Source organism: Rhineura floridana, chromosome 11 (genome assembly GCF_030035675.1).
Source record: "Rhineura floridana isolate rRhiFlo1 chromosome 11, rRhiFlo1.hap2, whole genome shotgun sequence".
NCBI lineage: Eukaryota > Metazoa > Chordata > Lepidosauria > Squamata > Rhineuridae > Rhineura > Rhineura floridana.
In genome coordinates this window covers 10,524,744-10,667,985 of record NC_084490.1, presented here as the reverse complement: position 1 = coordinate 10,667,985, position 143,242 = coordinate 10,524,744, and the positions used below count along the sequence as shown (strand labels likewise).

Genomic DNA, 143,242 nt, shown 5'->3' with positions numbered 1-143,242 from the left:
AGTTGTAATCACTGCAGCTGTTAGACTAACCTTCAGGGTGAACTTTTGAAAAGTATACACCAGGAACTAAGAGGAGGTTGTAAAAACTGTGAAAAGATTAGAATGGAGCTATATTTTTGAGCAGAACGTGGAAAGCTTCTGCTTCAGCTGCATACCGTACGTCCTACTCAGTCGCCATCTTGAATCCTCTCTATCTTTTCAGTGCCAGGTCAAGACTTTCCTCTTCTCCCAGGCATTTTAGCATGTGTTTTTAAATTGCTTTTTAAAATGTTTTTTTAAAATTTGTATATTTGTTTTTAATATTTTTAATTGTTGTAAACTGCCCAGAGAGCTTCAGCTATGGGGCGGTATATAAATGCAATAAATAATAATAATAATTAATAAATAAATGTTATTTCCAGAATTAAGATACAGGCTCAAAGTGTTATCCCAGCTAAACTGAACCTATCTTGCTACCCAAGCTTATAAGCATTTTAGTAAATTCTTTGACTGTGGAACGGTGGTCATCAGTGTGTCCTCTCAGGGTGCCAGTGTGTCAGCCAGTACCATCAATAGTGCCCATGTAAGGTCTCAATAAATATCCCAGCAAAAATCCATTTCACAAGAGTTTGTTTGCTTTTCGTGCTCAGTTCAGCAGGAGAGGCTTGGGTGAACAGGAATATTTTAAACTTCCTCCTAAATGTTAATAATGAAGCATACAGATTCACCTCACTAAGGAGGGCATTCCAAAAATAGGGAACCACTATCAAAATAGGGAACCACCATTCCCAGATTTTGATATGCATTCAGTGGCAGAAGAAATTGTACTGGAATGCAACGAAGGGTCAACTAAAATGTTCTACTGTGTCCTGAGCTTTATGGGATTCCTGGCCATTGTCAGCTTCACAGTGGCTTTCTTGGCCAGAAAGTTACCTGCTAGTTTCAATGAAGCCAAGTTTATTACATTCAGTATGTTGGTCTTCTGCAGTGTTTGGCTGACCTTTATTCCAAGTTACTTGAGCACCAAGGGGAAACACATGGTGGCTGTGGAGGTCTTCTCCATGTTGGCCTCCAGTGCTGGCTTATTGGGCTTTATATTTTCCCCCAAATGCTTTATAATTTTAGTGAAGCCTGAGCTGAACAACAAGGAGCATTTAATAAGCAGAAAAAATAAACAAATGTAAACATGTATATCCCTGATTTAGCTGGCCAATTAGTGTGGTTAATACTGATCATAAAACAGGGATGCCTAAACATGTTATTTATTTATTCATTCATTGAGGTCTAAGGACTACAGTTATTCTTGGCCAATCCTCTGGGAGCTACATGTGAGTGATGGAAAGGCAAAAGTGAGTATGGCTATCCCACACTCATGTATACCTTCATGCACACACAATAGGACACAGCCACAAAAGTACACATGCAGCTCCCCCTCCTGTCATCAAATGATGATCAGGAGGGGGCAGTTTGCATTCTACCAGGGTGCTAGGCTCCACCCACCCTAGCAATGTTTTGTTTGGGTTTTTGCCCCCAATGTCAAAATCAGTAGAGCCTTGAGGGCCAGAAAAGTTTGCTTGGGGGCCATATCAGGACATTGAACTGCTGTTAACCACCCCTGTTGAAAACTATTGGGTTTATATCAGTTATAACTGCCTGCCTGGATGATTTCAGTGTGATATAAACAAGATAGACTGAGACTGTGTCATTTGCTTTGTATTTATTTCAGCATAGAAAACTCCGTGGATTGAATCTAGAAGGACTATTTTGCTAATTATGCATGAGAAGTTTGTTTTATATCTTCATCCACATGTAACTGATATGTATATAATTATAGCAGAGTTTACTTAATGCATTTTGTATGTTTGCGTGCATCTCTACTTACATGTGTTATCTGAAACAAAATTTTAAGTGACAATTATGTAAGAGTCTTCAGTGTGACTTCCATTGAGATAACATTTCTGCATAATGAGAAATGTGTTTATTTTGTGGGGAACCGTTATATCCCACTTTATAGCTTCAAAAGACTATCAAAGTGGCTTTCAAGATTCTCTCAATAATTCAGGTCTGGTACAGTCAATTTAACAGCATAGGAAACTGTCTTATGCTGAGTCAGACTAATTGGCCCATCTAGCTCAGTGTTGTCTACACTGACTGGCAGTGGCTCTCCAGGGTTTCAGACAGGGGGTCTCTCCCAGCCTTACCCGGAGATGCCAGGGATTGAACCTGGGACCTTCAGCATGCAAGGCAGATGCTCTGCCTTGGAGGTACAACTGCCATTCACCTGACCTCTGGTCAGTTGCACTGAAGTTAGAGGGGAGGGACAAAACGGTGGTGAAGTTGTCATAGCTGCCAACCCCCCCTGCTGGTAAGCAGCAGCAATGCAACCACCCGGAGGTCAGGTAAGTAGTGGTGTCCCACTACACCATCCGCTACTGCCAGTGGACTAGATGCAGACTTGGGCTCAAATAGCAGAGATGCTCTTACAGAATTCTGTTAATTTCTCCAGCCTGTCCACGCTTTGCTGTCACAGGAATCTGCTGGACATATATCAGACTTCAGACATGCATAGCTGTATGTGTTGAGGTGCTCACGTGTTGCATTCAAGGCAGTGTACAATCTGTGTCCCTCATGTGTGTCTACAGTTATTCAAATGTGGACATACAAGTGTACAGTGTGTGCAGCTGTGTATGCAACATCTGAGCTGTATCACTCAACAAGTGTACACTACCAGAGAGATGATTTATAGAATCGTCTATAAGACAAAAGCAAGGATGCTCAGAAACATCCCCCAGCCACTGCACTTTCTTTTCCATTAATTCAGAGAATGTCCCCCCCCCAAGAAAAACCCCTGAGGGATAAGTTTTTGGAAGGGCACACACATTTACATCAGTGGTGAGGAACCTCTAGCTGGGTGTGGGAGGGCACTGAATGAGGCCCTCTAGGCCTCTGTGTCTGGCCCTTAAAATTTTCCCCACACCACACTCTGAGGGTTGGGATATATCTGGCTGGGGTATAACCTTGCACTTGTTTGCCTGGATGGAGGGTAGAGAGGGGTGTAGAAATGCATGTAAAAACTGTCCTACTGTATAAAGACACAGTTTGCAGTCATTGCTCCTCCCCCTTTTGTTTCGGGCCCTACCTATCACTGGAACATGGCCCTTAGAACATGGCTCAGAAGGGAATGTGGCCTTCAAAGTGAAAAAGGTTCCTCCCTTCTGATCAGTAGTGTAGTGACAAATTCAGAAGTGCGGGGTCCCATCATGATAGTCTTGCCATGTCTCCTCATAGCCAAGCCCCCTCGCTTCCTCTCCGTTGTCATCTCCGTGCTCCTCAGTTTTTCGCATGTCCTTAGGATCCAGTCAGCATGAAAGGGGAGTGTGTTAGCTACTGAGAAGAGTATTTTCAGTAGCTGACTCACCCAGAGCTTGGAAAAGTTACTTTTTTGAACTACAACTCCCATCAGCCCCAGCCAGCATGATGATGGGAGTTGTAGTTCAAAAAAGTAACTTTTCCAAGCTCTGGACTCACCTCCTTTCACTCTGATTGGCTCTAATCAAGCAAGAAAGGACAAGGAAGCATGTTAGAAGACTCTTCTCAGTGGCGAACACACTTCCCTTTCATGCTGATTGGCTCATAGGATGCTGGAGACATAGGAACCCTGCTGGGACCCTGCTCCCAAAAAAGTAAAGGGCCTAAGACCCCCTGAGACCCTGGACCACTACACCCCTGCTTCTTATTTGCATCTTCAATCATCAGGGACATATCTAAAACTAAATTTATGCTAGTTTGGCTGTCCCTTAGAAAGGGTGTTATAAGTGGACACCTCCAAAGAAGATAGGTTAAATCTACCTGAGGTTGTTTGAATCCCCAGCACTTGTCATCATCTTTTGCTGGATTAGTCCCATTCTGATATCTAATGTGGCAAAGTAAGTGTTGCATATGTGATGTCCTTATATGTTAAAATCTGTAAATATGGTAAGTATGGGTTTATTAAGGGATATATGGTAAGTGAATTGAATGAGGGGGGGAGAGCATGGGTTGGAAGGCTGGAGAATGCTGGATGATGATTGGCTGAGTGTTTGAATGGCTGAAGGTATAAATGGGAGGATGACAGTGGAGAGGGGATTGGTTGGTGAGAGTTGTTGGAGAGTCGTTAGTGGAGAGTTATTTTGATGGGTTGGTTGGCAGAGTTCTGGGGGAGGGTTGGATTATATTTGGCTGATATTTAGACAGTATATATATGACCAGAAACATAAAGAGTGACACTATATGAAACCATATGCTTGTTAAACATTCCTAAAGTAATCTTGTTATTTCCTAGTGTTATCAAATAAATACTTTTATTGGTTTACCAAAAGCCTGATCCTTGGCTGGGGATATACAGACCAGAAGGGAGGGCAGAGTAATTACCAAGGCTGAAGGAAAACTGTGTCTAATGGTGGCAGCAGTGAAGGAAGAAATTGTAACATCATCAAGTGTCCGGAGCAACCCAGGATTGTATGCTTTATGGATAAAGATACAGGGGGTTGTGGATAGCAAGGGCACCCAGACACAAAGTAACAAGCCATAGGGAGACTGAGGCGAAGTCTCTAGCAGTATTGTTTACAGGGAGTGGCTGGTGGTGCTGCCTAACAGTGGGATCTTGAGAGATCTGTGCTAGAGTGGAGTGGAAAAAAATAAAAACTACGATCCTGACTGGTGGTGTCCTGAGGTGGTGCCTAGTGAAAGGCGGTAGCCACAAGCAGGTGGGAACCTGACAGATGGAGCCAAAGGTGGGATCATCACAGCATACAGCAAACTTTCCATTGCACAGGCCACATTAGAGTTCAGGGGCCTTTCTGCACTTACCATTTATAGTAGTATAGTTGCAGTTTGATCTCACATTTTAAACAGTCAATTTGTAGCAGATTGTCTGCACCTTTTGGTCACATGTCACTGTTAGAGAGTGAGTATTTTTCCCCTTTCCACACTAATGATCATTTGTGCCCACATTTCATCAGTGGAGTCACACCACTTATGTACTCTTTTGTTCCTCCAGTGTGCTTTTCTCAACTGGTGCCTCAAGAAGCAGGAAACTTCCTAGCACTAATACAGATGAGAGCAACACCAAGCCAGTACACAGGGCCAGTCCAAAGTCAGAGTCTCAACAAAGTCCACAACAACAAAGGGGTCAGGAAAGAACCAAGGCCAGAACAGTCAAATGGCAGGAGCTAGGCAGTCCATGAGCAACAAAAGTCAAGGGCACAGTGAGAGGCAGATCCAGAGTAGTCCAAGGTCTGGGGTCAACACATAATCAGACAACAAGTCAGGCACAGACCTGGTACTTAAACCAGAGCTTGGAAAAGTTACTTTTTTGAACTACAACTCCCATCAGCCCCAGCCAGCATGGCCACTGGATTGGGCTGATGGGAGTTGTAGTTCAAAAAAGTAACTTTTCAAAGCTCTGACTTAAACACTGTTCCACCAGTTCTTCCAGCCTAGCACTGGGGTTTGTATGCTGGAGCTGCTGGAACCACACCCCAAACCTCAGGTGACCATTTGCAGCCAGACCTTTACTCCCAAGGAGTCATTTTCTCCTGAGCAATTTGGGCCTGTAGTCAAGCACTTCTTTGGATGGGACAAGTCTCCAGCTAGGCTGCCAGGTTCCTGGCCTGAGACTGATCCTGTATCTTTAGGAGAAGAGAAAGCCAAGTGCAGGTGTTCTTGCAACAATGTAATGGGAAAAACCATAAGGTGGAATTCTCTCTCCCCCCTGCACAACTTTTAAAGATACAGAAGACCTCTTGGTCTCAGGCCAGGAACCTGGCAACCCTATCTCCAGCTGGCGTTTGAGGTGACACCTCTCCCTTGGGCTCAGGAACCATTCAGCCTTTATGTCACTTTTATGTCAGAGCCCAAGCTTGCCCCAGATGCAAAAGCCTATCCTGGGCCTCATCATAGTTATCTGGCTCCTCACACTCAGATGGAATCTGAGTCAGGGCTGGGTCCAAGACTGGATCCTCCTGGCCTTCCTCCAATAAGGACTCCTCTGATGAGGGCTTCCCTGGCTGGGACCTGATATCCAGTCAGTAAATGTTGGAGTGATAAGACTATGCCCAGGAAAGGCCTTTCATTTTTTTACAGGTACAATGCCTAGTATTTCGGAATGTTAATCTTGTGAGTGTGTAGGTGATTAGAAAAAGTTAGACCAGAGGAACTATGAAAACCCTTGGCCACTGTGGCTTGTCCCTGAAGTCCCTCCACTGTCTGCCATATCTCTCCTCTAAAACGAGCTCACAAAGTGACAACTCACACTGGTCAGAGGGAAGTGGGACAAAACAGATGTCTCCAAAGCCAACTCCACCAGCCCTGCTCCTTCCACACAGAAACCAGGATGATGCTTGTACACATGCCACACAAATAAAAATATTGAGGATCCATTCCTTATCTTTCACAAAATTCAGTTTTGTTTTGTTTTGTTTGTGTGTGGGGTTAAAGTACCTTATTCTAATGCTAGCTGAATAAGGACAAGATTTTGTGGCATCATGTCAAAAAAATCCAGGGGGGAAAAATGTCAGCAGCTAAATAATAATGGTAGGCCCTAAGTTCCTTGGTCCAGTTATTTCTGACTGTATTTAAATTAGATATTAGCATTTCACACTATTGAGGAGTAAAGGCATTTATTAAGTCTTCTCATGAATGCCATAGAGAACATTGTTGGTAACAATTCTGGTCAGTCTGACCAAACCTTGCCACTGCAAATATTTAATGTATTGTTGTTGAAGAGGTATAATCAGTTTTGTTGAATTTGAACTACAAAATGGGGAAGGGAAAACCTTTGTCTACTCCATGAATTGGGAATCTCAGGTCCAGGGGCCAAATGCAGCCCTCCATGACTCTCTCTGTAGCCTAGAAGACTCTTTCTAGGTAATGCCTTATTCACCCTAGGCCATTACCCCTCATTGGCAGAGCTCCATGTCCTACTCAAACACTTTTGCCTGGTTGGACTGTATCCTTCAGTTACGATACTGCCTCTTGGATGGATGAAAAGTGTGTGTGTGTGTGTGTGTGTGTAGAAACTTCTGGCTTTTGCATCACTAGACTGTACAAAAAGTAGAGAATCTTCTGTTGCTATTTTCCTCTGACCCTGCCCACCAATGGCCCCAAGAAGGGTGACCCTGAGGGCATGCAGCCCTCAAGCTTAAAAAGATTCCCCACCCTTCGGTTACTGCAGTTCTTTTTGGCCTAATGGGCACATTCACCCTTGGCCAAAACTCTGAGGCTATGTTCCAGCAGGATGTGTGGCCACCCTATACTCTCTCATGCATACTCCCACATGTGCCAACGTATAAACCCACAGGCAAGCACACATGTACAGACACACCCTCCCAATCCATACAGATCAGCTAAGGAAGTGGCTTATCACTCTTCTCCACTCATTCAATGATTGGTCTGATGAATGGGAAGGGGACAAGGCCCAGGGCTCTGCCACCTCCTGAGCTATTCTACTTTAGCACTCTTATCCCATGAAATATATTCAAGTTGTTTGGGTATAATAAAAATACATTATGTATTGTTCTGTGCTGTTTTTCCTCTTAAGGCTTCATGAACATATGCACAGAGAAGCCATAATTTTGTCTCCCCTCTAATTGCCAAATGATAACCATAATTATCTCTACTACTTCTTTAAGTCCCAAGAGAGTTCAGGTGGCCACTGGCAAAACTACAAACAAAGATGAGAAACTGGTATTAATATCCCTTCTGCCACTCAGTTCTGGGTCTAGAGATAGGCACGGCCCCATCAGTTTGATCACTGATGTGTTATACTGTACAGTTCTGGCTTCAGATCAGACAAGTGAGATTTACCAGGCTTTGCTACTCAAGGAAATTTGCCTGAGAATGTGGAAGCAGTGAATTAGAGTCTAGAAAGCACAATTGACACAAGATGGTGCTATTCATGGTGCTGGCAATACTCTTGCTGCCTCATTCGGTGTGCAATGCTCATGTTGATAACTGTGCAGCTGGTGATCCTCTTGCTATTGATCACAAGTACTATCAGCCAGGGGACTTTATTGTTGCTGCCATTATTTCTCACATCTTCATCGCTTCTGAACTAATAACCTTCACAAGACATCCATCTGAGGAACTGATAGATGAGCTCATGTAAGGAGTTAACCCATACCGTATGTCTTTCTAAATAACATGATCTGACATGCTAGCTCTGTTTTGATTTTATTTGCATGGAGAATGAACGGTATTACACTTTTTCTTTTCAGGTTGGCTTTCTGCTTCTCTCACCATATGCATAGGGATAGATGTACCACAATGTTTCTGGTCTGTGACACTTTCACTTGTCTTTGACCCTATGCTTTTCTATACCATTTCCTCAATATGTGAATTTTACTTTTTTAAAAAATCTGCATGAAATTTCAAATTTACATTTTATTTATATGTTCATTTCAAATATTTCTCAAAATATGTATTTCTGAGTTTATTTTTTTTTTCATAACTGCACACTTCTAAACATATTTTGCTTGAAATATCCAGCTGTGTGTGTGTATGTTAAGGGGAATGTAGGCTGAGTTGTTAATGTGCATAATGACCGGCCATTGTGCACATTCCCCACGCCTCATGGAGAATGTGCACATAATCCATCCATGAAGAGGGAAGTGTGCACATTTCCTGATCAATAAGAATTCATAATAATAATTGCTGTTATGGGAAATCTGTTGAATTACAGGAATTTGGATTGCATTTAATAAGGACTAAATATTCACTCCATGTTTTCCCTCAGGGTATTTGAAGGACTACTGAGGCCGATATAAGGGTATGAAATGAACCAGTTTGAGTGTCCTTATTTTCCTCACTTCATTCTCAGCATTCACAATGTTCTCTGTGTGTGGCGGATTTCAATGTCTATTATAAGTCAGAGTTAAACTTTCTAAGTCCCCTGAAGTATATCATGACTAGAGCAACCCACTATTGAATCTTGTGTATTTTTTCTTCTTCTAGGTGCATGCTGTCATCATTTTTCACCAAAAAACAAACAAATAAAAAACACAGCCCTGGATGAAGTCTATATTTCCAGCAGAGCTTGGAAAAGTTACTTTTTTGAACTACAACTCCCATCAGCCCAATCCAGTGGCCATGCTGGCTGGGGCTGATGGGAGTTGTAGTTCAAAAAAGTAATTTTTCCAAGCTCTGATTTCCAGTGTTGAGGTGGATTTGAAATAATGTGTTGGCACTGCATGCTTTATTCACATTGAGTTATTTCACCACCACTTTTTGCAAACTGATTGTTTATTGGACGATTTGTGTTAAATACTTTCCTATGAGAAAAAGGGGTACATTGTTTGAGATTTGTTTTAGGTTAGGAGAAAACATGAGTATGCAAGTGGACGTGATTGACATATATAGATATTCCTGATCTGATCCAGCAGTGCTCTTCCAAAGTTCTTATGACATAAATATTTTATCATTATCTGAAAGAAGAATGAACGTAGTCTTGATATTAAATCTTCTTTTTCTGATTCCAGCTGACATCATTTTCATCAGTTGTCTATATCCTCATTTCTAGGTTTAGGTTTCATAAGTATTTCAGCTGCAGGGCTCTTTGACATGGTTCATGCTTCAGGTTAAACCGAAAAAACAAAACAAGATGTGGACTCCTAGGTAAGGAGACATGACCATTTCACTCATATCTGGCTGTTTTGCTGCTATGCTGCACACTAATCTAAGTCATGGCTTGATTTAGGGTACTATCCGAACCTGGGGTCATGGTTTAGCTCTCTCCAGACTAACTGCAAGCCATAAAGAAAGAACAAAATTTGGTTACAGCTTGTGGTTAGTCAGAAGAGATCTAAACCATGAGCCTGAGTTTGGATGATACAGTAAGCCAAACTGTGGCTTAGATCAGCATAGTATAGCAGCAGAACAACCGGGGAGTAATGAAATGGCCACGATCACCTCTTAAATATGAATAGTAATGATGATGATGATGTTGTTGTTGTTGATGATGATGATGATATCCTATCATTCCTCCAAAAAGAGTCCAGGGCAGCAAAACAACAAGTGATAAAACAATGAAAATATCTTAAAAACAGTTCAAATACACTCGTAGTAATGGTCTCTATTTAAAAACAATTTCATATATTAAAGCAATGCAAATATTTAAAATCAATTTCATATATAAAAACAGTTAAAATACTTCCATTACAGATGGAGAGTGGGGTAAAGATCTTCACTTATAAGGCTTGTTTGAAAGAGGAAGGTCATCAGTAGGCTCCAAAAAGACAACAGAGATGGTACCTGACTAATATTAAAGGGGAGGGAATTCCAAAGCGTAGGTGTGACATCACTCAAGAGCTGATTCCTATATTGTGTGGAACAGACCTCCTGGTATGACAGTATCTGTAAGAGGCCCTCATCTGGAGAGTACAGTGATCAATTGGGTATATAAGGGGTGAAATGATATTTCAATAGTAGTGGTAGTAACAGCAGTAGAAAAAATAGCAGTAGTAATACTAGTAGTGGTTGTGGTTTAAGTAGTAATATTAATACATTTAGGTAGTATTCTGCAAACTTAGATTAGCATTATTAAATGAAACACCATCCCAAAATACCCTGATTGTGACACAGGATCTAATTCTCATTGCAGGGTTGTTTTGCAGGTCTACCAGAATATTATGGCCTTGGTATTTGCTATAAAGGAAATCAATGCAAGTCACAAGATCTTACCTAATGTCACCCTAGGCTTCAACATCTACAATAGCCGCTTCATGGCAAAGTGGACCTATTTGGCCTCAATGGAACTTCTCTCCACGCAGGGCAAATTCATCCCAAACTACAAGTGTGATGACCAGAGCAATTTAGCAGCAGTCATTGGTGGACCTAACTCTGATGTCCCTCTCTTCATGGCATCCATCCTGGGCATCTACAAGATTCCACAAGTAAGACATACAAAAGAGTGAGTTTTCTGTTAAAGGACACTCAAACCTCCTTGCCCTCCCAACAGGTGTTGTAGTTTGGAGATAAAAGGTATTGTGAATTAAATAAAGAACCCCTCCACTCCTTGTGTGCTACTTAAAGGTGAAAATACGTTTAAGAAAAACTTAATGGAGGATTTACTTTATTCATGTGTGTTGCCACTGATAATGGGTACCGAGATCATCTTTATATTCTCTGAGGGTATCTTATCTTAAAGCAATACAGTTTCAGGGCCAACAATTCTTAAGCTTTCCACAATATCCAGCATTTAACAATGCATTTAAATGGAGCCCAACATTTGGGTGAGGGAATGAAGAGAAACAATAATAGAACAGTCTTAAAAATACAGAGGGGAGACATATTTGGTTTAAAACATGAGTCACAAATTTAATAAACTATTTTCAACTATCTGTCATGAATAAATGCATCTGTTTATTATAAATCACCTTGTTGTCACCATCCTCCCTCTACCTCTGAGCTTTGGGTGGAAAATGCAGGCATGTCCTAAGATTGTTCCATACCCCACCACTGAAAACCTTCAAATCCTGAAAGATTAGTCCAGGAATCTACCATTCTCTCTTGATTGAAGCTTGAGGGCATTCAGCAATTTTATACAGTTGTTAATCCTCTCTTTCTGATATCTTTCCTGTTAGTTGTGACACAAATTATTTACCTATTTATCATTTACTGCTTACCCCTGCAGTGCAGTGAGAAAAAAAAAGAATTTGACATAGAGATAAATATTTGCATACATACCCAAAGCAACTGGCTATCTTTACACTGAAGAGCAGAGAAGTCACCCAAAAACCTGAGCTTCTAATGTGGGTAAATGTTTGCAGGCTCCTCATAGGCATCTGGTTGGCCACTGTAAGAACAAGATGCAGGACTAGATTGGCTTTTGGTCTGATCCATCAGAACTCATTTTATGTCAATTGAGTAATAATTCCTGAGTGATAAAAGTAACAGCACAGCTCTGTAGTGATGAGCAGCAGTGTATGCTCTGTTCTGTCCTATACCAAGGGCAAAAGGCCTTCCAGAACCTCTCCAGCAATGCCTTCAACCTGTCCTGTCTGGGTCATTTGTGATTAAGGGCTCATTCACACAGCAGCTGAACTTTGCTGTAAAGATGCCGCTTTTGCCATTGTGATAGATTTGCAAGGTTCACACTTTCTACCTTCCAATCTGCTGTTCTCCTTTCACACAAGTAGCAGTTCTTCTGGAAAGGTTTAGTATCACTGTTTCCTTGTGGCCCATCCCCTAATTTTACATGTTTACTCCCTCCGGAGTATGATATTGCTAATGGAGAAGGGGAGTTTTTTGGTCAGTTTCATTGTTTCTTATCAATTGCACGCCTCTCCCATAAGTCAGGAGAGAGTGGGGGTGAAATTGACATGAAACTGTATGAAACTGAAAAGTGGGGGAAGTGAGTGAAAGGCAAAGTCGGCAGCAGCTGCCACAGCTTTTGCAAGCAGCATAGAGAGAGGGAGCTGGCAATGGGGCATAAGAGAGCCCACCCAGTAAAAAACACAGAGGCAAAGCGCCTACATGGAGGAGTGCAGCGAAGCTGAGACAGTTTTTCCTTTCCTTTCCTTTTCGCATTATAATTGGATTGGGTTGATACAGGAAAACTGTGTGATAGCTGCTGATTGCCTGCAGTGTCGTGGACCATGCAAATTAAACAGGGATGCAAGTAGCACCAATCTCACAGTAAGTCACCATGTGAACGAGCCCTAATATCAACCAGTGACCATCCATATATTCAATATCTCAGTGCTTGTTTAACGGTATCACATTCATAAACATTGAAAATATTTTGCATCTTCTCCACAGATAAACACCCAATAAAGACCAAGAAATGAAAACTGGACTGGATCACAGTTGATTATGGTGAAATAAAATTATATGTTGTGAGAGAGGGAGAGACCCAGTTTCATTTGTTTTCAGGGAAAAATAATTTCCTTCTTGTCTTCATTTTCCTTAGCTCATATATGGCTCTGTTCCCATAATGAATAACAACCCTCAAGCTGTTTTTTCCCAGCGGATGTTCCCAAATATGGAGTATCAGTACAGAGGGATTGTCCAGTTGTTGTTGCATTTCAAGTGGATGTGGATTGGTGTGATTTATACAACTAATGACAGTGGAGAATGGTTTCTAGAGAACGTGCTTCCCATGTTTTCCCACAGTGGTATATGCATCGATTTCATAGAAAAACGGGCTAAAGATTCTTTTTCCATGGAAAATATGATCAGCGAGGGATTAGCAACATCCTATGTTATTGTAAACAGTACGGCCAGTGTTGTGGTCTTCAGAGGTGAAATTGAGTCTATTATGTTTTTCAGACTGTTTGCCAGTCTTTTGCAATTTAATATTTTATCAATGAAGACAAAATGGAAAGTTTTTATTTTTACAGCTCAGATGGAGTTTTCATCACTACCCGTTCACATAATATGGAACATAGACGTTCTACATGGTGCTATCTCCTTTGCAGTTCCTTCAAAGGATGTGTTAAACTTTCCAAACTTCCTTCAAAGCAGAAACCCTACAACAGAAGAAGAAGATTCCTTTTTGAAGGTTATTTGGGAACAGGTATTTGGATGTTCTTTGTCTAACTACACTGCTGATGAAAATGTAGACAGAGTCTGCACTGGGGAGGAGAATCTAAAAACACTTCCTGGATCTCTTTTTGAAATGCACATGAGTGCCCACAGCTACAGTGTCTACAATGCGCTCTACGCTGTGGCATATGCTTTGCAATCCATGCATTCATCCAAATTCAAAGACAGAACAATATTAAATGGAGGGAGACAGAAGCTTTTGATTCAAGAGCCATGGCAGGTAAAGACCCATAAATGTTTTCTGAAAAGCTTCCAAAGAGGAGATATGCTAGATCTCTCTCTTTCTCTGTGTGTGTACGTGTGTACTTACACACACAGAAAGAGTACTTTTTTCTTTTTGTAAAAAATGAGGTGCCAGTACTCATATCTTGAAAAAGGGTTGTGGGTGCCAGCACAAAATGGCTGCTATGGGAACCAAAATAAGAGGGGTGCTGATATCTGAAAAGCTGTCTATCAATCTATACCCCATACTAGTGAATACAGAGGCATGGATCGGCCAAACTTTGAATCCGCCCAAGCAAAACTGGGATGTTTACTCAAGTGCTGAATCAGAGTCTGAACCAAATCATGTGTTTGGAATACAACTCTAGACAACACAGTACCTAGAAATTTATGTTCTTAATTACTTATTTTCAAGGGACCACTAACCATACCTCATGGAAAGTCATCACACTATGTATATTTGCACCTTTTCTGTATCCTTATAATTCCTCCTTGCTTTCTTCCTTTTTTTTTTTTTTAAAAAAGCTCAATTATTATCTTAGATATGTTTCTTTCAACAACAGTGTTGGGGAAAAGATTTCCTTTGACCAAAATGGAGATTGGGAGGCTGGATTTGATATTATGAACTGGGTCACATTCCCAAACCAGTCTTTTCATCTAATCAAAGTTGGAGCAGTGCACCCACATGAACCCCCAGGCAACATGTTAATCACTAATGAAGATGCCATTGTGTGGCACAGATGGCTTAACAAGGTATGCACTTTTCACATTTTGGAATGGATCCACAGGATATGTAAGGGCATTTGTTCTACAATGCCTTCAGCATTGTGATGGATAGATAATTATGGCATGAAAACACTGAACCTCGAGCAAATGTAACCAATCTGCTAAATGCAAGACATCAAACTTAAAATTTATTATTTATTTATTATAATAATTTATTATAACAGCTCTGATTTGTAAGTCTGAGTAGGGTCTGATATGCTCTGGACACATTCAGACCTAATTTGATCTGATGCAGATCCAGATCACATTACAAATTTCTGGAAATCCCAGTGATTTACATTGCAAAACCAAAATTATTTATTTATTTATTTATTTTGTTCAATTTATATACCGCCCACAGCCCGAAGGCTCTACAGCATAGGATAAAATACAATAACATCACAAGAACAATAGAACATAAATATAAACAATAAATTACCTCATATACATTAAAAGCTTAAAAGGTAGATTAAAATGCCTGGGAGAATAAAAAGGTTTTCACCTGGCGCCGAAAAGATAGAAGTGTAGGCGCCAGGAATGGCCATAACTTTCTTGTTACTTGACATAGGGATATGAATTTTGGGGGCATGGTAGCTCCTTCAGAGGGGATTATCCCTGTCAGATGGGTGCTTTCTGTAGCTGCTTCAACCCGATCTGGACAGGATATGAATCAGGATATGAATCAGCCCAAATCAGTGCAAAGCCCTAATCATTACCATGATCTGACCTTACTACCAGCCTTGGGTCAGGCTCCATCTGTGGGCAAGAAGCCAGGGTCCTGCAATGGGTCTGAGGAAGGACTGTTGCACCCATGGTGAATTTGGCCTCTGACACCAAGGCTGAATGGATCCCAAGCCCAAAGGAAAGGTGTTGCCTCAAAAACTAGATGGAAACCTGGCTCATCTGGGGAAGTGCCTGACTGCAGGCAAGGACTCCTCAAAGATAAAGGTATCCTCGTAACTGAGACTACCCTTATAACAGGAGTCAACTGAGGTTGGGGTATGGTTCCAGCAGTTCCAGCTCAAAAACCACTCTGCTAGGCTAGAGCTGCTGGAACAAGGTCTGTGTCCTAACACTTACTCTGCCTGTTGGCTGATCTCTTGCTGACCCCTAACCTGGCTATGGAGTTCCCTGAACCTGCCTCTTGACTTTGCCCTTGCCCTCATTTTCCCGCAAACTGATTGGACCCCAACCTTGAACTACCTGGACTTTGCCTTTGCTGACCCTCTATTGTGGACTCTGCTTGTTTGCAACCTTACCTTCAAAAGGCCTGGATATTGCTATGATTGTTGCCCATGCTGGTGTTGCTGCTGGCAAGTCTCTTGTTTGTTCCGGAGTCCAGTGAGAACAGGACACCAGGGCGAGTTACAACAATTTACCGTAAGAGAGTAGGCAGAAAAACATGTCCCAATGACCACTCATGGTGCATCCCACAAAATGCCATTTTGTCTCTTGCAGAGCTTGGAAAAGTTACTTTTTGGATCTACAACTCCCATCAGCCCCAGCCAGCATGGCCACTGGATTGGGCTGATGGGAGTTGTAGTTCAAAAAAGTAACTTTTCCAAGCTCTGGTCTCTTGTGGGGTGACCAGATAATCTCATGCTACCCAAGAGCAGTTTGGTCTGCTGCTGCAACAAGAAGAAACCATACAGGCAGGATGCTGGCTGTAGTATGGGGTCGCACACATTATCATGTCCCTGGACAAACCGGCCAGGAAATGCCTACCCCACATATTTTCCCAGGCATTTGTTGGCTGGAGACTGTTCCCGGTGACCCAGAGATTACTAGATGGATGAATGTTGTTATTTGCAACTGTTTTTAGAATGTTTTATCTGCACCTTTTTTTAAAGAACATTTTTAATTTTGTTATTGCTTTTTTGGGGGGAGGTGTATGTTTTGTTATAAATGTGTCCTTTGGGAGGAAGGGTGGGATACAGTTTTAATAATAATAATAATAATATATATATATAAAATGTAGCAGGGGGATATCTCATGCTCAGTTGCAGTAGGGGTTGCGACAAGTTGTGGAAAACAGAGGAGTGATAATTCCAAATAGAAATAGTTCATTTTTTCAGGCATTGAAATAGCATTATCATTATCGCTTGCCAATAAAGGGAGGCACATTAAAACCATGATTTAATATTCCAGAATTATTTCTTTATATTCCAAATCTTTACTGAAGTCACATTCCTTTTCACACCTTGAACTTTTAAGACTGTATAATTCTATCTACTGAGGAGCAGTTCTATTGAATACTACAGAGATTAATTCCATGGGAGTTGTGGGGTGGGAACATGCTTAGAAGATGCTTAGTAACTTGATGAAGACAAACTGAAATACAAACAAGCAAACCATAAAATGACATCAAAAACTGAGAAATTATAGCAAATTATACTTTCAAGTGTTGAAAATGGAAATGGACTGCTTTCAAGTCGATCCCGACTTATGGGAACCCTATGAATAGGGGTTTTTTATGGTAAGTGGTATTCAGAGGTGGTTTATCATGTCCTTCCTTTGAGGCTGAGAGGCAGTGACTGGCCCAAGGTCACCCAGTGAGCTTCATGGCTGTTTGGGGATTTGAACCCTGGTCTCCCAGGTCACTCTAGTCCGACACTCTAACCACTACATCACACTGGCTCTCTCTATCTTTTACTTCAGGGTGAAATTTAGAGCAGTGGATCTATTTGCCTGGAAACTTCATCGTAAATGCAGAAGGTTTCAAAAGGACCAAGATGCAAACATAAAATTTCATTCCAGCAAGATATAGTATGACATCACATCAGTGCCATGATGTCACTTTTTAATTAATTCATCAATATAACTTTCTGAAATGATATATGGGGGGGGGGATCCAGAAATATATTCCAACAATAAATTACATACACAGTAAGTTACATACCAGTTAGAATTAAAAATATATATATTAATATGTTTATAAAGAAATATTAATACTGTATAGTATAAATCAATCAATATGTACATACATAGTAGCATTGCCATTTTACTATCCTGGAATCTAAAGTGAAGTACAAATCTACACACTACATACTCTGAATGTTGAAATATTGTCACCTTTCATTTATGAACAGATACAACCTCTTTCTCTATGCAATGACTATTGCCATCCAGGATATAGTAAAAGAAAGGTAGAAGGGAAGCCATTTTGCTGCTATGATTGCCTTCCATGTCCAAAGGGGAAGATTTCAAACTTGAGTGGTAACGTATTGTGTTTTGAAAACATAGGCAGTGATCTGTCATGTTCAGGTCTCTATGTAAGATCAAAACTTCCTAAGATCTACGGAGCCAAGTCCAAAGTGCTGGTGTTCAAAGCCCTATGCAGTTTGGGACCAGATACATGAAAGATCATTTTACCCATTATATACCTAGTGGATCATTGCACTCTACAGATGAGGACCTCCTGCAGATACCATCTTATCAGAATCTCCTTTCTGTACAACATAGTAAGTGGACCTTTAGTGTTGTGGCACTGACACTTTGGAATTACCTTCCCTTAAATATTAGACAGGTGCCATCGTTGGTTATATTTTTGGCACCTACTGAAGAAATCAGAGCTCGGAAAAGTTACTTTTTTGAACTATAACTCCCATCAGCCCAATCCAGTGGCCATGCTGGCTGGGGCTGATGGGAGTTGTAGTTCAAAAAAGTAACTTTTCCAAGCTCTGCTGAAGACCGTCCTCTTTCAACAAGCCTTTTAAAGTAGAGACCTTACCCCAGTCTGTGTCTGTGGTGGAACTGCCTTTTAAGATATTTTTAAAGTTGATTTTTAAAAGATATTTTAAAGATATTTTGTTTTAATATGTTTTAAAGTCTTTTGTTTTTAAGATATTTTCAAGTGCTTTTTGTGTTTTTGTTTGCCAGTCTTGGATCCTTGAGGGAGGAAGGGTGGGATATAAATGTGACGGACAGACAGACAGACAGATAGATCTGGATTGCCACTTGATCCTTGTTCCTTTAGGCAAATGTCATTGCTGCCCTCATTTAACCTTTCGTTATGACAATTCAATGCCTAAACCTTGTATATTTTGTATATTTTTTTATTTTTACTTAACAAACTTTATGTACCACTTGATTGTAACAGGAACTCTAAGCAATTTACAAGAAATAATATAACTAACATCAGCAGTAAGCTAAAAAGGTATCAAACCTCATCAACATCTATGTGTCCGTTCAGCTTTCTCTAAACAAAAATGCTTTAAGCAGGCATCAAAAAGAATACAGCAAAGGTGCGTGCCTGATGTTAACAGACAGGGAGTTCCAAAGTGTAGATGCTGTCACACTAAAGAACAATTTCTTACAAGTGCAGAATGAATATTATGTGGCACCATCTAGCAGTGTCTGCAAATCATGTGTGGCACATATGGGGTAAGGTGGTCCCAGAGGTAAACCGGTCCCAAGATACAGTATATACCAATAGAAACACATTGAAATAGCTTGGTCAAGTTTGCTGATGATACTAAATTTTTCAGGGACATTAAAACAAAAAGAGATTGTGAAGAGCTCCAAACAACCTTTCCAAACTGGGTGAATGGGTGGTTAAAACGGAAAATGCAGTTTATTGTGTGCAAGAGTAAAGTGATGTATGTTGGGGGGGGGGAAATAATTTCACATATTCACTCATGAGGTCTGAACTGGCAGTGACTGACCAGGAACGAGACCTTGAGGATATAGTTGATAGATTAATGAAGATGTCAACCCAATGTGCGGTCGCTGTGAAAAAGGCAAATTCCAGGCTAGGGATCATTAGGAAAGGTATTGGAAAGAAAACTGCTAATATCATAATGCCATTATACAAAGCTATAGTGCGACCACATTTGGAATACGATGTACAGCTCTGGTCACCTCACCTCAAAAAGGATGCTGTAGAGTTGGAAAAGGTTCAGAGAAGGGCAACTAATATGATCAAGGGGATGGAGCATCTCCCCTATGTGGAAATGTTGCAGCATTTGAGGTTTTTTAGTTCAGAGAAAAGGCAAGTAAGAGGTGTGTGACGCCCTTCCCTGGCTCTCCCTGTCAGGTTCCTACCTGCTTGTGGTTACTGCCTGTCACTAGGCACCACCAGGGACTCCACTAGTCCGGACTGTCCTTTTTTATGGTTTCTCTCCCCGCTCTAGCACAGATCTCAACAGATCCCCCTGCTAGGCAGCACCACCAGTCACGTCCTATAACCAGTATTCCCAGAGACTCTGCCTGAGTCTCTCTATCAGGTTACCTCTGTGACTGAGTGCATAAGCTGCCCCACTCCCTTTGTATCAATGCAGATAATTCTGATTTGCTCTGAATACTTGTGGTGTTATATTCTCCCCTTCTCCGCTGCCACCATTTGTTTCCCTTCAGCCTTGGTATTTACCTTACCCTCCCTTCTGGTCTGTGAAACCCCAGCCAAGGATCAGGCCTTTGGTAAACCAAATATATTTATTAAATAACAGAGATAACAAGATTACTTTATAAAGGCACATAAGCATATGGTTTCATCTATTACTATGATACTTGTCTTAGTATTAATCCGAACTCCACACTCTCCTCACATCCACCAACTCTCCACCCAATCTCCTCTCAAAAACCCACCAAAACAACCCACTCACGTTCACCCCCAGATTCAACTGTCATTCTTCCATTTATACTCTCCGCCATTCTCAACCCTCAGCCAATCATCCAGCATTCTACTGCCCATTCACTCCCCCCTCCTCTTTCATTCCACTTACCATGTATTTCCTATACAAACAGCACTTACCATATATACACTAATACAGGAACATCACAAGGTGACATAATAGAAGTTTATAAAATCATGCAGACATGAAGAGAGTGGATAGATGGAAGGTTTTTTTCCCCTCTCTCAAAACACTAGAACTCGTGGACATCCAATGATGCTGGATGCTGAAAGATTCAGGACAGATAAAAGAAAGTACTTTTTCATGCAGTGCGTAGTTAAGCTATGGAACTCACTCCAAGAGGAGGCAGTGATGACCACCAAGTTGGATGGCTTTAAAAGATTAGACAAATTCATGGAGGACAATAGTATCAAAGGCTACTAGCCATGATGGCTATGCTCTGCCTCCACAGTCAGAAGCAGTATGTTTCTGAATGCCAGTTGCTAGAAACATGAGGGATGGGGGAGTGCCCTTGTGCATAGGTCCTACTGGCAGGCTTCCCATGGGTAACTGGTTGGCTACTATGAGAACAGGATGCTGGACTGGATGGGCCACCAGATTGATCCAGCAGGCTCTTCCTATGTTCTTAACCTGGCCTGGTAACAAATTAGTAGCCAGTGCAGATCTCTGAGCAGCAAGGTTATATGTTGACAGGGTCTCACTCCACTCAGCAACCATGCTGCAGCATTCTGCACTAGCTACAATTTTCAGGTCAAGTGTAAGGGAACACACACAAAGGGTGCAATGGAGTAATCCAATCTTGAAGTCTCCAGTGCCTGAACTACTGTGGTCAAGTTTTTCCAGTCCATGAATAGTCATAGCTATTATAGCAGGTGCAGCTGGTAAAAGGCACTTGTAACCACTGAGGCTATCTGGGCTTCCAGTGACAAAGCTTGGTCCAGAAGCACCACCAGACTGTGCACCTGGTTCTTCAGGAGAGAGTGCAACTCTGTCCAGGGCAGGCAATTGACCAGTTTCTTGGACTGAAACCACTACCCACAGTCAGACCTTGGAAAAGTTACTTTTTTGAACTATAACTCCCATCAGGCCAATCCAGTGGCCATGCTGGCTGGGGCTGATGGGAGTTGTAGTTTAAAAAAGTAACTTTTCCAAGCTGTGCCCACAGTGCCTCTGTGTTGCCAGGATTCAAGCTTATTTTATCTCATCCATCCGATCACTGTGTACATGCCCTGGTCCAGGTTCCTCATGGTCTCTCCCAATTCAGAAATAGAGCTTAGTGTCATCAGTGTACTGCTAGCTGGAACCACTGCAATACAGTGCTCCCACTTCCCATTTCACAGAACAATTCTAGGAGGATACAATGATCAATGGTATCAAATTCCACAGAGAGGTCAAAAAGCAGGAGCAAGGTTGCACTCCCGTGTCCCATTTTCTGTTAGGGTCATACATCAAGATAATCAAGGATTACTCTGTCCCATGGCCAGGCCTGAACCCAGATTGGAATGAACTAAATAAGTATTTCACATGTTCAGCATGAATGCTCTCTAGTAATATTTACAACAAACCTGTCAGATAACATTATAATATCACAGATTGCAGATTGGAGGTTGAAAGAGAGTCACTTCCCTCAGGCTTCCTAGTACGTTCAGCACAGGCAAGAGGGGACTGTGTGATTCATAGCTTAGTCTCTGCTATTATGTTAGGCTACACCGGCTCTCTCCATATATCACTCCTATATCTACAAAATTAAATTTTATTTTTTTCAGATGTGGATGACTGTTTTCAGTGTCCAGAAGATCAGTATCCAAACAAAGATCAGGATGGTTGCATTCTAAAGGATATACATTTCTTGTCTTATGAAGAACCCTTGGGGTTGATTCTAGCCACTGTTGCTCTTTCCTTTTCTCTCCTTACAGCTCTGGTGCTTGCGATCTTCATTAAGCACCAGGACACTCCTATAGTCAAGGCCAACAACCGTAACCTCACCTACACTCTCTTGGTTTCCCTTATGCTCTCTTTCCTCTGCTCTTTGTTCTTTATTGGCCGACCTAAGAAGGTGACATGCGTCTTTCGACAAACTGCTTTTAGCATCATTTTCTCAGTGGCTGTTTCTTGCATTTTGGCCAAAACCATCACTGTTGTTCTTGCTTTCATGGCCACCAAGCCAGGATCCAGGGCAAGGAAATGGGTCGGGAAAGGAACGGCCAACTCTGTTGTATTTTCCTGTTCTCTTATTCAAGTCACTATCTGCACTGTGTGGTTGGCAACTTCTCCCCCATTCCTAAATTTTGACATGCTTTCAATGACTGAAGAAATTATACTAGAATGTAATGAAGGGTCAGTCACCATGTTTTGCTCTGTCCTGGGTTATATGAGCTTTCTAGCAACCATCAGCTTCTGTGTGGCATTTCTAGCCAGGAAGTTACCTGATAGTTTCAATGAAGCAAAATTCATCACTTTCAGCATGTTCATCTTTTGCAGTGTTTGGCTGTCCTTTGTCCCAACCTACTTAAGTACCAAAGGGAAGTATATGGTGGTTGTGGAGATCTTCTCTATCTTGGCATCTAGTGCTGGGTTACTGGGCTGTATCTTTTCCCCAAAATGTTATATCATTTTGCTGAGGCCAGACTTGAACAACCGAGAGCAACTCATAAGAAAAAAGAATTAATCTATTTAATATTATATGTGCTCAATTTAGAAGAAGTTAACTGTGTATAATTTCTCCTGAAAGGGACTGGAACTAAGGCAAATATTGCTCACACCTGCAAGTGTTCCGGTGGGGATTTAATGGAAGACCTGGCTCTCAAAAAATATAAGGGGGTCTAAGACCCCCTGAAGCCCTGGACAACGACACCCCTGGTGAGAAGGAAGAAGAGAGTCAGTGAGATGGTCAAAGGTAACATCAGGGCCTATTCCTCTCCTCATCACAGGGCCTGCCTTACATTTTATCTCATTTATTGGTTTTAGTATTTAAAATTATAAACTGTATTGGTAGAAAGGTGAGATATAAATATAATAATAATACATGGAAAGAGTCTTTCTTCTTCTTTTTCTTGGCTTACAGGGGTCAATTTAGCTTTCTCTCAGATTCTCATTTTTCCAATCTCAAATTCAGTTCTCCGCATTTCCATATTAGTTTGGAATTATTTTTTTAAAAAGTCCGCATGAAAATTCACCAGCATTTTAGTATGAATTTCTCCAAATACACATTTGCCCCCACACCAAGGAAGACTCGTGACACAAAACTGGAATAATGTTATATTTATTAAATATAACATACTAAATCAAATGGAATACAGCCAATTATTCATCTCAAAATACTTCAGGCAGGTGAGGCTAAGCCTAACTATGAGGGATTACACCCTCGCCATCTAAAGGCAACAATTCTCCTCAATCTGTAACTCCAGAGTCAAGAACGTGGGTGAATTCCTCCCTCCTTGCTCTTAGAGCCAGTTATGTGGTTCCAACCTCCACACCATGGCCCCGCCGTATAGGCATTCACCATGATGCGCAAGCCGGTCCCACAAGGACACTACCCAGATCCCCACCAGACCTGAAGCCCTGATGGTTCCTTAGGGTGTGTCCCTTTTCCAGACTGCCTTAATCACCTCAATTTAACCCCCGAATACCTCACCTGCCCGAATTCTATGCCAGCCAAAGCAGACACACCGCACCCAACCCGGGAAGCCAATTGAATTAAACCCAAGCAGTATGGAGTAGGCAAAACCAAAGGGATTCTGAAATCAGGATCCCCCCCCCAAAATTCCTACTCAGCCCCATTTTGGCGACCAGCGAAGCCCATACTGACAAGGGAGGGAGGGTGGGTGCCGCAAGGCGAAAAAGGCACGCGCTTGGGGGAAGGAGCAGCTTTATAACTGCTGCTCCTGCGCCCTTACCATTGGATGATCGATCTCACGTGGTGCCCTGCCTTACTTTCGAGAACCTTCCCGCGTCTTCCTTAAATAGGGTGAAGGCAAATTACGCCCCTTACAGGAACGTCATTGCCCCCACACCAAGGAAGACTTTTGACACAAAACTGGAATAATGTTATATTTATTAAATATAACATACTAAATCAAATGGAATACAGCCAATTATTCATCTCAAAATACTTCAGGCAGGTGAGGCTAAGCCTAACTATGAGGGATTACACCCTCGCCATCTAAAGGCAACAATTCTCCTCAATCTGTAACTCCAGAGTCAAGGACGTGGGTGAATTCCTCCCTCCTTGCTCTTAGAGCCAGTTATGTGGTTCCAACCTCCACAGCATGGCCCCGCCATATAGGCGTTCACCATGATGTGCAAGCCGGTCCCACAAGGACACTACCCAGATCCCCGCCAGACCTGAAGCCCTGATGGTTCCTTAGGGTGTGTCCCTTTTCCAGACTGCCTTAATCACCTCAATTTAACCCCCGAATACCTCACCTGCCCAAATTCTATGCCACAAGAGGGGATCAGCTAAAGCTTGGTCCACTCAACCCAAAGAAATTAACAAACCCCTTAATCCCAACATCAAATCCTCTAAAAAAAATCACACCCCTGCTCTGAAAGATGAACCCCATCATCCCGAAACAATTGTGGGGTATGGAACCTGATCCTATCATGAGGAATATATGCCCCTCCAAGAGATAAGACCAGCGCCCTGACTTTCCTATTCACCCATTTCCTGGATCTGTCGATCCTGTTAGGATGAAACGCGCCCCTCCACACTCTCCTAACTAGCATATCCGACCACACCAGTAAGAGGTTGGGAAATGAACGACTAAGCCACGTGAGATCACGAATGATCTTGAGAAGCAGGTCCATCCCTGGACGCTGCACCAAGTCATTTTTCCCCAAATGAATCAACAAGACATGAGGCCGATCCGCCGAAGACATAATCCGGCAAACTGAAGGCAACAGCGCATCCCATAGCATGCCCCTACAGGCTTCCCATCGAATTATAGCTACGGCCGAAAGCTGCAGCTGTGTTCCAGGTATCGACGAAGAGGCACGCCGGTGCGCCCGAAACAAGATTGAGTGGCCACACAAGATGATCCGCACTGGAACTGGGAGGCTCAATACACCTAACGGAAACAAAAACACAATGCATTATAATTAAAACCTGAGATAAGACTTAAATGCATTGGAGCGCCACCTGCCAATCGCTTGGATATCGCTAACGCTCAAGCCCCCGAGGGCCGCGGCCGCACCAATCCGAAATGAATGCAGCCCATAGACTCCCGCATCGCAACCACTGGCCAACAAGGCCCGCCGAACAACAGCCCAAAATTGAAATTGAGTCAGGGCTGTACCATCTGCATGTATGAACAGATAACGCTGGCCCGCTGGCCGAATAGATAAGAATTGCCGCATTGCAGAGACAGGGCATAATTCAGGGACCTGGCAAGTGCTCAAAGACACAATACTGCCACGGCCCTTTTGTTCAGTCTTAGAGACTCGTAGGGAAAACCTCACAATATCGGCACCTAGCGTGCAATCGCAAAAGCATAAGGCTCTATAGGCTACATCGCGCTTAGAGGGGACCAATACTTCACTAGGGCGAAAAGCACCATAGAACATTGTCAGAGTTACTGCGGCGAACAGGTGCGACTCATACTGAGATGAGTATAAACAATGAAACAATGCCAGGATCTGGAGGAGGACATCGGGCGTGATTGGCCTCCTCCGGTCAGCGGGCCTGGGAGCGGAACACGACCAACCCTCAAGGACCTTTCTGACCCTAAAATCTACAGAATGATCCGGCAGTCCCCGCGCCTTAGAGATAAAGGCCAGCGCTGAAAGGTGCCCAGCGATAGTAGAAACAGAATTATTATGCCCTTTTAAAAATATCATAAATTGCAATAAATGCGAAACAGGAATAGGCCACGCCATAGGCAATTCAGAAATGGTGCGAAAATGCTGGAACTTCGCAAAAGAACGCTCATATGCTTTTTGAGTACTGGGAGCAAGGGCGGCTGCAATAGTGGCCCTGACTTCTAATTGCCAAGGTTCCACAGGAATGGTGGGACTGGGATTGGATCCAGTGCCGCTCCAGGTGCAAGCTCCCGAAAGCGCGCCATCTGTAATCGGGAAAGAGCATCAGCAACGCAATTCTGTAAACCTGGAACATGCCTGGCTAGAAATAAAATATTAAAACGCTAGCATTGCAAGACAAAGGCTTGCACCAAGCGCATAACGCGAGGAGACTTGGAAGTCTGAGCATTGATAACGCCGACAGTGGCTAAATTGTCACACCAGAAACACACTGTGTGATTTTGAAATACCAACAGCCAGATATAAACCGCCACCACTATTGGAAAAAATTCCAAAAATGTCAAATCAGAAGTAATCCCGGAGGCCTGCCACTTGGAAGGCCATCTTGCAGCGCACCACTGGGATCTGAAAATTACTCCGAATCCATGGCCTCCAGCAGCATCAGAATGTACCTGTAATACAGCTCCCAATAATAATTCCTCACACCAAAAAGAGAGGCCGTTAAATTCTGTCAGAAACGCAAGCCACAAATATAAATCAGATCTCATACCGGAAGTAATTCTGACAAGATGGAAGTGAGAGCGAACTCCCTTCATGGCGTCACAAAGACGCCTAAGGAATGCTCGCCCAGGGGAAATAACCTTTGATGCAAATACTAAATGACCCACAAGCGGATTTTATGTCACACTTAGCCATTAAAGCGCCCCTACCGGCCTTGCGAACTACTCTCACTGCCTCATCAAAGGACATATATCTGACTGATGCATGTAACTGAGCAATCCCATCATTAACAGAGGCGCCTGTTGGGAATGACAAATTATGGATTAAACGATATTCCCCAGGCTGTTTCTTGGGAATAATACCAATAGGAGAGATCCTCAAATTTTTTAAGGGAGGAACAGAAAATGGACCAGATATCCGGTCCGCAATTATCTCCTTATTGAGTTTCGCTAACACTACCGATTCCATGCTGCTAAGAGAGGGCGGATTTGCTGAGGAAGTAGCAATCCTAGGACCCTCAAATGGAATACGGAATCCATCCTTAAAACCATGAAGCAAAAAACTAGCAGCTTGCCTATTGGGGTAAAACCTGAGCCACCCAGCCAAAGGAAGTAACTTGATTGGGCTACTGGCCTTGCGACGTACCGCCGCTATTGCCAGAGCCTCATTTGAGCTGTTGATGTTCACCTGTACCCTGTCGAGCTGTACGCGCTCGCTGGCAGGATGAGCTGGGGTGGTTGCCTCCACATGAACCACAGACGTGTCTGAACTTACATGGCCTTCTAAGGCAACGGCCCGTGCTATTAAATGTCCAGCAGACATGCTGGGATTGAACCCACCGCCCACCTTGGCCAGAGCCAGAGGCAGAAGTCTGCGCGCGTGCTAATATGTGTCCACTATCATCTCTATCACCTGAAGTGGGCCTGGTGGGAGTCATAGAGCGGAGCCATAGGCCCGGGTGCTCAATATCCCAGTGAAGGGTGGGGTCCAACGCCGCCCTCTGCCTAAAATTTTCATCGTAAAGCAACCAAGCAGTCCCAGAAAATTCACGGAAGGCACGATGAACAATGTCCTGATATTTAATCATGGACAAAGCCCTAGACGGGTGAGCTTGAGTCATAACACCCATATATATAGTATAGGCGCTCAACCAATTAGGCCAAACACGATCCACCTTATTTTTCATGGCTGCCTCAAGCTCCCTTATATCCTGACCTTCCTTGGGCTTTATCTCATTTTCACGAAACAGGAGAGTGAACAGGTCAATATACTCTCCACGCCAAATTTTTTCTTTAGTAGCTAACAGTAAATGGTCACCCAGCGGGAGGGAGATATCACCATGTGGATAAACTCCTTGAGGGAGAGGCAAATAAGCAGGAGGGTGAGCATGGGAAGCCGCAGGCGGCTGCCAAGGAGTCATGGCAGCCGTCGGCCAAGGTAACTGGGGTTGCTGTGGAACCAACACACCACCCATAAATACCACCGGGTGGGTAGTATCACCAGACAACTGAGAACCCGCCATTGTAGTGTCCCGAAGAGGAGCATTGGAATCTTGAACCTGTGTGTTCAGAGCTGGTGAATGTGAGAATTGCTCACCCGCATACGCAGCTGGAGAGGCAACCACTGGGGGTGCCACTAATCCCGAAGCTCCAGCAGGCATAGCCATGGTCGCTGGTGGCTGAGACGGCAGTTGTGCTTGAAGGGAGCCAACTGCAGGTAAGACTGGACCCACGGGAGAAGAAATGGAAGCTGTAACTGCAGGCAAACCAGCTGGAGGCACAGCAACTATCGGCTCCTCAAAGGGTGCAGCAGCTTCTAAAACTCCAATCCTGGAAACCAAATCAGCAAGAATACTAGATTTAGGGACTCTGGCCGCCAAACGAGCAGATTTCTTACCAGAGCTTGGAAGATTACTTTTAAAAAGTAATAAATTACAGTTACAATTACTTGGCCCAAAAAAGTAGTAATTACCGTTACAATTACAATTGCTCTGAAAGTAACTGATTACTTTACTTTTTCTCAAAAGTAATCACTACAATTACATTTCAGTTGCTTTTTTTAAAAAAACTCCTACATGGTGCTGGCCTTGGCTGCTGCACATCTAAGAAGCCTAAAACAATATTAAAAATAAACACACACACACAGGGGGTAGTAGAATAAAAAATTTTATCCATAAGATTAACATAATGGCATAACAGAATCTCAAATCCCCCCAAGCAATGAAGATACCCCAACTCTTGAAATCAAACTTTACACTTGAAATGCTTTTATAATATGTTTCTGTCATGTCTCAAAAGAACAAGATGCTCAAAGAGCATGTCAGACAAGGAATGTCTTTTTACAGTCATTACGTTGCCACCGATACTGAACAGGCGTTCTACTGCGGCACTTGAAGGCATGCCTGTGTTGTGCTGCAAAAAACACCACAGCACACGTGGAAAGCCATGGAGTGATGACACTTCCCTGCTGGGAGACCTCAGGTACCTCACCAGATCCTCCTCAGCAGTGTCCACTGCTGACTTCTTGCCCTGGGGCAGAAAGTTAAAGAAGTTATCTTCTAAGTCATCTCCTTCCTGGTCTTTATCTGAAGACTGATCACTGTCCTCATTAAGTACACCCATCTTTATTTCAGCTTTCAACAAGGCTTCCATTGTGTATCTAAGAAAGAGAGAGGATATGTTAACACATATATGTTAGGAAACCATCATCTGCTCTTTATTTCCTGATGCTTGTCACGTCCCCTGGTTCAGGGTCCAGCCTGAGCCTGTGGATGATGACATGGAAGGTAGGAAGGTGACCAAGTCACCACACTCATGGGGCAGCACAGCAGACCCTTAAGGATTACCTGCAGCAACCCAAGGTTGTGATGAGGAGCCCCAGGAAGAAAAGGCCCAGCCCCTGCCTAACACCTTAAGCCCTCTGATGCCTCCCTTGAGACAATATTTCCCTTGGAGTAATCCACCCAAAGGGCTTCCCTAATGTTCTTACTTGTTGGTATGGGTGGCGGCCTGACACGATTCCAGCCAATCTAGTTTGAAGCGAGGGTGTAGGCAGGCTGCCAGAAGAAGCCTCTTGTCCTCCCAGATAGCTGCAAACCGCTTTCTTAGGGCTTCACGCACACCTCTCAGCAGCTGAAAACAGTATGTGTACCTCTCAGGTTTGTTTTCCAGTTCTTCTAACTTGCGGTCCAGATTGCAGAGTGTTGGTAGCAAATACCCCATGAACATGCCGTTCTCCCGTTGCAGGATATCTAGGGACTGGGCTAGTGGCTCCATAATCTCTGTGTATTCCTGTACCACTTCAATCTCAGCAGCTGTGATCCTGGACAAGGAGCAGCGGTCCATTATGGCATGCATTTTTAGTGGCACAGTTGACAGGAGCTCATGTAGTTGCTTCAACGCATCAAAGGTGGAATTCCACCTGGTCTTATTCGGTACCTTCAGATACACACCACATTGCGCACGGATATACTCAGCAATCTGGGCTGACTGGTTCTGCTTGGACCACAACTTGCTGCACTTTCCCATCAAGGAACGAAACTGTTTCTTGAAAGGACCAAGAAGACTACTTTTGGAGGAGTCAGAAAGAATGGCCTCTATGTCTTGTGTTGCCACAAGGTTGAGGGTGTGGCTAGCACATCTCTGGTGTGGTGGTAAAACAAAATCCTCTCCTGAGTCTGCAGCTTCTTCCTCTGCCTCAGGTCCTGTGTCCAGGATCTCACAGATAGGCACAAACTCCACCTCAGCCTCCTCCTCCTCCTGGTTATCACCATCATCGTCACTGGTGCCTGCAGCTTCCACTGGTTCTTTGGCCATGAAAACTCTGAACGCTTTCACAAAGTTGGAGCCATTGTCTGTAGTAGTGCACATAACTTTGTTGTGGATCCTGTACTGCACATGTACATCATGCAGTGCTTTTGAAAGGACATCGTATGTATGGTGCCCCTTCAGACACTTACAAGCCAAGGCCCCGACCTCACGTTTCAGGGTAGTTGGGTTGATCCAGTGGGCTGTTACCCCAAAGTAACTCTTCTTGCCACTGGTCCAACAATCTGCAGTGGTTGCTATATATGCCACAGCACCCATTCAGTTTGCAAGAGTTTCTCTCATGTGGCATGCTCTCTTCTCAATTCTGTCTCTCAGAGTCTTGGCACATATGATGGTGAGATCTTTGGGGAGTCCAATGCGAACCAGATTAATGAATGATGGTTTGTCCACAGTCTGAAGTGGTAATGTCTCCTCTACAATGAAATCAATGATTCTCCTGTCGAGATTGCTCTGGGTGACAGGCTCCCTACCAGATCCCCACCTCTCAAGGGTTGTCTGCTGCTGTTTCAGCATTTTGGGAGGAGGGGTGTCATGCATTGGTTCAGGAAGGCCACGTCTCCTTGCCTTTATTGCTTCTTCAATTGCTCTCAGCTTCTCAGGGTGTGCCCTCTGAGGAAGAAGAACAAAGCATGAATCCAAGAAAAAATGGAAGAGGAACTTCACAATTTAAACATAAATAGACAATGGACACTCTTTGAGGACCAGCATGACAAAGGCTTACCTCAAAATGTTTCTTCACATTGGATGAGGAGGAAACAGCTGATCTCAGATTTTTGATCCTTGGAAGGCAGTAATTGCATCGTACAACAACATTTTTCCCACTCTGGCTCACAAATGTACAAGCTTTCTCAAAGCCAAACCATGGTACTTGCTGTTCTGCAGATGTGGCTGTGGGCAACTGGCACTGCTTCATGCCCTCCTCTTCCTCATGCACAGGGCCTCCTTTCTGAACCTCACTTTCTAGTTTTGCCTCCTCAGGATCAACAAGCTGTGACTCAAGTGGCCGCACTAACTGACTGCTGCTCTCAGCAGCAAAACCTGCAACAGGCGTCTCTGTAATAAACAAGAGATAATGCTCCTATATGGGTGAACTTCAGCTGTGATGTGCCCCCATCTCTTCCCCATGCTGCAAGATCCCCCAGTCAGAGTGGAAGTAAGCAGGTGGATAGCACAATTAAAAGAGATCCTATTTGCATCATTTTTGCTCACTGAATAACCCTGCCTGGGCCAGTCTAACCTACTATCTCACAGGGTTGTTGTGAGAACAAAATGAGACTAGGGTTCAAATCCCCACATAGCCATGAAGCTCACTGGGTGACCTTGGGCCAGTCACTGCCTCTCAGCCTCATAAAAACCCTATTCATAGGGTCACCATAAGTTGGAATCAACTTGAAGGCGGTACATATATTTTTTATTTTGAATATGATGATTATGATAATAAATATGCAGCATTTCAAATTAATTCTGTATGAGAAGCATTCCATGCCAAGCTTGGAAAACCAAGGATGAGGTATCAAATGTAGACAAAAATACTTTTGACAAAATGCCGTTTATCTTTTATATCTATATCTATAATTAGCAATACAGCTGAATGATGTATGTAAAGTATTTTTTCTTTCCCTTTTCTTTTTTATTAATATTTTAGTACTACTGCTAAAGTTCTGATGAAAGAATAAAGCATTCATTTGCCAAATTCAAATGATTAGAACACATCACATAAATTCCACTGAAGTTGGAGTTTTTGCCATAGAAAATGAAAAAAACATATAACCTATGATAGCCCAATAGACAATCAGAACTAATATAAAACCCTATTGCTTCTCATTTGCAAATCTTGCAAGATCTAAGGTAACTCTAGATGATGTGAGTTCAGGTGATGCATGTTAGGTACATTTGTATAGATATTAGCAGAGATTGTCAACAGTCTATCTCTCTCTGGGACTGGGAATCTCTCTCTTTCTCACAGAACATGAGTTTGAGAGCTGGGGGACTGAGAGGAGGAGCTGCAAGGACCCTACTTCTCACCTCATCTCTGCCAAGAACAAAAAAATCAGCCTTAAGCCATTTATTATACGCCTAATGATTTATTATTATTATTATTATTATTATTATTATTATTATTATTATTATTATTATTATTATTATTATTATTATTATTATTACTGAGACAGTTTTTGTCCCACATAAAATTCAGTCTTGTGATTAAACAGGACAAAAATACAAATAAAAAGAAAGATGGAGTTCAAATAAATATACAATAAAAAGCTAGCTGGCATTTTAAAAGGCAGGAGTGCTCTGTCTGGATAAATACAGCACACAGGTATGCATAGGAACGAGGGGGAGAGTTCAAAAAGGGGGGAAGGAAGAGAAGTAGGCCAGAGCTTGGAAAAGTTACTTTTTTGAACTACAGCTCCCATCAGCCTATTCCAGTGGCCATGTTGCCTAGGGCTGATGGGAGTTGTAGTTCAAAAAAGTAACTTTTCCAAGCTCTGAGTAGGCCGAAGTTTCAGAAGTGCCTTGTGATTGATGGGGGGGCAGCAGCAAGGCAAGGAGAAGCAGTGGGAGGGGCAGAAGGGGCCGTGGGGGTGGGGGGGCAAAAATGCCATGGGGGGGCGGAAGGGACCGCGGGGGGTGCACACACACACACACAAATCATTGTCACTCACCTCCACAGCTCTTAGCCATTCTGCTGCTGCCTTCTCCTCCATTGTCCTTGCCCTGGCTTTTTCCTCCGGCGTCCATTTTTTCCTCTCAGACGCTAGCAGGCCCTGCCTATTCACCTCTTCCCTCATGCCTCCTAACACAGATCACGAGGGAAGAGAGAGTCTGCGCAGAGGTCCAATCAGTGTGAGGCACATGCCTTGTGTTAACCAATCACAGCCAGGAGCTGACTTCCCCTTGTTCCTGCCCCCAAGTAACGTCCAACCTAATGTGGAAACGTTAAAGTTGCAGCTGAAAAGTAGGGAAATTACTAGTCGTTCCGTTACTTGCCAAATGTAATGGAATTACCCACTTGTTATTTAAAATTGTAACTAATTACAAGTAACTCATTAAAAATAATGAGTTACTTCCAAGCTCTGTTTCTTACCTGCAGGGGCCGAACTAGAGCCCTCCTCTACATCCAATGGCTGCCTGCATTCTTTTTCCAATGCCTCAACTCTGGCCACCAAAGTACGGATAGTCCCCATATCCTCCTCTTCATCAGAAGATGAAATGTGCTGCAATGGAGGGCGCTTGGCAGCTTGCTTCACCGCCTGAACCCCTTTTTTCTGCTGGACCTTCTTGGGCGGCATGTTCAGATAAATATAAACACCAATAAACAGTTAGCAAATGAAGTCAGAATCAATCTCAATTTGAATAAGCAACTACTATAAATTCTCCAGTAATAATAATCACCCAGAATATAACAACTATGAACTATAAGCAGCACTAACTATATTCAGATCGTTATTTTTAATTTTATTTATTTTTATTTTTATTGTTTATTTTTTATTTTTTTTTATAAAAAGGGGGGGTAAGAAAATGGGAAGGGTTGGGGGGGTTGATGTTATATCTAATCAATTAAGTTTAAAAGTAACCAACCGTATTTTACTTATATAATCAATATAACACCTTAACAATTAAAGCACAGTAAGCAAAAACTAAATTTATTCCACATAAAAATCTAGCTATGAATGAAATAAATAACAAACAGCTAACACTGAAACACTAGCAAACTATAATTATGCAATAAAGGAGGGGTGGGTGGGAAGGTTTAAAGTATTAGTGGGGGGGTGATTTAAACAGACAAAACCGAATCAAATAACCAACTTAAATTACGCCTAAGGAAAAATAGGGGTGGTGGTTTAAGTAGCGGCTGATTAACGATACCAAATGAAAGAAAACAATTAACAAAAATAATTTCCAAAATTAACAAAGGAACAGGGAACCCACTAACTCCAACCCTCAAAAGAAATCTTCAAATGCACAACAAAAAGGCAACGGCTTTAAACGGCAAACGGGGCACAGTAAGGAAATGAACAGCAGACGAGCCGGCAAGCCGCAGCTGAGCACGTGAGCGGACGCCCGAAGCCCAGCTGAGCGGTGGGGAGAAGCAAAGGCTTCGAAGACTGCAAGGACACAGTAAAAAAAAAATAAAACGCCACCGGCAAAGATCCACTGTGCGCGTGGGCGGACGCCCACCACCCAACCGATGAAAGGGAATCTGGAAAAGCAACTAAAGGTAATAAAATGAAAACAGGGTGGGTAGGGTGGGAGTGGGAACCTGGTCTTAGAAGGGAGAGTACTGAGAACGGTCACTCAACACGCCAACGGAGCCACGGTAAGCGAAGACAAGTCGCAGATGCCGCAAGGTGAAAAAGGCACGTGCTTGGGGGAAGGAGCAGCTTTATAACTGCTGCTCCTGCGCCCTTACCATTGGATGATCGATCTCACGTGGTGCCCTGCCTTACTTTCGAGAACCTTCCCGCGTCTTCCTTAAATAGGGTGAAGGCAAATTACGCCCCTTACAGGAACGTCATTGTATGCAATTTTGCATAATATACACATTCTCTAATAAAATGCATTATGCATGCCATTTTCATGACTATATGCATTTTTATGCACACTTTACCCTGGTATCTGCATTTTTGCACATATTACTCGGCCGGACAACTGAATTGCAAAATTCTGGGATGTGCAAATTTTGAAGTACGACTTCAGATTCAGTTTGCATCTTGTTTTGGAAGGTGTGAATTATGTAGGCTCACCCTTAAATGCAAAATGAATCAAATTTCACTCCCATTTCTAGTGTCAACAAATTAAGTCTCACAGGCACTGTGCTGTGCTGCATGCCCAGCTTAAAAGGATACTAAAAGATTTTTGTTAACTTTTTAAAAGGAGGTGCCAGAGGAAGACCATCTAAGACCATCTGTACAAACTATAAAAGCCTTGGGCTTTCTGGGTAACCCCTAACTATGCCCATGGATCACATGCACCCATTTATTATATCTTATCACAGGAGTCTAAATCTACCAAGTGACCCAGTACAAAGTACTGCAAACCACAGAACTGATAAGGTGTGATGTCCTCTCTATTATCTTATATATTAATTAATTTCCATTTATGAATCACTTCCCACAAAATATGTCAAAGTGATGTCACAGTAAAAACACTGACAATAAAACCAACGGAAACAATTTCAAATATAAAACCAATGTTACATATCCAGAACAGCTACAGACTAGCATAAAGATCTCTATGTAAAAGACTTTTAGAAAAAGTATTTTTCAACAAGCCTTTTAAGTTGAGACCTTATCCCAGTCTGCGTCTGTCTTCGAATTACTTTTAATATGTTTTTAAATCTTTTTTTAAATAGATGTTTTTCAACCTTTTTTAAAAGATGTTTTATTTTAATATATTTTAAAGTCTGTTTTATGATGTTTTAAAGTGTTTTTAGTGCTTTTGTTTGCTGCCCTGGGCTCCTACTGAGAGGAAGAGCGGAATATAAATAAATAAATAAATAAATAAATAAATACGTCCACTGGAATGAGTGAGTTAGGATTTCTCAGATCTCTGGTTCAGCTAACTGCTTCCTGGCTCAGGTGGCCTACACAGGCATAATTTCAGCAGAAGCTGAAACTGCTCTGTGAGCTGGTAGTGCGGGAGCGCTTGGTCTGTTCAACCTAGCTTTCTGAACCTGGAGCTGTTAACCATAGAAGAATTGACAGAAATGTATAGACTTTTTGGCATTTATGTTGACAAGTTTGAAGATGCTTGTATCCAACATTCTCTCTCTGCTAGTGCAACAGCAAATTTTAATGCTGCACAACAGAGGAATCCAATAATAATAAAATAATAATAATAAATGTTATTTGTTGGTCGCCTATCTGTCCAGGTTAGTGGACACCCTAGGCGACTTACAATAATAGAGAGCAGTACATAATACTAAATAAAATACAAGCAAACACAATCATAATCAATTTAAAACCAATTTCTGTTTAAAACCTTATAAAATTAATCCTCCCCAATCCCATAGGCCCGCCTGAATAGCCAGGTTTTTAAGGCTTGGCGAAAACCCTTCAGGGAGGGAGCATGTCAGAGATGCAGCAATTGTGCTAGGAGAAACTTATTGCACAACAGATTGCGCAATCTATTGTGCAAACCAAGTTACCAGCTTATGCATTCTTGTACACAGCAGCATACCACTGGCATGAATTGTTTCTCCAGTGGGACAAGCATGCTGCTAAGTAACTTTGCTGGCTACAACCCAAAGACCAGTAAAAAAAACCAAAACCCCACAAATGCATAAAATTGTATTTTCATTGAAAGTTGTTATTGTTGCTTTTTAATAATGTTATTGCATTATTTAATTGAGATGTTACATAGAGATAGAACTGGGTATCATCAGTGTACTGCTGACACCTCACCCTAAATCTCCTGATGACTGCTCCTATAGATGTTAAACAGCATGGGGGACAAGATGGTACCCTGCAGTATCTCACAGCACAACTGCCAGGGGGCCAAAAGATAATCACCTAATGCTGTTCTCTGAAAACAACTGTGGAGATAGGATCAGAACTTCTGTAAAACAGTGCCTCCGATACCCATCTCACCAAGTCAGCCAAGAAGGATACCATGGTCAATGGTATCAAATGTTGACAAGAGATCAAGTAAAAATAACAAGGTCGCATTCCCCCTGTCTTTTTCCCAATAGAGATCATCCATCAGGGAGACCAAGGTGGATTCAGTACCATAACCAGGCCTGAACCCAGGCTGGAATGGGTCAAAATAATCATCCAAGAGTACTTGAAATTGCTGTACCACAACCCTCTGAATCACCTTCCCTAAAAGGGGGGTATTTGCAACCAGGCAGTAGTTGTCATGAACCAATAGGTCCAGGGTGGGCTTTTTCAAGAGTGTTGGATCACTGCCTCATTTAGGGCAGCTGGAAACAATCCCTTCCACAATGACATGTTGACCACACTCTGGATGCACTTGGTCAATCCCCCTCAGCAAGCTTTAATAAGCCAAGAAGGGCAAGGGTTGAGAGGACATGCTGCTGGCCACATCGTCACAAGCACCTTGTCCATGTCATCAGGCCACATCAACTGAAACCATTCCCAAGAAGTTGCAGCAGACATTGCACTGGACATCTCACTTGGTTCTACAGTAGATGTAGGTGGGGCATCAAGATTGCTATGGAGGAGAGCAACCTTACCCTCAAAGTTCCTTGCAAACAATTCACAGTGGGCCTCTTCCTTTTCCTGGAGTCAATGTCAACAGACCCCTGACAATACAGAATAGCTCCAGTGGACGGCTACTTGAGGATGTGATGGTGGCATAGAAGCTGGCCTTCTTTGCTGCCCTCACCACCACAAAGTAGGCATGGATATGATGTTTTATTCGTGTCTGATCCACCTGACAGCACATCTTTTGCCACTTTTGCTCTAGCCATGCTCAAGCCTGTTTCATTGCCCTTAGCTCACTGGTGTATGAATATGCAAACCAGGTTTCACAATGCCAGAGAGGGCGCTCAGGGGCAACCGTGTCAAGAGATCGGCACACCTTGCTGTTCCACAGCTTGACAAGGGCTTCAACAAGGTAACTTGCTCAATCTACTGGGAATCCAGTGGATTCCATTAGTCTCTGGGGTGGACCATCTTAAAACAGACCACCACCACCCCTGCAAGGGAGGACTGGAGCCATAAGTCTATACTTCACCAGGAAGTGGTCTGACCTTGACAATGGGTGACATCTATCCCCCCATCTCCAGACCACCCCTTCTTCCATCTGGAGCAAAAACCAAGTTGAGGGTGTGCCCTGTCCTGTGAGCCAGGCCGGTGACAACTTGAGCAGCCCCATGGTCATCATGGAGGCCATGAAGTCCTGGACCGGAACACCAGAGGCAGCCTAAGCACGGACATTGAAATCACCCAGGACTATTGTTCTGGGCTCTTCCAAAATCACAGCCAAGATGGCCTCTGCCATCTCAGTCAGAGAAGCTGTCGGGTAGCATGGTAGATGGTACACCTGCAGCAACCCTAGTTTACTGTCTCCTTGGCCCGACAACAAGTGGAGGGCCCAAGTGCTAGAGATTGGATCTGGGATCTTTTGCCTGCAGAGCTTGTGCTCTGCCACTTAACCACAGCCTTTCTCTGACACATTTTGTGGTCTAATTATGAGTTGAACCAAGAGGAGTTCATGCATCATGAGATAAAAACTGACTTGGATGGTCTTCTTCTGCTCATCTTTGTAGCTTCCCAGTTTTGAACTTGTTTTCTGCAATTAAAATCTCTTGGTTTCCTTGTGTGTCACAGAGTGACTTTACTCTTGGTGGGAAGAGGTCATGAAGATCTTGGGGAGAAACCCAGCTAGTACCCAGAACCTTTTGCAGTCTTGCCAGTAGGATGATGATCTGGCAGCCTCCATGTAAAGAGGTTGTGCCTGCCCCACCATATGAAGGACTGTGATGGATCAGACCAATGACCTATCTGATCAAACATCCTGTTTCCCACAGTGACCAACTAGATGCCTATGGGAACCCCACAATTGAGACATGAATGCAATAGCACTCTCCCCAGCAATTGGCATTCAGAGATTAGTAAGTGTCATTGGAACCTTTTCCAGCTAACCAACTGAAGACATTTCAAGAAAAGCTAAACGCCAGTTGGACCCAAATAGGCATTCCCTAATTGTCTGGGAGAAGCAGAGCTTTGCACTGTATTGATACAGTCTATTTAGTCTGTACAGTCTATTTAGGCTTGACCTATCCCATAGTGATAGGTCAAGTGCTCCCCTCTGCCCCAGGAATTGGAGTGGTGAAGGCAGGCTTACATAAACCAAACACTAGGCCAAAGGGAACTTAAGGAGAGAAGCCCCCTTGGTTCCAGATGGCCTCACTCTCTCCAAGATGAAATGATCTGGTGAGATGAATATGCTGTGTGCGCTGTGAAGGGAATGGAAGAGTTACACTCACTTGTCTAAAGCAGAAGTCTCATCTTGGTAACCAGTCTGCATTTAAAAAGAAGTTAATAAAGTTGTGGCCTTATTTCAATCCATATACAGAGAACAAGTACCAGAGTACACATGTAGTGGGGGCTCTTCATAACATGGCAGTACAAAATGGAAGGACTTTGGACACTCCATGGCAAGTGAAGTTTCTATTTGGATTTTAAAGCATTCTAATTATTTAGAAAGAGGGAGGGAGGGAGGGAAACCTGGCCCCTGTTGGAACCTCTGATTAATTAATGGTATCTCTGCAAACAGAGGACTTGAAAACCACTTGCATTCATTTTTCTTTCTTTTGTAAATATATTTTATTATTTTAATCAAAAGAACATTAAGTATGTAAAACAGGCAGAGTACATGTCCCATGCAAGACTGTTTACATACAGTATGCTATAAGTAAAAACTATGGGTTATAAGTAAAAACTAGTCCTACTCAGAGTAGACCCATTGATGCTAGTGGACATGACTAACTTGGATGCTTTAATTTCAATGGGTCTACTCTCAGTAGGACTAACACTGGATGCAACCCATTATATCTATAAAATTATGTTTATTATTACAAATGTATCACAACTTCATTTTAAATTTAAATGTCAACTCATATTATCCCACAAACAACTTCTGCTGAAGTGTGATAAATTTGTTTTCTTCTGCAGTTTCACACAGACCCTGTACTTCTGTGGTTGTGATTATCTCCCCTTTAATTATCTCGTTAAACATAGGTACATCTACTTCTTTCCCCAATTCCCAAGGGCATTCCTTGGCCACTAGCAAAACAGGAACCGGCACTGAAGGATGCTATCAATGTCCCCTGTATAGTCAGTGCAGGGGCTAGAAACAGACAGGGTTTTGTTGGTGTGATCAAGTGAGGCACCACTGAATTCAGGCTGGTACTCAGGCACATGCAAATGACAAGGGTATTAGTTTCCAGAAGGAAGATTTTCATATAAAACTATGTTATTCCTGGTGTCTATATTAGTGCTGCTTCCACCAGTGGTGTGCAGTGCCTCAGTCAGTTGTGCCAACAGTGACCGTCTTCATATTCTTCACAAGTATTATCATCCAGGAGATATCATCATTTCAGGCATCATTTCTCAGTTCTACGCATTTTCGAGGCCGATAAACTTCAAGACATACCCTTCTCATGAACCCATTGATGACCTTGTGTATGGAGTTATTTCATTAAACTTATCCTACCTCTCTCAAGATAATCTTCACAGGCTCCTGGTCTGGCAGGCATTAAGTTAAGTGGTAAACAACAAGCATAGCTCTCTCACTTTTGAGAAAAGCATAGTACCCATCTGGTTGCTGCCGTTGTCATAATCCTTTCTTTCCAGTGGTTCCAGTGTTAGTTATGAGATGGCAGCTATTTTCCCTCACTCTATTTCTTACTGACTTAAATGTAATACGATCACAGGTGGAAGTGTAGCCTCAATAATCCCTTCCCCAGATTAGAGGGGGCCCTGGGAAAGGTGCTTTGCTGATCTGTAAGCAGTAGCCTGATTCACCCCCAAACAAGCTTGCCAAATTGTGGGGATCTGCATCAATAGGGCCTTGGTGGTGAATAGTTGTGGTGGCATCTATTTTTAAAGTGAGATGGCTGTCTTGGCCTCTGTCTTCCTTACAAATAAAAGCTGTAAGCTAAGTAGAAATAAACATTGAAACTTACTGCAGCAAAAATTTTGTAAGGAGATTAATGTACAAACATTAATGCCACAATAGATAACATTCACACCATACATTTATTCCACTATTATTGCACTTTAAACAGTCACAGCTTCCCCCAAAGAATCCTGGGAAGTGTAGTTTGTGAAGGGTGCTGAGAGTTGTTAAGAGGCCTCTATCCCCCTCAGAGAGCTACAATTCTTTGAGCAATTTAACGATCAATCCCTCTTCCCAGAGAACTCTTGGAACTACAGGCCTGCGAGGGGAATTGGGGTCTCCTAACAGCTCTTGAAGGCAGTTCCCTTCCATTTTTAACAACTCTCAGCACCCTTCACAAACTACACTTCCCAGGATCCATTGGGGGAAGCCATGACATGACTGTTTAAAGTGGAATAATAGTGGAATAAATGTACAGTGTGAATCCAACCAAAATGTGTTCAAATGATATGATGGCTATGTACATCAGTACTATATTAATGTACCCAAATGAATGCCTGATTCACAAACTAATGTAACAAATGATAAGCTATGCCTAAGAGCAAATGCACTTCAACCCTGTCTCAGTGTGTATATACACACACAAACACAATTTGACACAAAAAACCCTACCTGCATAGCTTTTCTGTCTGGATGAAGTAGTGAGCTAATCACTCACTATGAAATTATGATGTAAAAATAATAGACAAGTTGATATGTAGACTAGTATTAAAACAGTATTCTTATAACTGTAGTGCCCGATTACATGGAACTTTAGGACATCTTTCAAAGTTCTATTTCCACATATCAGCTACAGGCCATACAGCTGAGTAGCTCGATATCTAGTTAATATTAACCCATTCAGACACAGGAGCCACAATCTATTGTGTAAGCTGATGGTGAACTGAAATGTAGCTCAAGCCATATTTGGAAGCGGATGTAGTCATGTAGCATGTAAATCTCATTGCAGAGTACAGCTACAGAACTACCAGCACATCCTGGCCTTCATCTTTGCTGTAAAGGAGATAAATGAAAATTCACAGATCTTAACCAACCTCTCTCTGGGATTCCACATCTCTAATAGCCATTTCTTTGCAAGGTGGACCTATCTGGCCACAATAGAACTTCTCTCCACTCAGGGCAGATTTATCCCAAACTACAAGTGTGATGTCAAGGACAATGCAATAGCCTTCCTTGGGGGACCTAATTCTGATTTGTGCCACTTCATGGCAACCATCCTGTGCATGTACAAGATTCCACAGGTAAGCTTGATTGTTTGCTGAGTTGACAAAAGGATAAAGCAAAACCAAACCAAACAAACCCTTGAACACTATTACATGGAAGAAAGGGGCTCACTCTCATCTCCTGCCTATGGAGGCAAAGCATAGCCATCATTATTTTCCATGAATTTGTCTACTCCTCTGTTAAAGCCATCATTGCTTTGGAGTGGACAGAGAGATGTTTTTCTCTGTCTCACATAATACTAGAACGCAGGGTCTCCCAGGCCTTTTAACAATATAATGTTATTCATTTGATTTCTGTGTCTGGTGAACTGATGGCGACCAGTGTGTTTTAACTTACTTGTGAGTCTTTTAGTATCCATCCATCCATCCATCCATCCATCCATCCATCCATCCATCCATCCATCCATTCTCCTAGTGTTAACATTTGTTTATTTTATTGTCTTGGTTTGTTTATTACTATGAAGTGCTTCATATTTTGATGCAGTTTTAACTCTTGCTTTCTCATGGAGGTATTTTTAACTAGTGGAGGCTGGTCTTTTAGGGCAAGTGGGGCACTGCCCCAACCTCAGTTTGTCCTCAGCCAACTCCCACCTGCTGGCCTTCTTACTTACCACTGATCCTGGCTGCCAGTTTCCTCCTCTTTAGTCTCAGTGTTGTCCTTATAAAACTGAGCAGGGAGAACACGGGGACATAAGTAGAATTAGTTGGCTCCACCTGTCATTGGCTCTGGCTCCACCTACCATTGCACTCTCTGCTTTCCACCCTGCAAGTTCCAAAGGGCACCAGGCACCACTGCTTGTCACACAGAGGCTCACTGCATGGGGGTAAAACAGTTAACAAATACATTGTCAAAAAGTTATGTGAAGAATAAGGAACGGTGTCTGTAATTCCTACTAAAGTGGTGGTAGTACCTTTATAACAAGTGCACCACAAGTCTAAAATTAGACAATAGCAATGTAGACCTCACTCCAATAATATGCAGTCCACAATGCTTTGGGTGTCTATCTCTAGCCTTATGAGTCCTGGGAGAAGGCATCAGCATAGCAATGCACAGGAAGAAATGAAGCTCTAGTTCTGTTCCATATAGATATGGAAGAATCTGTCCATTTCGGTTTCTTTTAGTTTCACATTTTTCCAGTCCTTAGTTTGCCTAATTTCTGTATCTGTTTCTGATTTGTTTTACAAAAATCCATAGGCATTTTTGTGCACACTTCTCATAAGGTACACATTTTCATTATGATTTTGCCAAGTATATTCATTTTTGAAAAGCATTCCCTCTAATATAAACATGTTAGTTTCACTAATGTACACATTTTTTAGATTGGCAAACCACATCACATAATTCAGAAAACTGTGAATTCCAAAGTTTAGCTGAGTTTGGGTTCATACATCAGTTTGAGAAGTGTGCATAAAGTGGATTCACATTAAACTGTGAACACAAATGTATCCCCCATCCCAATTTCCATATCTACATCCAATAGCCTTCCAGCCTCTGTCCAGGCTGCTTCAAACTCCCACTGCCTCTCCTAGTTGTGTCATTAATACTGCAGTTAGTCAATCACAAAGGAGAATCATCTGCAACAAAGTATTTCCAACTGTTGGGCTTTGGTAATGTCATAACATTCATAGACTGAAAAACATTGGGATCTGATTTTTGCATTGATACTCTTACTGAGTCATTCTATCTGTGTCTATGCAGAATTGTCCTACTGTGTTCAATAGAGCATATATGGTAAGATAGGTTGATATAGAACTGCAGTCTTAAAAGACACAGATTGAAATCTGGATAAAATTTCAGTTAAGTGGGGACAATCACCACAAATTTCAAGTGCTTCAAACACAAACCATATTTGGAAATCTGTTATCTTGTCTTTAGTTCTGTTTATTATCCCTAGCTTATATATGGCTCTGCTCCAGTGATAAATAACAGAATAGAAGGAGTGTTCTTCCATCAGATGTTCCCAAATGGGGTCCATCAATATAGGGGGATTCTGCAATTGCTGCTGGGTTTTGGATGGACGTGGATTGGGGTGATCTTTATGAATGATGAGAGTGGAGAGAGGTTACTACAGAATGTGATTCCCATGTTTTCTCAAAATGGAATATGTTTTGACTTCATTCAAGATTTGCCACATGCGACTTTTTCCAGTGGCATCAGTGACATGGTGGAAGAAGGACTTGAAATACCTAAGGTTATTGTGAGAAGCACAGCTACTGTTGTGCTCCTGCATGGTGAAATTCAAACGATGTTATTTTTGCGAATGCTCCCTGTGATTTTAAAATATGAGGACATACCAGTGAACCAAACCAGTAAAATCTGGATTATGACAGCACAAATGGATTTCACATCAGTTGCCTTCCAAAGAAATTGGGACATAGGGTTCCTTCATGGTGCTATATCCTTTGCAATACACTCAATGCAAGTATCAGGATTCCAAAAATTCCTTCAGAACAGAAACCCTACAACAGAAAAAGAAGATGGGTTTATCAGAGATTTCTGGCAACAGGCATTTGATTGCGTCTTCTCTAGTCCCATCTCAGATACGAAAGTTGGAGAAACCTGTACTGGGGAGGAGAAGCTGGAAACTCTTCCTGACTCGGTTTTTGAAATGCGGATGACTGGCCACAGCTACAGTGTCTACAATGCTGTCTATGCAGTGGCACATTCCCTGCATGCCATTCATTCATTTAAATTCAAATACAGAAAAAGGACAGACAGTCGAAGACAGGAGCTTCTGAACCATCAGCCATGGCAGGTAAAGTCCTGGGAATACAAAACAAGAGAACTTATATCTGTGTGTGCAGCAACAGGGTTTAGAATGAGTAGAACTTGATGTATCACATCTGCAGTTTAGTATCTAAGGAGATCAGTCCTAAAGTATTCTATGAATCTGGGTATGAATGTATAAGGCTTTTAGATCATTACTTTTTGAAGTATTCTCCCCAAGTTGTAAATTCATGATTGGAGGTAGGCATACTTTATGATTGTATGTATTTTTAATTGGTTTATGGATTTTAGCTATGACTTTTTTTAAACAAGAGATTTGGAAATCTTCTAAATAAATAAATCTTCTATAATATTCTTATTAATTGCTCCCTCTTTCATTTTGTTCAAATTTAGCTCCATCATTATCTGTCAAAGGTCTCATTTAACAATAGTGCTGGAGAAAAGATTTCCTTTGACCAAAATGGGGAATTGGTAGCTGGATTTGATCTTATCAACTGGGTCACATTCCCAAATCAGTCCTTTCTGAGAGTTAAATTTGGAAAGATTGACCCGTTTGCTCCAAAAGACAAACTGTTCACTGCTGCTTTGGATGCCATTGTGTGGCCCAGCATGTTTAATCAGGTAGGGTCTGTACACATTTTGAAGTGAATCAAATCATCTTCCTGTTTTTTAAGAGCTGGTTCCTCCTTCAACTAGCTAAGGTGTTCTGTCTCTGTGTTTTGTCAGTTAAGTAAATATTCATGGGAATTGTAAAAAACAATAAAATGATGAAAACTAAACAAAATATAGCCAAGCAACATCAGCAAATTTCTTCAAGTGACAGAAAACTACAGCAAACTACACAACATTCCATTGGAACAACCATGTTCCTGTCAGTAAGTCTTGTTGTGGTAGACAGAATTGGTTGACACAATTATGATGTTGGAAAAAAGAAAAAAAAACGGTGAAGGATTTCTCCAAAGCCTATTGCATACCAAATATGATGTTCTAGCACTGTATTCTACATCATCATTGCTAGGAAGACTGCCATTTTGCCAGGCCAAAATCAATATTAGGGTTGTAAACTGGATTCTGCCAAGGCCCGCACAAAATTGGGCCCATTCGGACATTTTTGTACTATGGCCAAGTTGGGTTCAAGAATCCATGAATTGCTATGGGTTGGACTGGATGTGCAAGAGCAACCCAAGGCTGTCGGGGGGGGATATCAGGGAGGAAGAAGCGGCAGCCATAGCTCTCCTTCCTACCTGAGTGCTGCCCTGTAGGATAGCAGCTTCCTCTCATCAGCTGATGAGCTGAAGGAGTGATCATGTAGGGTGTGGGGTGGTGTTTTGCAAGGCGCTTTCCTGTAGGAAAGCCCCTTGCAAACCAGCATTGGGCCCAATCACTCCCTCGGCTCAACAGCTGATGAGCACAGGGAGAGTTCATGCAGGGTGGCGTTTTTCAGGGAGCTTTCCTCCAGCTTGCCAATGCAAAAGAACCACATGATCGTTCCCTTGGCTCATCAGCTGTTAAAAGCATCTTGCAAAATACCACCCTGAGAAACCCACTCTTGGTTGAGAATGGGGAAGGGGATGCAATGTCTACTTCCTGCTCCCTCCTGGCTGTATGTTCAGTTAGGGTTTCCCCCTAATTAACAATTAGTCCCATCCCCCAACTTATTTGGGAGTGGATATGAGTTGGAGTGAAGAGTCCCTGAGTTCTACCCAGGGTTGATCGGCCAGATTGGAGAGTCTGTTTGTTCTTATGTGCCTCCAAGTCGACTATGACTTATGGCGACCCTATGAATCAGTGACCTCCAAGAGCATCAGTCATGTTTGTTTGCTTGTTTGTCTGTTGTTGTGTGAATGAGATTGAGTGGATGTGTGTGTGTGTGTTTGTGTTTATGTTGTTTAAGTGTTCTGTTGTGTTAGATTTATTTTAAGATGTGCCTGGGAGAACATGCCTTGAACATTGCAAGGAGATTTTCGGGGGGCCCAATTAACGTTGTGACGGGTAATGGGAGGTATGGCGTTGGGAGGAGAACGTGCCAGGTAAGGGGAACTCGGCCCAGACAAGTTGTGTCTGTACCTTGTTCCGGTTCTCCTCGTATCCACAGGACTGTTGGTTGTACTGTCAGCCAGCTCTCGGATCTCCAGGTGCTGCTTTTAAATGCTAGGTCGGTTGTTAATAAAACCCCCCTTATCCACAATTTAATTGTGGAGAAGGGCGCCAACCTTGCGTGTATTACCAAGACCTGGGTGGGTGAGCAGAGAGGAGTTGCTCTTTCCCACCTGGGTATTCGGTGCAGCACTGTGGTAGATCTGAGGGCCGGGGAGGCGGGGTTGCTGTGGTCTATTGGAGTTCTTTCTCTCTCACCAAGCACCCTGTCCAGACGGCGACTGGTTTGGAGTGTCTTCATCTTGTGCTGGGCCAAGGAGACAGATTGGGAATACTATTGGTGTACCGCCCACCTTGCTGCCCAATGGCTTCCCTAGCTGAGCTGACGGAGATAGTCTCGGAGGTATTGTTGAGATCCCCCAGACTTGTGGTACTGGGGGATGTCAACATTCATGCCGAGGCTGTCTTGTCCGGGGCGGCTCAGGACTTCATGGCCTCCATGCCAACCATGGGGCTGTCTCAAGTTGCTACTGGCCCAACGCATGTATCAGGACATACTCTTGATTTGATCTTCACCACTGGTCATGGAGATGGTGATCTGAAGGTGGGGTATTTTTCATCTACTCCATTGTCATGGACAGATCACCGCTTGCTGAGTTTTAGACTCACAACAGCCCTTTCCCTCTGCAGAGGTGGGGGACCTATTAAGTTGGTCCGCTCCCGGAGGCTTATGGATCCTGTTGCTTTCCAGAGCGCTCTGGGAGTTTTTCCGGCTGAAAGCACTGGCACTCCTGTCAAGGCCATGGTCGACCTGTGGAATGTGGAGATGACCCGGGCCATTGACATGATCACTCCCACGCGCCCCCTTTGGAGCAGAGCTCATACAGCACCGTGGTATACCCCGGAGCTGAGAGCAATGAAGCAAGAGAGAAGGCGGCTAGAGTGCAGGTGGAGGCGAACTCCTGACGGATGTAGTCATTCCTTGGTGAGTGCTTTCACTAAGTTGTATGTAAAAGCGGTTAGGGCAGCAAAAAAGTCATATTTTGCTGCCACCATTAGATCATCCCTTTGCCGCCCAGCAGAGCTCTTTAGGGTGGTACGAGGGCTTTTACATTCTGGCCCTCATGACACTATGGAAACATCGGAAGCCCGCTGCAACAAATTTGCGGAGCACTTCCAGGGCAAGATTGCTTGCATCCATCGGGACTTAGACTCTGATGTTATGACAGTTGATTCCATTGAAGTGTCCAGAACGCGGTCTTGTCCTTCATTGTTGGATGAGTTTCAGTTGGTGCAGCTCGAGGAAGTGGACAAGGTGCTTGGAATGGTGCGAGCGACCATGTCTGCCCATGACCCTTGCCCATCTTGGTTGGTGAAGGCCAGCAGGGCTGTAACCACCGGCTGGGCCAAAGAGGTGATAAATGCCTCCTTGAGAGAGGGAGTAGTCCCTGGTAGTCTCAAGGAGGCAGTAGTGAGACCTCTTCTAAAGAAACCTTCTTTGGACCCAGATATTTTGAACAACTATAGACCGGTGGTGAATGTCCCTTTTTTGGGCAAAGTCTTGGAGCGGGTGGTCGCCGGCCAGCTCCAGGCACTCTTGGATGAAACCGATTATCTGGATCTGTTTCAATCCGGTTTTAGGCCCGTTTTTGGCACTGAAACAGCCTTGGTCGCCCTGTATAATGACCTTTGTCGGGAGAGGGACAGGGGGGGTGTGACTCTGTTGATTCTCCTTGATCTCTCAGCGGCGTTTGATACCATCGACCATGGTATCCTTCTGGGGAGGCTCGCGGAGTTGGGAGTTGGGGGCACTGCTTGGCAGTGGCTCTGCTCCTACTTAACGGATCGTCGCCAGAAGTTAGTGCTTGGGGAACATTGCTCGACACCCTGGACTCCTCCTACATGCAGCCTCTGGGTGCGGTCATCAGGAGTTTTGGAGTGCGTTGCCATCAGTACGCTGATGACACGCAACTCTACTTCTCCTTTTCACCTTCTCCAGGTGAGGCTGTTGATGTGCTGAACCGTTGCCTGACCGCGATAATGGACTGGATGAGAGCTAATAAACTGAAGCTCAATCCAGACAAGACTGAGACATTGTTGGTGAGCTCTTTACCTGCCCAGATGGTGGATGTTTATCCTGTTCTAGATGGGGTTACACTCCCCTTGAAGGAGCAGGTTCGTAGTCTGGGGGTCCTTTTTGACCCTTCCTTGTCGCTTGAGGCTCAAGTGGCCTCGGTGGCTCGGAATGCGTTTCACCATCTTCGTTTAGTAGCCCAACTACGCCCCTATCTGGACAGTGAGGATCTCGCCTCAGTTGTTCACGCTCTGGTAACCTCTAGATTGGATTACTGTAATGCGCTCTACATAGGGCTGACCTTGAAGACCATTCGGAAACTTCAGCTAGTGCAAAATGCGGCAGCCAGGTTGTTGACAGGGACCTGCTGGTCCGCGCATATAACACCTGTCCTGGCCCGTTTGCACTGGCTGCCTATTTGTTTCCAAGCCAGATTCAAGGTGCTGGTTTTGACCTATAAAGCCTTACACAGTGTGGGACCACAGTACCTTGTGGAACGCCTCTCCCGCTATGAACCTACCTGTTCACTTCGTTCAGTATCCAAGGCCCTCCTCCGGGTACCAACTCACCAGGATGCCCGGAGGATTGTTATTAGATCTAGGGCCTTTTCTGTGGTGGCCCCCGAACTATGGAACAGCCTACCTGAGGAGATACACCTGGCGCCTACGGTACTTTCTTTTAGGCGCCACGTTAAGACCTGGCTATACTCCCAGGCATTTTAATGTTATTATAATGTTCAATTTTAATGTCAATATGTTCTATCTAATGTTTTTGTTTAATTTGCTGTTGTTCGTCACTGATTTTATTGTATATTGTATTTTAATCCTGTTTTGTTCACCGCCCAGAAAGCTACTCGCTATGGGTGGTTTAAAAATGAAACAAAATAAATAATAAATAAATGAACCACCCTGAACAGTTCAGGTCTGTGGCTTCCTTTATGGAATCAATCCATCTCTTGTTTGGCCTTCCTCTTTTTCTACTCCCTTCTGTTTTACCCAGCATTATTATCTTTTCTAGTGAATCATGTCTTCTCATTATGTGTCCAAAGTATGATAATCTCAGTTTCATCATTTTATCTTCTAGTGACAGTTCTGGTTTAATTTGTTCTAACACCCAATTATTTGTCTTTTTCGCAGTCCATGGTATGTGCAAAGCTCTGCACAGCCATAATCAATACGTATAGGACCTTGTAGATCAACCAGTGAGATGATCTCCCAGAAATATTGACCCAAAGTTAAAATAATTCTCCACACAGGTACAGCCACTTTCCCGGTGTAATGACATTTGCCATTTAGGTTATCATAGGACCCAGAAGGAAGGGAAGTCATTTTGCTGCTATGATTGCCTCCCATGTCCAGAAGGGAAGTTTTCAAACCAGAAGGGTAAGAGATGCCATGACCAAAAAAAAAAAGTTTGTTTCTGTGTATGGCAATATATTGGCCATCAAATTCAAATCAAGACATACAGAGATTACTGCCTGTGAGAGTTAAATAGTTGCTTATTGTTCAGTTATGTTTCTGGTGGCATGCTATTCTGTGTAAAATCACACTTCAGAGAAACAAATTAATAAAAGAGTTCAGTATATCTATCCAACCAATATGCAAGTAATGACAAATTCTTGTTTTGTGAAATCAATAGCAAGAGCACTCATTTGGGGCTTTCCAGTACTACTTGATTAGTATTTCAGTGTATTACATAAGTTGTTTTAGATCAGTTTAGTGAGAAAAGTGACTAAGAAATATTATATATAAGTAAATGAGTCAATAAATAAATGGTTCCTCTTTCAGACATGGATGACTGTTCTGAATGTCCAGAAGGTTATTTCCCAAACCATAAACGAGATTCATGTCTTCCAAAAGATACAAGCTTCTTGTCTTATGAAGAACCTTTGGGGATCAGTTTGGTCACGTTTGCTCTTTCTTTTTCCTTCATCACATCTTTGGTGCTTGGGATCTTCATTAAACACCAGGATACTCCCATAGTTAAAGCCAACAACCGAAACCTCACCTACACTCTCCTCATCTCCCTGCTCTTCTCTTTCCTTTGCACTTTGCTATTCGTTGGTCGTCCTGAGAAACTGACATGCCTCCTTCGACAAACTGCTTTTGGCATCATCTTCTCCATAGCAGTTTCTTGCATATTGGCCAAAACCACCATTGTGATTCTAGCTTTCATGGCCACCAAGCCAGGGTCCAGGATGAGGAAATGGGTGGGGAAAAGACTGGCAACCCCCATTGTCCTTTCCTGCTCCCTTTTTCAAACTGCTATTTGTACTGTGTGGTTATCAGTCTCTCCCCCATTTCCAGATTATGACATGCACTCAATGGCTGAAGAAATTGTACTGGAATGTAACGAAAGTTTAGCTGTTATGTTTTACTGTGTCTTGGGGTTTCTGGGTTTCCTGGCCATTGTCAGCTTCAGTGTGGCTTTCCTAGCCAGGAAGTTGCCTGACAGTTTCAATGAAGCCAAGTTTATCACCTTCAGCATGCTGGTCTTCTGCAGTGTGTGGTTGTCCTTTGTTCCAACCTATCTGAGTGCCAAGGGAAAATTCATGGTTGCAGTGGAGATCTTTTCCATCTTAACCTCCAGTTTTGGGTTACTGGGCTGTATATTTTTCCCAAAATGCTATATCATTTTGCTGAGGCCTCAGTTGAACAGCAGGGGGCAGCTAATAAAGCTAAAGCATTCAAGAATCTAAGTTTATGTCCTGTGTTCAGCAGAACTTAAGTCTCTTTTTAAGCAGAGATGTTGATAACCTTTGCTCTTCTCAGAGCTCAGATACAAAAGGGTTGATAATACTTATACCAAAGAAACAGGGAACATTATGACCCCGATATTCTTCCCTTGGATTAAAATCTTAGCTGGAGAAAATTGCTGGCTAATTCTCTTACACCCACCAGCCCCCCATGAATCTTCTTGGCTTGGCAGTCTGGAAGGTTGTTGACATGTTCCTTTTTTCTTTTCGCCACCACACCAAGGAAGACTAGTGACACATAAATGGAATAATATTATATTTATTAAAATATAACAAATAGTGAAATCTTAGCCAATTTAAACCAAATAACCAGATTCAAACCGCTTCGGGCAGGTGAGGATAAACCTAACTGTGAGGGAGTATTCCCTCCATTCATCTGTTTATGTCAGTCACCATGGACTGTAACCCACCAGTCAAGGATGTGGGAGAACCAGTCCCTCCTTGCTATTAGAGCCAGGTATGTGGTTCCAGCCTCCGCAGCGTGGCCCCGCTGTAAAGGCGTTCACTCCGCTGCACAGGCATTCACCCAGCTGTGCAAGTTGGTCCCACAAGGACACTCACCAGATCCCCACCAGACCTTCAGCACTGATGGTTCCCTAGAGAGTGCCCTTTACCAAAATGGCTCAGTCTCCTGTTTTTACCCCCTGCTTTCTCACCTGCCCAAATTCCATGCCAGCCAAAGCTAGATGACCTTAAACCCCCTGCAAGGCCAATTGAATCAATCCAAGCAGTATGGAGTAGGCAAAATGAAAGGGACTCTGAAATCAGAATCCCCCCCCAACAAACTCCTACTCAGCCCCAACGGGTGACTAGCAAAGCCCATATGGGCAAGGGAGGGGGGTGCCGCAAGGTGAAAAAAGGCAAGAATCAAAGGGAGGAGCGGGCTTTTAAACCCCGCTCGTCCCTTCTTCCTATAGGTCATCTGACCTTACCTGACCCCACTCACAAGCTTTGGGATTATTCCCGAGTCTTCCCAAAGAGTGTGGGGGGGTGGCAAACACGCCCCCGCACAACACGGGAATGCCATTGTGCCATTGTACAAGTGAGCCTGAGTCAATAACAGCCGAACGATCAGATGCATGAGCTATGTACTACTCATCACACATTTGAAAACAGTGAATGCACATGATGTTCCCTAAAGAATTCTGTGAACTATAGTTTACCCCTCACAGATCTACAAGTCACAGAACCTATAACAAACTACAGTTCCCAAAATTCCTTGGGGCAAGTCATATGCTTTCAATGTGCTTTAAATGTATGGTGTATATGTACATAAAGTCTGTTCACTCTGGTTTTCTCTGCATCATCATCAAGGACTGGCATTTTGCAATTATAACTTTAGGGAAACATCACATAAAAATAAAAGGACTTTGGCGTGTTTCACTAATTTATCTAAGATCTGCACTCAAAAATTAAGGTCTATCTATCTATCTATCTATCTATCTATCTATCTATCTATCTATCTGTCTGTCTGTCTGTCTGTCTGTCTGTCTGTCTGTCTGTCATACTTTGTTAGGAACAGGGATGGTAAAGCTGCGGCCCTCCAGATGACATTGAACTACAGTTCCCATCATCCCTTATTATTGGCCATTGGCTTCCTGGGAGTTGCAGTCCAACAGCATCTGGAGGGGACACTTTCCCATCCCTTGCCCAAGAGGTTCTCAAAGAGGCTTATGGATATTTCTCACAATGTTTCAAGTCTGGTATCAGGAACAGAAATAACATGCTTTGCCCATATGGTACCAGGATTATTCTAGTGGCATATCCCTGCCCTCATTCCTGGTGTTGCCTCCCCACTTCTCCCTACTAGGCATCAAAGCATACAGATGATTTCTGGGACCAGAGAGTGGGGCTGAGCTGCTGGAGCTCCAGTGCAGAATGGAGGCAACAGTTCCCTTAGATGTAGTTGCCAGTTGCCAGGCAGCAGCTCCCACTAATGTCCTCTGAGATTTTGATATTAATGTGTGGATTAAATTCCAGTGGATTCTTCAGGGGTCAGGGTGCAGGGTTCTCTTACTGTTGAAATGTCCAAGGGGTGTAGCTTTCATTTTTTTAAATCATCTCACCAGTTGTGTACACTGCTGTCATCCTAGGTATCTGTGTGTCAGTTAAAGTCAATGTTAAGACATCCTGAGGAACACTTGTGATAGGGCTTTTTCAGATCAGGAGGTGCAGGCAGCCAGGAAAGCTTTAGAGTGCTAGAGAAATGTTTATTGAAAATAAAAATGCACACACTACTCTCAGACACCTCACAATGATAAGGTAAGCTCCAAATCCCTCATCCACCAACGCAGAACCCAAAAATTAGGCATATCTTTGTTTAGATTTGGGCACACAGGAATTGGAACTGGGACTACTTAAGTGTTTAATCTTAGCCATGCTTGGGATAAACACACACATACTGTTAAACTATAAATCAATCTAACACAAAATAGTAAAACACAAAAAACAATGACATAAAAAGTTAATAAAATAGTAAAATTGGTAAAAAGATAGAACACTAAAAAAATTTAAATTCTAATCCTATCTCTCCTCCCAGACTATAGTTTGGTAGTTTTTCCCAAATGCCAGTTTTTCCTGGTATAATAAAGTCATTAGATGGAATGAATACCAATTTCTGCAATTTCTTTTTGTATGGCAAATTTCAGTTGTAATCCATTCCTTCAGGCTGTGGAAGAGTGTAAATATGCTACACCAGTGCTAAAATAAGGTAAGGAAAACATCACTCCCGTTCTTTGTCCATAAATCCTGAAACAGACACGAGGCTATATCTTCAGACTATCAGCCAACTAGTCACCAAAACAAACTCTCCAGCTTTTCAACAACCTCAAAACTCCAGCATTTCAGGGTTGAACAGTGAAATAAATTAAACAATTAGTGTTGAAACATCCCAAGGGTTCAGGAGGAGGCTGCTGTCATTACTGCTCAGGCGCCATCTTCTCCACCCACCAAAACGATTAAAGTGGCAGGACAATGGAAGCCTCTTTTGCAGGCAAAGAAAATTTTCAACAACAACAACAACAATCATCATCATCATCATCGTCATCATAATTCACTCATCCTTGCTCAGCTGGTGATGCACAGGCTTAATTTGCTCATCCCAGCTCCGCAGGGGCTCAGCCTTCTGAGCTGAAACAGCATAATTTATGCCGATATAGGTCCACCACCCAAAAGGGTGTTCTGGGGTAGTGGTGGAGGTGGGACCAATGTATGGGGGAATTATTATTATTATTGTTTTAATTTCTATCCTGCCCTTCCTCAAGTGTCGGGATGCAGAATTTGGGCCCTGTTGTTTCAGAAGAAGAGGAGGAGGAGGAGATCAGTTGGCCAGAGTTGTGTGAAGAAGAGTCAGAGGAAGGGGGGGAATCTCAGAGATAGAGCCGTCTCACAGTGGAGACCTTGAAGATTTCACAGAGACAGAAGCTGTGCTTCCCACGCCTCCTCCCCTTTCTCAACTAGAGCAGCTAGAAAGGGAGGGAGATGAAGGGGAAATTCAACTCCCTCCTGATCCAGGGAAAAGCCAGTCTGACGGTTTAAGCACAACTCCCCCCCGCTTTCCCCCATACCAGAGGTAGAATCCTCAGAAGGGGAGGGGGCGCGCTTCCCCCCTCACCACGTACACGAAGACAGCAAAAGAGGACAAGGGGGAGAGAGAGAAGGGGTGTGGATGAGAGTGCATTGAGGCGGAGTGAGAGAATTCGCGCCAGAAAGGCCCCCTTTTAAGGGAGGGGGGGAAAGGGATTCCTTGTTCTGTCAACTCTCTTACACGTCGCAGGATATGTGTATTGTGTTGCTTCATGAGAAGATGCAGTTTTTGTCTGGATATTACTTTAATAAAAACTGGATTGCTTTCACCAACTGGTCTGGTTCCTGAGTCCCAACCTGGACCCGACAGTTTGATAGAACCACCTACTCCACCCTCAACGCTTCCACCGCTTGAACGTGACAAGATGGAAAAGGGAGCAGCAGGGGGAACAAATCCCACTTCAGAGACGGAAGAAGTGCGACGACTGAGGAATAATGTAGCAGATTTGCAGGCAGATGTCCAAACCCTGTTGGCAGCAGTTAGGACATTGAAAACTGACAATCAAACCTTGAAAACCACGATAGACCAGATGCGGACAGCCCCTCCAGCTGCTGTGGTGAAGGTTCCTATTGGATTACCACCAAAATATGCGGGACAGAGTGACCAGCTCTCCACTTTCGTGGCTCAATGCGAATTGTATTTGGACATTAAGAATGCAGAATTCTCTAGTGATGTGGCCAAAGTGGCTTTCGTGATCAGCCTTTTGGAAGGGGAAGCTGCCAAATGGGTCACTCCGTACCTGGTGAGGAAGGATGGCCTTCTAGGAAGATATAGAGGATTTATGTAAGCCATGACCGAGATGTTCCAGGATCCTCAAAGAGCTGAGACTGTGGCAAGGCAGTTGGGTGCCTTGAAGCAAGGGAAAGGAACTGTTTCAGAGTACACTAATGCCTTTAAAATCCTGTCCCAGGAAACTGGTTATAATGACGCAGCCCTGATGTTTATGTACCAGAGTGGACTGAATGCCGAGATCTTGGATGATTTGGCCCGAACTACTTCCCCAACTGATCTGCCTGGACTAATTAGGCTGTGTCTGCAGATCGATCACCGGTTGGAAGGAAGGTGCCTGGAAAAGAAACAGGACACCCAGAGATATTCAGCTTCAGCATCTCGCAGCAAGGCCCCTTCAACTTCAGGAATATCAGGTAACGTGGTTGAGGGACAGGGAGCGGCTAGGCTGAAGCTGTCAGAAGAGGAAAAAGAGAGGCGATGTCGAGAACATCTCTGCTTTTATTGTTTGAAGCCGGGCCACGTGGCTAGGGATTGCGAACTTAAAGTAAGGAAAACAGAGCCGTTGGGAAACTAAAGTACCCAGTCCTCGTAAAGGCTGGAGGACTGGGGGCAGCGTTGTACAAAGGGCCTCCGGTAGCACAACCACCCTCAAAAGGAGTTTTGGTGCTGCCTATCCAGATTACAACTTCCACAGGAGTAGTGTTTAACTCCACAGAGCTAATTGACAGTGGAGCCTCTACAAATTTCATTGATGCAAAGTTGGCAAAACGTTACAGCATTTCCCAGTGGAAACTGGACACCCCCTTATCTGTGGAAACCATTGATGGGAGACCCTTGAAAGGAGGGGGGTGACACGAGCCACGGAGCAATTGAAACTACAAATTCCTGGGCACGAAGAAATCATTTCTTTGTATGTGTCTGATCTCTCGAACTTTGATGTGATTCTGGGCATGCCCTGGTTAACAAAGCATGACCCAAAGATAGACTGGAAGGATGCGGTGGTGTGGTTCACTTCTCAGTACTGTCACGAGAACTGTCAACCAGAAGGAATCGCAAGCACTCTAGCAGGGGCAGTGCAGGAAGTCAAGGAAGTGATCCTTCCCTCAAAATATGTGGATTTTAAAGATGTGTTTGATGAGAAAGAAGCAGAAACCTTACCCCCTCATCGCCCTTATGACTGTGCAATTGATTTAGTGCCAGGAGCCAGCATTCCATCGGGAAGAATTTACTCTCTTACAGAGAAAGAGACAGAGGCCTTGAGGTAGTTTTTGGAGAAAAATCTGAAGCGAGGATTTATTCGGCCCTCGCAGTCCCCCGCTGGAGCCCCCTTGCTGTTTGTGAAGAAGAAGGGAGTTGAGCTCAGACCCTGCAATGACTACCGTGCCTTAAATCAAATCACTATCTCAAACAGCTATCCGCTGCTCCTGATTCCGGAGTTGTTGGACCGACTGCGCTCTGCAAAAATCTTCACGAAACTGGACTTAAGAGGAGCATACAATCTGATCCGAATGAAGGAGGGGGACGAATGGAAGACAGGGTTCCTTGCCTCCTATGGTCAATTTGAGTACTTGGTAATGCCTTTTGGGTTGAGTGGAAGTCCTGGCGTGTTTCAAAAGTTCATGAACGAAGTATTTAGAGACCTCCTGGATAAGTATGTAATTTGTTATCTAGATGATATCCTGGTGTTTTCAAAGAACCAAGAAGATCATGATCAGCACATCAAAACTGTGTTGGAAAGACTGAGGGAGAACCACTTGTATGCTAAGTTAGAGAAATGCGGATTTGACCTATCGTCTTTGGACTTTCTTGGATATTGAATCTCAGCAGGAGGAGTGGAAATGGATCCAGAAAAAGTGAGTTGTATATTGGATTGGGGTCAGCCTGCCACTAAAAAGGATGTACAGCGTTTCTTGGGATTTGCCAATTACTACAGAAAGTTCATCCCAGGCTTTTCCAAGTTAACAGCCCCCCTTACTGACTGTTTAAGGGGAAAAAGAAAATTTCAATGGACAGAGAACGCAGCAAGAGCCTTCGAGGAGCTAAAAAGAAAATTCGTATCTGAGCCTATTTTGCGTTTTGCTGACCCTACCCGCCCTTTCGTTGTGGAAGCGGATGCGTCGGACTTTGCCATCGGGGGGGGTTCTCTTACAACTGGACATGGAAGGAAAGGAGTTGCATCCCTGCACATACTTTTCCAGAAAATTAAAGAATGCTGAAAAAAATTATACAGTGTGGGAAAAGGAGCTACTGGCCATCAAGGATTCTTTTGAGAACTGGAGACAGTATTTGGAGGGAACTCAGCATCAGATAGAAGTGCTTTCTGACCATAAGAACTTGGAAAGTCTACAAACAGCCCAAAAGCTGAACCAGAGACAGATCCGCTGGTCACAGTTTTTTGCCAGGTTTAACTTTAAGATTACTTACCATGCCCATGCCAAAAATCAGAGAGCAGATGCTCTGTCCAGACAACCGCAATACAAAGGAGGTGAAGCTGACAACCAACCCCAGTACATTGTCCCACCGGAGAAGCTGGTGTTGGGATCATGTCAGCCTTCATGGGAAGAAGAGCTCAGAAAGGCACAGCAGGGGGATCCATGCATGCAACAGTATATCCAGGAGATGGAACAGAATCAGGATCCAGAAGTAAGTTTCCATTGGAGAGATGGACTGTTGTGGTTTAAAGCTGCCAGATATGTGCCAAAGGGGAATCTAAGACTCAGAATCTTGCATCAATGTCATGACTCTATCACAGCTGGACATTTTGGCATCTTTAAGACCATTCAGAATGTAGCCAAGGACTTTTGGTGGCCCCAAATGCGCAGAGAGATTGAGAGCTATATAAAATCCTGATCTGTCTGTATGCGGGCCAAAACAGACACAGGAAAACCGCCAGGGTTGCTGGAGCCGTTACCTACCCCGAACGAACCCTGGAAGGACCTGTCCATGGATTTTATAACTGATTTACCGAAGTCACAAGGAATGACGGCTATACTGGTCATTGTGGACTCACTCACCAAAATGGCGCACTTCCTCCCTTGCTCAGGGGCCTTAGAAGCTAGAGAGACAGCCAAGCTGTTCATAAAGGAAATCTACAGATTGCATGGGTTGCCAAATAGCTTAGTCTCAGACCGGGGAACTCAGTTCACAGCTAAATTTTGGAGGGCTGTTTGGAAACAGCTACAGACCGAGTTAAAACTTTCTTCGGCACATCACCCCCAGATGGACGGGCAGACTGAGAGACTGAATGCAGTTTTGGAAAGGTATTTACGCTGTTATGTGTCTTATCAACAGACTGACTGGGTTTCCTATTTGCATTGTGCAGAATTTGCTTATAATAACTCCTTGCATACCAGTACACCTTTCTTTGCTAACTATGGATTCCATCCCAAGGCCTTCCCCAGCAGCACAGAGAGTGTGCCTGTACCGGCAGCAGGGGAATTTTTACAGGAGCTCCAGGCAGTACAGCAGGTCCTAAAACAACAATTAGATGATGCCAAATTTGAATATAAACGAGTTGCTGATCAGCATCGAAGGGAAGCCCCCCCCCTTCAACCAGGAGACAAAGTATGGTTGTCTACCCGCTTCCTACAGATGCCGGGCAAATGTAGAAAGTTGCAGGACAAGAGAGTGGGGCCCTTTGAAGTAGAGGCACAAATCAATCCAGTGGCTTATCGTCTGAAGTTGCCGGATACCTTCAAAATACATCCTGTGTTTCATCGCTCCTTGTTAACGAAAGCAGCCCCTCCCAGTGAGTTATGACCAGTAGAACCTCCAGGGGCACCAATACTAGTGGATGGACAACCTGAGTTCGAGGTGGCAGAGATTCTTGATTCCAGAAGAAAGCATAATAAATTACGGTATTTGATTCACTGGAAGGGTTATGGGCCAGCTGACAGATCATGGGAAAATGAGAGAGATGTGCACGCCCCAGACTTAGTGAAAGAATTCCACCAACGGTTTCCCCATCGTCCCATGCCGACAGGTTGGGGGGGAGCACAGCATGGGAGAGGGGATGGTGTCGGGATGCAGAATTGGGGCCCTGTTGTTTCAGAAGAAGAGGAGGAGGAGGAGATCAGTTGGCCAGAGTTGTGTGAAGAAGAGTCAGAGGAAGGGGGGGAATCTCAGAGATAGAGCCGTCTCACAGTGGAGACCTTGAAGATTTCACAGAGACAGAAGCTGTGCTTCCCACGCCTCCTCCCCTTTCTCAACTAGAGCAGCTAGAAAGGGAGGGAGATGAAGGGGAAATTCAACTCCCTCCTGATCCAGGGAAAAGCCAGTCTGACGGTTTAAGCACAACTCCCCCCCCACTTTCCCCCATACCAGAGGTAGAATCCTCAGAAGGGGAGGGGGGCATGCTTCCCCCTCACCACGTACACGAAGACAGCAAAAGAGGACAAGGGGGAGAGAGAGAAGGGGTGTGGACGAGAGTGCATTGAGACGGAGTGAGAGAATTCGCGCCAGAAAGGCCCCCTTTTAAGGGAGGGGGAAGGGATTCCTTGTTCTGTCAACTCTCTTACACGTCGCAGGATATGTGTATTGTGTTGCTTCATGAGAAGACGCAGTTTTTGTCTGGATATTACTTTAATAAAAACTGAATTGCTTTCACCAACTGGTCTGATTCCTGAGTCCCAACCTGGACCCGACATCAAGCAAGAGCCCGAGGCTGCAAACAAAAGCACTAAAACACTGTAAAACATCAAAAAAACAAACTTAAAAATATATTAAAACAAATCATCCTTAAAAACATCTTTTTAAAAAGGTTTTAAACACATATTAAAAAGCAATTCCAACACAGATGTAGACTGGGATAAGGTCTCTACTTAAAAGGCTTGTTGAAAGAGGAAGGTCTTCAGTAGGCGCCGAAAAGGTAACAGAGATGGCACCTGCCTAAGATTTAAGGAGGGACTTCCAAAGGGTAGGTGCCACTACACTAAAGATTCACTTGCTATGTTGTGTGGAATGGACCTCCTGATAAGATGGTATCTGCAGGGGGCCCTCACCTGCAGAGTGCAGTGATCGACAGGATTTATAAGAAGTAAATGATTTTTCAGGTATCCTGGTCCCAAACTATATAGGGCTTTGTAGACCAAAACCAGCACCTTGAACTTAGCCCAGTAACTAATAGGCAGCCAGTGCAATTCATTCAGCAGTGGGGTGACATGTTGGTGATACCCTGCCCCAGGGTATTGCTGCCACATTTTGCACCAGCTGCAACTTGTGGACTAACCTCAAGGGCAGGCCCACATACAGCACATTACAGTAATCCATCCTAGAGGTTACCAGCACATGGACAACAGTGGCCAGGCTATCCCAGTCCAGAAACGGCTGCAGCTGTTTTACCAGCCAAACCTGGTAAAAGGCACTCCTAGCCATTGAGGTCACCTGGGCCTCTAGCGACAAAGATGGATCCAGGAGCACCCCAGACTATGGACCTGCACTTTCAGAGGGAGTATGACCCCATCGAAAGCTTGCAACTGACCAATTATCCGAACTTGTGAACTACCAACCAAGAGCACCTCTGTCTTGCTAGGATTCAGACTCAGTTTATTGGCTCTCATCAGCCACCACTGAGACCAGGCACCGGTCCAGGGCTTGCATGGCCTCTCCTGATTTAGATGTTACACAGGAATAGAACTGGGTGTCATCAGTGTACTGCTGACACCTCACCCTAAATCTCTTGATGACTGCTCCCAAGCACTTTATATAGATGTTAAACAGCATGGGGGACAAGATGGTACCCTGTGGCACCCCACAGCACAACTGCCAGGGGGCCAAAAGATGATCACTCAATGCTGTTCTCTGAAAATGTCCATAGAGATAGGATGAGAACCACTGTAAAATAGTGCCTCTGATACCCCTCCAATCAAGTCAGCCAAGAAGGATACCATGGTCAATGGTATCAAATGCCAACAAGAGATCAAGTAAGAATACCACGGTTGCATTCCCCCTGTCGTTTTCCCAATAGAGATCGTCCATCAGGGCAACCAAGGTGGATTTTTAAGCAGAGATGTTGATAAACTTTGCTCTTCTCAGAGCTCAGATACAAGATTAGAGGGCTCATAATGTTTATATCAAGTTATGATCTGGTGGATCTCCAACTCATTTGGCTGGTTCCTGGCTCAGGCAGGTGACACCAGTATAACTTGCTCATCCCAGATCAGCCAGAGATACACCGACTTAACTTGTTCATCCCAGCTCAGCCAGGGCTCAACCCCCTGAGCTGAGATCAGTGTGACTTATACCAACATAAGCCCCAGGAAATGGGCATTCCAGGGGAGTGGCAGGGCCAGAACCAGGGGAAACCTAAGTTAGACTCTGTTCTGCTCAGTCATGTGACCTGGCAACCCAACTGAACTTACACCTGTGTAAGTCAAAGTCTGTTTTACAGGCTTGTTTTTGCTCTGTCAGACTTGGGCCAGCAGTAGCCTCACTCCTGAACAGGGTTTGGAACTGGCATACTTTACGCTGGCTGCATGCCTCAGGATTGCTCTGTCAACCCCTGAGTATCTGTTGCAGCACGTATAATATCTGAGGCCTGTAATACATTGATGTTGGGCTGAATAAAGTTGTCTCTCCACCTTCTATAGATTGTTTCTTTATGTTGGAAGTTTTCATTTTTTTTCTGGACCAATATGTTTAATAATCATATATCTGGAAGGATGTCAACTAATTATTATTAGTGGGGTTGAACAAAATGGTTGCAGACTTCTGAAGTTGGCAATAAACAATCATTTGCTTACTTTGTGACTGTTGATGTTCATGCCTGGATTTTTCAGTATTCCAGATTCCTAAAAGTGGCTCAGTTAGGCACCCATTCAACTTTTGTTCCACATCTACTAATAACTTTGCCAATTTATTCTCTCCCCCCCACCTTTAAGGTCCCATTTTTCTGTTTGCACTGTCGTCTTGGCTGAGGACCAAAGAAGACTCCTGTGGAGATTTTTTTTAATCCACACAAAACATGTTTTCTTCTGCAATGTCACAGAGAAAGTCTCACTTTGAACAAGTAATTAATTGCCTTGTAATTATCACACTAACCATGATCATATCTATTTCTGCTGCACATACCTAGGGAGTTCTAGTGGTTTCTAGCAAAACTGCAGACAGAAACTGAGGCTGCAGTCCTGTAGTTCTCAATTGAATTCAATGTAACAGACTTCTGTGTAATGTCTATGACTGTTCAGTGAAAATGATAATTAATATCCTGTGTGTCCATTCAATACTGGGGCAAGAGACAGGCAAGACTCAGTGTGCTTTCTGAAATGTTATATTAAACACTGAAACACTGTCTACGTGGGCACAGGTGAATTGGTGTCTAGTAAGAAGACCTTCATTTGAGATGGGGATATGTATGGTGCTGGTATTTGTGGTGCTACCTCAAGCCTTCTACAACGGCCATGTCATTAGATGTACCATTCATGATCCTTTTACTATTCTTCACAAGTATCATCAGTCAGGAGATGTCCTGATTGCTGGCATTATTTCTCAGATATACATATTTTCCAGTTCAATAACTTTCAGAACATATCCCTCTCATGCAGTCTTTGATGACCTTGTGTAAGGATCTTTTTTTTAAAAAAAATATCATGATCCAGATATATAATATTCTTAGACAGACTGGTCCTATGGATTTTCTGTACCCTCTACATATTATTGAGTAAACATCTCTCTCTCTCTCTCTCTCTCTCTCTCTCTCTCTCTCTCAGGTGTGAGGAACCATTGGTCCTCCAGACGTTGCTGAACTACAACTCCCATCATCCCTGGTTATCGGCCATGCCTTGTAGGGCTGATGAGAGTTGTAGTTCAGCAACAACTGGAAGGCCAAAGGTTCCACACTCCTGGTACTTAATATATTCATATGCAGCCTTACATTCAAAAATCTTTAGGTGGTTTGTGGTAAAAAGTGATTGCTTAGCTTATTATATTTCTATATTATTTCACACATCCAGAGGCAAGCCAAAGCAATTTATAACAATAAAATTCAAAATACATAAAATATCCCAATAAAACTAATACAAATACAAATAGATATTCTTTGTTGCCTTTCTTGTTTCATGTTGTTGCAAGAGAGATTACAAATGCATGAAAGAAAAGCTAAACAATGAATCTATTTGCAGCAAAATAATATATGCTTGTGATACTCCCATGAGATCACCCTTGGGTGGTGAACAGCTATGGGCTAATCCAGAAGCAAAATGGGAGGCTGATATGTGAAGGAACTGCATGTTATGTGGGGCCACAGCAGTTTAGCAAGTGAGACATTGCTACTCAGGCAAAGTTTAAAAGGAGTGCAAGTGACCTGGGGGGCAGGCAACAAGGTCAGGAGTGGCAATGCTTTCACTGCCATGGAATTACAATTTGGGATTAGAGAGAAGCAGCAAGCCATGGAATTGCCCCTGTCGACCCTGAGCTCTCAAAATCTGAATGTGGTTTTGAACAGTATTCGCCAGCATATGTATTTAGAGCCAAGCATGCCAGATTACAAACTACTATTACTACTGTTATTATTACTACCACTATTACTACTAACTATTACTACTACTACTACTACTACTACTACTACTACTACTACTACTACTAGAATCAAAACATTTGTCTGGCAAGTCAAAAGACTGCTGGAATCAAAAAGTCTTCACTAGCCAGCCAAACCTCATGGGCTAAGGCATTCTACAATATGAATGCTGCCACAGAGGGTGTTGAGCACTTGTGTGCAAAGAATTAATGTCCAGCATTGTACTGTAGTAGTGATATTCAGAAAAATCCAGAAGTGAGTACCAATGGATTGTCTTCAACTAATTCCTACTCAGAGTAGACTCACTGAGTAGACCCCATTTAATGAACCTAAATTAGTCCTATCTATTAACTTTAAAGGTCTACTCTAAGTAGGAATTAGTTACATAACACCCTTTTTTCACATTTCTTTGTACTGTGGCCACATTCTGTTTAGCAAAGTATATTTAGAAAACATATATAACATTGAAATGTATCAGATGTTCTATTCGGAAGCAGATGCAACATGGAATTCTTATTGCCGGGTAATGACTCAGACCTATCAGCACATTGTGGCTTTGGTGTTTGCTGTCAAGGAGATTAATGAAAATCCCTGGATCTTACCCAACATCAGCCTGGGCTTCCACATATACAGCAGTCAGTTTACTGCAAGTTGGACTTATCAAGCATCAATGGAACTTCTCTCTGCAGACAGACCCGTCCCTAACTACAATTGTGACTTCCAGAATAATCCCATTGCAGTCATTGGGGGACCTGACGCTGACGTCTGTCTTCATATGGCGACTATCCTGTGCCTCTACAAGATTCCTCAGGTAAAACTCCCTGCTGATTAATATTAGGCAGGTGCATTCGCTGCATTGTTTTCAGTGCCTGCTAAAATCTTTTCTTGTTTAAGCAAGCCTATCCAGACATGCAATTTTATTATGTATATTTGTTTTAAAAATTGCTTATTTATATTGCTTGTTGTTATGTGCCTTCAAGTCGATTACAACTTATGGTGACTATGAGCCAGCAACCTTGCTTATATATATATATATATATATATATATATATATATATATATAGGCAAATTTTATGTCGACTTGTTTTCAAATATTGATTTTTATCAGTATTTCCTTATATATTTTATACTGTGTTACGGAGTTTTTTGTTGATTAAGCAGTGTATAGATCTTATTAGATAATGTCAATAATCTGTGATCATGTTGTCCAACCAGAAACTATGTACAAAAATGTGTATATTAAGGGGAAGTGTATTTTATTAGGGAAAATGCTTGAAAAAATATGGATATCTAGGGATGGGGGGGAAATTCAGTTGGCATTTAAAGCTGAATGTGTCAAATTTTCACTTTCCAAAACAATATCAGAACCGAAACACAGCTATCCTTTAAAATTCAAACTTATCCAAATTTTGTGATCCAGTTCTCCAACCAAAGTTTACAAAAATGCATAATTATAAAAGTGTGTAAAAAAGGAATATATTGGAGACAATAGTATATTGATACATTATATTAGGAGGAAATGCTTTCCAAAATGTGTATATTAATCAAAACGTCATACAAAAATGTTTCTTAAGAAACATTCACACTTACATGCTGAAGAATTTTCATAGTTTTTTTTAAAAAAAATACTGCAATAATGTGGAGAACTGTTTAAGACCAGAAAAATGAAAAACTGAGAGAAGTAATATTTACAGATCCTACCATCCCTATGAATATTAGGCTATTTTTTTAAAAAAAAATGTGGGAGACTACTGTAAAAATGACAACAAAACAACAAGATAAGCAGTACTATCCCCTTTTTTCCCCATCACTGCAAAAATAGTAAAAGTTGCACTCTCATTTCCACTGCCCCCCCCCCAGGTTGGCCAAACAGAGTGGGTCATTTCAATGTAGCTTTTCTCAGATTATATTTAGGGACATTTATTACACCACATTTGGTTTATCAACCAGGACAAGGACATTCTCTGCAATGGAAAAGGCACCTTCAGTAATGTGTTTCTTCTGACTATTAAAAACATTTCTGTTTACCCAGGGATTTGTGGAATGCTGGCTGATCATTGCCTTCTGACCTAGTTTGCACATAATGCTAAGCCATGGTTATTTAAGAAACCACAAGTTATCCACAAGTCATCCCACAGAAGATGGAACAAAACATAGATTGTTTCTGCAAATCTTGCCCCCCCCCCGGTCTTGTCTCATGCTTTTGTAGTTTGATGTGTATCTGGGGTGGAGTGGCCTAACTACTGTTAAAGTTCTGTGTTCACACATTATGCCTAGTCATAGTTAAAACAAACTATTGTTTATATGCTAACAACAACCCATAGATACTGATTGTAGTTTTTTGTCAGTAAACAACATGTAGTTAAGCTGCTGTGCTGAGTTAACCCATAACACTAAGCCATATGTTCTTTTTTTCCTAAAAAGAATTAGTTTAATAAACAGTGGTTTACTGTTATGTGGGAACCAGGTCTCTATCCACAGTGTGATTTCTCTGTATACTCTGATTTGTTTTAATGTAATATTGTTTGAATAAGTTATACATGACATAATGTTTGGCATGCCACATAAAAAGCACTTTGGACATCTTTTTACAAAGAAATGAAAATAAATAAATTTGGAAATAACTTTCCACCTTTACTTCATTTAGGTGACATATGGTTCTGCTCCTGTGATGAATATTATAACTCAGTCTGTTCTTTTCCACCGGATGTTCCCGAATGTGGCCCATCAATACATGGGCATACTTCAGTTATTGCTACATTTCAGTTGGACATGGATTGGGATGATTTCTCTGGATGATGATAATTCAAAGTTGTTTGAGCAGCATGCGCTTCCCAAATTTTCCCAGAGTGGCATCTGTTTTGACTTCATAGAAAGATTCCCAGTTCTAACTTTTTCCACGGATGCCCCTGGAATGTTGGCGGAGTGTTTTAAATTGATTAATGTTGTTATGGTAAGCACGGCCACTGTTGTTGTCATACATGGTGACATTCAGACCATGATATCTCTGAGAACCTTGCTCTCCATGTCAGAAATGGAAGACACAGCAATGAATACAAATGGCAAAGTCTGGATTATGACAGCCCAAATGGATTTCACTTCACTTTCCTTTCAAAGAAACTGGGATGTACATTTTATCCAGGGTGCATTGTCCCTCACAGTTCTGACAAAAGAGGTGTTAGGATTCCAGAAATTTCTTCAGATCAGAACCCCTACCACGGAAAAAAAGGATGGCTTTATAAAGGTCTTCTGGGAACATGCCTTTAACTGTTTCTTCCCTGAGTCTAAACTACATCTCCCATCATCCCTGACCTTTGGTCATGCTAGCTGGGGCTGATAGGTGTTGGAATGCAACAACAGATTAAGAGCTATAGGTTTTCCAACTCTGCTATTAAAGCTTGCCTTTCAGCTTCTAAATACTAGGACTGTCATAACTTTCATTATACAGGGACTTCATTACTGCTCCTCCTCACATTAAGACCATATTTTACACAAATATTCTTGGAAACAACATGTTTGATGACTACAGCTCAGAATCACCAGTCATGTAGTAGTGTATGTACTGTATACGGATGTGGATTATGCAAATGGATTAAATACATAAGGCTGCTTCAAAAAAATATAGGATTTTAAATAGCTGTGCAGAATATGGAAACAGTATATATTGCTTGTAGTCAGAATTTCAGGATTAGTAATATTTTTCTAACATTTTGGTATTACTATTGTCATTCGAAAAGACTAAGATGCATATGTTGGTCATTTTGGATTATTGTTCAGAATATGAAGTAGCACACCATGTTTACATATGTGACATTTGTTTTTCATTATCTGTTAATACAGAAATATTTTGTATAACATTATGTATACCAGTGCCATGGCTATTTCCTTAATGTTTTTAACATCATAACACTCAAGCCTCCATTGGGGGATAAGATTATTAATATCTACTAGTCATGATGGCTATATAATTACTTTCAGTATTAGTGGGGGCATTTGTCTAAATATCAATTGTTGGGAATTACAAGTAGGGATACTGGTATTGAACTAATATCCTGCTTGGAGGCTACTTAAAGGCTTATGGTTGACCACTATGGGAACAGGATGCTGGTTTAGACAGGCCTTTGATGTGATCCAACAGAGGTCTTCATATGTTCTTCTTCAGTATCACACTAAAGTGTATTTTGTTCATAAATAATTGTATATTGCTTTATCTATTTCCTATATAGCTCCACCACTTTCTGAGAAGTGTCTCATTTAACAACAGTGCTGGGGACCAGGTTTCATTTGACCAAAATGGGGATTTTGTAGTTGCATTTGACATTATTAACTGGGTCACCTTTCCAAATAAGTCCTTTCTTAGACTCAAAGTGGGAACAATAGAGCCAAAGGTATCTCCAGACAAACTGTTCACTATTCATGAACATCCCATTGTGTGGCCCAGCGGGTTTAATCAGGTAAGACACATTCACTTCCAAGTCATGCCTAGGGATGCTAGAATAATTTTATCTTTGTAAATTCATCCAGCATCTACCACAGTGATGAGTCTAGGGTCCTAACTGGCCTTTTGTGATTCTGCATAGCCTGTCTTGACTCTGCCCCACTGGACTCTCATCTTCAGGATATGAACCTGCCCTTCAAGTAAGCATCCCAGCTCCAACCCAGCATCTCATTTATGTCTTGAGCCAAACTAGAGCAGCACACATATAGACAAAGGAATCCAATGGCAGTGGAGGTCCTAGTACCACTTCTTTAGAAGTGATGCCATTTCACTGTGCCAGCCTCGAACCTCGTCTTCAATGGTTAATTGACCTATGAGATGCAAACTCCTAAAACATACTTCGTGAATGTTAAAACATTCTTCTCTTTCATATATGGACAGGCCCGGCCCATTTCTGTGTGTAATGACAAATGTCATATGGGTTACAGTAAGAGAAAGAAAGAAGGGAGGCCCTTTTGCTGCTATGACTGTATTCCATGTGTGGAAGGGACGATTTCAAATCAGAACAGTAAGAGATGTAGTACATAGAATTTATCAAATGTATTTGCTATGATCTGAAATCTTGTTCATGTTTACAATATATGTGATTTTCCTGATGATGGTAGAGTATGACAGATGTCACTGTTTCTTTTATTGTTTATTTTAAATATCATGTCATATTTAAGAGCAAAAAACATTTTCAAGGTTGCTTCCATCAAGTACTAATTAATATGCAATACAATCACAACTATTACCAAGCCAGCCAGTAATAAATCCATACAAACATCCAGCCCAGAAATACAATATAAATATAACTCAAGCCAATAACAGTAAAAAGCAGAGTAAATGCCCCCCCTAAAAGGAGAAACCAGTGAGAACGGGCAGGAAAGGAACTGAGGAGTACAGCATCTGCTTTGCCTGCAGAATGTCCCAGGTTCAGTCCATCTCTAGGTAGGGCTGGGAAACACTGCCCTCTGAAATCTTGGACAGCTGGAGCCAATCACTATAGACAATATTAGATTGGCCAATGGTTTGACTGGTATAAGGCAGCTTCCTATGTTCCTATCCTTCCTGATGTGCTTTGGCATTTATATATTCCAGTTCTTGGGTATGTCACCTTCCTTGAAAGAAACAAAACAAAACAAAACAAAAGCTACACCATATCTGGATAATATAGAAGAAGTGAGAGAGGTTGTGATCTCCATGGTGAGATAATGTTCAATAATGTTCTAGGGCCTTCATAATTCCAGGGATGGGGAACCTGTTGTGATAGCCCTCTTCAAACCCAGATGAGGGAAACCAGGTCCACTCCCCTAGTTCTTCTCCCCTCACTGGGACTAGCTGTCCTGCCTCACCTGCCTTTTGTAACCTTTCCTAGGTTACTGACAGCCCCTGAGGTGACTGCTCAAAATAGGGAGAGTGTATGTCCCAAGCTGTCTCCAGTACGTAACCAAGTATATAAGGGTTCCAGTACTATTTTTAAAAACTTGTTAAACCCCAGCATTAAAAAGATCCAGACAGCAGGGTGAAGCAAAGAGAAAACGTTTATTTTTAAACTAAGAACTTCTTTAAGGCAAGTATGTATAGCTGGTACATAAGCATGATGGTTACATTGTTAAAGATCCAACATTTCCCGGAACTCTCTATCTCTCAGTGTTTCTTCTTTTAACATTTTCCTTTCCTAGCACTTCATAACATTTCTCATTACTGCCTATTCCCTTTTCTGCCTAATCTAACCCTCTTTATACTCCTGCTAATCCCAATTCAACCCAACTCCCATCTGAACTAAACTAACCCACTAACTGAACACACCAGACCCTAACTCAACTTGATCTTCACTCTCATCTGACTACTGTAAGTGACAAAACAGTCTTTTATATCTCCCCCTTCTGAGCATTCCAAGCTCAGGATTGGCTAATCATGGAACAGGGTACATCCTAGGCCTTTTGCAGAACTTGTAAAAGTTACGTTTTTGAACTACAACTCCCATCAGCCCGATCCATGGCCATGCTGGCTGGGGCTGATGGGAGTTGTAGTTCAAAAAAGTAACTTTTCCAAGCTCTGGCCTTTCGGTTATACATCTCTTCTTTCAGAATCAGACCTCAAACAGGTATGTATGATGGGCAATGAGACCTTATCATACAACAAGAAAATAAACATTATTTGCAGTTTGCATACATTTTTATACTTACTTTCCATGTTACAACAACATATCTGGTACATATAGGGTTGCCAGGTTCAATCCCTGAGACTGATCCTGTATCTTTAGGAGAAGAGAAAGTCAGCCAAGTGCAGGTGTTCTGGCAACCCTGTAATAGGAAAAACCAAAAGGTGGAATTCTCCCTTCCCTCTGCACAACTTTTAAAGATACAAAAGACCTTTTGGTTGCCAGGCCCAGCCTCCAAGAGGTCTTTTGTATCTTTAAAAGTTGTGCAGGGGGGAGGGAGAATTCCACCTTGTGGTTTTTCCCATTACAGGGTTGCAAGAACACCTGCACTTGGCTGACTTTCTCTTCTCCTAAAGATACAGGATCAGTCTCAGGGATTGAACCTGGCAACACTAGGTACATACCATTCCACAATTAGGTTTTGCTTTGCTATACATTCTTATTAATATCACTTGTTTCCTTTTTTAAAAAACAATAACACAATTTTAACACAAATACAACTACATCACATATTCCACATACTTATTTTACATTCCTGCACCCTTTGCAATATATATAATGTATCATGCTAACACATTTCTTGCATACTTACTTAATAACATTTTTTCTGTACGTACACAGTAAAACCTTTGAACATTACACACACAAACACAATATCTTGTAACATAATTGGTGACATTAAAATGAAAGTGCTGATAGTATTTTTGGGCATGGTGGCAGGGGAACATCTTTGCAAACAGCCCATTACTGTGCACAGGTATCCCTGGATCAGGTCCTTACATAGACAATGGCTGCTATGTTAAATGGGCATAGTTTGGTTAAGTGAACATGAATAAAAGAAAGGCTTGTATAAGACCGAAGGTGAAAGTGACCACAGATCTGGAAATAAATGCAATACAAAGCAAACAGTATCAAATTTACATTATTGTAAAACTTTTCAAGTCCAGAGTATCAAGCATGCACTATCTGACATCACACTTGCTATTGTCATTCTTTATGTGACACTCTCACCATACTTCCAAATCTTTTGGTATACAACTACTACTCCAAGCTTTAACATTTCTCCCACCTCCTTTGCCACATGCTCTGCATACTTCCCAATCACACAGTTGGGAGAAGTAAACATAGGAGCAGCATCTCTGGCATTTATACAGTTACTGGTCTCAGCCAACTTTACCAACTGTCCCTTGCTTAGGAGCACTCTGGCCCTCCCATTTAGGTAAACACGGCCCTCCATCTTGTTCCACACATGCATACACCACCATATTTTATACGTTATAATAGGGCTTTAGCATGTTAGCATGCAGAACCTTAGGACATCCCCACTCACTCCCACCATCAGCCAAATAGTTTACATCACTCAATCTATCTTTGATCTTAACAGGCCCCTCCTAGGCAAATTGTAACTTGTTCCCTTTCACTGGATGTAGCATCAGAACCTCTTCTCCCAGCTCAAATATTGCCACCCTGGGCTCCTGCTAGGAGAAAGGGCAGGATATAAATCTAATAAATAAATAAATAAATAAATAAATAAATAAATACTCATTTTTTGACCCACTAATCGCAACAACACTTCTGATAGAACTGGGCTGAATAAAGGTTCTCTCCTGCAATCTGCATTGCATTTCTTAGGTGGTTTGCAGATTCTCTACATACTAGACTGGTATCTGGTTCTTGATTCTCCCCATCTTCCCACATATCATGAAAAATGTCCATAGGACCTCTCACTCTCCTTCCATACAATAGTTCAAATGGATCGAATCCGTACTTTCTTGTGGCACTTCATGATAAGCAAAGCATAGGTGTTGCAATTTCATCATAATTTGAGTGCTCTGCCACATACACCTTTAACATGTGTCCTAGGGTCCCATTAAATATTTCCACTAGGCCATTGATCCATCCTTGAGCATTGTAAATATAATTGTATGAGAAGTGTGTAACCTTGCATTTCAGAATTTGAATTAAGTATCTTCATTCAACAATTTATACTATTCAGGCATGATTACTTTAATGTATGAAACACAAGACTGTGATGTACAAAAGCTCATCTTTTCTTTTTCAGGCATGGATGACTGTTTTCAGTGTCCAGAAGGACATTACCCAAACAAGGGACAAGATTTCTGCATTCCCAAAGAGATAAGTTTTTTGTCTTATGAGGAACCTTTGGGGATCAGTTTGGCTATTTCTGCTCTTTCCTTATCATTCATCACAGCATTGGTGCTTTGGATCTTCATTAAGCATCAGGACACTCCCATAGTCAAAGCAAACAACCGGAACCTCACATATGCTCTCCTGATCTCTCTCATGCTCTCCTTCCTTTGCAGTTTGTTATTCATTGGACAGCCTGGAAGGGTGTTGTGTCTCCTTCAACAACCTGCTTTTGGCATCCTGTTTTCAGTGGCAGTTTCTTGTGTTCTGTCAAAAACCATTATTGTGGTTTTAGCTTTCATGGCTACCAAGCCAAGATCCAGGATGAATAAATGGTTGGGGAAAGGACTGTCAACTTACATAGTTCTTTGCTGCTCCCTTATTCAAGCTGTTATTTGTACTGGGTGGCTGGCAACCTCTCCCCTATTCCCAGATGCTGACATGCAGTCAATGCCTCAAGAGATTGTGCTGGAATGTAATGAAGGGTCAACTATCATGTTTTACTCTGTCCTGGGCTTTATGGGTTTTCTGGCCATTATCTGCTTCACTGTGGCTTTCCTAGCAAGGAAGCTACCAGATAATTTTAATGAAGCCAAGCTGATCATCTTCAGCATGTTGGTGTTTTGCAGTGTTTGGTTGGCCTTTATTCCAACTTACCTGAGTAGCAAGGGGAAATCCATGGTGGCTGTAGAGGTCTTCTCCATCTTGGCCTCCAGTTGTGAGTTACTGAGCTGCATCTTTCTCCCCAAATGTTATATTATTTTACTGAAGCCACAGTTCAACCAGAGGGGAAAACTAATACAAAGAAATAATTATGCAGATGAAAAATCTAGAGCTAAATCCAACTAAAGCAATTAACAATGGGAGTTTAATATGTAGGATTATAAAAAAAATCAAGAAAATATTATTTTTAAAGAAGTGCTTATGAAGTCCTACAGCTGCCTTTTATTAATTTTTCATCTTTTTTACAGTTAATAGCCACTCAAAGCAGTTAGAAAGCCCAGCTGATGGTGCAACATGCACCTCTCATGTTATGTTTGCATCATAACAATTATGAAATTTTGTTATGAAATTTTGCTAAGGCCAGAGGTGAACCAATGACAGCATCTAATGAAAAGAAAGAAGTAAAGGACCTCTCAAGTCAAGTGGGGAATAAGTCTCATTGTCTGCAATGGTACTTGCTATTTGTGGCTTCTGGTGGACCAGAATATTCCTTTTATTGCTGTGGTATTTGTGCCCTTATTAGAGTGTTTATGTCATTTCTTGGTAGGTTCATGGTACAATTCCTCAATGTTCAAGCAGTGGCTCTCTGTTCTGATAAACAAATGGCTCTACTCAATGCTATGGAAATTCAAAGAACCTGTTCAAATGACTAAATATTCATTACACAGGACTCTGAAACAATATTACTATACAGTATGCTTTGACCTTTTAACTGCGCAGTCCTAAGGTAGCTGCTGGTTGAAAAAAAAATCTGAAGACCATTCAACCATCCATCTAAAGCCTGTCACTGGAAGGGCAGAACTGAGGTCAGAAGAGAACTTCTGCACTCTCAACTTTCCCACATGTTTCTTTGTTGGTTAAACACTTTCCTTCCCATTTGGCAGGTACCAAATGGGAGGCAGATTCACAGGAAAGATTTACCACACCATCCAAACTCAAGATTCAATGGGATGAAAGAGTTTGGATATGGAATTGGGATTTTTCTGGCTGATGGTGGCATGATGTGGCAGGGCAGGGCAAGGAGAGATTTATTCCTTTTCCAACCCCCTCTCAGTTTTGCCATGTGAGCTTGAAACTGAGCAGAACTTAGATGGCAAGAAATATCCCTTTTTAAAGATTGGCATTACAATGGAAAGTGGGCAATGTAACGGCAATCTTTAAAAAGGGATCCATGGCGAATCCTGGAAATTACAAGCTGGTTAGCTTAACATCTGTCGCAGGAAAGCTGGTAGAAAGTATTATTAAAGACAAATTAACCAAGCATACAGGAGAGCAAGCCCTGCTAAGACAAAGCTAGCATTCCCTCCCCCTCCCACAAATAATATGTCTGGATAGGCTGATAGCTGCTGGATGATCACAACCTCTTCTCTCCTCTTCAGTTCCAAAATGTGGGATAATTGTGATCCATCTAAGAGCAAGGGGACATAGGCAGCTTGGGCAGTGTAACAATGCAGACTGGAAAAGATTTTAACAATGAAAGGGGGTGGGGTTGTAATCATTCTATATGGATGAAGGACAGTTTTAAAATATTTTAATTAATAAATAAAATAGATAAGAATTTAACGGTGTGATCCCTATGCTCTCCCCCCTTCAGAAAGAAGTCTCAGGCTCAGATAAGTGTTCTTAGAATTGTAACCAGAATATATAGCTCAGCTTGTTTTTCACACCACATGGCAGCCAATCCATTTTCTTGCCAATAACTTGCAAATGGGGCAGAATGCTCAATCCCTATAACTTATATGATGCCCAGAAATTGCTCTTGGCACCCCTGCTTGGCATGTTCAATTGGGATATGTGGGTGAGCAGACTTGAAAGATTGTGTGTATGCAACTGAGAATCTTTGTATGAGAATTCATGATTATGTAGGAATCCATCATTGTGCAGATTCTGAGCAGACCCCTGATCAAATCTGCACATTGGTCCAGATGGATCAGATCAGGTGAGTCCACCCTGGAAACTTCGTTTGCTGTTTGCTGGATTCCTCCTTCATCCCTACTCCTGAGCATTATTTCAAGCTTAGCACAGAATACTGCAGGTCTGTCTCATGACTCCCCCTCTTGCAATTTCCCAGCTCTGCTTGAACAGGGTGGTTAAAGTTGCTGCCCTAATGCCTGTGCTGAAAGACTTGAACTGTCTTCCAATGTGCTTCCAGGCCAAGTTTAAGATCTTTTTGGCATATAAAGCCCTGAAAACATTGGGACCAGGTTACCTTCGAAATAACTTCACTTTCCATGCCTTCAACTGGTCACTTGAATATCAGGAGAGATATTGATCTGAGCCTGAGGTTCATCTTTGGGGAAGGGCTGCAGTTCAGTGGTAGAGAATCTGCTTTGCGTGTGTGTGCTTTGCATGTAAGAGATCCCAGTTTCAATCCCTGGCATCTCCAGGTAGGGCTGGGGGAAAACCTCTGCCTGAGCCTCTGGAAAGCCAATGCCAGTCAGCGTAGACAATACTGAACTAGATGGACAAAAGGTCTGACTCAGTATAAGGCAGCTTCCTCTTCCTATGTTACATTCACTAAAGCACTAAACCTTTAATGTGGTGGCACCTGCCCTTTTGAATGTGCTTCCAATGGACATCAGGCAATCACCTTGGAATTTGGGCACTGAATTAAACCTTATCTGTTCACTCAGGCTTTCTCTGAGAGGTGATCCAGCTATATTAATGTATCACTAATCTGATATATTGTTTTGTGATTTATTTGGTACCTGTATTAAGCTAATCTACCTATTTGTAATGTGTTGTGTGCTTATTTAGTGAATGTAATTTCATTGTTGATATTTTGCTTTTCAACTGCATGATGCATTTCTTATTGGTGGTATATATATATTTTACAAATACATAAACATCATCAGCCCCACTAGCAGTAATGTATTTTCCCCTTGTTAACATAAGCACAATGAATAAATGGTGTTAATTCTTCAAGGTGTTGAACTATGACCTGGGAGACCAGGGTTTGAATCCCCCACAGCCATGAATCTCATTGGATGACCTTGGGCCAGTCACTGCCTCTCAGCCTCATGAAAACCCTATTCAAAGGGTCGCCATAAGTCAAAATCGACTTGAAGGCAGTACATTCATTCAGAATTGTTTTGAATATGTTTAATGTGTAGTATTTTTATGTGTTGTATTGTGTTATCACTGATGTGTTTGCCACCATGGGCTCCTTTTGAAGAAAGGTCAGGCTGTGTAAATAAATAAATAAATAGATAATGAAATGTAAAGAATCTGATAATGTAGTAAGATATACGTGAGAGGAAATAAAGTCTGGAGAAGTGCCTAGATCAGCCTTTCCCAACTAGTGGGCCACCAGATGTTGTTGGACCACAATTCCCATCTTTCCTGACCATTGGCAATGCTGGCTGAGGCTGATTGGAGTTGTGGTCCAACAACACCTGGCGGCCCACTAGTTGGGAAAGGCTGGCCTAGATCAATGGACGATTGCCTAGATCGGCAAGTTGAGAACTTGAACTTTTCTGTTAAAGATACTCAATGAACTATCACTGCATCTCACTTTTTTTTTTTTTAGCTTTGAATCTTCCTCTTGCACTCCTTATGTTTAAATATGACAAAACTATTATTCTCTCATTCACATATGTTTTTACAACAGGGATATCCAATGTGGTGTCCTGAGGATGTTGTTAAACTCCAGTTCCATCAGTCTCAACCAGTATGGCCAATAGACAGTATGATGGTCTCCACACCATCAGATTTTGCAAAAGCATCTCTATGTTCTGGGATCATGCAATGTATTAAATGGCTTGTAAAAGAAATGGTAAAACTTGCCTCTCCTTTGAGGTTGGCTTTTACAAACTTCTGAATTCTTTTCTGGGCCATTTCTGGGCCTGGCTCAGGAGAACTTCCCTGGCATTGCTAGTGGCAGTTTTAGTTCCCATAGTTTCCGACCCCCACACACATCACCACCCAGTAGGAGGCAGTATGGTGGGGTGGTGGTGCTTACCTGACTTCCCAGCAGTGGAGTAGCTGCTGCTTACTGCAAGGGAGGGTGGGAAGGACACCATGCAAATGCAGTGGCAGAACCAATCCAGTGCTCCTGCCAGTGTGGTTGCACAGTGCCAACCTCCCTGCCACCTCACTCCTCCCACTTTTCATCCTGGTAAGCAGTAGCAGGAAGGACAGTTCAGTGCCACCGCACACAATCTTCTGCTACTGCTGCTATGATAAGTTTTTGTATCCTGGGATGACCTTTAGAACCTGGTGCCAAAGACAGCCACTAAACAAAAATCAAGTATTTTGTAACCAAGAATAATCCAAAATAGCTGAACATTTTCATTCCCTGACACATTTCATGACAAGTCTCCTGCTGCCCCACAGAGTAGGAATAGAGGTGATGTTCCCTGAAAATGTGTCTGTATTCAGAACATCTGTAGGGCAGCCCTGTAGTCAGCCTTCCTTGTTAGGAGGGCAGCCACATTTCTAGGTGGGGCATTTGGGGGGAGAGGCACATAATGCCAGCCAATCACTTCCCATCACTGGTGGAGAGGATGTGAGGGCCAGGCCAGGGGAAGGGGAAGGCGATGAGCTTCTCTGTTACTCCTCCATCCAGAGTGTGTGTTAACTTACATGAATGAAGTTTAATTGGTTGAATTATCTCACCCTTGTTTGAGAAATCCCCAGGAATACCAGACTCAAAAGTTTGACTTTGCCTATAGCTACAGTCCCCTTTCACCTGTGGTCTGTCCCTGTGTTCTGATTCTTTATGAACTGAACTACTTTGATAAAAACAGTGAGCTCCTGAGCTTGGCTTTGATGTTGCATTAAATATCGCAATTTTGAATTCCACCTGCAAAACAAACTTGTTCAAACTACAAGTTTAGGGAAGTTTAGGGAAGAGCACCCTATAAATACTATAGGGTGTGTTTGTCCTTCCTTCTTGTCTTGTTCTTGCTTTTAGATTTTCCTTCCTGTTGAAAAGTCAAAGGAAACCTTTTAACTGGTGGCTACATAAAGACGAACTAAACAATTGGAAACTAATTATGGAAAGCAATTGGATTATTTGTTTACTGGTTGCTGGGTTGATTTTTCTGTCCAGAAACCCCAAAAAGGCCTTATGCTGAGCTGTACATGTTGGGAAAATCAGGTATTAGGCCTGAGTTGTAGCCTAGTTGTCCAGCCAGCCAGATAGCTAACTGTAATGTACAGAGTAATATTTCTGTTCCTCTAGGGTTGTTTTCATCATTTTCCATAAAATAATCAAGAAAAAGAAGAAAAAAATACCCACTATGATTGTAGTAGAGTGAGTGCTTTAAAAAAGTAAATGGTAGCCATTTTTTCAGATCACTTTAAATTATCTCTTTATTTCACCCCTTAGCAATAAGCACCCAATCTTGCTCTACTTATTATAATAACTGCAGAATAAATAAATTATCCCTTTTTTTTGGCAGGCAAACATGCTTCTTTATTGCTGGTTAGGTAGACAGCACAACTGAAACTGAATATGAAAAGCAGAGCAAAGGAAAGGGGTGGAGGCTAACTCTAGCCCATAACACAAAGTTCTAGTGTTTAATTCTTCAAGGGTCATGTTACTATACAGGCTGGGTTTTCCCCAGGATCTTTTAAATAGCTATAGAGTGATTGTGTTCATGAAAAATCCACCCTCAGTCAGGGTAAACAGACTTTTGGGGCTCTTCCAGATGAGGCTTTTGTTGTGCACATGCCCTGCCTTATTTACTGAATGTTTCAGAGGACCCTATTCTTAAATTGCTCTTTAAATTATCTATCATGTCACAAATTAAAAAGAAGATAATTTCCCCAAAAAAATCTTGGGGGGGACATAGATCTAGGGGGTTGTCCCCATCCCCCCCACTACAGGGCTGCTGTAGGGTTTCGTTTTCTGCCGGGTCCTCTATCATCATCACCTTTGGTCCCTTACAACTTTCTTCTTCTCCTACTGAGTAGGGTTAGAAAATGTTTTTGCTGAGATTTGATAAATGTGTTGTTTTTCAGTGTCACAGAGAATTTACAATAATGAGTGGGCAAACAACTCTCCCATAATTATCAAATTAACCATAATTGCATCTACTGATTCTTCTGGTCTATAGGGAGATCCATTGCCCACTTGCACATTGATGAACCAAGGATGGAGAATGTTATTAATATCCACTGTGCCATTTGGATCTATCAGCTGACTGCACAGTTCTGGCTTCAAAGAATCTCAGGGAGTGTATATGTAAGTCAGGCTACTCACTGACACTTGCACGACAGAGAGGAGAGAGATGATCTGCAGTCCGAATAAAGATTTCCCATCCCCCTACACAATGATAGTATTTGTGGCATTTTTATTAGTCCTCCTGCCTCCAGTTGAATGTAAAGTTTCTATTGTTCAATGCTCCATTAGAGAACCTCTTCCTATTCTTCACAAGTATTATCAGTCAGGAGACCTCATCATTGCTGGCATTATTTCTCAGATCTACATATTTTCAAGTACACTGAACTTCGAAAAGCATCCATCTGAAGAACTTTCTGATGATCATATGTAAGTAGCTGGGGGGTTTGCTAATTTTTTTTAGGAAAAAAACCTGCATTTCACAATGATAATCCATCCGAAACAATGGATTTGACATCCTAATTCCACTGGAATAACAAAGTATCGGAACAACATTTCATTCTATTGATTATGTTTAGGTTTCATCTATCTGTTCTGGTGATTATTCAGACTAGTAGTGATGGCTAGTCCATTATGGAAACACTGTCCCAACAGCTTCAGTCTTAACCTCCACCTTTCTGCTTTCTTACACACAACCAACCCAAGGGGGGGCACTGTCTGTTAGCTTTCTCCTCTCAGTATTGTCCTTGTAGAACTCCACTGGGAGGAAGAGGAGGACAGAATTAGAATTAGTTGGATCTGCCAATCATTGGCTTTGGCTCCAGCTATTGTTGGTCTCCTTGTCTTCCATCCTACTACTCCCAAGGGCATCCACCACCACTGATCTAAGCATATCCTCTGTGTGGTGTGTCAACTGCAATGTAAGAGTTACCTAATTGTACAGTAACAGTGCAATCCATGTCCACTCAGAAGTAAGCTCCATTGGTTTCAGTGGGACTTACTCCCATGTAAGTGTGTATTGGATTGCAGCCCAAGTCTGGAACAAAATAGTTTTGGGACACTGCATTTTAAAGGGACAATGGGATATGCATTCTCTCTTCATTTTGTTTCAGAGATTTGGAAGAATTCTTGGAACTGATATAAACAGTGGTCCTATAAGCAGTTTATTAAGACACCTTTTATATCCAAACCTAGATGTTACTATTTATTTAATCTTTTATTTATTGTGTCTTTGGTGTTACAATTGAGAGGAACTGGAACTTCCTGCTTTAGGAGTTTTGTGAATATCTGATCTATTGTAAACTGCAGTTTTATCTCTAATACAGAGCTTCATCATTATTTTTTTAAAAAACTGGGTCAGGAGATACTTGGAGTTAGAAAAAGGTTACGCTAATTAATTTACTCAATGGGCAGCAAATGATTTTATAAAATTAACCCAACTGAATTGCAGGACATATTGCATCTCATAAGACAGGGCAGCCAACACTTAAATGTTTCCAGTTAGAGATAATCAATCTATTTTTACTCTCTTTCCCTGTTGCATGTTCATCTCTTTTCCACATTATTCCTCATTATTACACACACACACACACACACACACACACACACACACACACACACACACACACCACATTTCAATATTTGTGACACATTTTGAATTTTTATTTAACTATGTATGTCTAAACTTATCAAAATGCACATATTTGTTTAAAATATTTTATATCAACATGTACATTTTTTAAAAAACATATTTTGATAGTGTATTGAGCTGAGAATTGTCTCACAACATTCAGAGAAGTGCCAAATTTGCAATATTTAAATCACATTTAGTTATTTGTGACATATTTTGATTTTTCTTAAACTATATATGTTTCAATTTATTTTATAACAAACTGCATTTTTTTTTTAAAAAAAGTGATAACACTGAGAATTGTGATAATAGCTGAGAATTGTCTCACAACATTCAGACAAATGCAAAATCTGGTGGATAGCTGCATTCCAATCTGCACCTACATATGGGTGGTACAAATCTTAACAGTTCATCACAATCAGTCTTGAATGGAACTGATAAAAACTCCAGGTTCAGCTTTAAGTTGTCTAAGAAAATTCAGTGATTATGTCCCATCCATAGCTTGTCTGTTCCTCTGCTAAATTTATTATATTTATGTATTTATTTTTATGTATTTATTATCTCCCTTTCTAAACTGCCATTGTAGATCTGCTGAAGGACAGTTTAAATTTCTGAGAATTTGACATGAGTGGCTTTGGCTTTTGAGTTTCTTTAAAAAAAAAATCTGTACCAAGAGCTCTACAATACCAATCTGATTTATAGTGGAATCCTAGTGGTTTTAGTATATGCAGGAGTAGTAGCAATGGTATAGCTGGTATAACACAGTGGGGAGGAAAGCCTGGCTGGGAGTCCAGAGTTTGTGAGTTCAAATCCCCACTTGTGTCTCCTGGGTGTCAAGGACCAGCTAAAGATCACCCCCACAGTGAGTGGCTCAGGGGTTACGTGCCCTGCCATCTGTGCAACTGTGGGCAAGCTGCAGAGTCCCAAGGAGCCCAGATGCCTCCCAACTGGCAGTAGCAGACAGGGAAGGGGGTGGCTTGTGCAGCTGTGGCAAGCTGAGCAGGCCCTAGCCAGCTTGGGAGGACTAGCCTCAGAGGCCATAAAAGCTAGAACTACGATGGAGGTTTTAGCCAGTAGGCAAGAAAGAGCCACTGAGAAGATCACACCAAAAGCAACTTGTCGAAGGAGACATGTCATCTTCTCAGGTTGCCCAATGAATAGCAAAACACAAAGGAAGGAGGACAGGAGGGAAATGAGGAGAGTGTAAGTGACATTCCGGTTGTTTGCCTTGACTATGGGAGTCTCTTGATGCTTAATGAAGATTACAAGCACCAAAACTGTGATGCAAGAAAAGCAAAGAGTCGAAATAGCTGATGTGATCCCCAGAGGTTCTTCATAAGACAAAAAGGTTGTAACTTTTGGAATACAAAAATTCTGGTTATTGTTTGGATACTGATTGTCTGGGCATTGAACACAGTCATCCATATCTGAAAAAGAAAACAATTGATTTGAGAACTGGCAGTCCTGTGTTTATAGTGTATGCATTAATTAAGCCTTGATACATGAAGGAGGGTGGCTAGTTCACAATCTGAAGTGAAAGCTTGCAGCCATCCCACTCTGGGATGTTTCAGAAGAAACCAGAGAGTTTAGACTCCTGTGACTCAGAGAAGCATATCTGATTAATGAAGGTTGCTTCCCTCCCTGAATATCACCAAGTGGGGTTCTCTGCTTGTATTTTATCTTGATACTTTTCATTCTTTTTAAAGTTATAGTCATGTCTTATTCAGTTACATCACTATTCTTCAACCTTGAGCCAACAGCTGTTGTTGGACTACAGCTCCCATCAATCCCAACCAGTTTAGCCAGCGGCCAAAGACAATTGGAGTTCTAGTCCAACAACATCTGGGGACCCAAAGTGGATAGAAAAGTGAGTTACATAGTCCAATGATGATGTCAGTGGTTATAAGATTTAATTAATTAATTAAATTTATATTCTGCCCTTCCTCCCAGCAGAAGCACAGGGTAGCAAACAAAATCACTAAAAACACTCTAAAATTCAGACAGCCCAGAAGGATATCAAAAGCCTTCAAGAAAACAAGTAAGAATAACAGGGTCGCACTCTCCCTGTCCTTCTCCCAATAAAGGTCATCCATCAGGGTGACAAAGGTCTACTGCTTGTTGAAAGAGGAAGGTCTTCAGTAGGTGTCAAAAAGATAACAGAGATGGTGCCTGTCTAATATGTAAGGAGAGGGAATTCCAAAGGGTAGGTGCCAGTACACTAAAGGTCTGCTTCCTATGTTGTATGGAACAAACCTACTGATAAGATGGTATCTGCAGGAGGCCCTCATCTGTATAGCACAGTGATCGACTGGGTATATAAGGGTAAGATGGTCTTACAGGAAGGGCCGGATTAAGCTGAGGAGGGTCCCTAGGCTGATTGGTGTTTGGGCCCCCCTTCTCCTCTTAGGCAATATTTTTCTCAAACCCCTTACCCTACGATCCGCGGAAACAGCCGCAGGAAGGATTACAGGACAGAAGCTTCTGAGCCGCCCGCCGTCCTATCCCATCCCATCCCCCCCACTTCACCTACCTTTCTGCTTTTTTGTGGCTGTGCACACTGCGCGCGCAGGTTTGCCATCAATCAAGATGGCAGCCGAGGTTTCCCTAAGGGGCTGAAGCATCTACCGCCATCTTGGTTGATGGCAGCAATGCACGCGTGTAGCTAATAGGCAGCCAGTGCAATTCTTTCAGCAGTGGGTTGACATGTTGGCGATACCCTGCCCCAGTGAGCAGTTGCATCACTACGTTTTGGACCAGCTGCAGCTTCTGGACTAGCCTCAATGGCAACCTTACATATGGTGCATTACAGTAATCCAACCTGGAGGTTATCAGCTCATGGACAACAGTGGTCAGGCTATCCTGGTCCAGAAACAGGGGTTACGTGCCCTGCCATCTGTGCAACTGTGGGCAAGCTGCAGAGTCCCAAGGAGCCCCGTTGACCCCCAGCTGGCAGTTTCGGACAAGGAAGGGGCTGGCTTGTGCAACTGTGGCAAGCTGAGCAGGCCCTAGTCAGCTGGGGAGGACTAGCCTCAGAGATGGGCAATGGTAAACCCCCTCTGAATACCACTTACCATGAAATCCCTATTCATAGGGTTGCCATAAGTCAGGATCGATTTGAAGGCAGTCCAAATCAATCAGTAGCAATTGTAGTATTGCTAATTGTAGCAGTAGTGATGCTTCTGCTAGTAGTATGAGGTTCGATACTGCAAACAGTGAGGCAGATTCCTACCAGAAATGTGGCTCCAAATTGTATTCATGCATGTGAAATAGCAACAGAAATTCCACACCACAACATTCCTTCTCCTTTAGTGATTTTGTGGGTTTTGTTGTCCTGAAGTGTTGTCTCTAGCATGAATCTCTGTAAGTTTGATAATTAGTTATTAGAAAGGATATTTTTAGTTGATGAAGTACATCCTGACTACTTCAAGTAATATGAAATACTTTATGAGCTTTGAATAGAAGATATTAAACACATATGTCCCAGACTTTTCTAGAAAGCAATATCAATGAAAACAAAACTTTTTGGATTGATGTGCATTGCATGTAGGTCCAAATGTTCTGGTAGTTGAGGTGATGTTTGGAGAAGTCTCATGCCCATGTTTCAGGACCAGCTCCTGTTCACACTATCGGCTGAAAAACTATTTTTGTGCAATATCTTAATTAAATAGACATTGAACTGAAATGTGGCGAATATAATGATCTGAAGCATATGATACAACATGTAACTCTCAATCCAGGGTGCTGACTCAGAACTACCAGCATATCCTGGCCTTGGCATTTGCTGTAAAGGAGATCAATGAAAACTCCCAAATGTTACCTAATGTCACTCTTGGATTCCACATCTACAATAGTCATTTCACTGCACGCTGGACCTATCAAGCCTCAATGGAACTTCTCTCCAGACGGGCCAGATTCATTCCTAACTACAAGTGTGATGTTGAGAACCCTCCAGTTGCAGTCATTGGGGGACCAAACTCGAATGTCTGTCTTCATATGGCAACTATCCTGTGCATGTACAAGATGCCACAAGTAAGAAGTATGTATGGAACATCTATAAGTTGAACAAGTCATTTGCACTTCTGTTGTATCTTGATGTGTCTAGCACATTCACACCATACATTTATTCCACTATTATTCCATTTTAAGCAGGCATGGCTTTCCCCAAAGAAACCTGGGAAGTGTAGTTTGTGAAGGGTGCTGAGAGTTGTTAGGATACTCCTGTTCTCCTCACAGAGCTCCAATTTTCAGAGTGGTTTAACAGTCCCTCTTCCCAGAGAACTCTGGAAACTGTAGGTATGAGAGGGGAATAGGCATTTCCTAACTCTCAGAACTCTTCACAAACTACATTTCTCAGGATTCTTTGGAGCAAGTCATAGAATCATAGAATAGAATCATAGAATCACAGAATTGTAGAGTTGGAAGGGGCCTATAAGTCCAACCCCTTGCACAGTGCAGGAATGCAAATTAAGATATGCCTGACAGGGGACTGTCCAACTGCCTCTTGAATGCCTCCAGTGTTGGAGAGCCCACCACCTCCCTAGGTAATTGGTTCCATTGTTATTCCGCTCTAACAGTTAGGAAGTTTTTCCTGATGTTCTGTCAAGATCTGGCTTCCTGTAACTTGAGCCTATTATTCCTTGCCATGCAATTTGGAATGATCGAGAAGAGATCCTGGCCTGCTTCTGTGTGACAACCTTTCCAGTATTTGAAGAGTGTGATCATATCTCTCCTCAGTCTTCTCTTCTCAAGGCTAAACATGCCCAGTTCTTTCAGTCTCTCCTCATAGGGTTTTGTTTCCAGTCCCCTGATCATTCTTATTGCCCTCCTCTGAACCTGTTCTAGTTTATCTACATCCTTCTCAAAGTGTGGTGTCCAGAATTGGATGCAGTGCTCAAGATGAGGCCTAACCGGTATCAAATAGAGGGGAATTAGTACTTCACACAATTTGGAAACTATATTTCCTTATCAGACAGTGACACTTCCTCAGATATGCCAGTGTTTATTAGTGTGTCAGGATCAGGCTCCCTCCTCTTTCCAGCCCTGTGAAGTGATGGGATGGCCCTGCCAGCCTGCTGCTGCTATCTCCTACTGTCTTCTCACATAATCTCCTGGCAGTTGGACCACCAAGCATGCTCTTACCACCACAAGCAGTAGGATACATTAGCCTGATTCGAGGAGGAGAAGCAATATGTCCACTGGTGCTGATGCTACTGGCAGAAACTCTGCCAACTCTGCCTGTAGTGGCAACATGGGAATGGATTATTTGTAGATTATGAGTAATGCTAAGCTTTTCAATAATATAGTTCAGTAAGTATGTGTGTTGAAAATGGAAAAGATTCAAGCTTCCAGATAACCTAAAAGACTATTTTTTAAAAATAGAGAAGAAAGAAAAACAGGGATAAACTTGTAAAGAACTAAAAAGGTAAGAGACATATTATAAGTTTTTTTAAAAGTACACAGGCAAACAAGATGTGATAACATTTTTAAAATTCCAATCCCAAGATCCAGGACCGAGCCCTTCAATACCCTATTTATTATCCCCAGTTTGAGAAGGGACCATTAATAAGCACTCTTTAAGGCTGATTCTGTAGCCAACTGTGGATCCATCTGATAGTTATTCCATCCAGACCAGATTTAGCTAGTTTGCTAATCAGAATATCATTGGGCACTTTGTCAAAAGCTTTGCAGAAGTTGAGTTATATTATACCCACAGCATTTCCACAGTCTGTCAGGGAGGTTACCCAGTTAAACAAGTGAAATAAGGTTAGTCTGGCAGGATTTGTTCTTGACAAATCCATGTTAGCTTCTGATAATCACTGCATGGTTTTCAAGGTGCATACAGATTGTTGTTGTTATATGCCTGCAAGTTGATTGTGACTTATGGTGACCCTATGAATCAGTGACCTTGTGATGTTCCTGCTTATAGTGTAAATATGGTAAGTGCTGTTTATATAGAAGACATATGGTAAGTGGAGTGAAAGAGGAGGGGGGAGTACATGAACAGTAGAATGCTGGATGATTGGCTGAGCATTTAAATGGCTGGGAGTATAAATGGAAGAATGACAGTTGAATCTGCGTGGATGTTGGGAGTGTGGAGAAAGAGGTGTTTGAGGGTGGAGGTCAGGAGTGTGGAGAAAGAGGGAGTTGGAGTTCTGATTAATAATAAGTCAAGTACAAAACAGGAATAGATGAAACCATATGCTTGTGAAACATTCTAAAACTAATCTTGTTATTTCTGATACTTATTTGGTTTACCAAAGGCCTGATCCTTGGCTGGGGGATATACATACCAAAAGGGAGGGCAAGGTAATTACCAAGGCTGAACAGAAACAGTATCTAATGGTGGCAGTGGTGAAGGGAGGAATAATAACAATTCAAGTATCCAGAGCAACCCAGAGTTGTATGCGTTATCTATAAAGATACAAGGGGGTTGGGAACAGCATAAGCACACAGTCACAAAAGTAACCAGCTAGAGAGAGACTCAGGCAAAGTCTCTGGGAGTATTGGTTATAGGACATGACTAGTGGTGCTGCCTAGCAGGGGGATCTAGTGAGATCTGTGCTAGAGGGAAGTGAGAAACCATATAAAGCACTGTCTGGACTGGTGGTATCCCTGGCGGTGCCTAGTGAAAGGCAGTAGCCACAAGCAGGTGGGAACCTGACAGGGAGAGCCAGGGAAGGGCGTCACAGACCTCCAATAGCATTTGTGATAACCACCATGTTCAGATCTTGTACGTTCAGGTCTGTGGCTTCCTTTATGGAATCAATCCATCTCTTGTTTGGTCTTCCTCTTTTTCTACTGCCTTCTGTTTTCCCCAGCATGATTGTCTTTTCTAGTGGATCATATCTTCTCATGATGTGTCCAAAGTATGATAACCTTAGTTTCATCATTTTAGCTTCTAGTTCCCAGGTTCCTCTCTTTTGCCCTTTTTCAAAATAAGGACATTAGACCTCCTCCAGTCATCTGGCACTTCATCTATTCTCCACAATTTTGCAAAGATAATAAACAGTGGTTCTGAGAGTTCTTTAGTCAGTTCCTTTAATACTCTAGGATGCAGTTTATCAGGCCCTGGGTTTCATGACTATTTGAAATGGAATAATAGTGGAATAATAACAAATGTATGGTGTGAATGTGATCTAAACGTGTTCTGAGTGAAATGGAGAGGAACATTCTGAATACCACTGAAATAAAATAAACCTTGTGCTTTATTTATTCTGTCTTTGAAAGAAAACCATATACAGGAATCACTTCATTCATGTTTGTACCTTAAGATACTCTGCAGAGCTAATTTGTCTCTGGCCATCTACATGTAAACAGTTATTTCAATTCAAGGGATGTTTTATCCACTTAATAATAAACTGTGTAGGGAAGTTTTTTCTAGCATATATTGCCCGCCAGTCTCAAGGATGATGTTTGAATGCGAGAGTAATTTACAAGAGGGGAAAAAAAAACTAATTTCTGATCATGGTATACTTTTTTAGGGGGGTATGTTTAGCCTAGCATTTTGGCTGAATTTCTATGTCCAGGTTGGGGGAACTCCAAGATTTGCAAAAGTCGAAAAGCAAGTTCTTTGGGGAGAGGGAGAACACTGTATTAGGGAACAGAATGAAGTGGCTGGAATGCTGAACACCAGCATCCCTCACAACAATGTTATGTTGCAGGATTCACTTGTTTGTCTATAATGTGCAAATCAGCACCATTTCAAGTCTCTATATACAGATACACAGAGAGGCAAATGTTTCCCTTCTTTTATCTTGTTAAAATTAGCTCATATACGGCTCTTCACCTGTCATGAATAACAAAACCCAAGCTGTTTTCTTCCATCGGATGCTCCCAAATGGGGCCTTCCAATATCAGGGCATTCTCCACTTACTTCTGCATTTCTCATGGACATGGATTGGAGTGGTTTCTCAGGCTGATGACAATACAGAGAACTTTATAGACAACGTACTTCCACTATTTTCCGAGGGTGGCATCTGTTTTGACTTCATAGAAAGATTCCCCAAACTAACTTCTTCTAGCGGCTTTGGTGACATGGTAGAAGAAGGTTTTAAGACAGTCAATGTTATTATGGCAAGCACTGCCCATGCTGTGGTTATGCATGGAGAAATTCAGACCATGGTGGTCTTTAGGGGACTGCCCCAGGTTGCGGAAATGGAGGGCATACAATGGAAGAAAAAGCCTAAAGTTTGTATTATGACAGCCCAGATGGATTTCACAGCATTCCCCTTTCAAAGAAATTGGGGCATAAATTTTCTCCATGGGGCTATATCCCTTTCAATACACTCAAAGGAGGTGTTAGGATTCCATAAATTTCTTCAGAGCAGGAAACCTGACTCACAAAAAGAAGATGGCTTTGTCAGGGACTTTTGGGAAGAATCATTTAACTGTTCATTTCCCAATTCGGTGGCACACAAGTTGGATCGGCAAAGGTGCTCAGGGGATGAGAAGCTGGAGTCACTTCCTGTATCTGTGTTTGAAATGTGCATGACTGGCCACAGTTACAGCATCTATAATGCTATCTATGCAGTGGCACATGCTTTGCAAAATAGTCATTCAACCCAGTCCAAATACAGAGCAATTGTACATAGTGGAAGATGGAAGCTTCTGAATCCACAACAATGGCAGGTAATGTTCAGATCAAATGAAAGTGGAAGATACCATGATATATGTGGATTCAACAAAATCCCTTAGACGATGTAGAAACTTGCAACTCTGTTGGGGATGGGGGAGAAATTTGATTCCGTTTCCATTTAAAGATAAACCATTCTAATGTCTACTCCTTCAGGGGGAAAAAATAAGAGAACTGAAATGCAGCCATCATTCAAAATTTGGACTTCTCCAAATTTTGCAATGCACTTTCCCAGCCAACCAATGTGTACAGAAATGCATAAACTGTGTAGTGTCCACAAAAATGCATATATTAGTGAAAGTACCATACACAATGCATTGCAATGCAGAATATTTCGTGCAGAAATGTGTATATTAGACAAAGTTACATACAAAAATGTGTAAATGTTAGAAGAATTTTGGCCCAAAATGCTGATGGAGTTTTATGGGAACTTTAAAAATAATAAATCACACGTAGAGATAGAGAAGCTTTGTTGTGAAGGAAGGTTTTTTTTAACATAATGAATTTATACATGCTTTTTGGAAGGGGGGTTTGGAAAAGAAGTCTTCCTTCAGCTTCCCCCAATGTAATTCGACCACCATCACAAGTGCTGCCAGTTCTTCTATGAGCAGTCACAATGTTTTCCCATAGTGCTCTATTTACAACAAGAATATATGATAAGGCAATATGTGCCATTCCAGTGGCAATGCTGAGGGGGGTATGGGATTTATCTGGAATTTTAGATGATTTATTGTTTTTACTACCAACGTTGGCCTACATAAAGCTTTTCAAAGGAACACAATCCAAACCCTCCAAGTCAAATTTATTATCACCATGTTGCATATTTACACCTTTATGTACAGCCTTTTGATTTCCCTCCTCATAATTTAGCTGCACCACATTCTCAGAAGTATTTCATTTAACAACAGTGCGGGAGAAATTGTGTCCTTTGATCAAAATAGAGAACTAATTGCTGGATTTGACATTATCAACTGGATCACATTCCCAAACCAGTCCTTCCTCAGAGTCAAAGTTGGAAAGATAGACCCTCTGACTCTCCTAGAGAAGACAGTCTCCATGGCTTCCCTGGACAAAGTCTTCACCATTGACGAGGATGTCATCATATGGCCCAAACAATTTAATCAGGTGGAGTCTGTGCATATTTCTGGGTGTACTCACTCATTTCCCCAGTGTTCAGGAAGTGGACTCTGTAGATATTCAAATGGCTTTAGCTGAATGTTCTGGAAATTTAGGTAGCCCCATTTAAATGATGTGTTTTGAATTTAAATATTCACTTTGAAGAAGTTTAAAAGTGCCTTACTATAAAGTGTACTTTCACTTGTGCTATCATAAGGTTGCCTTGCACAGAATCCCCCCCATAGATCTATAGCAGCCACCATCTCACCCGCACTCCCATACAATGAAACGCATTCCCTCCCCTTAAATATTAGGCAGGCACCATCTCTGCTATCTTTTTGGCGCCTTTTGAAGACTTTCCTCTTCCAACAAGCCTTTTAAGTTGAGACATATCCAAGTCTGCATCTGTGTCAGAACTGCTTCTAATATGTCTTTTAATATATCTTTAACCCTTATTTAAAAAAGATGTTTTTAAAGTTTTTTTGTTTTTAATGTTGTTTTGTTTTAATGTATTTTAAGGTCTTTTTATGATGTTTTAAAGTGTTTTTAGTGTTTCTGTTTGCCGCCCTGGGCTCCTGCTGGAAGGAAGGGCAGGGTATCAATAATAATAATAATAATAATAATAATAATAATGTCATATGATGACCCAAGGACATTTGTCGACCCAGTTTTCAAAGTGCACACGTTGTTGTTGTTATGTGCCTTCAAATCAATTACAACTTACGACTTACGGCGACCCAATGAATCAGCGACCTCCAATAGCAATGTACACATGCAGTTGCACTTTTAGCTGCTCCAATGTCAGAGCTTGGAAAAGTTACTTTTTAAAACTACAACTCCCATCAGCCCCAGCCAGCATGGGCACTGGATTGGGCTGATGGGAGATGTAGTTAAAAAAAAGTAACTTTTCCAAGCTCTGCTCTATGTTTCTTTACCGTTACTGTCAGCTTACCAATTGCCATCTGCTCCCACAAACTCTTAACCAATTTCTTCTTATGAGTCTTACAATTAACCTTCCAAACTTTGCAGACATGATCCTTGCTAATATTAATATGTACAGCATTTAACTTCAGCTGTTCCTCAGTATCCTGTGATTATCCACATAATTCAAAAAGCACAACCACAGATCAATCATCAGCCCTTCTTAAATATTTCATTGATCACTGAAATCACTATCTTCCAATAGCATCTAGCCTTCCAAAACTTGCACAAGATGTAGAAGAATGCAACACTGATAAACCTCTTTAAAGAGGGGGAAATTGACCAACTAATCCTTCATGAAAAAAAAAGGAAATGGACTGCCTTCAAGTCGATCCCGACTTATGGCGACCCTATGAATAGGGTTTTCATGGCAAGCGGTATTCAGAGGCGGTTTACCTCTGAGGCTGAGAGGCAGTGACTGGCCCAAGGTCACCCAGTGAGCTTCATGGCTGTGTGGGGATTCGAACCCTGGTCTCCCAGGTCGTAGTCCAACACCTTAACCACTACACCACACTGGCTCAAAAACTCATGGTAGAACCTTGAAGCATTGCACATATTTGCTTGTGATTTTTGTTCACGTGAACAAAGGATTACAGTAATTCCACAGGTTCCAGCAGTCCGCTGAATACCTAGTACTCTCTAGGTTCGATAATATTGTGAGATCCCAGAATTAAGCCATTTCTTAACTGGGTAAAGAACACTGAAATAAATTTTCCAACGTATACAATCTGAATTTTACCTTACTCTTCTCTTTCATTTTTGCACAGTCAAAGCCCCTTTCACGGTGTAATGACTACTGCTATCCAGGCTATAGTAGGGCCAAGAGGGAAGGGGAGCCATTTTGCTGCTATGATTGCTTTCCATGTGCAGAAGGAAAGATATCAGACCAGAAGGGTAAGAACAGATAGCTTATCAAATTAATCAGCTATGATCTAGCTCCCTCACATCAGTTTATAAAACAATTCAAAATACTTCCCTAATGTTCAAAGTGTTGCCCACAGTATAGCGGTGGTAGTGGTGTCTACGAAAGAATGCCCTCTTATAGAACAACATATACATTTTGTCATTCCAACATATTCCAGAAATTACAGCATCAGTGGAGACCTGAGACCCTCATTGTGAGTCCTTTGTCATGGATGGATGACTCCCTGGTGGTGTTTGGGCTGAATACTGTTACTTTGCTTGGCAGGGGTGTGTGTGTGGGGGGGGGAGGGGGTCCATAGATCTGGATTTCTGAATGCCCTGGGGGATTTTCTGGCTGACATGGCTGCCACTTCTTTTGGGGCTCCTGTCATGCTACGTTGCATGAGAAAGCCTCAGATAAGAAATGTCTGGAACAAGCTGATACTACTCTAGCATAGAGCAGAATGAACTAATTCCACTCTACCAAAATTCTGAAGCAGGTTACCAAATTGGAAATGGCTTCAGTAATTGACTCCACAGCTACAATGCTGAGTGCATCTGAAACAGTCAACTGTAGGGGGGTGGGTGCTTGTGATAAGGATGGCCTAAGGATACAACCCTAGCCTCACTTACCTGGAAGTAAGCCCCAATGAGTTCAGTAACATTTATTTCTGAGAAGACGTGGTTAAGATTGCACTGTAATTCTGATTTCCATTTCTGCATTATATTTTATTTTGTTGGTGGGGCGAGGGAAGTCTGTTTAGAAAATGAAACCCACCAAAAGCCACATGAAAGTCTGACACATAGCCCACAAAGGAATCACTCATATTTTATCAAATGGTTTGACAGCTGCTCCCCACCCCCTTCTATAAGAGTTAACAGTTGCTTGGGGCAGATCCAACTATTCTTTAGATTTCCCCCCCCTTTGTTTCCTAAGAGGTCAACCACTTTCCAAAGAGCTAACAAGTGTATATTTTGAAAACTGGGTCACCATGTGGTGGGGGGGTTGATGTTATGCATTGCCTTGCACAGAATCCCCCCCATAGATCTATAGCAGCCACCATCTCACCCGCACTCCCATACAATGAAACGCATTCCCTCCCCTTAAATATTAGGCAGGCACCATCTCTGCTATCTTTTTGGCGCCTTTTGAAGACTTTCCTCTTCCAACAAGCCTTTTAAGTTGAGACATATCCAAGTCTGCATCTGTGTCAGAACTGCTTCTAATATGTCTTTTAATATATCTTTAACCCTTATTTAAAAAAGATGTTTTTAAAGTTTTTTTGTTTTTAATGTTGTTTTGTTTTAATGTATTTTAAGGTCTTTTTATGATGTTTTAAAGTGTTTTTAGTGTTTCTGTTTGCCGCCCTGGGCTCCTGCTGGAAGGAAGGGCAGGGTATCAATAATAATAATAATAATAATAATAATAATAATAATAATAATAATGTCATATGATGACCCAAGGACATTTGTCGACCCAGTTTTCAAAGTGCACACGTTGTTGTTGTTATGTGCCTTCAAATCAATTACAACTTACGACTTACGGCGACCCAATGAATCAGCGACCTCCAATAGCAATGTACACATGCAGTTGCACTTTTAGCTGCTCCAAGCAGTTATTTGTAGCAGTATGCATCTGCTCTGTGTATAACCCAAATAACAAGGTGAATCAGGATGATTGGGAAAGAACTCACATTCATGTGTCAGATCTTGCTATTAAGACAAGTGGAGGTAGACCAGGGAAATCTCAAACTTTTGGGTAGCTCTGTTGTGGTATCCCTCCACAATAGTAAAATGTACAGCTTTTCCACAACTTTTCTTTTCCAAGGAATGAAATCAAGCTGAGGAGAGGGAAGGAAAGGTCAGGAGATCTTTAATTTTGATGGACACGTCTAGATTTGAATCACAGTGAATAATTTTCTAACGCCAATCTAATTATGATAATTTGAGAGAGACCTGTTGAAGTCAATAAACAAAGCTTTGCATGGGTCATCACTCCACTCCGTGTTTTGGCTGTGAGAGAAGGCCATAAGTAGCAGAAACACTCTATTAGGTGGCCTACTTACTGTATTTCCCAACCTTTATATTTCTGAACAAGCAGTTAAAAAACACAGTTTCTCTCTTGTAATCCCAGGAAAGGAAACGGTGGCAAGAAATATCTGTGACTTTACTATAGTAAAATCACCTAACATGATAACCTCCCTCCCCCTTCAAAAAAATAGGGAATGTGATTTTTGTTTTCCCAAACCAAAATCATAACTTTTGCTATATTTTTCTGAATTTTGTCAGGGTTCATGTCCTCATGAGGAGTAACAATTCCTGCAGTTTGCATCCAATTATGGCAGATTTTTTTTTTAAAAAAAAAGTTTAAATGTTCCCAGCATGAAAAACTCTGGATGTATCTGCCTGAAATTTGGCTAGCTTAATCCACTCTCGAAGGGCTCTTTTGCTTGCAAATATCACCCATGTATGAGGAAAAAAACAAGTTCTGGCCAGATTTAGATTTCCCATTACAGCCAACAGAGTAAAACAGAGTTTTGGATATAACAGATTGGATTGGAACCTAAATAACAAAATAACAAAAGGGCAGAGCAATCCAACTCAGTGGAAGCCGACAAAAGGGGAAATGGGAGCCAACGAGAAGGTCTGCAGCATCTAAATGCCATTTGGATGCCTCTGGGAGCTGCACACAGGGACCAGAACGTAAAAGCTGGCTCTCACAAATACCCCTACTGGGGAGTAACACCCTTCCAGTGACTTCCATTGCAATTTTTTTCTTAAACCAACCTTTTCTCCTACATAATTTTTGCATGGATCAGGACCTGCAGTATGTGCTGAACACAAGTTGAATGTAGCCTAACTCCCCCCTTAGCTCCTCCTCCGACATGCCCCCGAAACACCCCCTTTTCAGGCCTTATGCCAGCTCCCCTAATGCCATGCTGGGTTTCCCTGGTGGACCCCTGACTGAGCTGGCTGGGTCCTGACTCCACCGTGGCAGAGCCAGGATGTGGGGCTTCTGCCAGTGCAGACAAGTATAGCCCAGCTGAGCCGGGGACCACCCTATCCAATTCCCCTCAGTCTGATGTAAATACCAGTTGGATTTCACCCTGAATCAGAATTAAACAGAGTAGATAAAATAAAAAAAACCCAGGACATTTCCAAGCACTGCAAATACATGACAAATCTTGTGGTTGCTGAGCACACCTAGCTATTATCTCTTTTTAGGATGCAGGAAAAAAGGAGCCATTTAGCAATTTGCTCCAAGCAGCTGTTAACTGTGTGAGAGGAATAAAATAATTAAAAGGCTGCCATGGGTCACCTTGACAGATTTCTTGCAGTATGAATTCCTTGGGTGAACTGTGTTCTAAACCAGAAATCAGCTATCAGGATGCAGATCTGGTAACACAATGAATTCCTCTCCCATTCCTACTTATGGCCTATTGAGTCAAAATTCAATGACAGAGTCCACCAACCTAGTACTCTCCAGCTGGCTTTGACTACAATTTCCATCAGCCCCAGCTAGAACAAATTTGTGCTAACTAGATGGAGTCATTGGAGGCACCAGGGTGGTGAAGGCTGGACAATGCAATACCCCACTCCCCCCAAAAAATATACATAGACCTTTGACCATGTCAGATGCAGAAAGGATGATATTTGATTTTTAGGTGTATCTAAAGCAGCTTAAACCCACTGAAATGTTGCAGCCCCTGGATGCATTAAAAAAATCCATCCTCCCACTGAATTATGTGGTCTTAACTCAGATTATTGACGGAAGAGAGATCTACACTATTCTTCCTTCAAACTCACCTTTGATATTTTTCAAGTAGCAACTCTAATTCAGAGGCTGCATGAAAGAAAGGAAATGATAGACAGATGCTTGGGTAGAGATATACATACATATATACACATGCCATGTTATTTGTATTTTCTTTCCAGACATGGATGACTGTTTTCAGTGTTCAGAAGATCATTATCCAAACATTGGCCAGGATGGATGCCTTACAAAAGACACAAGCTTCCTTTCTTACAAAGAACCTCTGGGGATAATTCTGGCCACATTTGCTCTATCCTTTTCTTGCATCACAGCTTTGATACTTAGAATATTCATGAGGCACAAGGATACACCCATAATCAAAGCCAACAACAGGAACCTCACCTACACTCTCCTCATCTCCCTCCTGCTCTCGTTTCTTTGTGCTCTGCTATTCATTGGCCCACCTGCAAAAATAACATGTTTCCTTCAACAAACTGCTTTTGGAATTATCTTCTCAGTGGCAGTTTCTTGCATATTAGCCAAAACCACCATAGTAGTTCTAGCTTTCATGGCTACCAAGCCAGGGTCCAGGATGAGGAGATGGGTGGGGAAAAGACTGGCCAACTCCATTGTCCTTGCTAGCTTCCTTATTCAAGCCAGTATTTGTACAGTGTGGTTAGCAGCTGCTCCCCCATTCCCAGATTTAGACAAGCACTCAATGACTAAAGAAACTGTATTGAAATGTAATGAAGGGTCAGTCACCATGTTCTACTGTGTTCTAGGTTTTATGGGCTTCCTGTCCATTGTAAGCTTCACTGTGGCTTTCCTAGCTAGGAAGTTGCCTGACAGTTTTAATGAAGCCAAGTTTATCACCTTCAGCATGTTCATCTTTTGCAGTGTGTGGTTGTCCTTTGTTCCTACCTACCTGAGTGCTAAGGGGAAATACATAGTGGCTGTGGAGATCTTCTCCATATTGGCCTCCAGTGCTGGGTTACTGGGTTGCATCTTTTCTCCAAAATGCTATGTTATCTTGCTGAGACCTGAGTTGAACAGCAGGGAACAGCTGATAAGAAAAAAAAGTTAAAGAATCTAAAAGGACTGACTGATGTAGCAAAATATAGCTGTGATTTAGTCTCATTGTATTCAGTTGTTGGAATGCCTCAGCTGAACACAACTGTTACCCATAGCCAATACTATAGTTCATGTTATTGGTACCTGTGGCCCTTTCCCATAAACTACTCTGTTAAAGAGAAGAAGTGACATAAGACTGGTGTGGTGAATGCTGAGAACTGTATAGTCCTCTTGCATAAGTCCTGGCTATTTCCAGAAGGGTGTTACGACACGTGCTCTTCGGAACCTGAGTGTGTGAATTTGCCACCCTCATGTCCCATGAAACACACCTCCTTGAGAGGAGGGGATCTTTTGCTAGGGATAAGAACAAGCGCTTTGCCCTGAAATGTGCCTAAATGGTGTATCTATATTTTCCCCAAGAAATGCAGGTCCAAACCAAAATAAAGCAAAGCTTTCTTTTATTGAGAGAAAGAGTAGAAAAGCATTACAGAATTACTTGGGTGCGTGGCAGCATTAATCATTAATATCCTAACCCAGTCATAACTTTAAAGTTAAAGATCAAGGACCCTATGGCTATTAAGAGTGACAGGTAGGAGAGATTACCTATCCTATGCCCAGAGTGGGCGGTTGAATACAGCTGAAGCTATGTGGAAGAGCTCTGATCCAAAACCAGGAAGGAATCTCTTGGTCTCAAGCTTTTGCACCGAGACCCAGAGTCTCCCCGGTTCTGTCCCTGCAGTCCTTTGATGCGTTCCTTGAAAGCGTTGTTCACTTGTTGGAGCTCTGATGTTCCTCGGCCCCCCTTCTCCTTCCCTTTTTTCACTAGATTCAAGCCTCGGTTTTAAAAGACTTTTTCCTCTCTCCCCCTCCTGCCAAGGAGGGGGTCTGAAAGTCTGGTGATTTTGTGTGTGTGTGTGTATCTGCATGTGTATTTCTAACTGACCCTGAAAAACTAAGGCTCCTAGCGAACAATGGAATTCACTGTGGGTGAGGGAAGTCTGCCAAAGAAAAAGATAACATTTATGCAGAATATTTAGTTAATTTTGTATCTTAATTCTGCCCTTGTTACCCTTTGCACAAAACCTCTGGAACGCATCACCAGCCATACCATTAGGTGTGTGTGTGTGAGAGTGGGGGTGGGAGTATAGTTCCTGGCCTTGTACCTCCTGGGTTCCACTTGAGCCTTGGAATGTATTAATTTAAACAGGATGCCTCTGCAGCTGCTGAAATCCTCCATCCCTTCTTTTATGCAAACCTTGGACAAAAAAAGTCCTAGCTGTTTCCATAGTGACACATTGGGTATGTCATTTTGGCTTAGCCATAATCAATACATAATATCTTTGGCCCCATATCCATTGTGGTCATGGTGAAATAAACTGATCTGTAAGCCTTCTTTGAACAGTGGTTGGTTGTTGTTCCCCCTCCCTCGGACTAATACATTTAGCCATCAATCAGTTCTATGTTTTATTAGTTCTATGTTTTACTAGAGTTAAACAGGACAAATATGATTTTGCCAATTTTATTTGGCAGGATGTAGTAGGAAAAACCTTGTTTATTCCCTAACACTAGAAAATTCCATTTGGATTATGAAATATCCCAGTTCTTAAAATGACGGTCCTGCCCATTTGGTAGGGGCGGGTTTGCCTACACCCTATTTCTAGGAAGGCTTGGGAAGGTTCCAGAAATTGTGTAAGAGGTCAGGTGGGGTATCTTGACCAATGGGGTAAGGGTTTTGAGCGGCTATATATAGCCTGCTCCGCTTTAAGAGCGCGCCTTTTTTGCCTTGCGGCACGTTAAGAAAAGGCTCCTTGGGTCTCCTGCTGCTGACCATCTTTGGTGAATTTTCCTTGTAGAGGTTTCCTGCTTTCTACTGCCGGTACCCTCGTGCCTTGTTTAACTTTGCTTTCTCATCAGCTGAGAGGCGGGTGTGGGGCTTGCCTATTGGCGTTAGTGCCTCGTCTTACCTACTTTCCGGGCGTTCTTTCTGTTTGTTGCAGCCTTCCTCTTTTTCCCGCGCGTCAGCTGGGCAGCGGTGTTTGACCGGCTGCCTCGGCTTGCCGGCTGGCTCTGGCGCTGCGGTGCTGAGCCTGCACATGGCTGCTTCCTGGAGTTCTCCCTCATCGCCTTCCTTTTGTTGGGCCCCCTTTTCCCGCGCGTCAGCTATGCAGCGGTTGCAGTGTTGCTTGCTAGCTCTACTGCTGCTGCGCTGAGCCTACATGTGGCTTTCTATAGGACTTCTCACACTTTGCCTTCTGTTGTTGGCCCCTTTCCGTTTGTCAGCTCTTCCTGGAGCTGGCTGTTTGCAGGTGCGTTCCAGCACCAATCCCACCCCATTTATTTCAGGGGCCTTTCTTGCACCCTATTGGGGCCTTGCTAGAGTGAGTTTTAAGCAAGTGCTTTGCACAAGCAACCCCCCTTTGTGGATGGTAACCTTCATTAACCCCCCCCTCCATTCAGCCTGCTACATAATCCTTTTGGGATTGTGGGGAGTTGGGTTGTTTACCCGTCCCCTTAGCCCCCTCCCTTATTCCTTTTGCCTCTTTCATGGGGGAGGTGTGAGTTGCTCACAAGGGTGGGGGGGTGTCTACTTGTTTTGTCTTATTAATTAATTATATATAATATTATTTTATTATTAAATATACAAATAAATAGATACATACATGAATTAATTTTCAGATATTTCTAGATATATAATATCATTTTATTATTATTAAATAAATAAATACATGAATTCATTTTAATATTTATAGATATGTATTTAGATTCCCCCCGTTCCTTTTGCTTTTTTCGCGTAGGAGGGGTGAGTAGCTTGGAAGGGGGGGTGTCTGCTTGTTTTGATTTCTTAAATTCTTTATTATATATGGAATGATTTTATCATTATTATATGAATAAATACTTTGATAATATATAAATTAATTTTAAAATCTTTATAGATATATGCATAATCATATATAGATATATGTAGTTTATTCTTGCGGGTAGCATTGCGGATGTAGGTTTTAGATTGATCTTCGTTGTTGCTTATCCCCATATCATTTATTTTATATACTTAGTTCTGTTTGTATTCCTGCATGCATGTTTTGTATTTTAAAATGATGTTCTTGATCATGTAGCTTCATAATTTGTTGCATTTCTTATGCATGGAGGAAAAGTATAGATGCTTCTACAATAGCGTCTCTAAAGGGCAATAGTTTATTTTAAGGTGAGTATAGAAAAATCCCACATCTCATATTTCTTTTGCGGTTTTTTTAAAAAAATATGTGAATAGGTGTGATTCCGAGAAAGGTAATCTATGCTATGTAAGCTTATAGGAAATGCTCTGCAGCCAGGTGAACTCATTGTTGTGGCGTTCTGAGCCAAGCAGAAAGGAAATGCCCTACAGCCAGGTAAACTCATAGTTGTGGCTTTCTGGGAGCCAATATGTTTAAGGTTAATATATATCTTTCCTGTAGTTTTAAATGCTCTGTTTTATCCCTGAAGTATCTAAAATGAAACATTATGCTTAATTTGAGATTGACAGTTTATTGGTCCTTGATTAAAGTGCTCCTCTAGCATTAGGTAAATCTTTATTATGACGCTTTTCCACGGAATTTTAAATCAATTTAACTTTATTCCACAAATATGAATTGTATACTGCTTGTTTCACAAGATACAGGTACCCTCTTCAATCGCATCTATTTCATGGCAGTCTCGTGTACACTGGGCGCTGCTACCAATTTTCTTCAGCGGCCGTTCTTTCTTCAAAGAACAGAGGACTTCCTCCTGTAGCCTGAACTGCAGGTAAGTTTTGATACAGGCTGTAGTTGATAATTTGGTGTCAATTCAGGAGCTTGGGTGTGCCAAATAATGGCTGGCTGCCTTTAGGTGCCTGGGGGCTCACTATAGAATTTATTTTCTTGGATTATCTTCCTACAGTGCCAGCGGTACATATGTGGCCTTCTGCCCTTCAGATCTGCATGATACGTTCAGTGCAGCACTTGGCTATGGTTATGGGGTAAATCCCCAGACCCTCAACGCTATTTGAGCTATGCGCTTTGTGCATGCGTTTATTCTGCAAAGTATAATACAATATCTATTCATCACTTGGTATGTCTGGGTTTACGTGCAGTCAGGAACCCATTTTATGAATATCATAAAGGGGTTGGTTACATTTCACTCTAATGCCATCTGATCTTATGAGGCCATTTCCCCCCCCCCCAATGAACGAATGATGTACACCTTGTTGCAGTTTATTATCTACTAAAGAGGGCAGGACGTTACCATTGGGAATATATCTTGCCTCCTTTCTGCCTTTGTCATTAATTTTCTGGCCAAGTGCATTAGGGAACCCATTTCATGAAAACCAAAGGGTGTTAGTTGCATTCCACCCTGAGACCGCCTGGTCCTATGTGGCCATTTGCCCCGGATGTGCTATCGATACTCCTGCCTTCGATGATTCTTAGTTTCCCCCCCCTTACAGGACAGTTGTCCTGGGCGGTGGCCTTAATAATATTTTCAGTGAGCCTTTTGCCCTGGAAAAATTAGTTTTCTGGGCAAGTCATTGTAAAATTTGAGCCCTGCGCTTATATTGCCATGCTGTTTTGTTTTTTTAGCGCATACGCTTAATATGGACCAGTGGGCTAGTGACTGAGTGGTTAAGCTGAGGGGCTGCCCATCGCCCACTCTGTCTCTGGTTTCCCTCGGATAGAGCTTTTTCTCTGTTAGGCCAGTGGGCCAGTACTATCTTTTCATATTCATTAATGGCTACGTATTGATTTAATTTTGATTATTGCTATGTTGTTCGTATGGCCATTATGTTTAGAGGTTGCATTTCTTTCATACAGGAGCAGCTGCGACAACTGCCCTAGCAGGCATGCATTCTGGAAGTATTCTGATATTTATGCTATATTCAAAAGGGCAAAATTAATTCTGTCATAATTATCGCTTGACACTCTCTGTGCTGGCCTTTAATCCAAGGCAAGAGGAATGCAGGATCATTCTGTAGATTTAGGGTCAGAAAGGTCCTTGAGGGTTGGTTGTGTTCCGCTCCCAAGGCCACTGACCGGAGGAGGCTAATCACACCCGATGTCCTCCTTCAGATCCTGCCTTTATTTAGGTCAATGTGCTCATCTCTGTATGAGTCGCACCTGTTCGCCGCAGTAACTCTGACGATGTTCTATGGTGCTTTTCGCCCTAGTGAAGTATTGGTTTCCTCAAAGCGCGATGTGTCCTGTAGTGCTTTATGCTGGCGATTGCACGTTAGGTGCAGATTTAATGAGGTTTTCCTTAAATGTCTTTAAGACTGATCAATGGGGCCGTGGCAGTTCTGTATCTTTATTTAGTTGCCAGGTACCTGAACTATGCCCAGTTTCCGCTATGCGGCAATTTTGTGTGTGCATGTGTGTGTGTTTCAGGCCAGCGGGCCAGCGTTATCTCTTATACATGCAGATAGTTCTGCCCTGACTCAGTTTCAATTTTGGGCCTTTGTTCGGCGGGCCTTGTTGGCCAGTGGTTGCGATGCTGGAGTCTTTGGGCTGCATTCCTTTCACATTGAAGTAGCTACAGCCGCTGCCCTCGTGGGCATGAGCATCAAGGACGTCCAGACGATTGGCAGGTGGCGTTCTTCAGCTATAACTTCTGCCCTTGCTCCCAGCTCTCAGAGGGCATACCAGCGTGCCTTGGGAACGTTCAGGCGTTCCATGCCAGTAGTGCTTTACCTCCTGTGTGGCCTATCCCTGTTTCACATTTGCTGCAGTTTAAGTTACATCTGAAAGGGCAATCTCATTCTGTTTCTACCATCGCCGGACACCTCTCCGCGCTGGCCTTTATTTCCAAGGCAAGAGGATTGCAGGATCATTCTGTAGATTTTAGGGTCAGAAAGGTCCTTCAGGGTTGGTCGCGTTCCGCTCACAGGCCCGCTGACCGAAGGAGGCCAATCACGCCCGATGTACTCCTTCAGATCCTGCCTTTACTTAGGTCTCTGTGCTCATCTCAGTATGAGTCGCACCTGTTCGCCGCAGTAACACTGACGATTTTCTATGGTGCTTTTCGCCCTAGCGAAGTATTGGCTTCCTCAAAGCGTGATGTGTCCTACCGAGCCTTTTGCTTTGGCGATTGCACGCTAGGTGCAGAGATAGTTAGGCTTTCCCTTCGAGTCTCTAAGACTGATCAAAAGGGCCGTGGCAGTATTATTTCATTGAGAGTTTGCCAGGTCCCTGAATTGTGCCCAGTGGCTGCAGTGCGCTTATTTCTGTCAATGAGGCCAGCGGGCCAGCGTTACCTCTTTATACATGTGGATGGTTCTGCCCTGACTCAATTTCAATTTTGGGTCGTTGTTCGGCGGGCCTTGTTGGCCAGTGGTCGCGATGCTGGAGTCTATGGGCTGCATTCCCTTCGGATTGGGGCGGCTATGGCCACCGCCCTCGTGGGCATGAGCGTTCAGGACATTCAGGCGATTGGAAGGTGGCGTTCTTCCGCTTTCAAGTCTTATGTCAGGTATTGATTCTGATGTATTGTTTTTTCTTTTCTTAGGTGTGCTGAGCCTTCCTGTGCCTGCGAGGGTCGTCATGTGTGGCCACTCTATTTTATTTTGGGCCCATCGGAGAGCCTTCTCTACGCTTGCTGGGACACAGCTGCAGCTTTCCGCTAGAGCAACGGTTGGCTGGGAGGCTCAGAGGGGCATGCTTTGGGATGCGCTCATGCCTTTGGTGTGTCGCCTTATGGCATCGTTTAACCGGCCACATGTGTTGGTGGTTCATTTAGGGGAAAACGACTTGGTGCAGCGGCCAGGTATGGATCTGCTGCTTAGGATCACCCAGGATTTTAATGCTCTCATCCAGTCATACCCGGACCTTGTTATAGTGTGGTCCGACATGCTGGTGCGACGTGTTTGGAGGGGTGCAATGCACCCAAACAGGATCGACAGATCCAGAAAGTGGGTAAATAGGAAAGTTAGGAGTTTAGTTAGGTCATTGGGTGGGGCATATATTCCTCATGACAGAATCCGTTTTCATGCACCGCATCTGTTTCGAGATGATGGTGTCCATCTTTTGGATATTGGGTGTGATTTGCTATTGGAGGATTTTAGGTTGGGTTTGGGGGCTTTGTTTTCTTTGGGTTGAGGGGACCAAGCTTCAGCTGATCCCCTCTTGTGGCGTTGGATTCGGACAGGTGAGGTAATTGGGGTTAAAAATGGAGGTGGATGAGGCATTTGGGTAAAGGGCACTCCCTGGTGAAACATCAAGGCGTAATGCCTGGTGTGGATCCGGGGGGTGTCCACGTGGGACCGGCTTGCGCATCATGGTGAATGCCTGTACGGTGGGGCCAGGATGCGGAGGTTGGAACCACAAACCTGACTCCGATTGCAAGGAGGGAGAAGTTTTCCCACATCCTTGTCTGGGGAGTTGCAGTACGATGTGACTGACTTGCCTCCTGGTTTGGAGGGTCTAGACCCTCATAGATAGGTTGAGCCTCACCTGCCCAAAGGATTTGAGATTATTAATTGGCGGATTGGAATTTGATTGATTATGTGTTATATTTTAATAAATATAACATTTCAACCATACATGTGTCACGAGTCTTCCTTGGTGTGTTGGCAAAAAAACAGTTTGGAACTAGTGTAAATTGTCACATCCCCTCTACAAATAAGGGACTTTAACAGTAACCCTTCTATTGAAGTAAATTTTGAAGACAACCTTTTCACTCTGGGAGGTTTTTTTTTTTTAAATGTAACAAGTCTCTTGATGTTCCACTGAGGAGGATCAAAGACTTTTCAAAGATGTGATAAACATGTTTTCTTTTGCAATGCCACTGAGAACCTAGATTTTGACCAGGTAATTAACTCTTTTACAATTATCAAATTAAGCATAAATACATTTACTCCTTCTCTGGATCCCTAGGGAGTTCCTGTGGCCACTTGCAAAACTGTGAACCAAGACTAGAGGATGCTATCCCATACATTAATATCCCATACATTATTAAGAAATGAGGCCATGGATACACAGGATACTCTCAGTCTGATTGCTTATTCTTTATGCTGTACAGTACTGGCTTTGTCTCAGTTAAGTAAATGACCACTCAAGTCAGATTGATGCTACCTAAGGTCAGTTGAATGTCAATGTGGGAAGAGATGAGCTGGTATCTACAGGGAAGATTTTCCTGCAAGATGGTAGAATTTGTGGTAGCTGTACTAGTGCTGCGGCCACTAGTTGAATGCAATGTTCTAATTACTCAGTGTTCCATTAGAGACCCTCTTCCTATTCTTCACAAACACTATCAATCAGGAGACTTCATAATTGCTGGCATTATATCTCAGATATATATTTTTTCAAATGCCATAGCATTTCAAAATCATCCATCTCAGTAACTGTCTGATGATCATATGTAAGTTACTGCATTTTTAAAAAATTGATAACATACATCTATAATGACAATATTGCTATGTTTCCCATGAGATTTCTGTGAGTAGGACAGCTGTGGAGGAGAATTTTGTTTGCTCTGCATTTTTAAGGGAACTGACCTAATTGGACCTCCCCAACTACCAATCAGATCAGAACATAATTATCCTTCATATTTCACTTCCGTCGGGAGCCATGTACTCCCAGTAGGGTCACCTATAGCAGTAAGGTCAAGGTTGAGGAACCAGACAAAGAATGATCCAATAATGTTTTCAACGGCAGAACAGGCAGAAGATAACAATCAGTATGTTACAATGGCTGTGAAGGCTGCAGCAGATAAAAGACTTCCAGTTGTCGTGGTATCCATGCCATTGGATCAAAGCCTTTTTCTGTTAAGATTGTGTGTTGATCATTGTGCGTCGATCTCCCCACATGAAACAAATTCATGCACAGGCGTCTTCCAACCAAAACAAAAAAGACCTTATATTGGAAGACAATCTTACTTGGCCATGAATGATTGCCAAAGAATGAATGGCTTTTTATTGAATCCACAAAGTTGGAGCTATTTCTGTTGAAGTTTTCTTGAAAAACCTCCTGTTTATATTTCCTCACTTTTACACTCTCCAACCTTTACAATGACTAAATAACATCATCCTGTTTCTTCATGGTTAAATACTTTGTTACATAGTATATAAGAGGTGATACCTGAATAAATGTTCTTGTTAGCTTCTGTGTGAAAAGTGGAAACTTCTGCATCAGTTGAACAAATGTCATATTTTAAACTTGGAATGATCAGATCAATGGAAAATCAAGTCAACTAGGTTTCAGTGTTTCCTTCTTCATCCTCTCCCAGATAACAAACATATACTTTTTCATATAGTTCCTTCCAAGTTTTGTGGGTATTGCACCACTCCTGAAGTCAAAAATAATTTTCATCCTGCCAGTATTGGATGAGAGAACCACCTCAACTTCAGGTCACTGACCCCTGATCACCATAAACCAGGCTTGGGGATTCTCAGTCCCATAGGCCAAATGTGGCTGTTCAGGCCTCTCTATCTGGCGGTTGGGGCTCTCTCCAGGCAGCATCCCCCCACCAGCTGCACCCTCTTTTTGTAGACTACACCCCTCACAGGCTTCAGATCTCCTTAAATGTTTTTGCCTCACTGGAATGTCTCCTTGAATTCTGAAAATGACTGGATGGTAGAGAAGGATTCATGACTCTATGTAGAAACTAGCCTACTACAGAGAGCTTAAATTTATAGTCATTTGTCCACCCACTTATTCCTCTGGCCACACCTACCATTGGCATGTGAAGCCTGGAAGGCTGCCAATAAGAGAATGTAGTCCTTGAGTTGAAAAATGTTTCCCACCCCATTCTACTTTGTCTGTATTTTTAATTTCAGTTATATGCTATTGGTCATTATTGGTAGTAATTACAGAACAATAAAGAATAGGGTTTTGTTGTTGCTATTAAACCCCCAGTTTCTGCTTTATATTGAACCATTTTTTAGCAACATGTATGTTAACTTTGTTAAGATATTTTGGTGATTTCCCATGCAACTCTATTCAGACACCAGTCTTCGCTTTGAATTTCCTGGGCTTGGAACAGGAGATAATCCAACAGGAGATAATCTTATCAACAAGGTTACATTGAAAACAGGGCCAAGAGTAACAAACGTAACTCCAGCCGAGGGTATAGATATGCAAGTGCATATAAGGATTCCTATCTTTATATGGACCATTAAAAATAATACTACTTCCCCATCCAGAACTGAAAGTCTTCCGGGCAAGGGTGCATTTGTGGCAGGACAGGAAGACTGGCAAAAGGCCACTTCTGGTGCCTGCCTGCAAATGTGCCAGCGTCAGGGAAGGGTGGGATGTACCTGAAGAAGATTTGTTGTTGCTTTTGGCATCTCTCGCTAACCTCAGCTCATTCTCAGCTTTAGCCTTTCTGATGACATTCCTGCATCTCTTGCAATTGCAAGAGTATTGTCTGTATTCTTCCTTTTTGGTCTGGCCTACTTTCCACTTTCTGTATGTGTCCTTTTTTGTTTTCATGTCATCTCTTAAGCTTTCTGTGAAGCCACATTGGCTTCTTCTGCTGTCTTCCTCCTTTTTTCCTTCATGGAATTGTTTGCCATCGTGCCTTTAGAATTTCCTTTTTTAGAAACTCTCATAAATCTTGGACTCCTTTTTTCTTACGGTTGCTTGCATTGTTCTGTGTTTATTAAAACCAGCTTTCCTGAAGTCCAGGGTATGCATATGGCTTTTCTCAGCTTTAGCTTCCTTTAAAATCAAGAACTCATGTATAGTGTGATCACTTTCCCCCAGAGTTTCCTTAACTGCCACTTCATCCACTATTGGTTAGAATCTCTGTTGGTTAGAATCAAGTCAAGGATAGCTGATCCTCTAGTTGCTTCCTCCACTTTCTGTAGGAGAAAGTTATCTCCAACACAAGTCAAGAATCTCTTGGAGGGGCCATATTGGGCAGAATTTGTCTCCCAAAAGATATCAGGGTAACTGAAGTCCCTCATCACCTACTTGAAACAGTGGCAATTTGCTTTGCAAATGTTTCATCGCCATCTTCTGCTTGATTGAGTAATCCATAGTAGACTCGAACCACCATGTTCCTTTTTATTCCTTGCCCCTTTTATTTTAAGGCAGTTACTCTCGGTATAGCACAGTGGGGAGGAGAGACTGGATGGGAGTTCAGAGTATGTGAGTTCAAATCCCTGCTCATTTCTCCTGGGTGTAACAGGCCAGCTAAAGAACACCCCCACAGTGAGTGGCTCAGGGGTTACGTGCCCTTCCACCTGTGCAGCTCTAGGCAAGCTGCATAGCCCCAAGGAGCCCAGATGCCCCCCAACTGGCAGTAGCAGACAGGGAAGGGGGTGGCTTGTGCAGCTGTGGCAAGCTGAGCAGGCCCTAGCCAGCTTGGGAGGACTAGCCTCAGAGGGAGGCAATGGCAAACCCTCTCTGAATACCACTTACCATAAAATCCCTATTCGTAAAGGCCCCCATAAGTCGGGATCAGCTTGAAGGCAGTCCATTTCATTTTTTACTCTCGGTGGAGTTACCAAGGTCATCCTCCTGTATTTCTGTGCAGGGATATATATATTTTAACATATATTGCAACTCCACCTCCCTTTATATTCCCCCCTTTTTTGAAGAAGTTATATCCTTCAGTTGCTGCACTCCAGTCATGGGAGTCATCCCATCAAGTTTCAGTTATATCTATCATGTCATATTTACTCTTCCATATTAAGAGTTCAAGTTTGTCCTGTTTGTTTCCCAAACTCTTGGCATTAGTATACTGTCCCCTGTCTGAAACCCTGGAGAGTTACTGAAAGTCAGCATAGATAATACTGAACCAGACAAATCAATGGTCTGACTCAGTACAAGACAGCTTCCTAATAATGTAATGATACATTCTTTTTAGGTCCACTAGTGAATTCAAGTTAATGTTTTTATTATATTTACTCTAATGAGAGCATAATTAAACAGTCTGATAAATAGATATGTTAAGAACAGTAAACTCAGACATGATTGGATCTCAGTGCAACAACAAAGGAAGGCAGTCACACCTAATCTAACATCAAATACTGACAAACATGTAATAATGACTAACATTTGCTAGATAAAGGCCAAATATTATTACATTCTTTCATAATTCTTTAATGCATTCTCCTTATTAGCTGCTCCTTCTTATTCAGCTCAGGCTTCATGACCATAATATAGCATTTGGGGATAAAGATGCAACCAAGTAATCCAGCACTGGAGCATAAGATGGAGAAGATCTCCACAGCTACCATATATTTCCCCTTGGTGCTCAGGTAGGTTGGAACAAAGGACAGCCAAACACTGCAGAAGACCAGCATGCTGAAAGTGATAAATTTGGCTTCATTAAAACTGTCTGGCAACTTCCTAGCTAGGAAAGCCACAGTAAAGCTAACAGTGGCCAGGAGACCCATAAAACCAAGGACAGAGTAAAACATGAAAGTTGAACCTTCATTACATTCTAGCACAATTTCTTTAGTTATTGAGTGCATGTCAAAGTCTGGGAATGGGGGAAAGGTTGTCAGCCACACAATGCAGATTGCGGCTTGAAACAGTGAGCAGGAAAAAATGATAGAGATGGACAGTGTTTTCCCCATCCATTTTCTCATCTTGGACCCTGGCTTGGTGGCCATGAAAGCTAGAACTACGATGGAGGTTTTAGCCAGTAGGCAAGAAAGAGCCACTGAGAAGATCACACCAAAAGCAACTTGTCGAAGGAGACATGTCATCTTCTCAGGTTGCCCAATGAATAGCAAAACACAAAGGAAGGAGGACAGGAGGGAAATGAGGAGAGTGTAAGTGACATTCCGGTTGTTTGCCTTGACTATGGGAGTCTCTTGATGCTTAATGAAGATTACAAGCACCAAAACTGTGATGCAAGAAAAGCAAAGAGTCGAAATAGCTGATGTGATCCCCAGAGGTTCTTCATAAGACAAAAAGGTTGTAACTTTTGGAATACAAAAATTCTGGTTATTGTTTGGATACTGATTGTCTGGGCATTGAACACAGTCATCCATATCTGAAAAAGAAAACAATTGATTTGAGAACTGGCAGTCCTGTGTTTATAGTGTATGCATTAATTAAGCCTTGATACATGAAGGAGGGTGGCTAGTTCACAATCTGAAGTGAAAGCTTGCAGCCATCCCACTCTGGGATGTTTCAGAAGAAACCAGAGAGTTTAGACTCCTGTGACTCAGAGAAGCATATCTGATTAATGAAGGTTGCTTCCCTCCCTGAATATCACCAAGTGGGGTTCTCTGCTTGTATTTTATCTTGATACTTTTCATTCTTTTTAAAGTTATAGTCATGTCTTATTCAGTTACATCACTATTCTTCAACCTTGAGCCAACAGCTGTTGTTGGACTACAGCTCCCATCAATCCCAACCAGTTTAGCCGGCGGCCAAAGACAATTGGAGTTCTAGTCCAACAACATCTGGGGACCCAAAGTGGATAGAAAAGTGAGTTACATAGTCCAATGATGATGTCAGTGGTTATATGATTTAATTAATTAATTAAATTTATATTCTGCCCTTCCTCCCAGCAGAAGCACAGGGTAGCAAACAAAATCACTAAAAACACTCTAAAATTCAGACAGCCCAGAAGGATATCAAAAGCCTTCAAGAAAACAAGTAAGAATAACAGGGTCGCACTCTCCCTGTCCTTCTCCCAATAAAGGTCATCCATCAGGGTGACAAAGGTCTACTGCTTGTTGAAAGAGGAAGGTCTTCAGTAGGTGTCAAAAAGATAACAGAGATGGTGCCTGTCTAATATGTAAGGAGAGGGAATTCCAAAGGGTAGGTGCCAGTACACTAAAGGTCTGCTTCCTATGTTGTATGGAACAAACCTACTGATAAGATGGTATCTGCAGGAGGCCCTCATCTGTATAGCACAGTGATCGACTGGGTATATAAGGGTAAGATGGTCTTACAGGAAGGGCCGGATTAAGCTGAGGAGGGTCCCTAGGCTGATTGGTGTTTGGGCCCCCCTTCTCCTCTTAGGCAATATTTTTCTCAAACCCCTTACCCTACGATCCGCGGAAACAGCCGCAGGAAGGATTACAGGACAGAAGCTTCTGAGCCGCCCGCCGTCCTATCCCATCCCATCCCCCCCACTTCACCTACCTTTCTGCTTTTTTGTGGCTGTGCACACTGCACGCGCAGGTTTGCCATCAATCAAGATGGCAGCCGAGGTTTCCCTAAGGGGCTGAAGCATCTACCGCCATCTTGGTTGATGGCAGCAATGCACGCGTGTAGCTAATAGGCAGCCAGTGCAATTCTTTCAGCAGTGGGTTGACATGTTGGCAATACCCTGCCCCAGTGAGCAGTTGCATCACTATGTTTTGGACCAGCTGCAGCTTCTGGACTAGCCTCAATGGCAACCTTACATATGGTGCATTACAGTAATCCAACCTGGAGGTTACCAGCTCATGGACAACTGTGGTCAGGCTATCCTGGTCCAGAAACAGCTGCAGCTGTCTTACCAGCCAAAGCTGGTAAAAGGCACTCCTAGCCACTGAAGTCAACTGGGCCCCTATCAACAAAGATGGATCCAGGAGCACCCCTAGACTACAGGCCTGCTCTTTCAGAGGTAGTACGACCCAATCCAAAGCAGGCAACTGACCAGTTATCCGAACTCGGGAACCACCAACCCACAGTGCCTCCATCTTGCTAGTCTTCAGACTCAGTTTATTGGCCCTCATCCAGCCCACCACTAACTCCTGGCAGTGGTCCAGGGCTTGCACGGCCTCTCCTGATTCAGATGTTACAGAGAAATAGAAGTGGGTATTGTCAGCATACTGCTAACACCTCATCCCAAACCTCCTGATATATAACCTAACATATAGATTTTAAACAGCACTGGGGACAAGATGGCACCCTGTGGCATCCCGCAGCACAACTGCCAGGGGGCTGAAAGACAATTCCCCAATGCTATTCTCTGAAAATGACCCTGGAGATAGGATAGCAGCCACTGTAAAACAGTGTCTCTGATACCCATTTCACCAAGTCAGCCCAGAAGGATACCATGGTCAATGGTATCAAAAACCTCCAAGAGACCAAGTAAGAGTAACAGGGTTGCACTCCCCCTGTCCTTCTCCCGATAAAGGTCATCCATCAGGGCAACAAAGGCCGATTCAGTCCCACAACCGTGTCAGTAGTCCAGGAGAGGGTATTATCTGTGGCAGACCTTAAGTTGTGCAACTCTGTCTCCACAGAGATGTGTCTGTCAACTTTACTGTACAATTTTCAGCAAATGCTGAAAGCACCTCTTTATGCTGGCCTTTACTTCAGATGCCAGATATGTTTATTTTTAGGACCCACCCTATTTTTGTGATTGTAAGTTTTAAAGGGTGGTTCATGACAGATGCTCTTGGAGGTCACTGATTCATGGGGTCGCCATAAGTCGTAGTCGACTTGGAGGCACATAACAACAACAACAACAAGTTTTAAAGTTGTTTTTAAGGATGTATTTTAAATTGTCGTAATCTGCCCTGGGACCTTAGGATGAAGGGCAGGTAATACATTCAAATAAATAAGGAAATAATTCTAATCTATGGAAATGTTAGTGTTATGTAAAAGTTAGGAAAATCCATACACCATAAAATGGATCTGCTGCTCCATTTCCAATATAACAGAGTATCTTACCCTTTTTGTTTGAAATCTTCCCTTCTGGACATGGAACACAATCATAGCAGCAAAATGGCTTCCCTTCCATTTTTGTCCTACTGTAGCCTGAATGGCATTTGTCATTACATAGAGAAAGCGGCCTTGCCTGTTGATGAATGAAAAAAGAGAATGTTTTAGCATTAAGTAAATATGTTCTGGGTGATAGAGCATAAATGTTAACCCACTCTGACCACTCTCTAAGCAGCATGTTTGTTTGTTTACTTATTTATAAAAGTATTTATATCCCACACTCTTGCAAAACATCAGGGTGGTATACTGCCATATAAAAACATTTAAAAACAATACACAACAATCATTAAACATGAATGGCTACTAATAAAATAAAATAAACAACTGCATAGCCCTGCCAGCACAAAGAAGTCTTCAAGAGACACCTGGAAGTCTAAAGTGAGGCTGCCTGCTAAATCTCTGCTGAAAGAGTGGTCAATAGAATAGGAACAGCAACACTAAATGTCCAACTTCTTGTTGAAGCCAGTCAGGCCTATGCAACAGGAGGGCAAGTTACAGCCCTCCTCTTATGATCCCAGCGATCAGATTGGGATATACAGGCTCAAGGCAGTCCCTAAGGTATCCTACACCCAACTTTTTCAAGGCTTTGTATAAGAATGAGACACCTCAAACCATCTCCATCTGTGAAGCAGTGGACAAGATTGAAGATTCTTGCATCTCCCCTTTTTCTGTATCTACCCATATAACTTATATGACAAACTTTGTGGGCACCTAAGATCCCACAGTTTTTGTCAGCAGTTAGGTCTGACCAGGTAAACCAAGTAGGTGGAGATCCTACCTGAGAGCCTCCTCAGGTCTACAGATGTCTCAGGTAAAAAATGGTAAGATCAACAATGGAAACCCTTATTGATTTCTATTTATTATAAACATACAGTATAACACACATATTAGCAGTTGCAAGTGGACAGCCATACACCGGAACAGTCCTCAATAGCACAAACATAGGGGATGTACACTTACGTTACATTTCAAAGTATATTTCACTTCACCTCAGTAAAGGAATATTCTCACCCATGGCATGTGTGGATCTCTATACCCAGAGCAGATGTTCTTTTCTGTCTTTGGTCAGTGTCAGAGACAACTGGCCCCAATCTCTATGGCTGTCTGGTTTCTATAGCATTTGCTTATCTCAGCCTAGGCTTTGCATATTCACATCCAAAGTAAACTATCAGCTCTACTATATCTCCCAACGTGCATGTGAGTTCTAATCCTACACCATACATCTGATACTGTTCTCTGCTGCTTCAAATCTGCCTCATTTCTCTCAGACACAAGCACTTGTTGGCGGAACACCTGGACTTATCACATGACAATATTTCACTAGGAACATTGCCTTCACATGAAGGTAAATACAATCCAAAGGGGGAAAGGAACATTTTAACCAGAGGCTTCTTTTTAATACTACATGTCTAATTCCTTTAATTTACTTTTCTATAACTTATGTTATTATATATCTAACATAAGAAACTGAAGATGACCAAAATTTATAGGGAACACCAAAACAAGAGCCTTGATCCTAGTAGGATATGGGCAGCCAATGCAGATACTGTAACAGAGATGTCACATGTTGTAGTACACCAGGTAGAGCTTCCAGACCAAACCTAAGGCCATCCCCATATACAGTGAGTGCAGTATATACTGGAAGCGTTCCATATACATCCCAATTCCAAAGAAAGGGGATCCCAGGGAATACAGTAATTATTGAACTATTGCCTTAATATCCCATGCAAGTAAAGTAATGCTCAATATTCTACAACAAAGGCTCTTACCATATATGGAGCGAGAAATGCCAGACGTCCAAGCTGGATTTAGAAAGGGAAGAGGTACCAGAGATCATATTGCAAACATATGTCAGATAATGGAACGGACCAAGGAATTTCAGAAGAAAATCACCCTGTGCTTTATAGATTACAGCAAAGCCTTTGACTGTGTGACCATGAAAAACTATGGAATGCTTTAAAAGAAATGGGAGTGCCACAGCATCTGATTGTCCTGATGCACAACCTATACTCTGGACAAGAGGCTACTGTAAGGACAGAATATGGAGGAACTGATTGGTTCCCCATCGGAAAGGGTGTGAGACAGGGGTGTATTTTATCACCCTATTTGTTTAATCTATACGCAGAACATATACTGAAAGCAGGATTGGACCAAGAAGAAGGAGGTGTGAAAATTGGAGGGAGAAATATCAATAATTTAAGATATGCAGACAATACCATACTCTTAGCAGAAACCAGTAATGATTTGAAACGAATGCTGATGAAAGTTCAAGAGGAAAGCACAAAAGCAGGACTACAGCTGAACCTCAAAAAGACTAAAGTAATGACAACAGAAGATTTATGCAACTTTACAGTTAACAATGAGGACATTGAACTTGTCAAGGATGATCAATATCTTGGCACAGTAATTAACCAAAATGGAGACAATAGTCAAGAAATCAGAAGAAGGCTAGGACTGGGGAGGGCAGCTGTGAGAGAACTAGAAAAGGTCCTCAGATGTAAAGATGTATCACTGAACACTAAAGTCAGGATCATTCAGACCATGGTATTCCTAATCTCTATGTATGGATGTGAAAGTTGGACAGTGAAAAAAGCGGATAAGAGAAAAATCAACGCATTTGAAATGTGGTGTTGGAGAAGAGCTTTGTGGATACCATGGACTGCGAAAAAGACAAATAATTGGGTGTTAGAACAAATTAAACCAGAACTATCACTAGGAGCTAAAATGATGAAACTGAGGTTATCATACTTTGGACACATAATGAGAAGACATGATTAATTAGAAAAGATAATAATGCTGGGAAAAACAGAAGAAAGTAGAAAAAGAGGAAGGCCAAACAAGAGATGGATTGATTCCATAAAGGAAGCCACAGACCTGAATTTACAAGATCTGAACAGGGTGGTTCATGACAGATGCTCTTGGAGGTCACTGATTCATAGGGTCGCCATAAGTCGTAGTCGACTTGGAGGCACATAACAACAACAACAACAGTGACCAAGTAATCCCAGATATGGCTGAAGCTGGAGTACCAGATGGAGCTGGTCAAAGGCCCTCTTAGCTATGAGGTCACTTCGGTCTCTAATGACAAAGACGTATCCAGGAATATCCCCCAACCTATGTAACTGCTTCTTTAGAGGGAATGCAGAACTAGCCTGTCTTCTGAATGTAGGAACCACCTACCCACAGAGTCTTCATTTCCCAGAATTCAAACTCAGTTTTATTGGCCCTCATCCAGTCCATCACTGCAATAAGACACTGGTCAAAAGCTTGCACAGTCATTCCTGATTCAGATAGTATGGAGAAGTAGAGATGTGTGTCATCAGTGTACTGATGGCACTGTACTCCAAAACTGCTAATAACTGCTCCCAGTAGCTTCATATAAATGTTAAATAGTATTGGAGACAAAATAGTGCCCTGTGGAAGCCCATAGCAGAGGTGCCAGGAAGCTGAAGATCATTTCCCCAGTCTTACTCTCTGGATTTGACCACACAGGTAGGAATGGAACCACTTTAGTACAATGCCTCTGATACCAGTCGAACACACTCAGTCCAGGAGGATACCATGGTCAATGGTATCAAAATCCACTGAGAGATCAATTAATAGTAACAGGGTCACATTTCCCCCTATTTCTCTCCCAATACAGGTAATCCATTATGGCAACCAAGGTCAATTCAGCCCCAAGATGAAGCCTAAACAAGATGCACAGTTAAGCCCACAATTGGCCCTTCTTCATATTTGGGAAGGGGCTAATGAAGATCTAGCAAGCAAATCTATAGTCTCTTTTATGTTGTTGGCTGCACACAAGGAAATCGCAAGGAATTGGAAGTTGGTAGATAAACTACTTTCCAGTCTTTGGAATATTAGTTGCAAAACTGACTTTCAGTAAAAAAAAATCTTGCTAAAGGGGCAGTAGATGCATTATTTATTATTTATTTATTTAATTTGTATCCAGTCCTTCCTCCCAGCAGGAGCCCAGGGCGGCAAACAAAGCACTAAAAAACTTTAAAACTTCATAAAAACAGATCTTAAAATACATTAAAATAAAACAGCATTACAAACATTTTAAAAGCAACCTTTAAAAGGGTTAAAACTTTATTAAAACATATTAAACAATTCTGACACAGATGCAGACTAGGACAGGTCTCAACTTAAAAGGCTTGTTGAAAGAGGAAGGTCTTCAATAGGCACTGAAAAGATAGCAGAGATGGCGCCTGCCTAATATTCAAAGGGAGGGAATTCCACAGGCTAGGCGCTGCCAGGCTAAAGGTCCATTTCCTATATTGTGCAGAACAAACCTCCTGATAAGATGGTATCTGGTATTAGAGTGTTGTGTTACGTGGATTCTCTTTCAGACTATTTCAATCCTAATAGGCATAAGATACATTTGTCCAGTACTTTCTTACATTCATGAGATAAGCGGTAAAATTATTCTTTTTACATAAGCCTATATAGACGAGGTTACTCATATTTTCTTAATATATTTCGTGTGGTATTGGCAACTGGCTAGTAATTGTTATACAACATTGGTTCCAGGGTGGCTTTTTAAGGAGAAGCCACACCACAGACTCTTTAATGTTCATGAGCAAGCTTCCTGCTCACAAGATTGTAGATTATATGGAAACGTTCACATATAGATGCCTATGTGCATAGGCCAACACTTGCACAACTATGTGGACACTGGAGACAGAACTAGGGAGTCACACAAGATCTTGGGCAGCTCCAACATCCTGGCCCCACTAGCCCTTCAAGGCATGAAGCCTCCTTATATAATGCATGAGGTGTCATAATGACTGAGCTACAGTATTTGACTCTTCACCAGTGAAGAACATCTTGAACCTTGGGGAAATGATTTGATCCACCCTTAAATACCTTTTGGAACCTACCTGGTTGAACTTGTGGGGCCAAATAATGATGGCATCACCATAAAAAGTGACCACTTCGTCTGAAGGAGCCTCTGGGTCTGTCTTTCCAATTCTGACTCTGTGAAAAGATTGGTTTGGGAATGTCACCCAATTTATAATATCGAATCCGGCTTCTAATTCCCCATTCTGATTGAAGGAAACTGTTTCCCCAGCACTGTTGTTAAATGACACCCTTCTCAGAAAGTGGTGGAGCTAAATTGAAAAAAAGAAAGAAATAAATTAATACAAATATACAATAAGGTTTAAATTACAGATTTTAGGACTATGTTTAATGATCCTTTATATATATAAAAATGTACAATTTTACTATTTCTTTTCCTTAAGATGATCTTAGTGATCTAATTCAGAATTTCAAATGTGTATGTTTCTTTGTATATCCCTCTGGTCATCTGTCCTGGAACACACCCCATTGGAAGTCTCCAAAAAGTCTTGGCACTCTTCCAGGTTGGCTCTGGAATCTTCTGATCAAGTATCTGATCAAGAATCTTCCAGTATCAAGTGAAATTTAAATGGGGTTGGATGATAGACCAGTTCTTGCTTAGAGAGAGCTGCCAAATTTAAAACAGGTACTAGTAGATTCTTTCCCCATATCTACTCAGGCAACACTACTACATAGAGCTGTGCATGCAATGCACCCCAATGCAATTCAGGACTCAATCCAGCTCTTCAGGGAAGCTCTGACCAAAGCTTGTATGCAGGGCCGGCTCCAGGCATGCCAGGGCCCTTGGGCATCAGCTTGCCCTGGGCCCCGGCGTGTGTGTGTGTGTGTGTGTGCATGCACACACACACACACACGCCCCCCCACCTACCTGTCTGCTGTCTTTTACCATTGCCCTTAATGAAGATGGTGGCCACGGTTTCCCTAAGGGGATGACGCCTGCACCACCATCTTTGTTGATGGCACGCATGCATGCTACACGTGCACATCTCTGCCATCAACTAAGATGGCGGCAGGGGCTTCAGTACCTTAGGGAAACTGCAGCTGCCATCTTTGTTAAGGGCAATGGTAAAAGACAGCAGACAGGTTGGTGGGGGGCGTGGATCGTGGAAGGGGAGCGGAGGCGCAGCTGAGGGCCCCCCTGTAACTCCAGGGGACATCGGGCCAGTGCCCCACCTGGCCGCCCTTTAGAACTGGCCCTGCTTGTATGATCCGAGGCTGACCCAATGTGCATTCGGGCCTCATTCTACCAACTGCATGTTTAATTATGGTTTTAAATTCTGATTAAATATGCAGTTGGGAAGGGGGAGAAGGAGATGCACCTCACCATCAGACCACTCCCTTTTGACATCCCCGGATCACTCCAGATGAATCTGATCCTACCCAGTATGATTCAGGCTGCCTTAAGCTGCTCCTGAGTTGACCTGAATTGGCCTGATTCAGTTCAGGATCCAGGTTTCATCCAGAGCCAGTGCACAGCCCTCCTATTACATATCCTACTAATGTCAGCTACAACAGCACAAGGTCATTCACTTGCTTGTCTTTCAACACAATGTGTGCTATCATCTGCCAGCAATGCCGTTCTGTATTCTACATTGGATACATAGGCCAGTATCTACACAGAAGTGTATATGGGTGCAAAGCTGATAGTAAAGCTAAACTTCCCCATTAATTATAATACATGTTGTAGTCTGTTTTGAAGTTGGCCACTTTAAATTCAGTGCTCTGGAAGTTTGAAATGTTCCCCTACATCTATTACTACTACTACTACTACTACTACTACTACTACTACTACTACTACTCCTTTTTGGATGTGGCCCTGGAGGTATGAATGGAACCACTGATATCCCCAAGCACAGTGGAACCACAATGCCCCCAATTCCCACCTTCCTGAGACACTCCAGAAGTGATAAACAATATCAGCAGCTGCTGAGAGATCAAGGAGAACAAGCAGAATCACACTCCCCCTGTCTCCCTCCCAACTGATGTCATCAGCAAGGGCGACCAAGGCAGTTTCAGTGCCAGGGGCTGGCCTGAAGCCAGACTGGAATGGATCCAAGTAATCAGTTTTCTCCAAGCATCTTTGAAGCTGGATCACTATCACCATCTTGAGCAACTTGCCCAAAGAGGGGATATTTGAAACTAGGCAATAGGTTTTTTTAATAGTTCTGGGTCTAAGGAGGTCTTCTTAAGAAGGGGACGCATCACCACCTCGTTCAGGGCCGATAGTGCCTCCCCCTCCTCTAATAAAGTATTAATCACTCCCTGGACCCACCCTGCCCACTCCCTATGGCTAGCTCTAAGAAGCCAAGATAGGCAAGGGGTCAGGTAGATGGCTACACTTCTTCGAGCAGCTTGTCCACATCCTCAGGCTGCAATAATTGAAACAGATTCAGTATGCATGGGACAGACAATGTTCTAGATGTCTCTACTGGACTTGCTCTTACAGTAGTATTCAACTCTGTACAAATCTGAAGTGCCTCTCAAAGTTCTCACCTATGTTGCTTTGTGATTGGTCACTGTTAATAATGAAATTGTCGCTCTCTATACTTTTTCCAGGTAGAGAGAGAGATCAACATAGAGTAGGATCTGTTATTTTGACCAGGGATATTATAAGATCTCTTGCATTTATCTGCTTAGGATGTTACCTGCCATGGGTCCCATGTTCCTCCATCCACAATCTCTCTGTGTTTGAGCTGGGATGACCACATGGACTGCAAAGCATGGGCCACAGCATGAATAGCACTGTAGATGCTGTAGCTGTGGCTGGTCATGCTCATTTCAAATACAGACCCAGGAAGAGTCTCTATTTGCTCCTCCCCAGTGCAGATGTTTTGAGATATCTTCTCTAACCTGGAGATGGGGAACAAACAGTTAAATGCCTGTTCCCAAAAGTCATCAATAAAGCCATCTTCCTCTTCTGAGATAGGATTTCTGACCTGGATAAATTTCTGAAATCCAAACACTTCCTTTGAGTGCATTGCAAAGGACACAGAACCATGCAGGAAGTTTAAGTCCAAATTTCTTTGAATGGCATATGATGCAAAATCCATCTGTGCTGTCATAATCCAGACTTTTGCTTTTAGTGGTGTATTGTGATATTCCGATAACTGAAGTATATTTCTCAAACTTAAAATGGAATGGATTTCACCATGTAGGAAAAATGCAGTGGCAGTGCTTCCCATGACTACCTTCAATGTTTCTGTTGCCTCCTGTATTGCATTGTTAATTTCACTGTAAAAAGCCATTGTTGTGAATTTTCCTATGACGTCAAAGCAGATGCCTCTCTGGGAAAATAGTGGAAGCACATTCTGTACAAAATTTTCTCCACTGTCACCATCCAGATAAAGCACCCCTATCCACATCCACTGGAAATGCAGTAGTAATTGAAGAATCCCCTTATATTGATGATCAATGTTTGGGAACATCCGATGGAAGAAGGCTCCATGGGTTTTATCTTTCATCAGTGGAGCAGATCCATATGTAAGCTAAAGAAAATAACAAACAAACAAAAAGAGAAGAGGAGACAGAAATGTCAGTATGTGTTTACTGATTTATTGATAGAATTGTAATGCTCAAACACCAACTGACATCCAATCTACATTCCAACAAGTTTGAGAATGCTCAGCTCCCAAAATGCATGTGCACATCTTACCTGTGGAATCTTGTATATGTTCAGAATAGTTGCCATGTGGAGTCCAATCTCAGAATCCGGACCTCCAATGCCTACTATCAGATTGTTCTGACTATCACATTTATAGTTTGGGACTGATTTGACCCGTGTGGAGAGAAGCTCTACTGAAGCAAGGTAGGTCCAGCTTGCAGTGAAATAACTATTGTAGATGTGGAAGCCCAGTGTGATGTTGGGTAAGATCTGGGGATTTTCATTTATCTCTTTCACTGCATATTCTAAGGCCAGAATATGCTGATAGTTCTGAGTCACTACCCTGGAATCAGAGTTAAAGCTTGCATCATAGTGCATCTGTTTCACACTCAGAATATATTTGCTCCATTTAATTCAACATTTAATTCAACAACTACATTGCAAAACAATAGATTGTATAGCTATAATCCTGAAGTGTGTGAAGACACTTGTAATACAGAACTTGATTGCTGACTTCTCCAAACTACATCCCAACACCACCAAGGCTCCATTGCCCATCCACTACACATTTTGTGAGGGAACAGTGGGGATTTTTTAAAAGAATTAATGTAGCATCAACAATGTTAGGCTCTCTTTCTGAGGAGGAAGATAACCATTCATTCATTCATTCATTCATTCTCTGAACATTCAGGAAGATAATATTGCCATGGCAGACTATCCCAGCCCCACCAAAGGTAAATCTAATGCAAAGGATCTTCCTACCAGGGAATAAAATCTTGAAGGATTAAGACTTACATGAGCTCATTAAGCAGTTGCTGAGAAGGATGCATTTCAAAGCATACTGGATCTGAGAAAATATAGATCTGGGAAAGGACACCAGCAATGAGGAACTGTCCTGGATGATAATACTTGTGAATTATAGGAAGACTGCTCACATTACATTTAGCAACAGGAATTCTGCACTCTACCTGAGGCCACAGTATTGTTATCATCATTCCAAATGTCATAATTTTATGTGACACTCTTTGTTGTTGATACCACTTCACTTGTTCCCATATTGTCAACCCAATTTCACTCCCCAACATGAATTTCAACTCACTTGGCTGAAGCATGGCTCTGATTATTTTGTGTCAAGTATCAGTGAGCAGACATATGGAGGCATCTTTAGCCCTAGAGTTCAGAATGGCAGAGGGACTATTGATAACATCCACCAATCTTGTTGTGTAGTTTTTCTAGTATCCACTGGAATACTCTAAAGATTTGCAGATAGTAAGTAGTAATCATACCTAATTTGATTATTACAGAGGAAAATAATTGTCTGCTTTCCTCTGTTCCCCATGGTAACACCAAGCAAAAACAATGTGACATTAAATGAGTCTTTACATCTAAGTGCTGGGCTTTTTTAAAATGCAAATTGCATCAGGTATGGGGTACAGATGGAATGGTTTGGTCTGTGCATTTGGTTTCCATGCATGGCTTTAGATGTTAAAAGCTAAAACATGTACAGATAGACGCAAATAATTTAAATGTATAGTTCTCTTGCTTTGGATTATGGAAAACTACGAAAGGGCTGAATCTAGTGCACTTGGGGTTGGATCCAGAGAAACTTGCTTTGATGTAGGAATCTTCTGTGGATCCAATTGTTTGTTGTACTTCATAAGTACAAAAATAGACTTCATAATTTCAGGTGTGTCTAGCTGTTCAAACACATGGTAGTCTACAACAGAGACAGCACTCTGGAGCCGAGAACAGATGCTATGCTTGTGTATGGAGGTTCCAGGGATATATCACCCACTGGAACATACCATACAGCTTAAGGCCATATTTCTTGTAGGAATAAACATCTCTGCTTACAGAATGTAAGCTTAATTTACTCCCAATTCTGCTGGGTTCACTATTTGAATACTGGAACAGCTATCTCTCATGATTAAACTAGATGTTACTGAGGAGATCCATGACCATTGCACAGACATAAAGTACCTCTAGGTAGGGTTGAACCAGACATTTGAGGCAAAAAGACAAGATGGTGTCCTTCAGTTCCTTGCACAGAAGCTGACTGTAATGGTGGCTTAATCTTACTTCAACAAGGGTACTTCAACAACATCTACCACACCTAAATAGAGATCAAGGGGTCCGGGTAGCTTAGGAAGTGCATAGCAGGTGGTGTGTCATACACAGCTCTGAGGTCAGCAACAGCAGTGAATGCCCAGGAGAGCTACTGGCCCCAAACATCTGTCACCTCAGATGACTGCCTCACTCCACCTAATGGAAGGGCTGGCCTTACCTCCCAAAGCAGCAATTATTTCAGTGATCATGAAGGCAACATAACTACAATAATGTTGGAGGTTTCAAAATTTAAAGTGGTGGTGGTTGAATAGGAGGTGCTCTCAAAAAACAGTGTCAATATGCAATACCAGCATCAACCTTACTTATTCATAAATGGCCCAATAACATGCAAACTCTCATTCCTTTCTCTGTCTTTTAAATTCATGGAACAGATACAACCTCTTTCTATGTGTAATGATCATTGCCATTTAGGTTACAACAAGATGAAGAAGGAAGGGGAGCCATTTTGCTGCTACAATTGCTTCTCATGTCCGGAAGGAAAGTTTGCAGATCAGAAAGGTAAGAAATGTAATTTGCACTATTTATTCATGCTATAAAGTATTATTCAGTCTGCACATATGAGAAATTCATTTTAATATGTATATATTTTTTTAATTGTTTGCATTGTAAGAAGGCACACTGTACTGGTGGTATGCCTGGAGGAAGCAGATTATCTAGATCCATTCTGATTTCTGGCCTGGTTTTTAGCCCTGAAACAGCCTTGGTTGCCCTGATTGATTAGCTTTATCAGGAGAAAGACAGAGGTAATGTGAGCCTGTTGGTTCTCCTTGATCTCTCAGATGCTTCTAACACAACTGACCATGGTGTTCTTCTGGAGCAACTGAAGGAGGTGGGAGTTGATTTGTGTAATGCCCTCCCTGGTGAGGGACATCTCTATCATCATTAACTTTTAGGAAGAATTTGAAAATATTGCTGTTTACCCAGGCATTGAAGAGCTGTAGAAGACTGTTGCTGTCTACCGAGAGATCACTGGACAGAAGAATGTTTTTTTATCTGCAAATGTTTTTAGAATGTTTTAACTGTGATTTTCGAAGGTTTTTTATTAGCTTTTTACTGTTAAAATATTGTGTTGTAGATGTGTTTGTTGCCCTGGGCTCCTTTGGGAATAAGGGCAGGATATAATGATGATAATGATACCATTGTGATGTGTGTAGTCTATCTTATAGCACATACTTATGTTTCAATATATAGCACATACTTATGTTTCAATACTTATGTTTCCAGGTATAGAAAGCTCTCTTTTCTCTTTAAGACATGGATGATTGTTGAGAATGCCCAAGAAATCAATATCCAAACAATAATTGGGATGGATGCCTTCCAAAGGAAATAACCTTCTTATCTTACTGAGAACCTTTGGGGATCATTTTGGCCACTTTTGCTCTCTCCTTTTCTGTCATCACAGCTTTTGTGCTGGGGATCTTCATTAAGCACTAGGACACTCCCATAGTCAAAGCCAACAACCAGAACCTCACTTACACTCTCCTCATCTCCCTTCTGTTCTCATTCCTTTGTGCTCTGCTGTTCATTGGTCAACCTAAAAAGCTGACATGCCTTCTTCAACAAACTGCTTTTGGCATCATCTTCTCAGTGGCTGTTTCTACAAGAATGGCCAAAACCACCATGGTGGTTCTAGCTTTCATGGCCACTAAGCCAGGGTCCAGGATGAGGAAATGGTTGGGGAATGAATTGGCCAACTCCATTGTTCTTTCCTGCTCCCTTATTCAAGCCACTATTTGTATTATCTGGTTGACAACTTCTCCACCATTCCCAGACTTCGAAATGCATTCAGTTTCTAAAGAAATTGTACTGGAATGCAATGAAGGTTCAGCTATGATGTTTTACTGTGTCCTGGGCTTCATGGGATTTTTGGCTATTATCAGCTTTATTGTGGCTTTCCTAGCTAGGAAGTTGCCGGACAGTTTTAATGAAGCTAAGTTTATCACTTTCAGCATGTTGGTCTTTTGCAGTGTATGGCTGTCCTTTGTTCCAACATACTTGAGTACCAAAGGGAAATTAATGGTGGCTGTGGAGATCTTCTCCATCTTAGCCTCCAGTTTTGGGTTTCTGGGCTGTATCTTCGCTCCAAAATGTTATATAATTTTGCTGAGGCAGGACCTGAACAACCGGGGACAGCTAATAAGAAGGAAGAATTGAACTAATATTATATTAGGGTGGACAAAGGCAGAGCTTGGAAAAGTTACTTTTTTGAACTACAACTCCCATCAGCCCAATCCAGTGGCCATGCTGGCTGGGGCTGATGGGAGTTGTAGTTTAAAAAAGTAACTTTTCCAAGCTGTGGACAAAGGATATGTGAGAGATATGAAAGTATTTGCAGACCAGGCTTCAGCCTTGAAGAAGTGTGCTAAGAGATATGCCAAGTTAAGTCTGAAAGGAGAAAGGGGAAGAAATCACAGGAGATGAATATAGGTTTTGTTGGATGTTGTATCTGGCGCAAGCAGATGCCCAGGATGCAGAACAGTATAGTGACAGGCTAGATGCCAGTTGAAGCAATGAGCCGGACAAGCAATAAGTTTTAAGAGTCACTTTACTGACAATATATCACAAGCTCTCTCTGTACAAACTCCTCGAACCCCACACTCACAAGTGTCTGCTGGCCCTCTATATAGATAAAGCCAGCTGCCCAAGCCTAGGTTGCATAGCAACGTGTCCTTGAAGATGGCTCGAGCTCTGCCAACTTTCGCTTCTAAGTCACGTAGCTCACTTGTGGAAATTTACCCTCTGCTTTCTCGGTTTAATAGCCAACAGGTTTTAGAGACATGGGGGAGGGGAAAACATCTCAGAGGTGCATAATCTGCTTTTGAATGCACAGCAGAGCTTTTGAAGAAAAAAAGGGAAGGGAAATTTAGGGGGCAACTGGTTGAGTGTGTGTGTTTTATCTACTGGATTTCCTCTTTATCTACTGGAACCTTTAAAGGCCAGGCTCGCCAAGTGGGCTTGCCAAGTGGGCTTATTTTCAAAGACTTAAATGTTTGATGAGAAAGTGATATTTTTACAGGTACTTTGCAGGGTGGTTGTACTGGAAATATTTCACTGTTTGTACTGCATCTTGTTGTCTTAGGTCAAGGGGAACTTGTAGTATGTGCCATTACCTAACTGTTGTGTAAATTGTTTGGAGTTGTATTAAATAGAAATTTTTGTGGCCAACTTGAGTCAATGGCAGTTCCTAATACTACCCACTGCACATACTCATTATGTACCTGATGTGAGAAAAGACTAAGTAAAAGATGGAGGGGTGGGATGGAATGTAGAATGAGTGACAAACAGAAAAAGAGTATGGCTGTGTGAGGGACAGAAAGGGATGGAGGTAGGGGAAGGAAATGAGAGAGATATGACAGTAGTCAGAGGCCATATCTCTGCCTTTAATAGTTTACAGTTCAGATAGACCAAGTGTTATGTATCGTAGGAGACAGAGAGAAAAAAATCACAGGGTATGAGTAAAAATACAACTAGCTATTGTAAACAGGCTGAGAATGCTAAGAATGACGGTCCTGCCCATTTGGTAGGGGCGGGTTTGCCTACACCCTATTTCTAGGAAGGCTCGGGAAGGTTCCAGAAATTCTGTAAGAGGTCAGGTGGGGTATCTTGACCAATGGGGTAAGGGTTTTGAGCGGCTATATATAGCCTGCTCCGCTTTAAGAGTGCGCCTTTTTTGCCTTGTGGCACCCACCCACCCCTCCCTTGTCAGTATGGGCTCAGCTAGTCGCCTGCGGGGGCTGAGTAGGAATTTTTTTTTGGAGTTTCTGATTTCAGAATCTCTTTGGTTTTGCCTACTCCATACTGCTTGGGTTTGATTCATTTGGCTTGTTCCGGGTGGGTTGTGGTGATTCCGGTTTGGCTGGCATTGGATTCGGGCAGGTGAGGTAATTGGGGTTAAAAATGGAGGTGGATAGACTTCCGGGAAGGGTGACTTAGCCTGTGCCTGCTTTTGAGACGGGCTCCTGCCTCAAAAGAAGCTTATTCAGATATATCAGTCAGTTTTTTCTTTTTTTTTTGACTGATTAAACTTCTCCCGGGTAGGGAGAAACGAAGAGATTAACCTCAAAGCCTATTTTTGTTGGGACGACCAGATCTCATTAATTTATGGGACGAGGTCCAGCCGACGAAGGTGGGACGGATTTTCAACAGCAAGCTCTATCTGTTAAAGCGAACGTTCATCTTATCTTCTAAGAGAGAACGCACTAACAGGCAAGCACCCTTCTTTCTATATTTTTCTTTTACTTGACTTAAATTGTTGCTGTTTAAAAGAGATTTGCCAGATTGATCGGTTTTTGACATCTCACTGGGGAGCCGTAACTTCTCTCTGCTACGCACTAATTAATAGCTTATCTCTGTTTTTGTTGCAAAAAGCTGTCCTGGATTTGCATTCTAAAGATATACACAGAAGAGGGATTTCTATTCCAGATTTTTATTTTGAAAAATATTATACTGTTTTGAGACTACTCTCTTTTTGGTCTATTTTATTTTGACGAATCTGTTTCTTGACGATTGCCATTAATTGTTTCGATCCTGGGAACTGCATTTTGTTTACTTAACTATTGGAGAGATAAGGCTGTCTGCTCTGTTTATACTGTGATGTCACCAAGTTTGGAGTATTAACCCAATTGTTGCTGAAATAAGAAGTGGTTTTCCTATATTTTTCTTTTAAAATGGCAATTAAGAAAGTGGCTGAGAATCTGGAAATAACTATGTTTCAGAAAATAATGGATGAGATTGAGATAACGAAAATTGAATTGAGTAAAATGAAGCAGGAGATTAAAGATATAAGGGTCCCTGTGAGAGAGGTGACCCTGGAAGGGGTCCCTGTGAGAGAGGAGACCCCGGAGATTGGAACAGGGGTCCCTGTGAGAGAGGAGACCCTGGAGACTGGAATAGGGGTCCCTGTGAGAGAGGAGATCCCGGAGATTGGAACAAACGTGGAACAGGAACAAGATTTGGAGTCTATGGACTTTAGAAATAAAATCTATTGTTTGGAACTCAATGTTATCTCTGAAGAAATTAATGAAGATTCTAGAGATAAAGTTATCAATGGCATGGATTATCTTCTGGACTGGAATGATGTGATGGAGCCCAATATAGAGAAAATCTATGGAATTAACTGCAGCCATGTGACAATGGAAAAACTTTTAAGAGATGACCCAGTGTATTTTGAAAAAAAGAACAGAGATATGATTTTACAGCAGTATTTCAGCAACCTATTCAGAATGGATGGCAAGAAAATATTTGGGATAGAGGTAATTCCCATCAGACTCTTACTATATGACTATGGCTTTGACAGCAAGATTATTATGGAATACTGATAATGGAAGATTGGATATTGAAATTACTGGACTTAACAAGACTACTGAAGATGGAAGATGGAAAATGGAACTAATAGAGATAATAGAACAATGGCTACTGAAATTACTGAACCTAACAGATTCTGATGTGTTGGATTAATTGAAATGTTTATTTTGACTATGGTTATGACAATAAGATTATCATAATTAGTAATGAGATGGATTAATCGATATGCTTATCTGGAAAAAAAATTGATAGATATATTTCTTAAAGAATTGAAACCTCTCTTTGACTTTTTGTGGAAAGAATAAAGTAATGTTTATGAGATTTGATGATTAAGTAAGATAACTATTGGAGGAAAGTGATTTTATAATATGACTTAAGAGACAGGATTGTTATATATTATAGACTTATAACTGATTTGATCTTTGACAAATGGGAAGTCAATATTTTACTCTTTATTTTTTATTTTTGTTTTTTTTTTCTTTTTTTCTTTTTGTTTAACTATTTTTGATTTTGTTTTTTGTCTTTGAATGTTTTATGATTTTGTTTTGTATGTTTTATGAAAATCTGAATAAAAATTATTGAAAAAAAAAAAAATGGAGGTGGATGAGGCATTTGGGTAAAGGGCACTCCCTGGTGAAACATCAAGGCGTAATGCCTGGTGTGGATCCGGGGGGTGTCCACGTGGGACCGGCTTGCGCATCATGGTGAACGCCTGTACGGTGGGGCCAGGATGCAGAGGTTGGAACCACAAACCTGACTCCGATTGCAAGGAGGGAGAAGTTTTCCCACATCCTTGTCTGGGGAGTTGCAGTACGATGTGACTGACTTGCCTCCGGGTTTGGAGGGTCTAGACCCTCATAGATAGGTTGAGCCTCACCTGCCCGAAGGATTTGAGATTATTAATTGGCGGATTGGAATTTGATTGATTATGTGTTATATTTTAATAAATATAACATTTCAACCATACATGTGTCACGAGTCTTCCTTGGTGTGTTGGCAAGTATTCTTCTGAGTAAAGGAAGCACCAGACCTACTTTGTTAGTTTCTGTAGAGGTGAATTCCCAACTGATAGGTAGTCCATCACTTCCTCCTTTGAATCAACCTCAGTCTGTTAACCCACCACCACCATTTTTGGGGATTTTAATAAACTGTAGTCACCCAAGGAGTATAATGTCAAGGAATTTGCCCATGATGATGCACTATCAAAGGAATGGATGGCCCAACACTTTTTGGAACTTCATGAGCTCGGCCTAGAGAGCCTCCAAGCAAAAACTTGGATTCCTTGGTCCCTATTCATCCACCTTCTTGTAGAAATGTGTGTATATATAACAAAGATTTTGATATAATTACATCACTCTGACAATTACCTTTACTCTCTTGGAACATTATGGGCTGAGGAAATAAGTTCCATGATGCTGATTTTGTAATTTATCTCAAAAAGTTTAAGATTCTTTGTTTATAAGAAATCTGGGCTGTTGAGACAAATCTACCTTCATTACAGTGATTTTATTCATTTTCTCTCCCTGTTGTAAACACTAATATAAAAGGGCATAGCAGTGGTGGCCTTACCATATTTATTTCAGTTGATTTGCAAGTAGATATGCAGCTGCTGAATAATACTTTTCCACAGTATATACAGATTCTTTTTATTAAGGGTAAGCAATTCGGTTCTCTCATTTGTATATACTTCCCTCCTATCTTGGACAAAGACATCAGCCCCTATAGTATTTGGAATAGCTTATCAGAAATCTTTACTCTTTTGGAACTTCAGTACCCAAATACAAAACTCCTGTTATGTGGAGACTTTAAAGCCAGATTGGGTGCTGTCCTGGTAAAACAAATGGAAAACACAACTTATAGTGCAGGTCCTCAAGCCCTTTTTATTGATAGAATTTCTCAGGACAAAATCATAAACAAACAAGGGCAGAGACTCTTAGAGTGTCTACACGACACTTGTTATGATAAGGCTATGGACACTTTTACTTAGCTTACCATGAGGGGTGCCAGCATATTATACTATGTGGCAGGATCTGTAACACTGCTGCCTGACATTCTTAGATTTGAGGTTATTAACAGAGTCAAAAGAGACCACTTTCCTCTGCTATTGAAAATGAATTGTTTAAACCCTGTCCTTCTCCATCCTTTACAAAATCCGGATGGAGTTCACCTTGGGGAAATGAGGAACAATTGATTCGTGTTCTTCCATTTCTCAGATGTTTGACAGTAACACCTGTAATTCCCTCCATCAATGAGTTATGGCCTCTGAATCAGACACTCTACATGTCTATCAAACTATTGTTCAAACCCTTGGACTTATTCTGGCTCACTATAATGGTTTGCCCACTAAGGCGGGGGCGTGTTTGCCACCACTCCGCGTTGACAGAAGGCTCGGGAACATTCCCGAAGGGTTCAAACTTATATCACATGGGGCCCCGTGGGCCAATCCGAGTAAGGAAGGAGCAGGGTATATAAGACTGCTCCTCCCTTAATTCTTGCCTCTCTTTTGCCTTGCGGCACCCCCCAGTCAATATGGGCTTTGCTAGTCGCCAGTTGGGACTGAGTAGGAATTTTTTTGGGGGGATGCTGATTTCAGCATCCCTTTTGTTTTGCCTACTCCATACCGCTGGGATTTAATTCAATTGGCTAATAAGGGGGGGTTTGGGTTGCTAGCTTTGGCTGGCATGGAATTCGGGCAGGTGAGGAAGGTGGGGTACAAAATAGGTGACTGAGGCATTGTATTAAAGGGCACTCACTAGGGAACCGCCAGTCAGGTGTGGCTGGTGGGGAACTTGGGGGTGTCCTTGTGGGACCAACTTGCGCATCAGGGTGAATGCCTGTACGGCGGGGCCGGGGTGCAAAGGTTGGAAACACATGATTGACTCTTTTGGCAAGGAGGGATAATTTACCCACATTCTTTGCTAGGGAGTCATGGTCAGTAGAGACTGACATGCCCAGTGAATTGGAGGGATAAATCCCTCTCAGTCAGGTATCCTCACCTGCCCGAAGTAGCTTTAATTTGGTAATTGGCAGCAATTGGATTTAAATATAATTGCTATATTTTAATAAATATAACATTAATCCATAAGTGTGTCATGAGTCTTCTTTGGTGTGGTGGCAAACAGTTTAATCCCAATAGATTAATAATCAACAGATGGCTTGATCAAGAATGTAGAATGGCTAGGAAAACATTAATGAATTACTCTCGCCAGACCTTTCTTGAAATGGTATAGGCTTTACAACTGTAACAATTAAAGAGCTGCCTATCTGATTAAGCTCACAGTACCAAAACTTAGGTGAGCTTTTACAGCACTCCATTTTCAAACTATGCCAACTGCCATGATTGGTGGCAGATACTTACAACGCCTATGGATCTGTGGAGTTTCAGAGATTGTAGATCTGCCTCATTATTTGTTGCTTTGCCCTTTGTACTCTGAGTCACAAGCTATTTTTTTTCCTTATCCCGTCTGCATTCTAATCAGGTCCCAGAGAAGATTTTCTATCTTCTGTCTGACACAGACACATTTGTAACTCATATAGTCTCTCTTTTTGCCCTGGCAGCATTAAAGATCTGAGAGAGAAAAATATTTCTGATAATGCAGTAAATTGTCATGGGGACGCTCTGATTTAACTTTCCTATCATCCATTGTTTTAGCTTTATTACTGATTCTTAACTTTGAAGTAATTAAATTTTAATGGATTTTAAATCATGCTGTGTAATCTTAAGGTTAGTTTTATAAGTGTATTCGTTTTGTTGCCTTTGTATATGCCTTAAGTAGTTTTATGATGACAATCTTATTCTTCATTTTTGTTTCTCTGTTTGCAATGGCCAATGGCTCAAGCAATAAAGTTAACTGACTGAGTAAAAATATTTTGAGAGGCATGGAGGGAGGGCAAAATATCCCTGAAGTGCACACCTGGTGGATTTCTGAGAAGGCAGTTATTGAAAGGGGAGAGTCTTCAGGAAAAAGGAGGAAGGTTTAGGAGATAACCATGTGTGCTTTGTCTGCTAAATATTCTCTTTTTTTCAATTGTAACATTTATACACTATGGATGAAGTCCAGAGATGCCATTGTTAGTAGTGGCATCCCAGCTGTGAAATACCCTCCACTCTGAAATTTGGCAGGCATCATCATCATCATCAATACTAATACTAATACTAATTGCTAATACTAATACTAATACTAATAATGCTAATGCTAATACTAATAATATACCAGCTCAAAACTTGGCACTTCACTCAGTCTTCTAGAAGCCATGAATGTTCACCTGGAATTATAGGCTTTCATTCTCTCAGTTTTTATGATAAATTGTTAGGAATATTATGTTGTCAGTTATCATGAATTGTAGAATTTTATTGTCACCCAGCCTGCAATCTTCAAATGTAGGGCAGGATGCAAATATCTCAGATGAATGAATGAATATTATGCAAAAAAAGTTATTATTGTATTGGGGTAAATATCCTTTTACATTCTCTCTGCATCTCTCTCTCTCTCTCTGTATAGTTGTTTCTATGACTTAATTCAACTTTCTTGCTCTCCCACTGGGGAGGAACAGCAGATACTTTGGCTGAGATGTGAAAAAAATGTTTTCTTTTGCAATGTGACAGAGAAGGTACAACTGGAGCAGATGATAATCTTCCTTGTAATCATCAAATTAATCAAAATTACCATTACTTCTTCACTTCCCTAGGGAGTTCCAGTGGCCACATGCACAATGACAAAGACCGAGGATGATATTAAAATCCTCTGTGTCATTCAGAGATTGGCCTATAGAGATACATAGCTCTTTGACAGTCTTTAGAGCATATAGTTTTTGTGTTGAATGAGCTGAATGAGTTGCCGTTCAAGTCTGCCCGGGTGATACATGAACATTCTAATGATAATGTGGAAAGAGATAAAGTGCTGTCTAAAATGAACATTGTCTTAAAAGATGGTAGTGTTGGTGGTCTTGGCAATAGTGATGCTGCCTCAGGCTGTGTCCAAGGTTCCTGTGGCTCAATGTACCACCAGGGACCCCCTTCCTATTCTTCACCATTATTATCACTCAGGGGATCTCATCATTGCTGGTGTTATGTCTCTGGTCTATATATTTTCAACTACCATAACCTTTGCAAACCATCCATTTCAGGAACTTTCTGGTGATCATATGTAAGTAGTTGGTGTTGGGTTTTTCTGGGTGGGGTAAAGTATCATACATCTGTAATTAATATTTTTTCACCTTTGCAATAACTGTGATTGCTAGCAGCAGCCTTTTTCTCTTCAGTGGTAGGGGTATTTTGGAGGGGGACAGTAATCTGATATCCCTAGCCCCTTTTTGCAGGGAGTTTCATCCATTATTTCACACCAGCTGATTATATGGTGAGTCCAATGTATACATTGTATATTTAATAAGAAAAGTGGTACATGTGTCCTTACTTTTGTTTAGCATCTGCTACTTGAACATCCCAGGCTATGGTCTGAAGGCACATGAGGCCAGCTCCCTGGTCAGGCCTGGTCAGTGCCTGGATGGGAGACCGCCTGGGAACCATATATAAGCTGCCTTGGGTTTCTAGCATGAAAAGAAAGGTGGGGTATAAATGTAATAAATAAATAATAAATAAATCTTTTGTTTGAGAGATTTTTTATTCCATGGAGGGGAACTTACAGACCAGATACTATTGGACTCCAGCTCCCATCAGTCCTAGCCAGCATAGCCAATTTTCATCCAAACAACAATATCTGGAGGGCCACAGGTTCCCTACTATATGCAATGTCTTGAGATTCCAGTCCCACTTTGAATCTTGGGGGAGGTAGGACTGGCAGAGGACCATCTTCGAAATCCTGAAGAGCTGCTGCCAGTCAGGATAGGCAATACTGACTTAAATGGACCAAGTGGTCTGACTCACTATAAGGTAGCTTCCTATGCTCTTTAGACATTTTAGACTCTGGTGTTATTGTTTTGGGGTTGGGGGCCTGAGGGGGCAAATTTGATGAGTTTACAGGGTGCATAAAATGATGCATGGTGTGGAGAAAATGGATAGGGAGTACTTTTTATTCCTCTCCCATAATACTAGAACTTGGTGTCATCCAATAAAGCTGAATGTTGGAAGATTCAGGATAGACAAAACAAAGTACTTATTTATATAGCACATAGTTAAACTGTGGAATTCACTTCCACAAGATGTAGTGATGACCACCATCTTGGTTGGCTTTAAAAGGGAAGTAGACACATTCATGGAGGATATTTCCAATGGAAGTGGAGTGAATGTTATGATCTGATGAAGATGCAGTCTTATGCAGCATGTAGCTCTCTTAATTCAGGGTAATGACTCAGCTCTACCAGCACATTGTGGCCTTGGCATTTGCTATAAAGGAGATAAATGAAAATCCCAAAATCATATCCAATGTCACCCTGGGCTTCCACATCTATGATGACCATCTCAGTGCAAGGTGGACCTATCTTGCCTCCCTCAAACTTCTCTCTAGACGGGGAAGACTCATCCCTAACTACAAGTGTGATGCTGAGAACTCTCCACTAGCAGTCATTGGGGGACCAAACTGTGAGTTCTGTTCACATATGGCAAATGTTCTGTGTATGTACAAGTTGCCACAGGTAAGTTGTGTAGATGGAGCATGGGAAATTGACAAACCATTCACACTTGATGTGTACTATGTCCCTTCTGGCTGAGATATTGTAAATGTACATGATTGTGTGTGTCTGTGTGCTTCTGAGTCTTGGAAGGGAAGGATATAATACCCTCTAAGCCTTGCTGTGGATTTACCTTAATTCTGTTGGGTCCTGAGCAGCAGGCATCTGCTCAGCATTAGAAAAGCATGCAGGGCTATCTGTGCCTGCCCACATCTTCAACAAATTTCCACTGCTTGTGCCTAACTGCATGTTTGATATGATAATGCAAAGTCACGTATATCAACAAGTTTTCCAAAACAGAACCTTTATCATTCCATTTCATTAAGAGAAATAAAGACGATTTCGAATCCCCCCCCCGGTTCATAAAAAACTAACTGAATAAAAATTAAAATCTAGGTTCCACTTATCACCATCCGGTGTCCTTTTGTGTGTGTGTCTTTAGGTCATCTATGGCTCTTCTCTCATGATGGACAATAGCATCCAAAGGGTTTTCTTCCACTGGATGTTCCCAGATGGGACCCATCAGTATGATGGGATTCTCCAGCTCCTGCTGCATTTCAGCTGGATGTGGATTGGGGTGATTTGTCTCAACGATGACACTGGAGAGAAATTTGTACAGAATGTTCTTCCCATGTTTTCCCACGGAGGAATCTGCTTTGATTTTATAGAAAGGGTTCCCAAACCCACTTTTTCCAGTGAAGTTTTTGAAATGGTGACGGAAGGTTTTAAAGCAGTTAGTGTTATTATGGGAAGCACAACCAATGTTGTGGTCGTGAACGGTGAAATTCATACCATTATGGCAATGAGAATGCTACCCCAGGCTGCAGAAACAGAGGGTACATCAGTGCAAACCAAGGCAAAAGTCTGGATTATGACAGCCCAGATGGACTTCACATCATTTCCCTTTCAAAGAGGCTGGGACATAACTTTCCTCCATGGTGCTCTATCCTTTTCAAGTCACTCAAAGGATCTGCTAGGATTCCAGAAATTTCTCCAGATGAGAAACCCTACCTTGGAAAAAGATGATGGCTTTATCAGAGTCTTCTGGGAAAAGGCATTTAACTGTTCTTTCCCCCATCCTTCTTTAGACAAAAAACAAAGGGGATTCTGCACTGGGCAGGAGAAACTGGAGACCCTTCCTGAGTCTGTTTTTGAAATGAGCATGACTGGCCATAGCTACAGTGTCTACAATGCAGTCTATGCTGTGGCACACGCTTTGCATTCTTCCAAATTCAGAGACAGAGTAGACAGAGTAAGGTCGGAGCTTCTAAATCAACAGCCATGGCAGGTAATACTCTAATCCAGCCAATGCAGCTCATCATATCTAGGCATTCAGCAGTAGTTGCTTGACATTATAAAGGGCTGACTGTGTGTAGCAGGAATTACAATTCAGCTTGTGGAGGATAACGATGTGAAGAGGGGAACCATCTTATTTCAGTGTTTCAAAAGATACAGGAGGATCCCTCTTCACACAGACACTTTCCATGAATTGGGGGCAATTTAAATGATGTAGGGGTGCAGATGTAGTATGCTGATTATTCCTGTCCTCATGCTCTTCACTGAGTGTGCTAGAGGAGTGCTAGAATTTTTGCACCTAAACAATAGGCCTTCTGTTTCTTCCATTTTAAATCTGTCCAGATGCTTCTGCTAACATTAGGACTGTGGGGTGCTGCCATTTCACTGCCTATTCATTCATTTGGAGAGATCCTTTCAGAGTTGTTCACAGTTACTTTTTGTTTTAATGGCCCTGAACAATTTGGTATCATCAGCAAGCTTGGCTGCCTCCCTGCTCAGCCCTAACTCTAAACCTTTAATGAACAAGTTAAAAAGAACAGGTCTCACTATTGATCATTGACTTGACTTTCTGCATTGGGAGAACGGTCTATTTCTACTCTCTGCTTCCTATATTTTAACTAATTAATTATCTGTAAAAGGATTTCTCCTCTTATTCTGTGACTTCAAAGCTTAGCCAGGAGTCATTGCTGAGGTACTTGGTCAAAAGCTTTTTTAAAATATAAGTACACAATGTCACCTAGATCACATCTTTTTATATGCTTGTTGACACACTCAAATAATTCTGATAAGTTAGTAAGACAAGACTTACCCTTGCAGAAGCCATAAAGGTTCTGCTTCAGCAAGACTTGTTCTATATACTTGGCAATTTTATCATTGACAGTGCTTAATTCTAGTTTTCTTGGGACAGATGTTAAGCTAACTGGTCTGTAGTTCCTAGATATCTCACCGGGTTCCTTTTTAAAAATTGGTGTTACATTGCCACTTTCCAGTCCTCAGGTACTGATCCTGACCTTAGTTGCATATTTTTGTTAGCAGATCATTTCACATTCAATTGTTTAAGAAGTCTCAGGTAGATGCCACCTGGACCTGGCAATTTGTCATTTTTTAATTTTGTCTATAAGAAGTTGAAGTTTGTCATTTGTCACCACTGTTTTTCTCAGATTGTGAAAGTTAGTTCAGGCATAGGGATGTGCCCTATATCTTTCTCTGCGAAGAAGGTGCAAAGAATTCATTTAGCCTCTCTAACAATCTCCTTATCCTCCTTTATCACACCTTTTAGTCCCTCATCGTCCAAAGAACCAATCTATTATCATATTGAATTGCTTTATGACTCTTCATTAATTGATTTCCACTCTCTTAATTTAGCTCCACCACTTTTTGAGAACAGTGTCATTTAACAATATTGCTGGGGAAGAGGTTTCCTTTGATCACAATGGGAAATTAGTAGCTGGATATGATATAATAAACTGGGTCACATTCCCAAATGAGTCCTTTCTTAGGATCAAAGTTGGAATGATGGACCCACAGGCTCCCCCCGGCAAGAAGTTCTCCATCCATGATGATGCTATTATGTGGCCCAGCAGGTTCAACAAGGTAAGATCCATTTCAGGCTAGGGATTGAAAGATCTGTCAGTTTTGGTTGTCGCAGTTGCTTACTTTTCTGATCTTAAATTCAGTTTTCCACATTTCTGTAGCAATTTACAATTTTTTTTTTAAAAAAAACCTCATGAACATTCTCCAGCATCTTAGTGTTAATTTCTCCTAAAAACACATTTTTCAGAGACTAAATACATTAACATAGAGTGTACTCCAGGAATTCACAAACTGTGGTCTGTGGACCACCAGCGGCTTGCAAGTATCAGTCAGGTGGTCCACTGCATGTCTGCATCAAATATTCATGTTGATTTTAATTGCATTGTCATTGTTTCCTTTATTTTTATACTGAATTTTATTGTATTACAATTTGAAGTCTAGATAATGCAAGTTGTGATACAATACAACACTGTATAAGAAATAACAGAAGCAATACAAATACAATGAAGAAATCACACAGCACCTAGTACAGCACATTACAATTGCTACAACAGGCAGAAAAAATCATTAAGTGGTCTTCCAAGACTACTATTAATTTTCAAGTGGTCTGTGGGGAAAAAGGTTTAGGGACCACTGATCTGCTCTCATCCCATCTATATTGCACAACTGGTCTCCACCTATTCAATCTATTTTTATACTCTCTATGTCAGAGCTTGGAAAAGTTACTTTTTAAAACTACAACTCCCATCAGCCCCAGCCAGCATGGGCACTGGATTGGGCTGATGGGAGATGTAGTTCAAAAAAAGTAACTTTTCCAAGCTCTGCTCTATGTTTCTTTACCGTTACTGTCAGCTTACCAATTGCCATCTGCTCCCACAAACTCTTAACCAATTTCTTCTTATGAGTCTTACAATTAACCTTCCAAACTTTGCAGACATGATCCTTGCTAATATTAATATGTACAGCATTTAACTTCAGCTGTTCCTCAGTATCCTGTGATTATCCACATAATTCAAAAAGCACAACCACAGATCAATCATCAGCCCTTCTTAAATATTTCATTGATCACTGAAATCACTATCTTCCAATAGCATCTAGCCTTCCAAAACTTGCACAAGATGTAGAAGAATGCAACACTGATAAACCTCTTTAAAGAGGGGGAAATTGACCAACTAATCCTTCATGAAAAAAAAGGAAATGGACTGCCTTCAAGTCGATCCCGACTTATGGCGACCCTATGAATAGGGTTTTCATAGCAAGCGGTATTCAGAGGCGGTTTACCTCTGAGGCTGAGAGGCAGTGACTGGCCCAAGGTCACCCAGTGAGCTTCATGGCTGTGTGGGGATTCGAACCCTGGTCTCCCAGGTCGTAGTCCAACACCTTAACCACTACACCACACTGGCTCAAAAACTCATGGTAGAACCTTGAAGCATTGCACATATTTGCTTGTGATTTTTGTTCACGTGAACAAAGGATTACAGTAATTCCACAGGTTCCAGCAGTCCGCTGAATACCTAGTACTCTCTAGGTTCGATGATATTGTGAGATCCCAGAATTAAGCCATTTCTTAACTGGGTAAAGAACACTGAAATAAATTTTCCAACGTATACAATCTGAATTTTACCTTACTCTTCTCTTTCATTTTTGCACAGTCAAAGCCCCTTTCACGGTGTAATGACTACTGCTATCCAGGCTATAGTAGGGCCAAGAGGGAAGGGGAGCCATTTTGCTGCTATGATTGCTTTCCATGTGCAGAAGGAAAGATATCAGACCAGAAGGGTAAGAACAGATAGCTTATCAAATTAATCAGCTATGATCTAGCTCCCTCACATCAGTTTATAAAACAATTCAAAATACTTCCCTAATGTTCAAAGTGTTGCCCACAGTATAGCGGTGGTAGTGGTGTCTACGAAAGAATGCCCTCTTATAGAACAACATATACATTTTGTCATTCCAACATATTCCAGAAATTACAGCATCAGTGGAGACCTGAGACCCTCATTGTGAGTCCTTTGTCATGGATGGATGACTCCCTGGTAGTGTTTGGGCTGAATACTGTTACTTTGCTTGGCGTGTGTGTGTGTGTGTGTGTGTGTGTGTGTGTGTGTGTGTGTAGGGGGTCCATAGATCTGGATTTCTGAATGCCCTGGGGGATTTTCTGGCTGACATGGCTGCCACTTCTTTTGGGGCTCCTGTCATGCTACGTTGCATGAGAATGCCTCAGATAAGAAATGTCTGGAACAAGCTGATACTACTCTAGCATAGAGCAGAATGAACTAATTCCACTCTACCAAAATTCTGAAGCAGGTTACCAAATTGGAAATGGCTTCAGTAATTGACTCCACAGCTACAATGCTGAGTGCATCTGAAACAGTCAACTGTAGGGGGGTGGGTGCTTGTGATAAGGATGGCCTAAGGATACAACCCTAGCCTCACTTACCTGGAAGTAAGCCCCAATGAATTCAGTAACATTTATTTCTGAGAAGACGTGGTTAAGATTGCACTGTAATTCTGATTTCCATTTCTGCATTATATTTTATTTTGTTGGTGGGGCGAGGGAAGTCTGTTTAGAAAATGAAACCCACCAAAAGCCACATGAAAGTCTGACACACAGCCCACAAAGGAATCACTCATATTTTATCAAATGGTTTGACAGCTGCTCCCCACCCCCTTCTATAAGAGTTAACAGTTGCTTGGGGCAGATCCAACTATTCTTTAGATTTCCCCCCCTTTGTTTCCTAAGAGGTCAACCACTTTCCAAAGAGCTAACAAGTGTATATTTTGAAAACTGGGTCACCATGTGGTGGGGGGGTTGATGTTATGCATTGCCTTGCACAGAATCCCCCCCATAGATCTATAGCAGCCACCATCTCACCCACACTCCCATACAATGAAAGGCATTCCCTCCCCTTAAATATTAGGCAGGCACCATCTCTGCTATCTTTTTGGCGCCTTTTGAAGACTTTCCTCTTCCAACAAGCCTTTTAAGTTGAGACATATCCAAGTCTGCATCTGTGTCAGAACTGCTTCTAATATGTCTTTTAATATATCTTTAACCCTTATTTAAAAAAGATGTTTTTAAAGTTTTTTTTGTTTTTAATGTTGTCTTGTTTTAATGTATTTTAAGGTCTTTTTATGATGTTTTAAAGTGTTTTTAGTGTTTCTGTTTGCCGCCCTGGGCTCCTGCTGGAAGGAAGGGCAGGGTATCAATAATAATAATAATAATAATAATAATAATAATAATAATAATAATAATGTCATATGATGACCCAAGGACATTTGTCGACCCAGTTTTCAAAGTGCACACGTTGTTGTTGTTATGTGCCTTCAAATCAATTACAACTTACGACTTACGGCGACCCAATGAATCAGCGACCTCCAATAGCAATGTACACATGCAGTTGCACTTTTAGCTGCTCCAAGCAGTTATTTGTAGCAGTATGCATCTGCTCTGTGTATAACCCAAATAACAAGGTGAATCAGGATGATTGGGAAAGAACTCACATTCATGTGTCAGATCTTGCTATTAAGACAAGTGGAGGTAGACCAGGGAAATCTCAAACTTTTGGGTAGCTCTGTTGTGGTATCCCTCCACAATAGTAAAATGTACAGCTTTTCCACAACTTTTCTTTTCCAAGGAATGAAATCAAGCTGAGGAGAGGGAAGGAAAGGTCAGGAGATCTTTAATTTTGATGGACACGTCTAGATTTGAATCACAGTGAATAATTTTCTAACGCCAATCTAATTATGATAAT

At 42.1% G+C, this 143,242-nt stretch overlaps 6 protein-coding genes across 6 annotated transcripts in view; 5 read left to right on the top strand and 1 right to left on the bottom strand.

The window, feature by feature from the left end:
* Positions 1-7,903: 7,903 nt before the first annotated feature.
* Positions 7,904-15,365, top strand: LOC133367328 (vomeronasal type-2 receptor 26-like). Its single transcript, XM_061591430.1, has 4 exons — positions 7,904-8,121; positions 10,616-10,907; positions 12,926-13,780; positions 15,210-15,365. Exons 1-4 carry the CDS (start codon positions 7,904-7,906, stop codon positions 15,363-15,365), a joined length of 1,521 nt encoding a protein of 506 aa, XP_061447414.1.
* A 25-nt stretch (positions 15,366-15,390) lies between these two features.
* Positions 15,391-22,848, top strand: LOC133367327 (vomeronasal type-2 receptor 26-like). Its single transcript, XM_061591429.1, has 3 exons — positions 15,391-15,495; positions 17,637-17,763; positions 21,947-22,848. Exons 1-3 carry the CDS (start codon positions 15,391-15,393, stop codon positions 22,846-22,848), a joined length of 1,134 nt encoding a protein of 377 aa, XP_061447413.1.
* Positions 22,849-40,426: 17,578 nt separating this feature from the next.
* On the top strand, positions 40,427-51,954 carry LOC133367326 (vomeronasal type-2 receptor 26-like). Its single transcript, XM_061591428.1, has 6 exons — positions 40,427-40,638; positions 42,198-42,375; positions 44,253-45,113; positions 45,479-45,706; positions 50,512-50,638; positions 51,044-51,954. The coding sequence occupies exons 1-6, from the start codon at positions 40,427-40,429 to the stop codon at positions 51,952-51,954; spliced, it is 2,517 nt and encodes an 838-aa protein (XP_061447412.1).
* Positions 51,955-65,367: 13,413 nt separating this feature from the next.
* LOC133367325 (vomeronasal type-2 receptor 26-like) lies at positions 65,368-98,523 on the top strand. Its single transcript, XM_061591427.1, has 9 exons — positions 65,368-65,652; positions 75,241-75,349; positions 76,241-76,295; positions 80,715-80,852; positions 85,791-86,082; positions 89,821-90,681; positions 91,556-91,810; positions 93,550-93,676; positions 97,622-98,523. Exons 1-9 carry the CDS (start codon positions 65,368-65,370, stop codon positions 98,521-98,523), a joined length of 3,024 nt encoding a protein of 1,007 aa, XP_061447411.1.
* Positions 98,524-110,559: 12,036 nt separating this feature from the next.
* LOC133367324 (vomeronasal type-2 receptor 26-like) lies at positions 110,560-122,702 on the bottom strand. The gene is made up of 5 exons (XM_061591426.1): positions 122,652-122,702; positions 121,645-122,484; positions 119,020-119,250; positions 114,086-114,212; positions 110,560-111,461 (listed from the first exon to the last, which is right to left on the bottom strand). The coding sequence occupies exons 1-5, from the start codon at positions 122,685-122,687 to the stop codon at positions 110,560-110,562; spliced, it is 2,136 nt and encodes a 711-aa protein (XP_061447410.1). The 5' UTR covers positions 122,688-122,702.
* Positions 122,703-137,112: 14,410 nt separating this feature from the next.
* LOC133367012 (vomeronasal type-2 receptor 26-like) overlaps positions 137,113-143,242 on the top strand; it is a 9,025-nt gene continuing 2,895 nt past the window's right edge. Inside the window, exons 1-3 of the mRNA XM_061590613.1 lie at positions 137,113-137,946; positions 139,320-139,547; positions 141,140-141,266. Coding sequence (XP_061446597.1) covers positions 137,122-137,946; positions 139,320-139,547; positions 141,140-141,266 — 1,180 coding nt within the window. The 5' untranslated portion in view covers positions 137,113-137,121. The remainder of the gene's footprint in view (positions 137,947-139,319; positions 139,548-141,139; positions 141,267-143,242) is intronic.

Bases quoted from the DNA above. Each gene is read 5' to 3' on its own strand.
- LOC133367327 (XM_061591429.1), top strand. From the start codon at position 15,391: ATGGATCCCAAGCCCAAAGGAAAGGTGTTGCCTCAAAAACTAGATGGA. The intron at 15,496-17,636 runs GTATCCTCGTAA...ATTTATGAACAG, and splicing joins AGGACTCCTCAAAGATAAAG to ATACAACCTCTTTCTCTATG. The intron at 17,764-21,946 runs GTAACGTATTGT...TATTTTTTTCAG, and splicing joins GAAGATTTCAAACTTGAGTG to ATGTGGATGACTGTTTTCAG.
- LOC133367326 (XM_061591428.1), top strand. From the start codon at position 40,427: ATGTTATTCCTGGTGTCTATATTAGTGCTGCTTCCACCAGTGGTGTGC. The intron at 45,114-45,478 runs GTAAAGTCCTGG...GTTCAAATTTAG, and splicing joins TGAACCATCAGCCATGGCAG to CTCCATCATTATCTGTCAAA. The intron at 45,707-50,511 runs GTAGGGTCTGTA...TTCTCCACACAG, and splicing joins GGCCCAGCATGTTTAATCAG to GTACAGCCACTTTCCCGGTG.
- LOC133367328 (XM_061591430.1), top strand. From the start codon at position 7,904: ATGGTGCTATTCATGGTGCTGGCAATACTCTTGCTGCCTCATTCGGTG. The intron at 8,122-10,615 runs GTAAGGAGTTAA...TTCTCATTGCAG, and splicing joins GAACTGATAGATGAGCTCAT to GGTTGTTTTGCAGGTCTACC. The intron at 10,908-12,925 runs GTAAGACATACA...CATTTTCCTTAG, and splicing joins GCATCTACAAGATTCCACAA to CTCATATATGGCTCTGTTCC.
- LOC133367324 (XM_061591426.1), bottom strand. From the start codon at position 122,687: ATGGCAACTATTCTGAACATATACAAGATTCCACAG. The intron at 122,485-122,651 runs GTAAGATGTGCA...TATTTTCTTTAG, and splicing joins ACATATACAAGATTCCACAG to CTTACATATGGATCTGCTCC. The intron at 114,213-119,019 runs GTAGGTTCCAAA...ATTCATCAACAG, and splicing joins GGCCCCACAAGTTCAACCAG to GCAAGGCCGCTTTCTCTATG.
- LOC133367325 (XM_061591427.1), top strand. From the start codon at position 65,368: ATGACTCAGACCTATCAGCACATTGTGGCTTTGGTGTTTGCTGTCAAG. The intron at 90,682-91,555 runs GTAATGTTCAGA...CTCATAATTTAG, and splicing joins TGAATCCACAACAATGGCAG to CTGCACCACATTCTCAGAAG. The intron at 93,677-97,621 runs GTAAGAACAGAT...TTTTCTTTCCAG, and splicing joins AAAGATATCAGACCAGAAGG to ACATGGATGACTGTTTTCAG.